Here is a 116,746-nt window from a genome sequence, read left to right as displayed (position 1 = left end):
GCCACACAACACTGCAGAGAGATGCCTCTGGTGGCTCTGGTTTCTCTCCTTGCCTGCAACACCCATGCCCGTTTTCAGTGCTGGGTGGTCTGTTTGGTGAGCACATCTGCACATGAAGGTTCAAGTCTTCTTGATTTCTACTGCACGGATGCACTGCATGGGGATTTGGGAGTGGAAGGAGCTCCCCTCTGCACCTTCACCAGTTACAGCTCAACTGAAGGTTGTTGCTGAGACTGAGGGACACATGCTTGACAGCTCTGATTTAAGGAGATGGTCAGATCTGCCTGATGTTTAGTTATGGAATAAGTGTCTGATCTTTATTTAGGGAATAGAACCAAGGCAGTTTTCCAGACCCTGTCTTGGTTCACCAAATTCTGAAGCGCACAAGAAAAGTCTTTAAAGGCAAGACCCCCCCCCAGCAGAGCTGATTGTTTCTCAGCTTCTATTAAAAAAGAAAGAGTAATAACAAATAGTTACCTTTGTGCAGGAACAGTCTGCTTTGACATGTTTTTAAGCACCTATATCAATAGCTGAAAGCAGCACTCCATTTGAGATGGTCTGTGGGCAAGAAAATACAAAGTGGACAGATGAATCCTCTCCCTGTACTGGTAACAGCTACATACTCACAGGCTGCTCACACTGCCTGATGATACAGGCTTAAGAAAATGTAAATTAATACTGGATTAATATATCCAAAGTGGAAGAGCTTCAACAGAAGAGAGTGCTATTTCAGAAGGAGCAAAGCCTGGATGTATGAACTCTCTAAATAAGTAAAGGACCAATATAGAAAATAAAGCACCACATAAAGAAACTTGTGGGCTGGCTGACAAGAAGCATGTCCAAGTTCTTTGAAATAGCTTCCACTCAGAGGCTGGTTCAAGCCCCCCGGGCAGAGCAACCTTCTCAAGGTGACTGATGAAGTGTGAGGTGAGTAAAGCTGCAGTGATTATTTATACACCCACAGGGTGCTGTAATTAAAGGTGAGAGAATATAAATCCTTAAAAGACTCTGGGAGAAGGGGAATTTAATAAGCTGAAGAAAATAAACTGAAAAGTCCTGGCAGGATCCAATGTGCAACTTGTTGTTGTTCAGCTTGTCCCTGACAAGGAGATGACTCTTGTATTACAAACAAGTGCCAGCAGGAAGGGCCCTGTGCCTGGCTGGCACATCGTCTGAAGCAGGACTGGTGGTGCCTCAACACAAGGGTAGCAGACAGAAGCTCTGTGAGGGAAAGGGGGCCTCTTGCTCTTGATGAGGGTCTCCTACTGTGGTTTTGGCAAGAAAGCTCTCACAGATGCCACGGAGCTTGGAGGGGCACAGGTTTCACAGGGACATTCTGCTGCACACACAGATGTGTCCTGCTGCAGGGCAAAGCGTCTTGTTCTGTTGGTTTGGGGAGAGCTGGTTGCTGCTCTGTGCATGGGACGTGGAGCCTTGGGCTCAGCGAATGTTGAATGCCTGAGATCACAGTTCAAATGTCACGCTAGGGAGAAAGCGGGGCAAGCAACAGGCAACACAGCGGAGGCTGTGCGGCACATGTCTTCCTCTCACTTGCAGGAAGGAGGTTGGGTACCAGCTGCTATGCAAGAAAGCAAGTGGAAAACTATGACCTATAGGAAACTATGTGAGGCTCGTCTGGTTGCTGAAGGCTACAGATGGGCTGACAATACCAACACTGGAAACAGATGCTAGATTGATTGAAAATTAGTTTGGTGGAAAGCCATAGCTGGAGCAGGAGCACTGGTAGGAAGACAAATTGATGTAAAATGCATTCTGAAGCCTCAAATCTGTTCGATTTTGAGAAAAGTGTGACCTGCTCTCTCTTCAGCATTGCTGCTGGACTTTGCACAGGCCACACACCACTGCATCTTGCTGAAAGCAGCAAGGTACACACTTAGAAAGCAGCCAAATGCTGCTGGTTGGCACCAGGATCCATTAGGGATCCTGACAGAGAAGCAATATCTCAGTGACTCCTTGATTGACAGCTCTGGGAGGACACAAGTATCGCTAATTTCAGGTGCCCCTGCTCCAGGTGAAACTGCTGCACTCAGGGTGATGTCAGTGGGTAAACAGCAAAAGATCCTGGAAAAATTTTACTGGACCTTGCAAGTCAAAACACCAGGTCAGGGGAATGCAAGAACACAGTGAAACTTGGAAAAGCTTTTTTCCCCCATCCCCAAAGTCAACCTTGAGCCTGTGCTGCTGTCACTGCAGCTCCTCTGGGAACCATCTTCCAGAGGGTTGGGAAGGGAAGCTGGAAGCTTTCTAAGGCTGATGCATTTTTTTACTGATGATAAGCAAGAAACAAATCTAAAACCTGTGTTAGACACAAAAGGAGAAAAAGGAGAGGAATAAATATCTGTTAATAAATATATTTGGATCAGTATATTGAAATATTAGGAAAAAATACATAGCAACATCTTGGATGAAATATTCCAGATAGACAGACGCTTAGCTTCATTGCACCCACGTCTGGAAATGCCCAGCATCCTGCAGCATCTCCTGCACTTTATTTTCTCCATCCTAGTACTGTGCTTGATACTTACTCTCACACTGCCAGGCTGGCTTTTTGTTACTACAGCCTTCAGGTATTTACCCTGGCCAAGAACCCACAACCATACGCCAGAAACAGCTTTTATTCTCATAATCTAAACAGGCTCCATGTTTGTTAACATTCTTCATACAAAGATACATACAGGTAGTTTCTGTGAACCAGAAACATACTGGTTTCGACTGTTCACACAGTACTTAGAACAGATGCAGTCCTGAAGAGCACTTTAGGCCCCCTAATGCAATAAAAGAAACAAAATCCATGCAAGGAGAAAGCAAGATTTTAAAACATGCTTATTTAAAATAAGTTTATTATAATGAAATAATATAAAAGTCTGAAAAGGTCTTAACAATGTTCCAGAAGAAGAGACAGATGCTGTATGATTTGAGAGATGATGCAGACTGGAAACTCCAAAGTATCTTGGACATAACAGCTTATGAAAGCACAACTTGTGAAAAGCTTACACTGGAACATGTGATTTTGGGGACATGAACAAGCCCTTAGAATTAGGTAAATTTAAAGTGTGAGGCAATATACCTTCTCTTCATCTTTAAATGTATTTCAGTATGTATGTAATGTATTTTAGTATGTATAAGTAAGGCTTGCCATAAGGTCAGCTGTACATTGATAAAATGTATGCCCAAAATTGGCTTGAAAAAAGAAAATAGAAAAGGAAAACACAAAAGCAAGCTGCTTTGGTTTTCAGTTTAGTCACCATATTCTGGAATGCAATTTATTTGTCAGGTTTCAAGTAGACATAAACCTCAGACTTTCAAGATGGCTTTAAATAAAGTAAGTTTTGGACCCCTTGAATGCTGCAATGAAAAAGAAAAATAACAAACACTGTTAAGCAGAAATTAGGATATGAAAACAAGGAAGTGTCATATATATATGTATATGACACTATATATATACACACATGTATATATATGTGTGTATATATATATACACACACGTATAAAATCCACCTCCATCACATCTGGAGTATGTGGGGGGAGAAATCCTATGCCAAGAAAAGGGTGTTAAAAATGACAGTCAAAGATCACATTTTGAAGAACTGCATGCCAGTGGGAGGGTGCATGAGTGTTTAAGTGATGCATATGCCTATGTTCTAATTAATCAAAGTAAATGCTTAAATCTGTGCATGAACCATGAGCAGGATCAGCAACTGCCTGGGCTTGCTCAGAGCCAGTAAGTGTGCTATGATACCCTTTCTGCACAAGGGTGATTTTATATCACTTAGAGCACGCAGTATTTTGCAGGGTTTGTTCACAAAGAGGCTACAGAAGGTAGCAGCATAGCATGAATTCAGTTATTCCCAGCCCCCTTCTCTTTTTGTTTTATCTGTACTATGCAGGCAAGAGAAGAGAAGTCAATTAAAACCAAAAATAATCCCTGTGCTTTCACTCATAAAGAGGTAGAGCTGCCAAGTCTAAAGTGTCCTGATTTAAATTTCAGCAGAGAAATTAAACATTCCAAGTGGTGTAGTTTTCCTAGGAAAATATATCAAACCAGGGAGAAACTTCAAACAAAAGCAACACATTCTCCATCTGACTGTATGTTTGGTTGCCTGCCAAAGAATTCAGGTCCTATTTTCCAAGTTTATGTTTGTACCACTTAAAATTTCCTGCTTTGTGTTCTTATGGAGAGATGCTTCAATGTGACAGCAACAATGGGAGACCTGACAGATGATAGTAAAGGAAGGGATGGGGACCAGGTGGGGTAAGAGGGAAATACAGACAGGGAGGAACATGCTAACAAACTTTTCTGGGGTCTGAAATGCACTTTAAGGTTCCCTAACGTTTTTCACAACAGCTGAAGTGATAACGAAAAGCAATAATGAAAAGAAAGGGTTAGGTCCAGCACATGAACATGAGTAACACTGTTTTCTACAATGGTCCACACCCCTTGGCCAAAAGCACCCTGTGAACAACTGGAGCAATTTTGGGCATACTTTTTACACATCCAGTCAACTAAGTGACGCTTTTCATACTATGGAACATTTTTAAACCAAACAGCTGTAACCTAAATCCTCTTAACAAAGAGCTTGTAAGTGAAGGTATATGGCCCTTAAAAGTTAAGTGCATCTGTTAAAGGGAGACCCATATTACAACAGTGTCAAGATGGGATGTTTCAAAGATTCCTGAAGTTTACACTAAAGCATTTGAGTATCCAGTTCATATTATACAATTGTAAAGTCACAGTACATCAATATGCAACCAAGTATGGGGTCTTAAAATAGCAGAGGGGGCCGCAGAACATAGCTGGAAAAAAAAAAAACCCACCCAAACAACCAAAAACCCAAAACCCTCAACAATAAAATAAATAAAATAAATAACAGCCTCCCATTGCTAAGCAGAACTCAACTGAAATTATTTGAGAGCCCTGCTCTAATGCCAACGGCATTATATTACAAAGATGCTTGTATGATCTCTATTCAAATATGCTGACTGCCATTATTCAGTACTAGATAGCACTTCTATCAGATTGCTTTGGGATTTACCATGTCTCAGCAAGGATGCGCACTTGATAGACACTGCCAGTATCATATGCTGTATCAGAGCTCTATGCTCAGCTATACTAATTCCACAAAAAGCAGCCTTATTCCACTAGGGTAAGGCTGTGATTACTCTTATTTTGCCATGGCTAAGTAAAATCCCTGAGAATATGCAACTGTTTGACATTGCAGGAAACAGCCGAAAGCATTTCTAAGGAAAGGGAAGCAAAACTTTAGACTAGTGCAGTATAAGAAACTAAAGCTGTTCATGTGAAGTATACAGAGCAAGGGTGCTGTTATCCAGGGATCATGTGGACTTTTATCAATGTGCAGATTAGCTGTTTGTAAATGTCAGCCATTAAAAAAAACCCAGAACAACCCTAACAAAACAACAAACCAAACAAATCAAACAGAAAACAGCAGCCTTCTTTCCATTTATAAACCTGAAGTCCAGAAGTCAATTGCTTGTTCTCTATGATTATTAAAATCAAAAGCAATCCCGTTTGCCAAACTGGCATCACAGTAAAAGAATTGTGTAGCAGTGTATATGCTTCCTCTTGGTCATCTGTCTACTGCACCCTTAGCGGTATAACCTGGGGTTCAGCTCTACAACATTGTGCATGGGTTTCTTTCTCAGTGGTGATCTGACTGGAAAGATAGCATTTTTAAGTTTTAGAAGTGCTCAACACCCTGCAAGAGAAGTGCATGGTAAAGTACAAGTTTTGAAGGCAAGGAGACTTTGCTCAATTCCTTCTCTACAAGAGAAGGCCCCCATTAACAACAAACACACAGGAGCCTCCTGAAGCCACGGTCTCCTAAAAACATTCTCAAGCACCAATTCCAGAGTTCAGAAAGACCAACTTTACATAGAAGGAAGCCTGCTCTGAGGCAGGGTGCCATGCTGATCAGAGGATATGCAGTGTGGACCACTCTATTTGTTAGAAGAAGAACAGCAGGAGTTAGTAATTGCTGAAGCTAATGAACCAATAAAGCTGTAAAGTTCTCTGTCTATGAAATAAAGCCTCCTGACTCTTTGCATCAAATACTGGGTATAACGCACTACTAACAAACCAGTGGTTGTCCTGCTAGTTACAAAAAAACCCAAACCAAACCAAACAAAAACCAAACCAAAACCAACCAATCAAAAACAGAAAACCCAAACATACCTCTAAGACTTTAAGTGCTAAATACACTTCCCTGCTACTGGAAAAGCTTAGAGCAAAAAGGGAACTCAATTTTTATCATGATCTGACAGTTAATTTCTAGGGAAGAGAGATCTCTTCCAGCCGATATTTTGTGGAATTCTGGTATCCATTACCTTTCCAAAGCATTCAGCTAAAAACTATGACAGCAAAGTTTTCCACATAACAGCTGAAAACCTTGAGGAAACCATGCTGGGTGGAGAGTTAGTTCTTCTACTCCAGGAGTAGTTTCTTTGCATTCATGCTTAGAAGCAGCAGGCAGCTGAACTTCTACTTCATTTTTAGCACTGCAAGAAGTGAAATAATTGAATGGAGCTTTGGTCAATTTAACTTTTTACTCATACATAAATATATACTACTTAAATTAAGAAAATCCAAAAGACTAAAAACTCCACAGCCTTCTGATTCCTCTTGGAGTACGTAGGAACTACAGATAGGCACAACTCAGAGAAGATGACAGGAACAAGGAAATTGCACTGTTCAAATGCCTAATTAAAGCCCTGGTATCTTGCTTTATACAGCAAGTGTGAGGTCTTTTCTTCAAGCATCATATGCTTTCCTTAAAGCTCACAATGCTAGGCTCTTTAAAAAAGGATCAAGTATTCGATATGCAGAGAGGCTCCCATCACAAAGCAATGCAGGGCAGCAGGTCTGCAGTACATTCATTTTACTGACAACATGGTTTTTAGCCTAGAAAAGCCAGTACTTCTCCTGTATGGCAACACTGACTTCTGTATTTATGAAGATTTACTAATTATAAGTACCTTATTAGCCTTCTCTCCTGCATATGAGTTAAACTCAACTGTTTACACAAAGCCATGTGAAGCCCTAGGTCACCACTGAAAGACCTGCTTAAGCTTTGAATGGCCAGTCAGCAATTCACAGGCAACCTTCTAGTTATCAACACTACAAGGAATTTTGTCCATTCCATATCACTAGGTAAAGAACTCCCTTGTTGTTTTTAATAGCAGCAGTGCTAAGGAGCACATTTTTATCTGCATCAGCAAAATGGGAAAAAGGGCAAACCTTACCTTCTTAATTTCCAGTCACTTGCATGTCATTTTGGATTTTTAGGTTTGTAATTGGCTCAATAACAGTGTAACAGCTCCATGACAAATTCTAGCTTCCCCTACGCTTTACCCATTTCATATCCATTTTCATGAAGTCACTGCTCATAACTGCAGTTTAGGAAGGATTTTAATGAAATCTGCCTCTTAAACTACCAGCTGTGTTAAATTTAAAAGCAAATCCTTTGCTTTTGTGTGAATTTAAGAAAACATTAAACCCAAAATAGAAAAACCCACCGAAACTTTAATAAACCAGAATGATGGACATGATCTTCAATTGCTTGTGTGAAGCACTATTGAAATTAGCTGGGCTTTGCCAGTCTGTGCCTGCAAATTTCCTGTGGACCACTGGCAAGAGCTGACAGGGGGATCATAACACATACTGTGAGCTGGTCAGGGAACATGACACCCAGTTTCAAAGGCTGGCTCCTGGGGAAGCTCAGACCACCAGCCACATACACCTGTGATGAAGATCTCTCTAATAATGAGGAGGTGCTGCATTAAAAAGCTGCAACCCAAATTAAGGGACAAACTCACCACAAACCTTATAGGCTGACATTTAGGTGCCTTTCTACTACCATGCTAACTATAACTCTCTACCTCTGTCTTACACAGTCACAGGGAGTGGGCACAGAGCATGGGAAAGCCAGAGCCAGCAGTGCCTGCCTGGGCACCCGTGTTGACATCCCAATGCTCCACTGCACACGCAGCTCTCTTCTAAGGAAGCAAAGGCCAAATTCTGCTCTGTTAATCTGATGAGGTGAAGAGAAAAGGAAGCACACAGGCAGGAGAGAAACAATCAAAAACATTCATCATGAACGTAGTTATGGTCCAAAGAGAAACAGTACCTCTGCATTTAAACACAATCCAAGTGTAACAAAAAAGTAAAAATCACACATACCCTTCCCCCAAAACACTCACAACACCCTTCCCATGTGAAAAGATACAATGAACAAAAATGATGTCCAAAAATAAATCAAATGAAAGAAATTTTTGTTAACAGACACAGTCCCTGAAGTTTTAAGATGTGGTCTTGCTGTAGTCATACCACCTCATCTGACTCCAAACCATGTACTTCATAGAGAGTGTCCAAGATATTTAGCTGCTTTTCCATGGCTGGTAAGTAAATGTTGAGGTCCCTCTGCATTCCTTTGTAAAATGTTTCTTCCTGAGGATCACAATCCTCTACAGACAGAGCTGCCACAAAGTCTTCGTAAGTTGGAGCTGCCCTTAAAGCTAACTGGGAGAGGAAACAAAGCTATCAGATTTGCAAAACAGGACAGGAAAAGAAACCTAACTAAAGCCAAGAAAAACTTCCAAGACATCCCTCATTGCACTTAGATTGCATAGCTTTAATGTATTTATGTGTACGTGCATGTGAAGGATTTTTACTGGGGAGGAAGGCTAACATCTTTTTATTTTACTGTTTTTATTATCCCTGCATAGATCCCCAGTCCAAGTCATCTGCAGGGAGGTCTGATTTTTAGGGAGCGTCTGTATATCATATTTTGTGTTGATAAATAACATACATTAAATACAAACCCCAAATAAAGTACAGTTTGTTTGGAGAACTCCCAAACCAGTGTCACACACTACTGCACTAAAGTCCCATTCTCAAAATGCTCTTCAGAAAGCTCTCCCCAACATTTCTGTTTCTCTCAGTTGAACTCTCTTTTATGATTGCCTGGATGAAACTTTCCTTTCTCCTTCGCAGTTTCAGTGATAATTTCCAGTGATAAACACAAGGGGGAGCTGGCAGACTGGACAAAAAATAAACCATTTCCTCTAGCCGATATATTCTACTACAACTCCTGACACATTCTGCACTAAACCTTCTTGAATGATAACATTCAAAGACTGATCAATCCTCAAAAAAAAAGCAACCTCAAACTCTAATTTCTTAATTTAATAGCCCTTCAAGACTGTGCTGAAAAACACATAATGAACAAAGTGTATGTGCAGGCCTGATCCAGTTTGGCACCAGAAAGCAGTTTCCACCCTGAAATCCCAATACACTAAACATAATGATAACCATAATCCTCACCATGAGAATTAGGTCAGACAAAGGCATCTATTAATTGTAATGCTTAGAACTTTAACATAGGTTATTAATTACATACAACATAAGATCACACGACCAAGACCCCCACCTTTATCAGCAAGCAAGATACTTACTGCAAAGACCCCGCGGACAACCCAGCCATGGTGCTGCCGTAATGTCTTTCCGTAAGCATTGTCTTAAAGGAAAAGTAAATAAGAAATAAATAAATCAAGAGACAGATGTATGGCAGTTTTAAGTTTGCATCACAAAGAGAACTTAGAGCTTAGAAATTACTATTATATGATATATTCTTGTCACTGGATGCAAATAATGGCTGTTTCTGAGCACCACAGTTATAACTGAACCTTGATGACAGATATAGGATTTTTGCACTGGGGTCTTAGCTCTGCTGTCAAATCTCCTTCAACACATCCTCAGGAAGTAAGTGTTCTAACAGACAGGAAGGCAAATGTAATTTTTATTTGACTACCTGTGCTTCATAATTGACACCTCTTCTACTGTCTAGAACTCAGTTCAGTACAAATCTGAGAACATATTATATGGGGTTAAACAATCCTGCAAGCTGATGGTTAGCCAGCCTCAAACAAGGTGGTTAGCTCAGGCGTTAACCAAGAACTCCATCTTCACATCTGAAGGTCCAGTTTTGAGGATCACTAGAAAAGAAAGCACCAGACCTTTACTAAAATAACCCTCAGGATCTCTCTTGTGAATGCTCAGAGTGTAGCCTTTGATGAAGACCCTTGTTATGTTCCTAGGCACCTCCACTTTCATATACAAACTTCCTATATGCAAAGCCAAACATCTCTGAGCCATATTTTCCCAGTCTTAGTTTGATACTGTTGTAATTTCATATTCTTGTGCTTCAGTTGAATTTTTAAGTATCTGACACTGTATCACACTTTCCCTGAGCTGTTCACCTTGAAGAAACACCTCTGCATTTTTCTGCTTACTCAGGGATAACAACATCAAGTCTAAGGCAGGTTTGTATTTTGTTTTATACTTGCTGTGGGCACTAGCCTAATTCAGTAAGTGTCAGAAACTGTGTACTTGGAAAAAATTCCTTCACTTCTGTTACAAGTTCCATTCTAATTGATACAGGCAGTTCACAACCATGCTGGCAAAGAAGTGATTTCAAAGAGTGATGGCCAATCTCACAAGGAACTAAAAACATAACACAACAGCAGCTATAAATTCCAGAGTACTCCTGCTGCAAACTCATGGAGAAAACAGAATGAATACTTTTTTCCCTTGTCAAAAGTATGCCAGTTAAGGAAATCTTTATCTGCTATTAACTCAACATTGACCAGCCATCTAATAATCTGCTTGAAGGTGGCCATTTTCAAAACTGTGGTTTTCAAAAAAAGTTATGTCTTGGAGATTACTTGCATCATTAGTCACTGCAGGAAAGAAAACAGGTTCTAAATGAGTAGGAAAACAGCCAAATATGTACATTCAAAAGCACACAAAGAACAAAGCAACTGGCACTTACTCAGAGCTGTTTGGATATTCTTTTCCCCATTCTTCACTTCTGTCAAAAACCCTTTCAAGAACTTTAAGCCTCTGTCAGGATGAACCCATGAAATAGAAAGAAACCATGTTTATAACAAAGTAACTCAAAGTATAACAAAGCCCCTAAAGTTGCAATACAACTCAGAAGTGCAATAAAACTCAGAATTAAGGTGTTATTTTCAATCTGGATTAAAAAAAATGCAGCCACACCCTCCAGCTTCTCTCCTTGCCCAAGGGAAAACACTTTGCTAAAACATTTCTGCCACAGCCTGAAATCACCTGCTTGATCTTCTGTCCCAGAAAGATCAGTCACTCACTATAACTTTTATGGGAAAAACAGTTGCCTGCCATCGCTTTTGCAGGCCTTTCGGCAAAACTGCAGCAATACAACCACAGATGACATATTAATCTTGAAACTAGCCAATTTGGATTAATGAAGTCTGTGGAAAGTAACTGATTTGCTCCACATACATAAGCCTGCACTGGTGAAAGGACCCTCATTGCACCTCAGCAGTTCATAGGGTGAGTAGGTATGAGGCTGTTACCTTTTCAGCCACAGGAGAGCCTCCGTAGCAGAGTTTCTAACTTGTGCTACACCTGCATTCACTTCATGCAGCACTATCTTCTGAAGAGTATCAAATTCTTCTTTGTTGGTTATAAATTTCTGGTTTATTTTCTGGTGAAAACAAAAAACACAACAAACCAAGAGCCAAAGCTTTAAGGTTTTAAGACAAAAGAGTGGCCTGCCCTATAAATACCACCTATTTACCAGAACTCTTCCCTTCAAAAGCATATCACAGATACCCAACCATGTCACACACTCCCCATAGCAGGACTGCTCTGCCATGCTGGACATGCCTTCCCAGAGCACCACCCCAGACACACCTGGCTAGCCATCTGGGTAGCGCCACCAAAAACACCCATCTCAGTCAAAGATTTACATGGAACCTGTGTGACAAAATGCTTTGGATTCACATGACATTCCCCACACTGGTGGATAGGAGTTAACTCAACCTGCTCTCCAAGTGAAGTCCTATTTGTCCTCTGCTTCAACTATAAGCAAGACTACCTTCTGACAACTGCTAAGCTGCAAATTCTTGATTACACTTAGCAGTCATTGGCATGCTTAAGCTTTTTTAATTTATTCCCAAGTTTGTTATACACAACTCCTCACAAAAACAACAGAGAAAATACATAAGGTGCAGATAAACAGATTCTTCTTCTACATTAAAGGAGTAGCTGCCTATCACTTGACAATAAATATTCAAGGTTTTAGGTTTTTAAATAGCATTCTTCTCTCTTGCTATTTTCTGTCTTTCAGTGATATAAGCAAATACGTACCTTTGAACCAAACAAACCTGAATGTATGTGATGCTCCTCATCATCTACTCAGAAGATATGTTTTGCCTTTCTTTTTCCCCTTTAAAGAAAAGCTATGAAGTCTTGCTATGAATACATCTTCTCTCAAAAGCAGCACTTCAAACCTTTTCAGACTTGGAGCTAGAAGAACTTCCATAACAAGAACTGAGGCTCCTGAGGAGCTGCTTCTTAATGCACTAACTTCCTCCTCTTCGGCTGATGAAAGGGTTCCACCCCGCCCCTGCCCATTTGTTTTAGAGTCTAAAGTCAATATTGCTACCACCTCATCATGACTTACAACCTATCGAGCTAAGAATCAAAGTCATATTCCTTAGGTGTAACAGAATTTTTATATGGCAGTCAATCAAGTGTTTTATAAGCTTACGTACAACAACTGGATTTATCAAAGACCACATATACTGTGAGAACAGAATTAGGGGCATTTCAGCATTCTGATCTGACAGATGGTAGCATTATCAAATATTAAACAGCCTTCCAGTATTGACTCCTACAATAAAGATTCTTGAGCTGTAGTCCCTAAAAAAGATACTTTGTTAATTAAAAAAAAAAAAAAACACCAACAAAAAAAAGCAATGCTACAAATAAGCTTTTACCTTGATGTTACCTACAAAATCCATTTTAACAGGAGCAAAAACAGTTGGCCCCAACTTGTCTAGAAAAGAAAAAAAGTCCATATTTTAAAATTGTGCCTTTTTCCAGTCCTCAAGTCTTCATGTCTTAGTAACAATTAATTTCATTTACTGTCTTAATCCTTCTAAATGGCAAGAGAATATCAATAATATCGATAAATGAACAATCAAAGTTTTTTCTTTGGTGTAGAACCAATGTTGGTACAAGTGTTAAATACACCAACCTACACTTTGGAAGCCTTCAAAAGCATGCATGCTTACAGGACCTCACATCCACTGTTAGATGCAAGGACCAAGCAGGTAGGGGGCTACATTAGCTGGAGATGGAAGTCTTTCAAGAAATCATATAGCTAGTTCAGCTGATGGTGTGCTGTCAGCTGTACTGGATGTGTAAGGCATCCACACTGCTCTTGAGGGGAAGAAATCTATCTATTCCAGATAGATCTACATATTTCCAGACAGCCCTATACATGGGTTTGTACTAAATGAGAGTGGATCCTGTATAAAGGGAAGGAGTAAGAAACATCTTCAGCTATCAGTCAAATTGATTCTGCTGATAGGAACTGTTTCTACTGTATCACTTTGGCAGAGAAATTAATTCTTCAAACCAACTGCTCCACCTTTTCTTGCAGCTGGCAGCAGTCAAAAGTAGTCAGGAGAAAAGGAGTTGCTTACCAAGAACAGGCACAATTGCATAACATGACTCCAGAAACTCTTCTGTTGGAATGCCCTCCTCCTCCCGAAGTTCAATATCACTGAACCTGGTGTCCAGGGCAAGCAGAAAAGACTGTTACCTTAACTCACTTTGTGCAGCTTCTAAAGGCAGAATTACATTTCATGCCCACTTCATTTTCATAGAGGTAAAATTTATAGATATATGCAAAACCAAATAAAACCTAGTGAAACAAAACCAGCATGACTTTTGTTTCACGGTTAAAGAAAATAACTGCAGAAAATACACATTCAGTGGTGTGCAAGCAAGGCCTGTAATTACAAACAAGGAAAAAACCTCCCACTCTACTCTGCACAGCTAATTCTACAAAGGATATCTTCTTCACTTACTGTGCTGTATGCAGTCTTGTTAAATAATCTCAGCAAATACAGCTTTACAGACAGAAGAGTCTTAGAAATGAGTCCATTAAAGGCTTAACAAAGTTTCAATAATCTTTTAAACTGAAATCTGTACTACCTATTGCTCATGACACTGAAGAAGGTAGGAGAATCATTATCATTTCTGTCTTCCTCACACAGAGTCAATCCACTTAAAGAATTCTTTTCCAACTGCAGCAACTTGTGGGCACCAGAGCTTTCTACAGCTTGCAGCTTGCTCTCTCCATCTTCTTTAATGCCTTACATTTATAGGAAACAGAAGAAAAAACATAGAAAGAGAAAACAGCTATCTTCCCATATTGTTATTCCTATTCATCGAGATGCTTTCTATTTGATGGAAGGCACTTGGATATCTGGATCATGCAAGTTTAAAAGCTTAAGCTTTCTCTGCCAGCACTATGACTCTCACCATAGGTCCATTGGGTCCTCAGACCACATTTCAATCAGTCCCCTCCCCATTTCTTTTAATGAAATGGGCCAGACACCAGGCTCCAATGAGGTGAGCCCACACACCTTCAAGCAAGGACAGCTTTATGAGAGAAGAGGATTGAAGAAGTGATTGGGTGCAGCAGGGAGCAGACCCATCTCCTCGAAAGAAAGATTACTTCTCACATGGTTCTAAAGTGCTGATAAAGTGGCACAGTGCATTTTCAAAAGCAAAAGAATAACAGTGACTTGTTTGCTCCTTCTGACAACTAAGAAAACTTGCTGCTCAGATGGATACTGCTATGATATCAAAGACTGCTATGTCCTCTCCGATTTGTGTGAGTATGTTTAAAGTTTCTCAGAAAAAGACCCAAGTGCCCTTTCCACACTGTGGTCTATTTTATCTCTTCTTTGGGGTCAAGCACATCCATTTCAAAGGAACAGAATACTGCACAAGCATCTACAAAGGAAGACAAAGTCTTATATATCCTTTGCATTTCTGACCTCATGAAGAACTACACAGAACAAGTCAAGAAGCAAAAATGATATACTCACAGCATCTGCAGCACACAAGCCATGGCTATAGCACATCTTGCTGCCAGACTGTCAAACTAGCATGCAAGATTTCTCAGGGAACCTGTCTCTCCAGCAAAGGAAGACTTTTAAGTGTCACTGAAGATTATATACCACCAACCTGACTTGAATTAGTTTGATCTCCTTACTTTAGCACTGTATTCTTGAGGTGTTACGCTAAATGGTGACACATGCATATTACTCTGCAGGGACTTACTACACTACATCAGCCACAGAAATGGAGGGGGGGGGGGAAAAAAAATCAAGAGAAAACCCATTTAAGAGCAAGATCACCATGTTCATTAACTCAGGCTTGGGCTTAAAGACTTCAGCTGATTCACTGACTTGCACACATATGTTTTGGAATAACAGCCAGGCAGAGAAAGCTACTGTTCACAAGTGATATAGTCCATTCAACAGGATTAGCAGAAATAATGTGTTACTTATATAGGCTTACCAAAATGAAGTTCAGCAGCCCCTAACAATATAGCTACTTCAGGTGGAATTTTATACTCAGGCAGTTCACAGCCTTTTACTGAAGTCACGCACAAATCTAAGTTTCATGCTGTTGCTAAGGTAATGGAAGAAATAAGGTCCTTTCTAGTAAACTCTTAGTTGCAAAAAAAGGGTTAATTTTCTGTAAAGATTCGTTATAGCAATCAACAGCTACTACAAGGTCAACCCCTCACAGACAGGCATACAAAGTTTAATGTCCCCCTTTTGACACTGTAGCTCTATGTACTAGCAGAAGTGCCAGCATTCCTAGTGGAGGGCCTCTGGGAATAATGTGCCTGTCTACAGTGCAAGAAGAACCCAAGCTCTGCCAGACTGTATTGTTACACATGTCAATCAGCATCTACAGGAGCCTCCACTTGTCAAAAAAAGACCTTTTGGTTTCCTCCCCCATTCAGTTCCACGTTAGCTATGAACAAGGGCTTCAGCTTTGTGGTTATGAGAAGACTTGCAAAGGTCAGATATCAGACTAAAGCACACTGACATTCCCCTCCTGGGAAGCAAGGTATCAGCACACTCTGAAGCAGCCTACACCTCCCTCCATTTACATTTAAAAAAGTAACAATCTCAGATAAACGCTGATGCATGTATTTACCTGCCAAATCCTCTGCTATGTGATTGTCAGTAGAAACATTCCTACTTCCTTCATTTGTTTCCAGGTTTAAACATTCCAGACTTCTAATAAGGGTTTGCTCTTGATGGTTAATTTCTACTTTTACAGAGCCATTTTCACATGGGTTCAATTCCATCTGCCTGAAGAAAGGGAAAGAATAATGGTTAGTATATAAAACATTGCTTGGTAAGCTTCTTCCTGTGAAAACACACAAACAACAGTAAGAGAAAAATAGCAGACAAATTATAGGCTGTCACAGGCTGCTCTGAGCAAAAGAACTTGTCTAAAATAATAAAAGGAACCAGGTAGCTCTTTGCAGCAAGTAGGATTAATGATTCAACCTTAGTTCGCAGAGTTTGAATATATTTCCAGTGAACTTTATTGAAAAGAAACATAATAAAAAACCCCACAATTGATTACAAAAAAGAAAATCACAGGCAGGTGTTGTAACTAAAATAATATCCCCTGATTGGTACTTTAAAATATATACCCTTGCCATCTATTCCAGAAATCACAGCCTGCTCTCTATCAATGATTTTATGAGGTTATGGAGCAGAACCTGAGATGCAGGACAGAGTACTGAAGTGGGAGAAAGCTGGCTGATGACTAACCAGTAAGTCACCAAGTAGACGGCTGAGAAAAATAAAGGGGAAAGGGCCGCTACAGGAGAGACATGGTGAATCGGCTCCCTTTTGTTGTGTCAGCTTTCAAGTACACAGCTCAGAGCTATACAATTCTGCCTGCATCCAATACTAGAATAAAAATATGGAAGTAACAGATACTAACAAAAACAGATTAGAGAAAGATTGAAAGTAAAGAATGTTGTTATACCTTTCCATTGGGGTGTGACCAGACAAAACAGAGTGCTTTATCTGTAAGATAAGTGGAGAGGGAGAATATTCTTTAAAGCGAGACAACTGTATCATGCTTCTCAAACTTCATGTTTTATTAAACACAAATTGGAGTCAGTAAAAAAGCTGAAAAACTAAGCATATGCTCCCCAATTCTCTGACCAGGAGGCAGTATACAGACAAACACAAACGAGGTGCTACATTATTACAGCATTAGAATATTTCCCAGATGCAGTGACACATCTACCTTCCTACATAAACATTAATCTACTGTTTGCCAGAGATGATCCAGTTTTGCCTATGTAAGTTGTGGATCCAGGATTCAAGAAAGTGCCCTTGTCTTAAAAGATAAGCTCATCAGCTTCTATTGGCGTATTACCACAGATCCAGTGTTGCAGTAGCTTAGGAGAGTAATAACTGCGGTAAGCTCCTTCAGTGGACCAACTTGCCATACAGCCAAGGTATTTCGAAACACCACTGTCTGCAGCTGGAGCAGGCCTAGAAAGTTAATGCTTAATAACTTCCCCCTATCATTAAAAGTTAAAAGATTGGTCACTATTTATTAAGAAATGGCCCTACGTCACTTGCAAACCACAAGAAATAGCTGAGTACGTCCAGTGGAGGATTACTAGCTCTAATGCAGTTAAAACCACATTCCCTACTTCTGCAAATGCTACTTTATGAAACGGAGCTTAGCATCCCTCCCAAGGCTGAGAGAAGATGATACTGTCCATTACCTTGTTCGTTCTGAGAACTGCTAAATGTGGGGATCCTGGTGGGGTCTGATGCAGTAACTCAGAAGTGAAGGCAGTATTTGCAATCTGCATACATTCTTCAAGAGTCTTCAGGAAGGTGTCACAGGTTGATTTTAACAGAGCTCCCATATCAATCTCACTCTGTGGGAAGAAACCACTTGGAATAAATAGACTCACCACAGAAGATAGATTTGGAGCAACTAACATCTACAAAGCCCACAGTTGCTACAGTCATGATTTCTGTTTAACATGAATTAAAATGCAATGTGTCAACTTCTCAGAGAACTGGCATCATGGGGGCTATACCCCCCCCAGCATTACCAATCTTGTCAGTCTCTGACCACAACAAGCTCAGTATGCTTGCATTTCAAAAGCGATGCCTGTTGGTTACTTATCTCTGGTGTTAAAAGTGTATTAAATACTAAGACTTGATGTATTCAACAATGACATTCCAGAGGACACCACTGACACGAGAAATGAAAAGTAAACAAATTAAATAGATACAGAATGTTCTGCAGACAATAATTTCAAAAATCTCATGAACAAAAAAATTACTGCAATTGAAAACCAGGCAGAATGAAGCATCACATTGCCACAATACTCTTCATCACTGCAAACCGCAGTTACTGATGCTGAAATGCTTTTAGCAATAAATCTTTCCAGATAAATACCAGCAAGATCAGGGAAAGTGAGTTTTCCCCCAGAAGCATGAACTATGAGCTGGATAAATACCACATTACTTGTTCATTGTCAAACACCTGTGAGCTGCAAGTTCTAACAATGACTTTTAGTCACTTACTACACCATGCTTCTGCACTGGCTGTTAATTCACCATAAACAGTTTATCAGATATCTTTACAGAGACAGTTTGTACACACAAATGATTAACCTTCAGATGTTTTGCCTGCCTGTCCTGCATCTGAGGACGCATCTCTCCAGGGGGAGGCATCCTGGAACTTCACACCAGCTTTTCTAGCAAGTGATGCGAATTCTCCTTCACATCTTTCTCAAAGCAAGGGGTAGATGACTGTCAATAGGAGACTCCACTTAAATGAGGCTGCTTTGGTCAGGAGATTTGCAAAGTTTGAAACTTTAACATAAACAAGGCTAATCAGGCAGGGTGCGATATTAAGAGGGTGCAATATTAAGTAACTGTGAGTAAATATTACATTGGCTAACCAGAAGAGTTGACAGTGCTCACGAGTTTACAGATGTGATCTACACCAAACTAGAGCTGTACCTCTGGTTCTGATATGCCAGAAATGCTAGCTTCCTTTGTTTTATGCACCTGCTGAACAAGGAGGTTACAGTACAGTCTGAGTTCAGACATTTTGGTCTTCAAGGCTTCTGTGTTTTCAGTGAACTCTAAAAAGTGAAACAAAAGAAGAATTAAATTTATTGCATTCATCCTGCAGTTATGATTTTGGAAAGCTGCTGAAATAGTATTATCCAATCTAATTCAGTCAGTGCTTCCTTACTTCAAAACATTTTCTATCAACTCAAAAAGGTGAGCTGAATTTGTCATAAATTATGTTCCTGACAGATAAAATACTGTTTTATTAGTTACCATCACGGATAAGAACAGTGAATAGGATATGCTCCTAGACTTAGGACATAGAAAAAGCAAGTACACAACACTTGACCTTAACAGGCCTTTTAAGTAATGAAAACGAAAAATAGGATACGTAGGGATTTCATCCTGAGTAGTTTAAGGGGCAAACAATTACACTGTGAATTAAAAGATCAGGGTTCTCAGAGAAAACACTGGAGGAAAAATACACATCCAGTCCAACATAAAGGGATTAATTTAATATATATACTTGAATCTTGAAATAGCTGAGGTTGGAAGGGATCTCTGGAGACCAGATAGTCCTACTCCCCTGGTCAGAGCAGGGGCAGCCACAGCACATTGCTCAGGGCCATGGCTAGCCAGGTTTTGAACACTGCCAAGGATGGAGACTCTGCAACCTCTCTGTTCAACCCATTTCAGTGCTCTCTCATCCTCACAATATAAACATTTTTGCTTATGTCTCAGTGGAGTTGTTTGTGTTTCAATTTATTCCCATTTCCCCTCATCCATTCACTAAGAGTCTGGCACCATTTTTTATATGCTCTTCCAGCAGATATTTCCACTAATCATCTTAGTGGCCCTTTCCTGGATTCACTCCAGTATGTTCATATGTTTCTTGTACTGGAGAGTGCAGAACTGAGCAGATTAATTCAGATATGACTAACAGTCAATCTGAAATTTTTCAGAAGTATTTTTTTACATTGGAGTCCCAGAATTACAAAATAAATTTGTCTGTTAACAATACTAACATGATTTAGTTCTGCAAATACACCAGTACCTTTTCACCCATGCTACTGCAGGTCAGTTATACCTATAAACTTTGCCCTGCTTCTAAGCACTGCACATCAGATCTCCACTTTGTGCAGGACCCTACAAGAAGCATCTTCTGCTCAGTTCAGACTCAGTTTGAACTGGTAGATGCAAAGTCTGGTGAAGATGCACATAAGGCCAAGAGGTGAAGTGATTTCTCACCTCAGGTAAAGGAAGAATCTGCTGCCCTTGCACTTGCTCACGATCACCGGTATATTAATAATTCAATGTTTTCCCATCTTCTACATAGTCACTGTGCTGAGGTTACACAAGGTTAAGCCAAGAGGTCTCACAATGACTTATGAATAACACCATACTTGTAAGCAAGAGGGTTTTTCACTGGGGTGAAAGTGAGATTGTTGATGAAAGTAAAGAGGTAAGTGAATTAATCTTCACAGCCTAACCATGATGGCATTTCAGTTTCCAAATACTAGTATGCATATTTAAAATCAATCACAAAGGGTATCCTTGCCTTTTTCCTTCTGTGTCCTGCTGTCAGTCAGACAAGCTTTGGCAGTTCCTAGTGCAACCAACCACTTTTGCCTTTCAACTGCATTTCTTGCCTTCAGATAGAAGTATTGCTCCCCTGGGATGATCAGGTCCATTCGTGTGTTATCTGCAGGATGAACTGGAAGCAACACAGACTTCAGACCAGTCCGTCACCCCTTCCCAGCCCAACTGAGTATCTTAACAGACATGTTAAGTGGCAGGTCAAGCAGTAATGAAAGAGAGGCAACATACAGCCCAAAACTTCCCGTTTCAATTTCATGATTTCACTTCTGGGTTGGGGAATAGACAGGACACACACAGGTACAGCTGTGGGATAAAAGGCTATGAAAGGCAGTTTTGTACAGTACAGTAAAATCTGGGAGCCTTTATGGAAAGGGAATCCCCTCTGGCAACCCTCTCTTTGAGGCTTCCAGCCCATAACTGTACTTCAAACATGTGGCAAACATGCTCTGAGCAAGCAGACCTAGTACTTGTTTATTATTCATATTTCTAGCTTCAGCTTTGTTTTTATGAAGAGTCATTCAAAACTGTATGATGTTCCACCATGACTCATGAAACACAGTGACCCACATGTAGAATACCCCGGTACATAGATTAATATGTATACCAATACAAATACATACCAAGAAATCAAGCTACCAAATAGCTCTTGGGACCTGAAATCTCATCTTGAGTGCAACATTACTAGAAAAACTTCTTGCAGCTGAGTGTTACTGTATCTTAGTTACCTTGGATTTCACACACGGCCATTTGGATGCTTCCCTTACAACCCTTCCAGGCATCTTCCTGAGAGTCATAATAGGACAGGATGCCACCACAGAGAAGAAACCATCTAGGCTGCCAGCCTGAAAAACAAAACTGCATTTCTCAGTTACTCCTCTTCCTGCAGTTCCACCACCTCTCTCATTTGGGATTCACTGCAAGTAAGGCCCCAAAGGTTCTCAGATCCCCTCAGAAAATGAAATCCTCTGAAGTAGTAAAGATCTATTGACAGGCCTGGATGCTGTACACCACAACCCCTGCTTGCTGGCAGCTACATGTCCTTTCTGCAGGCAGCTGGACTACAGCAGTATGCTCCTGAGATGCCATATGTCATTTTCAGTAGTTTTGCTAACATTTGTGTCACTGACATATTCTCTTCCAAACCCACCTTTTCAGTTCACCACCCCTCAATTCCTTCCATCACTTCTCAACCCACCTCTTCCATCCTACCAAAAGCTATCCCCGCTGTCTTGCCTTACATATCTTCCTTCATTGTTAGAAGGGCTAGCCACATTGCCTTGAAAAACAATGAGCAATAAACTCCTAAAAATCAAGGGAAAGAGAGGACAGAGGTGGATGAATTGATTTCTGAAAACCACCTTTCAGTTAAACAGTTCACAACAGCTCTTGAAACTCCCATGCTGCCCACACAAAGAGTCTTGGATTAATGACGTGCTCTTCTGGATACCTCCCCAGAGAATAACCAAAACGCCAGACTAGACCAAAATCAATAGTTCTGGTACACTTTTGCCCACCCTGCTGCCTGACTTCAGAACTAAATCACCCCTTTTGTTTTCTTCTTTTGGAAGTACTACAGCATCATGAAAAGATAAAACCAAACAAGGCACAATTAAATGTCTAATTAAAAACTACAAGCTAATCAACTTAAGAAGAAATGAGACAGCAACATCACTGGAGGAAAGTAGCTGTCATTACGGAGCTACAAGTTTCCCTGGCCAGGATTAATGGAGTGAGATGCTGAAGTTCCCACTCCACACTGGAGGAATGACTGCGCCTTACCACCCAGGGACTGATCCCTTAGGCTACTGCTGAAGCCAAGCCCAACTCAGTTTCAGGTCTGAAAGCCCTAAAGCCACAGGCTAATAGTAGGAGTATGGTTTGGGGTTTTTGTTTGGTTATTTTTTTAAACAAGCAATACCACTGTAGCTGGGCCAACCTGGTCTGTGGACTGCTGAACCTTAGGGGAGGCTGGAAAACAAATTCAACAAATCCTCTTCCACACCCTTCCAGAGCTTTTCCATATTTCATAGAAGAATGTAAAAACATTATAAATCCTAAAGTATTCTCTACTTCTTTATTTTATATGTAGAGGAAAACAATCATAAGAATGAGAATTAAAAAAAAATAAAACAAGACTGATTTTCATTTGTCTTGCCACCAAAATAAAGAAATTATCCTAAAAGTCACTATTGATATAGAGGAACTCACAAAAAAAGGAGGTGATTGTTCAGCACAGAGAAGCAGTTAATTGCTTCAGACACTCAATGGCACAGAACCAATCCTTTAACTAATGCACAGCACCACAGTCAATACAAGCCTCTAATTCAGTCTGGAGATCCTGCTGCTACACATGAACCATTTCAGCCACGGCCATACAGCTTACAATTGCAGCTGATGCTAAACCAAACTGCATCCCATCAATCAAAGGCTGTGCAATCAATTAGCCAACATACAAGGCACATCTGCCTCCATCACTTTGGAGGCTGGTTAAAAATACGCTATGAGTCAATAAATTTTGTTGAGGTTTTTGTTTGGTTAGGTTTTTTGCAGTGGTTTTTGGGTTTGTTTTTTTTTTGTTTTGTTTTGAGGAGGAAGCAGCAATTACTTGTCATCCTTCGCAGAACATAGCTCTTCTTTATTAAGATATGCATTCAAAAGTCTATGGTAGGCAATTGTTAACTAGGACAGCATTTTCAGAACAGAACTGTTCTGATAAATGCAATAAAAACATATTTTTGTAAAAGAAAACCAATTTAAAAAAATTAAGAAGATCCCAGCAAGGTTCTTTCTGTCAGAAGATGCAGTAACCACCTGGTACTCACTGACACTGAGTCAGCAGCCATGGGAAGGTTATCCTAAACAACCAGCTAAAAATAGCGTGTGGCTGACAAATCATAGGCAGTGCAACAGGGATACAACCTTCAATTACAGGAGCTTCACACTGACAAGCACAGAGAAAAGGGAAAGAAGAAAAAAACCCCCAAACAACAAAAATCAAAGCAGCAAAAAGACACTTGGACGCTTCCATGGACACAAGTGTTGGGTTTATTCATTTTTATTCTCTCCCCATAAACTGTCCTGAGAATACTGCAACTTTTGGAACTGAGCACTCAGACCTCACCCGATACAGAAAATTAAAGCTGATCCTTCCAAGGTCTTATTGGTACTAGGCACTGATACAACTTTGGAGAAGAATTTACCAAGCCCATTTATAGTGGTGGTGCACAAACAGGACAAAATATAGCTCATACTTCCACAGCTCATTTTGGAGGCCCAGAGCCATTAATAGTAAAAATTGACCTTGCTGGAGAAAAACAGGTATGAAAAAAAAACCCCAAAGAATAAAACGCAAAGCACAATAAAAGCTAGCAGTAGCTTAAGGTATCAGCCATAGAAGAAAATTAAGAGATTCCAGACAACTTCACAGATACAGGTTAAGGTCCTAATACATACTGCACTCCTGTGTGAAATTTATAGTGCCTACAGTACCTGGAAGATTTGATATTGCCCACTACAGAAACAGATATTTAAGCAATCTGTGCCTGCTAAGGATTCAGTATTTCTGCTGAAATTTCAACGCCTGAAAGCCCTGCCTACTTCCACCATTACACTTCAGAAAGTCTGGATGCAGCTATCACTGAGCAAACTTGACATTTCTCGATAACACAGTTGAATTTTGGACATAATTCAAACCTAAATGTTACACAACTCAGGCTCCAGACAGCATTCATTCAAAAGTGCCAAGCCTGAAGACAGAAAAAAACATTTGAAGACATGCAGATCATGTTAGACATCCACAAAGCCAAACCATCTGGGAGAACTGCATACTTCACAAGTCAAACTGATGACCTGGAAAACAAGCTGCAATTGAGAGATGCCAATTCCAGTTGCATTTCTAAAAGGCACAAAGAGCAGACACCCAGGATTTTATTATTGCTTACTTTCCACTAGAATTATGTAATACTTTATGCTTATTAATTTCTTGAGCTTCAACATAAGTCTATATAAAAAAACTCAGGCAACAGATAGTCCTTGGACTTCTTTGACCTTAATTCAGATTTTAAGTGTGGATAAGACATAATTCTGAGATTTCCATGTTATGGCAACATCTGCTCGATGGGAAGGAGAAATTAACGCCTTCATCACATCCATATTCCTAATATTATGGGCAAGACCAAAGACTTAGCTGCAGGTGGCAGAGCAGGGGCAGATCCCTGCTTTTCTGTGCAGGATCACAAGAAAGTCCCAGGGGGGCTGCTCTGACAGTCAGAGACATCTCACAGCAAGAATAAGCAACATCCATTTTTTCATCCCACCCTGGGCAAAGTAAGCTGTGCTGTGTGTTCATACCATCACCTACCGCTTTATCTCCCAGCATCCAAAGGTGGAAGAACCACTGGCTATGCTCACTGCTGCATCAACAACTGATAGCTAGACAAGAGCTGCTGAAACCTCAGCTCAAATGGGACCAAGAGAGTGCAGGTGTCTTGAAAAAAGCAAGAGCAAACCCAATATATGTCCTTCCCCAGTTGTCAGCACTGATGGAAGTCTATGAATGCTGCCAGGTTCGCACCTTTGCTAAAACCCAGCCTGCTCCTGGTTGTCTGCATAGCAGCTGTTTGCCAGCAGATAGCACCTTCTCCTCAAGCAACTGTGACCACAAAACACCTGCATTCCAGTTACGAGGAAAGCAATATTTTCCAGTTGCAGGATGCATCTAACAGCCAAAACACTGGATCACGTCAATATATCTTATTTCCAGTTTAGAAAGAAGACTACTGAGCTGCTAATGGACTGTGCTGAAAAAGCCCTGGCTTGTGCACTGAGCTCCTCAGCTATACAACACAAACGTTTCATACTGGCCCAGATGCTGGCCTTAATGCACCAAGGTCCGACACATAAGGATTTCCCTTGGGAATTAAGGCTATGGAAATCTCCATGACACAAATTGAGGAAATGCTCATTTTCAAGATCCCAGAGCACCAACTATTGGGCACCTACGCTAAATCTTACAATCCAGTTCTTAACAACTGACTGCATGATTAAGTTCCATGCACACGGCCATGTGTTTCACGCTGTCAGTCACCACCAGGTTTCTAGTAGGGAAAAGCATTCATCCAAAGAGTTATCTCACGCAGACCAAGCTTGAAAACTTTCCCTCTTTCTTCTCATACAATGAACAGAAGTAAAACAGTTAAAGGGTTATCTTGACATTAGCAATCTGTACCCAAAAATGCTGCCTGCTTTCTCCATACAGCCTCATAAGGCTAGCCAGTATTTTGGGAAGGGCAATCCCAGGTAGTAGAAAACATTTTGCAGCCTTAATTCTCTAGCAAAACAACTTGTCAGGATGAAAATCCAGTCTATATCCATGAGGCGCAACAGAAAGCCAGTCAAGAGTGTGTGACAATTCATGTCTCTCCTCTGAGCTATTATCTCTCACCAAGAGATCAGCTTCTAAAAATGCCCGTACTGCAATTTAACGCTGATTATGTGCATATTAACAGCAGGAATCAGTACCAAAAGGCCCTTATGGTAATGAATTTAACAGATGTAGCACTTAAGTGTACTATTTTTTAAAGCACTTTTTTGAGGTACATGAGCAACAGCTGGAACTGGCTTTAACATAGTGATCCTCTCCCCAAATGATTTTTCTTGCAGGGATCCCATAAAATCCACCCTCATTTCAATCACAACTGTTAGGGCAGTGCTAGCAGCAGTGGAAAAGCATCCTGCTGTCTGAGGGATTTGCTTGTAAACGATTTTATGCCAGTGACCAGCCAAGGCATGGAGAGCACAACGGATCAGCAGTCAGGCATTTCTGAAGGGGCACAGCGAATGGATGAAGGGCAGAGACAGGATCGTGATGAGCGATGGAGGCAAAAATTCAATAATCCAGGCCATTGCTCAGACACGTTCATTCAAGTCATTCATTGCTCCTGGGAGTTTCCATCCTCTGTTTACACTTCCCAGCCCCAGCAAACTAGCTGCTCCTCTCTCTGACCCCTGGGGTGATTATCAGGCCAGACTCAGTCAACCAATGAATTTATGTAAACACAGACACCACATTGTGGTATCTCTTCATGATCATTCTGCCACACCTTTCACTTCTGTCCTACTCAGTCATTCCCTGTGAGCACTTACTTCAGTGAAGAAGGACTGAATGCGGAGGCACTGATACTGCAGCATACCTGGGAGGGAACACTGCACCACGTAGGCTCTGCAGCATTGCTCAAACATCAAAGAGAGGAGAGAGGGGACACTGATTTCCATTCCTGCAGCCCCACCAAACTTTTCTGCTGCAAGCACATTATTCAATTCCAAAAAGGTATGACAAAAGCAAGATTGCTTAATGAGGAAGATCAGGGGGAAGGGAAGACAGACAAGAGAAAGAAGGTCAAACCACACAAACATAATTATGCAAAATCTGAAGAGAATGAACCAACCAGTGCCTAAAGCATCTGGGGTGAAAAGTGTAGCCAGAACTGGATAAGACTTGGTCATTCATCTAAACCAGCGGGTCTCTGAAAGCAGTGACAGTCAACAATACTGGGCAGACCATTGCTCTGAAAGCAACAGAAACCTCTTTAGGTCCACCTCCACAAAAGCCAGACTTCTAATTTTATACCACCAGAACTTAGACTATACCCAGAGACTAAAAAGAAGGAAAATCATTATAAACAAAAGCTTTTTAGAACCAGATGTTTATCTAAGTGTGAAGTTTTCAATTACTTCCTTCATCTCTGAGAACACAGGACCTTATTTTCAGAGCTTGGTATCAACTGAAAGTTTACATGTTTCCCATCCTAAAAGGTCAGATTTCTTAAGCTGAACTCGCAAAAGCAGTATCATGTACATCTGATTCAAGCTATAAAACCTAATGTTTTTTCACATTTTTCTTGAGCTGTACCCCCAAGTTTGTTAAGGAATTCCAGATCATTAGAAACAAGAGTAATGTAAAGTTTTACGTAAATGCTGAAATTTACTGCTTGGTGCTGGCTCTGGGCATCTTCAAATAAACTGAAAAGAATTCAGACCGCAACAAACGAGTGGATGATCACATACAAGAAGATGGGGAGAGCTAACTATGGTATGTGGTGCTATGCAGTGTCACTAGTGATTGCATGAACAGAAATGTGTCATACCTTGAGGAAGATGAGATAGTGTTACTCAGCACAATTAAGGAAGCAAATGTTTAAATATGAAGAAAATCTTAGCTTTGTGAAGAAAAATGATTAAAGCTATTTCATAGAGCACATAATGAATACCAGGCAAGTCAGTGGAGGAAGTCAGCATTTTTCTTTCTAATGACAAAGCTGCCTTTGATCCCCAAGCCAAGGGCTGATACATACAACCTCTTCCAGAGTTAGTGGCAACCCTGCCTGTGGCAAGTGATCCCACGTGAGGCGTGCCTAAGCTGAATATCCGAACTGAACTGAATTTCAGCAGGGTGTGTGGGAGGAATTAACTTGAAAGCGCCAAGCTCTCACACACACCACTGAAAAAAGGTATTCCCCAACTCCATGCTCTGTTTCCCTGAGGGTAAGCAATAGCTTACTCATCCTATAAACCTGGTGAGAAATAAAAATTGCAGATGATTTTTACAAGGCAGTCTCCAATGAGTAGACAAATTTGTTTTATTAATCAGAAGGTATGCTCAACAAAGAATGTGAATTGGAGCTTGAGTTCAGTCGGAGTGCTGTGGGAAACAGCTTCCAAACAGCAGAGAGCAGCCTTCACCTGCAGTTCACCTCCACTCTCTCCTTTCTTTGTTCTGCCAGCAGCATCCCCTAGGTTGAGATCAGTCCTGCTACAACACTGCAGCCAGGATCTGGCTTTGCTGCTGTCCACACCGGAATGCTTTATGTTCAGTCAGGACCACAGCCAGTGGCAGCACAACAGACTGAGGAGCTACAGGGAAGGTATGGGGCAGTACTTTTATCACCCCAACTGCTTACTACAACAAAAAACTGAAATAAGTGTTATACTCCCTTTATCCATGCGATAAGCCCATTCCTAGCCTCCACAACATTTGCTGTGCAATGGTAACGTTAGATAAAGAGTTTTGGCAAAGGGTGAAGTCTTGGAATTTTTGAGATCAAGTTGCATGCTTTGACTGCAGGCTCCGCTGAGGCCAACAAGGCCTGCAGGATGTAAGTCACCCAGCTCTGGGGATATTTAGGATTTATAATTTGATGTTTGCAGAGGCATCATATACTTGCCCAAGTGAAAAAGTGCTATCACACTTTCTACATCAATGGTAACTATGCTTGCAAAGCTCCTTCCTCCCTTAAGGTTTTAACTGTGTTGGGGGGGCAGCACAGATGAGAGCAATCTCCAGACACACTTATTACAAACACAAGATCCGAAGTGGATTTTTATAGGCTAGACCTCTATGCATGCATATCTGATCCAAAGTTGGCGCACTTCACTTAAAAAGATAGCATTGAGAAATCACTATCTGGTGGCCACTGCATTAGTGGGGAGAAAAATTCTAAAATCTCAGTTCTCTGAACTCAAGAGATTTCAGAAGCAGCACTGGAACCCCTGCATATAGAAACCACAACATGAGCTCAGGATCAACACCAGAGGAAAAACCCTAATTCAATTAACCCTAATCTATATAAAGCAAACAACTGCATTTGTTATAAACAAGATAACTTGTTTGAGCAGTAAGACAAGCTAATCTATCTTTCAGTTGTTGGCAATCATGCTATGCTTTCTTTGCCCACAGAAAGCCAAACTTGTTTCCTACTTCTGAAATGCTCTTGCTGTCAATAACTATGTAATTTACAACACAGATCTAGCTCCCTGCCCAAGAGCCAGGGAGAAATAGGTTAATGTAGACTTGACCTCTCATGATGGTGATGTTATAAAATCAAAAGACTCTATCACCAACAAACTCATATCAGTTCCTCTTTCACAGCAAGAAGGGAAAGCAGTTCTCATTTTCTACAGTCAGAAGCTTGATCTTCGATGAACGTCTTATCTCCTCTCTGTGTGAAACAAAGGTGTGTTCTTTGTTATGAAGAGGAAAGTGCGTAAGACACCTGCTGTGTATGTTTGTATGAGCTCTGTGTTACTAGCACAGGCACACACCAACATATGGAGATGATATGCATTTTCCCTGCCCTTTGCATACATCCTTTACACTATGCAGCACCAGATTAATTAACCTTGATCAAGAGAAAAGGCATACTGGGGGCAGAATACTGGCAGAAATGCTGTTCCGGATGACCTGTTGAACCTTCTTAGTTCCCTTAATCCCTGAAAGGAGGCTTTCCTGTCTCTCAATCCCCAGCTCTCTGCTACTGCTATGATAAATGCCACATTCCAGCATGTGGGTTTTTTTTTTTTCCATCATTGCATAAATTTATAACTTAATGGCTTCAGGGCAGGAATTCTTCATTTCATGCCAAATGAAAGCACATGTAAGCATAGTTAGCTTGCAGAGCAACAAATTTCTTGTTCTCAAACACCTGACATCTTCTACAACCTAAAAGGCACGTAGTGACCTTGACCACCGCACTTACTATGAGAGTCAAGTTTCAGCAAAGCAATCAGAAAGATGCATCAATCCTCCACCACAGACTTTCTCTCTGTTGAGAACAAAACCTCATTTAGTTTTTAGCAGATGCAAGTCTCATATATCCGAAGAAAAGATATTCCTTCAGTCTGCATTCAGTTAGAGGGAGGTTTGCAAAGCATCATCCTTCTTCATGAAGGGTCATTTGGTTGAAAATGCGTTATCAGAGTGGCTAGCAAAAGAAAAAATATTAACATCGATGGAACAGGTATATTTCTGGTTCTTAGGCTTCATCTTATCATCAGAAGACAAGTCCAGCTGATTGTACCACACACTTACTTAGGCACAAATACTACAATGCCAAATGCCTGTCAGTCATCTACACACGCACTGGTTCCCACAGCAAACATTCCCCAGGTCTCATGGCACAAAAGCAAGTGCAAGGGTTCCAAATACATACCAGCATTTAAGCAATGCAAAGAAAAACACACAGAACTGCAGATACATGTAACCATAGATGTTTTTATATGGGGAAAGAACTAATCATAGAACAGTAAGTGTTGGAAAGGCCCTTAAGATCATCTAGTTCCAGCCTGCCTAACATAGCCTGAGTTCTGCAAACCGAATGGAAAAGCCAAGCCACATGCTCCATCACTCAAAAGCAGAAAAAAAAATAGATAAATAAAAAATCCGTGTCTTTTCACTGAGACCTGACAAACTTTGATTCCCCCCTCAGAACACCTGTTGCCTAGAGGGGAAAAGCTGCAGCAATCTTCCAGCACACCAGTAAATCCAGCTTCACGCACCATTCTCCCCATCCCCCTGCCACATGAATTTACCACTTGCTTGTGCTTCAGCTTTTTCTTTGTTTAATCCCGATTTCCTGCACTTTCGCAACGAACCGGAGAGGTGCAGCTGTTCCAGCCTCTCTAAGAAGAAACTCCAGCAAGAAGGCAGCCCTCATACACACACTACCGCGCAGAACTTGCACATCTCAACGTCAAGGTGGTCGTGGTTATTTTTCTGTGACAATCCAAACTGCTTCAACAATCCACAGAGAGGTTTTACAAGCCTAAATTACAGCCCCTCCGACTCCAGCGCATCCAGCGGTGGACATCCCACAGGAATACAGGTGGCACCGATCCTCCCTGCCTCTACAACATTTCTAACCCCACCACCTCCGCTGAACAAACCCTGTCCATGTACGGCTGTTTCCAGTCTGCCAACAAAGTCAAACCTCCCATGGCACGGGGACACCCCAAAAATGGCAATCTGGGCCTAACGCCAGCAGGACAGTTCCTGTTCTTTCTTTCTTATTTTCAATGCATTTTCACCCAAATCGCCCAAGTGTGATTTAATGCCGACACCTTTTCCTCCCAGCTCTCGGATTCTCCCAACTCCTCACAGCGCCTCCATAAGAGCAATCAAAGTTTCACAGGGGAAGTTCACTGGCGAGTATGACCCAGCGCACCCAGAACAACCCCGAACCCCAACCCACCACCCTAGAGACCCCCCACAAGCGGGTCCAACGCCTCCTCCAGTGCTGGGCGGTGACAAGGTGGCAGCACAGCTGGGTGAGCCGGGACTGGTCCCCAGCACAGCGGGGTCAGCGTTGATCCAGACTCAGCCAATACACATACAAAGCAGAGGAGGGTACCGTGCCGCTGGGGAAGCCCGCCCCGCGCGGAGGCTGAGGATTGGCAGCAACTCACCACTCAGGTAGTTGGTCCACTTGTACAGCACCCCCTCCATGGCGGCCAGCTCCCGCCCCCATGCAGCGCGGCCGCCCCCCGGCGGAGTCACGCCGCCCGCCGCCGTCTGCGCCCCACCGCGCCGCCGGCACACAGGACCATAGCGGGGAGCCGCCCGCCTGCAAGAGCCGGCCTGGCCCCTACCGCCGAGCCGGCCCACCGCCGCCACGCTTCTAGCGCAGCCGCACACACACAAAACGACCTCGCAGAGCTACGCAAACGCAAGCAGTTCCAGGAATCGCAACCCATGTGACCGAGAGGGGAAAGGAGGGGAGCAGGAGCAGACCGCCCAAAGCAGGTGGCCTTCCGCAGCCAATCAAAACTCGTCGTCGGTGAGAGCACCGCCCAATCGGCGCCCGGCAGGAGCCGGCTCTTTTATGTGAGCGGTCCGCCGGGCTCCCCCGCTCTCTAACGTTCGTTTCCTGGAGCCCCGAGGCCAGCACACTCCCACGGAGCGCTGCCGCTGATTGGACAAGCTGAGGGACGAACAGGGGTGTGCCCCAATGGTCGACTGTTTCTGCTGGGCTCTCTCTGAGGCGAGCCAATCAGAGGGCTCCCCCCGGGTTCTGGGCCGTCGGAAGCAGGGGGCTGCTCCTTGCGGCGGCCGCTGCCACGTCTGCGGGGCGGGCGAGCGGGGTTGTGCATCGGCCGTGGCCGCTGCCTCTCAGGCGAGGGGTGCGGGATGGCGGCCCCGCGGCTCTGAGGTGGGCCCTGGCTGCGTAGCGGCGATGGCGGTGCTGCTGCGGGCCGTCCTGCTGGGAGCGGTGCTGGGCTGCGCGGCCGCGGCGCTGATCCCCGCGGCTGACGTGAAGGTGGAGGTGCTGCAGAAGCCGTTCATCTGCCACAGGAGGACGAAGTGGGGGGACATGATGCTGGTTCACTACGAGGGCTACTTGGAGAGGGATGGCTCCATGTTTCACTCCACGTAAGTAGCTCTCCCCGGCGGCCCGCCTTAGTGGGCTGGTGGGTGAGCTTCAGCGGGGAAACACCGCTATAGCTCTCGATACATATCTTTATTTTCATGTAGGTGATCTCTTCTGGCAGCCTGGATCCGCACCCCTCACAGCAGTCCATCCCTCATAGCTCTGTAAGGAGTGTTTTGTTGAGGATGGGTGGATTTTTATTTATACAGTTACATCTTCCTCCCCAAATTTGCGTTTACCTGTGTGCAAGAAAGCAAAAGCAGTGAATGTGTGCTCATGGCATGCCCTGGAGTTTATTTGCTGTTGAATTAAAATAGCTTAAATAACGCTGCACAAACTTGTCACCTTTGCCACCACGACCTGTTCTCAGAAAGTTTGGTTTACGTTTATGCTTTGGCAGTTTAGGAATCACTGGCTCGCAATGCTGTTTAAGATGAACACCAATAGTAAAAGTTATCTCCTTCCCCTTTGCCAGACCGAGGCTATAAAAGAAACCTTGTTTAGCTTTTGTTTTTTGGTTAATCTGTAGAAAGCAGAGCCATGAGGCATTTGTTAAAAGGGGGAGATGTTAAGCATTCTCTGCTGGAACTTAGACACAGGATTCGGTATATGATATCGGTAGTTTAATAAGTCTTCTTCCGTGCACGAATTTCTGTCTAGTTCCTAAAGCAAACTTCTAGGGGAGAAGTGTGCTTCTAATTTAAAAAACCCAAACAAGTATATATATATATGTCCACTACTGGCAGCACAATAACAGCTTTTCATTACTGAAACGGCGGATTCTTCACCGCCCCCGACCAGACAAATCAACATAGCGGAGCCACAGTAATGCAAGTAGGAGGAAAAACGAGAAAGTCGAGTGCTAAGCGCCTGCAACTGCTTGCTAATGGCGCTTTTCCTGTAAAACATCAACGAAGTGTTAATAGCGGGAGACAGCAAAATGCTCAAGTGTCTGTAGGCCATGTCTGAAATCTACTTGTATGGAACGTATTAAAAAAGACAGTGTTTTTGCATGTTTAGGCTCTTGCAGGTCATTAAACTAAAATCTCACTAATTTTCTCTTGTAGTTAACCTGCCTCTCTGAAAGGAGCTATAGTGTCACTCTTAAGTTTTTTGCTGCTGACTAACTTCTGTAAGTGCTGTGTTCTTGTTAAGCACCTTTCCAGCATAACTAGTAAATCGAGCTTTTAAAACTGTGTCGGTAGAGTGAAAGTAGTCCTGGTGTACCGTCTGGTTAAACTGGGAAAGGGCTTTGTCTTGTCTTTTTTAAACTTGAAAGTTTTGCATGCATTTGTTTCTGTTTTTCTAGATATTCTGTCGTGTAGTTGTTTTTTATTTCCTAGTGGCTTTTTTGGAAGAGATGTGGCCAATTCTCCCAATCATGTTATAAGGTATATTGCAATCATGACCAAACTGGGTTTTGATCTGCAATTTACCAAAGAATATGCATGGCCTTGAATGTAGATTTTGAAGTAGAAATGCCTTTCTAATCTGATCAGTTTCGAAGTGGAAATAGGTGATCAGGGAAGTGAAGATGGGGATTCAGGTTGCTTAGTGTTGTCATAAAAATACCATGTAGATATTGTTTTATTTCTTCCTACTTCTTAAGGAGCCTTGTCACCCAAGGTGTAGGTTTAAATACTTTAAAAGTCTGTATTTTTCATTTAAGAAATGCTAAGGTGCCAAATAGTGATGTGTTTTTAATTATGTATCAATGCTCTGAGCATATTCCATGTGCTCCACATACCTTTTATGGAACTTACTGTCTAAAGAGTGTTTTATTTTGTTCTTTTCCAGTCACAAGCATAACAATGGTCAACCTATGTGGTTTACACTTGGCATAAGGGAAGCTATCAAAGGCTGGGACAAAGGTTTGAAGGACATGTGTGTGGGAGAGAAGCGGAAGCTAACTATTCCACCAGCTCTTGCTTATGGGAAAGAAGGGAAAGGTAAAACACCTGAAGTCCTTCCCTTAATTGTTTTTAATCTCTGTGTTTTACTGTTATTCTTGGCCTAAGAGGTTAGCAAGCTTTCCAGGTGATTCCATTAAATAAGAATTGATGGAGTCAGTTGCTCTTTCTCACTGATTTATTTTCTGCAAAAGCAACTCTTAAGTGGTTACATGATGAATGCAGGAAAAAACCCAGGAATTGATGGTAGCTGCTGTGCAGTATGTTCTGAGTGCCTTCTCTGTTAGTGCTGTGCTCAACAGTGCCCTCCTTTTTTATTTTACTTTGCTTTATTTTTTTCCCCTTTTTACAGTCAAGCTGGAAGTGGTTGCTTAGGTAATGGTTGGCTTTTTGGCTGTTGCATCTCTGTTTGTGGTATGACTTCATGAATGGGAATGTACAACCCTCGTTCTTGCTCACAGGTGTCTTTTAGAACCATAAGAAACTCCCTGTGGTGCTGCTGTTCTTATCTGATACAGTGAAAAGTCACCACTTACTACTTCATACAGGGCCACTTAATTCTTTCCCTTTTTTAGCTATTTTCAGTTTGGACAGTAAGATAGGTAAGGCACATGGGTGGTCACGTTGGCATCTACTGGAAATGTATTGAATGCTGTACAAACAGATAAAAGCATTCTTTGTAGTGTTTTCTCAACCTAGCTACAACTGATGGGTTTGGGGTTTTCCTTTCAAACATTTCCAGATTCCTGTTCAAGAGGAGGGCCAAATCTGGAATTCTCAGTTAAATGAGTGACAGCTTGAACGATGGTTACTTTTTCTGCTTTACGGGGTTTGTTTTAGTTAATTTTTCTTGGAGCAGTTATTAACTGACAACAGTTATCACAATGACCTAAGGTAATAAAAGGTTCCAAAGCAGAAAGGATAAATGTCTTGGAACATACAATCCTTTCTGCTGCTGTTCTCTCCCATTAATCTGAGACTGTTTTAGAAATGAGGAGTGTTTACATGTCTGGATCTTCAGGCAACTAGGCTGAACATAGGCTAAGTAATAGTCCATATTACTTCATGCTACATATTGCTCCATATGTGCAGTATACTCCATACCTCCCTTTCTTGAAAGTATCCTTTTAAAACATATTTTTTTTCTAGAAGCCTTCGTTTCAAGAGATAGTATTGGAAATAATCATGTTTCTAGTAGAGAACACAAAATTTGTGGTCATCAGCTGGTTGTATGCAGGGCACAACTGTAGCTTTCCACAAAGAGGTACTAAATGCTGCAGTATTCACAGTCATCACAGGCTAATTGCCTTGATTAATATGTAAAGCACTACAGTTCTTCAGAGACTTGCAAGCCTCACCTCTGTGCTAGTGAAAGAAGGTTGAACAAGTAAACACTGCTACTGCTGTGAGAAATTACTTGCTTTGGGAACACTTTGAAGTATTTGAAAATAATTATGTTGCTATATTCAAGTTACGCCCCTGAAGACCAAATTACTCCATTTTCTTCATGCTTTCCCGTGAATGCACATAATTTCACTAGCCTCCCACCTTACTTGCTGTCTGACTTGAATGATGAGTCAGATGCCTTTTTCTGTAGCACTCAAAAAATTACCTGTGTTCTAAACTTTAAGCAGGCCACTGTGCCCTGTATTTCCAGAAGTTTCTGCACATTTATTCATCCTAGAAATTTATTCAATCCCAGAAAACAAACAAGCCTGTTTACTGCTGCAGTTAAGGGTGTATTTAACACTATAGCTCCAAAATATAAGAAGTGGATTATTTTTTCCCCCTGTCTTCTGAAGGCACAGGAATATTTTTTGAGGATGCTGCTGGCCAATATAGAAATACATTTGGTCCTATTCAACCTTTCTCTATATAAGGAGCAAAGTGGTGTGCAGAAAGGTCTTTGACAGTAGCTTCAGCCATTGGCATGAAGGTGTATCACATCACTGTAAAAGCCAATGCCTGATAAACTGGAATCCTTGAGGGGTGGTGACATGGGGGGGGGCTGGTCCTTGGTGCTGTTAGGAAGTGACCAGTCTGTTCAGCTGCATCAGAAAGGGCATGATGCCAACACATGTCTTTGGGCAGATTTACATACTTAGTTTTTGCTGTGTGTTTGGAAATAGCTCAGTGCCCTGTGCAGCAGTCCAGACAGCTATGGAATACTGACAGCTGGCTTCCTGGCTTTCTCTGCAAGAAGAGTTTTTCCAGTGCCAGACTAGTGGGTACAAGGTGTAAGTTGGCAGTGGAGAAGAATTTGGACACTGGTGGGTTTATGGTGTGTCAGGAGGACTGGACTCTCCCTTCTTGCTACCCTGTCCATCAGTGTTGGCTGTAAGTTGCAGTTGTGGCCAGCTGGCTGGCTGTACAGTCTCCTTCACTGTTTTCCACGTTATGGGCGCTTGCTGTGAAAAAATATTCAAGAATGTTGGTCTGATAAACCCATGATGATGATTGTTGAATATGAGCTCACATCAACATGTACTCGTCTCCAACAAACTTAGTTGCATCTCAAGTTGTATGTGTGCTGTAAGGGCTGCCCAGGGTCCAGGCTATGGTCTGAAATAGTTATCACTGTTACTTATCCTCTTCAGTTCCAATTGAAGGATGCTTTTAAAGTAGTAGGATTACTGGAATATTTATCTGAGGCATATGGCTTTTTGTATGGCACTGAATATGTAATTGTTCTTAACTTTTCTTCATGTTTACCATTTTGGGCAGGAAAAATTCCTCCTGAGAGTACACTGATTTTCAACATTGACCTTTTAGAAATTAGGAATGGACCACGATCTCATGAGTCATTCCAAGAGATGGATCTTAATGATGACTGGAAACTGTCCAAGCAAGAGGTGAGTGGGTTACCCTTCTGTGAGCAAAACTAACAGGATGGGATAATGGAAATGGAAAGCTTAACTTGAGGGAGGCATCTAAAGGTAAGTTAGATCTTTAGCTACTGCTGTGCACAGAGCAACTCTGCAAGCAGAATACACGATATTTAAGAATGCTTAAGGCAGTTATTTATTGAGTGATGCACAATATGGGTAACTATTTGTTATCATAACTACTGAACTGATACCACAAATGGTAAGACACCCAAAAAGTCATTGCTGGCCAGGTGATCATTGGTCATGTGAGGAAGGGTGGGTCTTTGTTCTTCCTTGAAGATAACTTTTTCTGTGTTGCTGCTTTCCAGTTCTCTGCTTTTTTTGACTTTGTTTTATGCCTTTTTGTGTTGGTATCTCTCCTGCTGAATGCTCTTGAACTCCTGGCTCAACAAATGAGCTCCTGTCTGTGCTTTGCCTTTCTTGCATGGCTTCAGCTCGCATGTTTTCTTGCAACTTACCAATAGATTTCTTTATTTTTCAGTATCGGCTCACCTTTAGTAACTAGCTTAGTGTAAATAACTGTTCCACTAGTCTGTTTAAAAGCTACCTCAAATCTTTGTCCTTCAAAATTGAGATGTCTAGAAATAAATCCTTATTAATGTAGTTCCCATGACAGCAGCAAACACTGAGACTGTGGACAGATTTCTGTATATATTTGGGATGGCTGTTTACATCTACTGGTTTGTTAAAGTGCTAGGATGTGAAAAAGCTCTTTGGGGGCCTGATCAAATTGGTAGCTGAGAACTTCTGCCTAGCTATTTATACTTTAATATATAGACACCAGATGACAGGTTTTCCTGGCTCATATTTCAGTCAGATACCATAAAGGTATGGCAACTGATTTCCTAGTTTTACCGTCAGTTATATTACTGGAGTCTTCCATCACTGATCAGGGCTGCAGAACCAGTCAGACAAGTATTACTCTAGCAATGGCATAGGAAGGAAGGTATCTATTGTCTAATGGTACAATCCTGGACATACTGGCCCTCCTTTACACTGTAATAATCAACTCTTTCATAAGCCTAAAAACATTATCTCTCACCTTTTGTCTAATAGGTGAAAATTTACTTGAAGAAAGAATTTGAAAGGCATGGAGCAGTGGTCAATGACACCCAGCATGATGCTTTGGTTGAAGACATATTTGATAAAGAAGATGAAGACAGTGATGGGTTTATATCTGCAAGGGAATTCACATACAAGCATGATGAGCTGTAGAAAAGGGTGGCATAATTTTTTTGACACAAATGGCAGTGACTTAGACTGTCTGGTTCTCTTGTCGACTTAATTCTGTGTTTTGGAGTTGACAGCTGCTGTTGGCAAAGAAACACTCTTTGTTTATATAAAAGAATTTCTGTTCATTATGTACAAATGTTTTAAACTATTTTAAAGTATGGAAATGTACCTCCTTTTGTGCAGAAAAGACTTGCACATCAGTGTTTTTTAAATTTTGTATTAACTTATTTTTCAGAAATGAAACAAACTTTCCTATTATCAAACATTGTGAAAATCAAAATCCAGTTCAGTGCCTTTCTGTGATTTGTTTGTGTGTTTAAGATCACTTTCAGCGACTCCTTTATGTATGACTTCTACTCTGTGGCTAAATTACTTGCCCTTCCTTCTTGAGTGTCACTGGTTAAAAAGCAGTGTGCTGACCTTGCTTTTTTTCCTGCAGATTTTAAAAAGATGCACTAGAAAGGCATCAGCATCTCTTTGTACAGCTGAGAAACTGATACAAAGCTGAATGAGATGAATGACTACCCTGTCCTGATTTTGCTCTTGAAAGTCTCTAAAGGTAAAGTATTAGCAACCAATAATTGTCTGCATTTTTCTTTAAATTACAGGAACAAAATAGGAGTTAAATGTCAGACTTTACTTCTAATGTCAGCAAGATTCCAGGAAATTTCTGTAATTAAGAAAATAGCAATTTATGCTGCAGTGCAGAGGTGATATCCTTTACATTTGTTTCGAAACTCAGAGCTTGCATTCATGAAGAAAGGTCATACCAGTCCCTTTCAAGTTTTGAGGGAGATCTTGAGCGCAGCGTTACAAGTCTGAAGTTTTTTCTCACATCCAGAAAGGGAAGAGCATACTGACAGGAGGATCAGTATGGCCTGAAGAACAGTCCGCATTGGCTTGCCTGCTTTGTGACTGCCTGAGTTGCAGAACTTGTTTCGTCATTGCCCTTTGCAGTATTTGCACAAGTAGCACACAAATGATGTGAATTTTAAATAATAAAGTGACTTTTTTAGAAAAATAGAGGCATGAGGTAAATGTTAGTGCTTGTGTTTTCATGAAGGAGGAGACCATGAGGATTTCAGCTCCAATTTGCATGTGTTTAACCTGTTTCTGGAGAGGAAGAATCATTTTTAATTTCCTATGGTCTCTTAAATGAGAGGGCGGGGTATCTCAGGGAAGGAATTGGCCTTTATTCTGGCACCAGTAACACATGGGTCTGTGAACACCTTCCACTAAACCAGGTTGCTCAAAGTCCCATCCAGCCTGGCCTTGAACACTTCCAGGGATGGGGCAGCCACAGCTTCTCTGGGCAACCTATGCCAGTGTCTCACCACCCTCACAGTAAAGAATTGCCAAGTGAGATTCTACATTCAAATGCTATAGATGAGTTAGGTATTTTCCCTGCCACCTAGTGTTGCAGGCAAGTATTAGAAGACTACCTTATTAAACAGTTCGACTGCGTATGGATCTTACAGGTTATTGTCTGTTTTGGCAGAAAAAAACATGTCAAGTGAAGGCATGCAATAGTTTGGAATTTTGTTTCGTGGGGTTTTTTTTTTCCCTTCTGGTACTCTGTGGCTTATGGCCTACTTGGAATTGTGGCTACCTATTTTGTTTTCAATAATCTTTAGATCTTTCCTCAGTGCTATCTAGTTTTCTTGAATGTTCCATGGCAGTGATTTTCACAGTAGAATAGTGTTGGAAAATACTTCCCTTTGTTTTTTAGGCTTGTTGCCAATCCTGATTTTTGTATTGTGAGGGAATAATGAATAATTTAGCTCTTTGTGCCAGTAGTGATTTTGCACCTTGATATTTTTTTTCTCCTTGTTAAGCTTGCCTGATTTCAGCTTTCCCAAGGTTGCTTGCATGTTCTGTGCTGGGTAGGTTGGTTTACGCTATGGTCACCAGAGCACTTGGTATCTGGGGGCAACATGTCACACATATATTGTTCATGTTGTATTGGGACAGAAGCATTACCAAATAGTTTGACTCTATTGACTACATGAGGAGCCTACGCAGTTAGCGTAGCCTAAAGCAAGGAGGGCTGGTAGTATATGAAGTTTACCCTTTAGGCAGCCTTGTCTAGGATGTGGGAACTGGCAGGTACCCAACCAAAGGGGAAATACTGTGTGTGCACTACTGAGAAAAGCGGAACTGAGACTTGCATTGGGTTTTTGAGGGTTTCAGGTGACTGTAGTGTTTAGCATGTTTTCTGAACATCTGGCTGGGGAATAAAAGCATAAAATTAAACTTAGGCCAGATGACTGACTCAATATATAAAAAGCTAAGCTTAAAATGGGGTGCCAGTATGTGCCTTCAGTAAAGGGCAACTGTTGTTTCCTTTGTTAAGTAGGAGTTCGGAGCTGGTAAATGCTGTGAAATGCACATGTGCGTTATCTGCTGCTTAGATTTTTAAAGCATTTCATAAAAATAACTTTCAGTGAACATGCAGGTAAGTTGTTAATGCCAGCAGGCATTAAAGCTGCAGGTCCAAGATGTTTTATTTGGTGTTGTGTGTAGGTTTATGCTGGATGAGTGGATGGGGTTTGGTTTTAGTGCTCTTCTTGGTAGCTGTGTTATTCTGAAATTGAACTGAAAAACGATTTCAAAAGCGCAGGATCAACAGCAGATTTGGGAAGCCATTTCAACATTTTTACTGTTTGCTATTGTTACAGTCCTTCTGTGAAGATGAAGGGATTTTTTAGGTAGAAATAGCACTGCTTGTCTTAACCTCAGTTGCATCTGTTTGTGAATCTACAGGCATTGTGCTGCAGTGCCAGCAGGAGCCAGCTAGCTACTTCCAGGAGTGCAGGAAAAGGCAGCTGCCTGTCCCCTGAGGGGATGAGGAGTATTGGAACTTTGGTGGCACCCAGCAGCATTTTGGCTGGCTTGTGTGTGTGAAGTGCAAGGTGTACTGAGGAAGAAACAAACCCTCATTGTGTGTCAGTAAAATGCAGCATTTGAAAAAGTGAAGAGGGTTCCATACAGTGCACTTTCCCCCTGTTCTTAGAGCATTCTTTATACATTTCTTGTTGTTTTGTGGTTATATAGGAAAATATGTACTGAAGGCTTTTAGAACTGCAGCCTGTCATTCACAGCCACAACCTAACAATTAACAGTGGGAGCTGCTGCCTTCTGTAGGTACAGAAGCAGCCTTCAGAGCTCTTTTTATTTGAAAATTCTTGATACGCAATGCAATGACACAAGAAAGCTTTTGGCAAAGTATCAGGAATGGTGCTTATAGTCTGAAGTGTTTTTTAAAGCTTTCTTCTTCAAGATCAACTGACAAGGCAAACGGTGTTGAAAATGAAGGAATCACTTTATCAGGTCTTAAGTCTTTACTTTTCAGTACCTTGTGTCCTTGTGCTGCCAATAACATTCCCAGTGTGGAGTTGTTTTGGTGAGTGCTTTATGTGACAGTCATAAAATTGCAGTGTTAAGTACATATCAGACTGCTACCATAGTTTCTTCTTCATGACATTTAGAACAAAAATGATCCATAGCGTATTTCCTGAGTACTTCAGTGTAAAAATAGGTGGTACAGGTCAGTCTTTAAATTACAATTGTCTTTGTCATACATGCTCCCCCCATCCCCCATTGTTTCTGCTGTTAGATACAAGGTGGTTTACCCCCTGATACAGACATCCATCCCAGAGTGCAGGTGAGTATCAGCAGGATGGGGAGAGCTCATTGCTTTAGGGCATTCCAGGAAAAGGAGAAAAAATCGAGGAAAAGGAGCAAAATTAGTGGTGTGTGAGAGAGTTTTTGTATTTCTTACAGAGCAATGTGAGAAATACAAAAGATTTTGCTTCTTAGTTTCTCTGGCATCTGCTTACTTGGAAGAAAGAACACTGGCAGCCACCGATACAGGTACTGTAAATAATGAGTCTAGTTCCTGATCTGACTTTGATTAGAAATCACTGTTTCAGCTAGATCCTATATGGATTTTTACTCTTAGGACGAAGCTTAAATTCATACTTCCAAGATCCATTAGAGAATATTCAGGATAGGTATGTTGAGTGTGCTTCTTAAAAATACATTGGCCTCATCATAGAGCTTTTTGCAAAAAAAAAAAAAAAAAAAAAAGGCCAAAAAAAGCCAAAACCCAGTACCCCAAACCCCTTTGTTTGTCTTTAACACTGAATTGTTTTTAGTACCAGGAAAATAAAACCAACAAACCAACACCAAAACAAACAAAACCTGCATATGTTTGTGTAATCCTGGATAATTTTAGCCTCTCCTGAAAGTTAATCATAGTAGTGCTTACATTCTGTGCCCTAGTTTTGTTCTGGTACATAGGAAAAACAATTCTTTGACGAAAGGGTATTTCTTCAGCTATCCTGCTGTTTTTATGCTTGTGCTTGATTGTGTCAACAGTTTCACACAAGAAATGTTAATTGAAAAGCTCAGTAGGAAACTTACCTATTTGTATGTACAGAGACAAGACCTTCATTACTAGCCCTTCCAGCCTGGAGGGGATTCAGATGGAACTACCCCCTATATCACACTTCTTCATTTCAGGAGGTTCTGTTCCAGGCTGGTTTAGCTAGGGGTTGCACCCACTTAGGAGCAGTGTGGTAATGCTATCCTTTTCCATGATGTAAAAAAAGTAGGAGATGGGTTTCGCTGAGAAATTTGCCATGAACATAAGGGATAGTTTGGAACTTGTCAGGTAAGTAATGTGTAAAGTTTCTGAAGGCAACATTCCTGATGGATGGTTGGAAGTTGTTCACAGGGATAGTATTTTTCTTTTCCATTCTTTTCTACCTTTCCCTCTCTCCTGTTTTTTCCTTCTCCCCCTTTCCCTATTTTCCCCTTTTCCTTTTTCATTCTGTATCTCCATTAGGTAAACAATGAACAAATCCACTTTTACAATCTGAAGAGCTGATTGTGGAAAGCTAGTGTAGCCAGCTCTTCAGAGCTTCCCAGTTCCCAGTTATGTTTCCCTCTAAAAAATCAGACTGATGCTAACTACCATTGAGAACTGCTCTTCATATTAGACACAATGCTTCTAATTTCTATTTTGTGTCATGCCCTGCTTAAGGAGATTAAATGATGCAGGATAATTGATTCTCATCTGGGAGTCAGACTGAAAGCATTAAATCAGTCCTGTTCTCTTACATGTTACTGCCATTGAGATTTCTTTAGAGCAACTGATATTTCCTCTTACGCCTTTTTCCCTGAATAGTGAACTAGGTAAAACCTATGTCTTTTGCGTGCTTGCCCTGCTTTCTCTCTGGGAGTAAATAGCACAGCTTGGCTCTGGTCTCTCTAATCTGCTGGGATATGCTTTAGAGAACAGGTTTTCATTCCATAAATACAATGCAGAATGTTTTTGGTTAATGTTTTGGTACCCTTTGTCCACCTCTGGGTACAGAATCTACAGGGCTATAGCTAACGGACTAATCCGAGCTTAAAGAAAATTACTACCTGCTGGGTTTTACTGTCAGCACTGCTGACCACTAAGGTAAGACTGGTGATGTTCCTTCCTTTTAACAGGAGGTAAGAATTTAGATTTGCATACAGTATTGTGGCCCTTATGTGCCATCATGTCCTCATTGTTAATGTCACTATTATTAGTTAGGTTAAAAGCTGGGCTTAACGTAGTCACATGGGCATCGTGATGTAGGCTTGCACTCTGTGCTCTGCCTTTGCAGAACTCAGTGTGAAGCAAGGCTCCCAGACACATGGTGCTCATCTTGCAGCTGATAAATGAGCACAAACTGCAGTGGGAGCATGTATGGACCAGAAACAGTTGATGCTCCTATTCATTTGGTACCACATCCTGTTATTGCTAATCTGAGCCATAGCACCCTTTGGAAACAGCCACAACCAACCCTCCATCCAGTGGTGGAGCTGCATGAAGGTGGGCTGGTGAGGTGGGCTCTGGAGCACCAGTTAATATGCTCTGCCAGACATCTGGTGGCTTTGAGCTTTCACACCTTGCTTTTTGAGCAGGCAGCTGCGGGAGGGCAGCACAGGGATGTGTCAGTGCCAGGTTGGCGTTGTCACACCACTGCCTGAGGGTAAAGCCAAGAGCAGGCTTGGAGCTCCTGCGCTGGGAGGAAATCACAGATGAAATAGGCAGGGGAATAGCTCTCTCTGCTATCCAGTTTTTCTTGTCTGGCATCCACATCTAATATAAGGAAGCTTAAAAACTCCTGGGTAATTTATTAGACCTCTCTTTATTAAAATACGTACATAAGGAATAACATGCAAACAGCATGAAATGTACAATACAGTTTGAGCTTTGTTATTTTCCCCATCTATGACCTACTGTTTTCCAGTTGTATGTTGTGGACAAGGACATTTACGTAAATGTGAGATCTTTTATGACTGAGATACTCAGTTGTAGACATTTTAAAAAATATATATATTTTCCTGTCCTTTGGAAGTGCAAGAGTGAAAAGGACTTCTTTGTTTTGAAAGTTTGAAGTATGTTATCAGATGTCCCTTCCCACCTGCAGATATCTACCACTTCCATGAATAAGGAAAACTATTTAATCATTGAGGCGAGCTCCTTAAAGCGTGCCACTGCTCACAGCCCCCAGTGGACTGTGTATGGGAGGGGAAAAAAGGTTGCTGATGCTGACACATGCATAACTTTTTACATGTACTCAGCAGACCTGTTGCTGTGGTAACTAATCAGAAGATTCTAACCTCCCCTGATTGAGTGCTTTTTGAACTGCACCAGATGGCTGATAAATCACGTAGTGGAATTTTCTGTCCCTTGAATTACTGTCTGATCTTTTCCCTAAGTGCTGTGGTTTAATTTACAGCATTTTACACATAGATTATTCAGACCTGACAAACTAATGCAAAATGCAAAGCTGCTTCAGGTATGTAGTCACTTTAGTGAACTCCTGTATCACCTATCTCCTACATCTATAACACTAGAACTGTTTTTTGTCTTATGTATTGATGTTCAAGCTGTTGCAATTTTATGAATAATGCTAAGCTGAGAAACACTATGCTTGAATTTTAATATAATTTTAATAAAGGATAACTATATAGCACATAGTTACTACAGCACATTTCTTGCAGAAGGAAGTGAGACACCTTTTCCAGTTCATCAGTCTGCTACAGCATTTCTGTACAGGCAGCATTGTAACAATGGAAGCATACATGAAGATTAAACAGGGTCACTGCATAAGAAAGCAATGCTGTTGTCTCTATTTTTTGCTTCTTTGTTGTCACTGCTGGCTTATCTTCTCAGGATGACAGGTTTCCTTTTCCACCCACCTAGGCTGTTTATGAGTCTTAAGCTATTGTCAAGTGGTTTAGCCTCACTGTTACAGGTTCTGTTCTAACACACTAAAAAAAAGCTCCAGGCCCACAGATTTTAAAAGCCAATACTAAAAAATGTGCCTTGTGATACCTTTTAGAGTTATGAAAATAAGTATGTTGTCACTGGTTACTGTAAATTAAAACAAGGAAAAATACAAAAATTATGAAAACAAATCAGGGAACTGATACTTTTTTGGTAAATCATTACTCCAGAAGGCAGCAACCTTTTTGAATGGGCAATGGAGCAGCTTAGTTGTGTGGTGCAGTGCTGTTCCTAATAACATTTCTAGACTCTAGAGTCCTTGCAGCACTCCCATCTTCTGTCCCTGTGACACAGAGTAGTTGTGTTCTGTCATGTTACTCGTGCAGTGAAGAAACTAGTCACCTTCTGTGGCTCATGAATAAGAGCTTGACACCTCAGCTTGCCATTGTGCCTACAATGACATCTTATGTACAGCTGCAGCCGTTTCAATAGATTAATCTTCAGTGGTGTAATTGGATAAAGGGACTGCAGCCATGATTTCTCTTGGTTTCCATTTTGAACATTCACTGAGCCGAGTAGGTGACATCTTTACTTCACATCAGAATATTGCACCTGCCACTCTCTTTCTTTGTTACAGCTGAAGCCACCTTCAGCATGGGAAAAGTACTATAAAGTTTCTGCTCCAGACTGGAGCATATGAATATGTCTTTAACATTATTTTATGACATCAGTTGAATTTACTAGTCTATGGTGAAACTATTATCTAGGGTCTTGCAGGGTTTTTCCATGTTGCTAACTCTACCTAAGACATAAAAAGTTATTTTATTCTTATCACTCACTGTGAGAGGAATCATTTAAATTTAGTGAGATGCCTTTATGGGTATAAGATTAGAATTCTGACTTAGCAGCAAGTAGGTTCACTTACTCTATACAACCCCTAAAAATCAGTTCATCTGATTTTTGGGTACTCCAAATCAGTGCTCCATTGGAGAGAACAAGACTAAGACAGTGGCTTGGAACAGCAAAAAGGAATATTGACATGAAGGCTTTCTTGGATACACTACCCTTTCACTAAAATCTATCACAGTAAATTTTTAAAATATAATATCAACTCTTAGATGGTCTTTTTCACCATCTTCATGAAGCCAACTTCTTTCATTGTAAACACTGCTGAGAAAACCAATTCCATCAGCAATATGCCTGTGTGGCTGCTGCCTTGAACTGGCAGAAGAAAATATTTCGGAAATGACAAATCAAAGATTAGTGCTGCAGTGTCTTGAGGATTTTTGGGTACTAGTTCTGCTGAATAGGCTTTGATCTCAAACTAAAGAAGTGTTTAAAAAAGAACAAAAATAAACTATAACTTAAGCTGTATGTTGCTGTATTTGCCTTCTGGTCTTTTCCTTTCACAGATAAAACATGGAATAAAGGTTCTTTGAAATTCTCTTTTCTAAAGATGTTCCTTCCTGCACTCCTTCTTTGATGTTTCATCCAATTGGAAACTTGTTTTTTATAGAAGAAATAAATCACTTTTTAATATCCATAAGTTCTGCTGCTATGTTATTAAAGACAAAGAGCAAATAATAAACAAACATTGCGGCTTTGTCCTAATTGTTATACTTTTGTATTTTCTGTTTACACAGCAATCTCCATTCAAAGATTTCATAGATACAGCTGTGAGTAAATGCTCTCCCCATTTCATGGATGAGGTAATTTAATTGCTATGAGGTTACAAGATTTATCCAAAGCCAAGCAGCAAGCTGATTTCAGAACGACACACCCCAGGCTCTCTTAATTCCCAGGACCATGTTCTAACCACTCATCCTTGCTGCTTTATGCAGTTCATGACAGCTTGCACAGAAAGGAAGCCTCAAAGATTTCTGTGTTGCCAGTATGTAATCATTCTGTAGACTGTCGAATAATTCTTAGGTAGATTATACTCAGACATAATCATCTCCAGTGTAATTAGAGAATAGACTTAGTCATCTAAGTGAGCATAATATGGGTAACGCAAGTGGTGCATTATAGGATATAATTTAAACCTCCTTTTAAATTGCACCTGCTCTTTTCATCGGCTATCTTTCTGATTCTAATAAGCAAGCTGCCTGTGACATAGTTAATCCTTAATGTAACTCCAGAGCAAAGAATTTGGGTTGTTATGTTCAACTGAAATTGTTATGATTAAATTGGTATAAACTCCTCAGCCTTTCAATGATTCAAATCACCTTTCAGTTAGGTATTGTAAGCAGGAGATATCCAGACTTTTTTCTATTGCAACACACACTGAACTGTAATTCTGGTGACAGCAAACTGACAGCAGAGGAAAACAAAGGTCTTGCTTAAAATAGATAACGGAAAATCTTAGAGTATGAAGGGCCCCATGTTGCTGATGATCAGCCTGGCATTTAAAAATGAAAAGCATCGGTCTTAAGTAATAACTTATAAATTAGTCCCTATTCAGGTTACTGATATACCCCCAAAAGGTGCAGATGCTACAATGTTTCACATTCACTGAGATTTAGTCAAGGAACAGCAAATGATTTTCTCTTTTGGTTATATAATGAGGTTACAACTTCTGGTCTGTGATTAAGTTTGACAGCAACTGTCCAAAGCTTGTCCATAGTTTCTGAACACGTGCAGACCCCTGGATCCTTCTGCTCCTTGTGGTGTTGAGAGGAAAGTCTTTTTGCTGCATATGATTCCAGGATTTTTCCTTCTAAATTTCCTTTTCATGTAGGATCCCATGCGCAGATCCTGCCTGGCATTTTGGTTTTCTTTTGCCAGATTACTAAACAAGGTCTATTGATCTAATAAGCAGTTTGATATTTAACTGTCTTGATTCCTACTTTGCAGGAGTGCATCACATGTAGTACTAACTGAAATTTGGACTGACTCTCAGTCCTGTGCTTTTTGTGGCAGCTGCTTCTGCAGACATGTTAGTCTGCCTTGGTCCATGTTAATGAGTTAGGCTCCTGAAGAGAAATAGGAAGAAAAGCAAATATCCTGAGGAACCCAATTCTGACCACCCAGCCCAGTTGTGCAGCACTATGGAGGACATGCTGACAGGGTTCTTCCAGGTAGTTAGTTCTGCTGGCAAAAAGCATTAAAACCTGTGAAATGAGGCAATAGCTGAGTGTAAAACCTCTTGGACTTAGGTGCAATGCTCTTTTATAGATTTCTGTATTTTCTGTGCCTTCCCCAAGTTCCACATTGCTGCACCAACCTAACACACTTGCTCCCTCCTGCTCTGGCACTGAAATGCTCTAGCTTTTAAAGCTGTTTGTGCTGTCTACTGTCATCCATACCACTTTGCCTTTCTGACCTTGTCACCAGCTTCCTTTTAACCCTCCCATCTTCCCATCAAACATATCTGTCAGTCTCCTCCACACTAAGTGTGTCTGAGGCAGGCATTGGTGCAGCGTGCAGCAAGGTTCCTTGAAGACAGAGATAGAAACACAAAGGTGATGCCTCACACCAGTGAAACGTTTGTTTTCCTAAACCAGAGCAGTTTAACTGAGTAGCTGGGGACATGCATGGTTAAACCTAGCAGTGAAGCTACTCTCACCTCTCTATGGAGGCACAGGTTGAGTGCTGAAGAGAACGGACAGCTCCATTTGGCAAATGGTGGTCACCCACTCCATGCACAACAGCGGAGGGATGCTGTGCTCTGTGCGATGCCTCACAGGGATGGTCAGTGCCGCCTTGCTCCGGGCCTGGCAGTGCTGGTGCTGCTGCACCCCAAGAGCTGAGAGGTCCCCAGGGGTTCAGCTGCTGGAGGAGCAGGACCCCACTGTGATGCTTCTCAGGTGGCCAGCAGAAATGCCCCCGGCCATGAGGTCATCCTCATAGCTTTGCCAGGTTTGGTGGACTCCTTCTCTAGGGGTTTGCCTGGTTAATGAGGTAACAGCCACATTTTAAATTCCCTGCTTTACTTACTCCCTGCACTTACCCTGTGTGTGAGGCAGAGGGACACAAGTTACCTACCCAATTATATGACGAAAACTAAATAAACGAGCTTCCACTCTTCCAACACCTAACGTGAAAGGAACAATTGTGCCCCCCTTGGTCCCTGAGGGGCTGAAGGACGACGTACGCACCATTCCCCACGCATGCATGCATGCGGGCCACGGATGCCTCTTCCGGCGCTTTAGCGGACTTTCCTTTGGCGCAGTGCCTGAGGGTACATCACCCACCTGGCGGGGCACCTCTTGCCCTGAGGGCAGCAGGCGCCCGCCAGGAGCCAGGACCGGCGCTGGCTTTCAAAGGAGGGGACCTGGGGAAGACCCGGCCAAGGCAGGAACGTTCCCCGCGGTGCACCCCTGCCCGTGGCCGCGCTGTGCCGCCCGGCCGGCGCTGATCCACACGCGGTTAATCGCTGCACCGCCTCCCCCTCCGCCACTACCCGGCGCCGCGGCACCGGCCGGGACTCGCCGCGCGGAGCGGTTCGGTGGCGGCTGCGCGCGCAGAGAGGGGAGGGTGCCGCGCGCCGCGCCTGCTTCTACCGGTAGGGGCCGCCGCCAGGCTGAGGGGAGCGGAGCGTGAGGCGCGCTGAGGTACGGTATCCGTGCGGTAACGCTGCGGGGCAGGGCGGCATTAACCCGACTCCTTCCTCCTCTGAACGGCGGGGCCGGTGCCTTACTGAGCGGCCAGGGGCATTCGGGGTCTGCGGGCAGCGGCGTGCCTGCGGGGCTCGCCCCGTTTGCGCCGGGCAGCGGCAGGCAGGCGAGGGAGGGAGGGAGAGAGAGAGAGGATGGATGCCGCCGGGGATGGCGGGGAGGGATGGCGCAGAGCCAGTTTACCGGTGTCGGTGCTGGCGCCGTTCCTCGGCAGCGATGTCCTTCGGCGCACCTGCTCCCGCGACGGCGGCGGGAGGCACCGCACCACTCTGGGTGGGGGCTGCCGGCACTGTGTAGCATGGCCGCCCCGCGGGGGCTGGGCCCCGGGGCTGCGGGTGGCGGTCCGGGTTCGGGGAAGGGGTTGGTGTTGGGGCTGGCACTGGCAAGCGACGTGCCCCGCTGTCCCCTGCCTCCCAGTTTGGAGCCGGGCTCTCCGGTTTCCGTTTTCCCTGGCTGCCCTCTCTACTAGCTGCTGCTTTCCCTTCTGCTCTTTAAAGACCCGTCGTGGCCTGTGTCCCCTCTTCTTTATTTTGAAGGTGCCTTTTCATATAGTCTCCTTGAAATCTAGATGCCTTCATGTGCTTTTCCAAGCATACTGTTACACTTAGGTAGGTATGTGATAGTTACATGCTGCTGATGAGCAGACATACCTTCCTGCAAGAGTCTACAAAACTAAGATCTCTATTCGTGCTACTATAATAATAGTAGAGGCTATGATTAATCTGCCTTAAAATACAAAAATTGTCTCCAGTAATGATAATTAGAGGGGGAAAAAATCGTATTAAGCTGGTATCTCAGCCAGAAGACAGCTTTGTTAGGGCCTGATTCTACAAGTGCACATATGTATAAATCTATCCCTATGAAAAATGTCTTTAAAACAGCGTAGAGCCATCCATACCCTTAATATGTGAAACTTTAATTATCCCAGAGAAGTGGTTGTGCTGCAATGCACCTTTTAAATTCTGTGATGCAAATTACATGTGTATGTTAAATTTGCTCAGTAGTGGAGAATGTAATAAATACATGAACTTGTGAGAAGTGGAGTATCCGACTCATTTGGCTATGGATTATTACTATTTCAACTATTGGTCTAAAAGCTGCTTAGAATTAGAATTAGGGATTTGAAGCACCTCTAAGCACGTTGGTTTGTTTGTAACATGCTCCCCAAACTTTCCAGCCAAACAAAGAAATCTGGAATCCTGAATCCTAAATATTTAGGAAATTGACCTCTGTGGACACAGCATTTTCACTGGTTTGAGATGAATCAGGACTGAAATTGACTTAAGCCATTCATAGTGCTGTAACCTTTCCCAAGTACTTTAGAACCCAGAGCTTACAGTCTAGACAGTCTATAGACCCACAGGTGTTATACTGAGGTGTTAAATGTGATGGATGGATATCCTTTTTTGATGTATGTAGGCTTGGGCCTCTCCAGAAGAGTGTTTTTGATACTTAGAGGTTGAGTTTTTTGTGGTAACTTCGGGTTTTTTTGAGGAAATTTGCAACTTTTTTTCCTCATAAAGTTGGGCATGGCTTAAGCTCCATTTATTTACTCTTGCTGACTTTGGTGTTTTTGGTAAAGGATACTGAATTCGGCTCTCCATCTTCTCCTTCAAAACTCATCAACCATGGATGCTTTATGCAGCTTGCATGTGGGAAAGTGTGCTAGAAGATTCCAGTAAGAATTTCTGTGCTTATTAGGGGCTTAAGGAGTTGTGAAGCTAGATGTTGTCTCTGTGGTATGTTGGCCTTGTCTTTGTGTAAGTTCAGCAGATTGGGAAATTGCACAGAATTGCTGTCTATACTGCCTCTCTGTAAGGTACCTAAATGGCTGATTTCTGCCAGTGTGTTTCATTACATCCTAACATTTGCAAACTCTGTTGCTAGTATTGCAACACTCGCCATTGTTTTAGGTTAGCTTTTAAACTAAACTGAGACTTCCACCAAGGTACTTTGCTTCTTATTTTACCCTTTGTTAGCATAACGATGTTGCTAATTTGAAATGACTACCAGTCAGTGTGCATTAGCCAGCTGTGCGTGGAGGTGGACAGTCTCTTATGTGCAGTGATGAAGGCCTAGCTAAAGCACAAAATTGGGTTATGCTGGCTCTTTACAAAGAGGAAAGCTACGTGGCTAAGTGTTATGCAGCACTTAGCAACTTCTCATTATGAAGTTGTGTGTTGTACAAAGATGCTTTAGATGCCAGGAGCTCCTAACAAAGGTCTCTGCACCAGTGGCAGAAGCAGGAAAACAGGTGCTTCTCTGTGAAATGGAGAGTTTTACAGATATGACCTTAGGCTGTAGGCTGGAATAGCAGCTACAAAAAGAACGGAGTTCTGTGGCTGCTTGGAGACTTAATTAAGTGCACTGACATCCACTCAGTAAAAAGTCTGTATAAATAATGAATTTTGCCTGTATGTGCAGCCTGTGATGGAAATGAGACTTAAATCTGTTGTCTTCTGGGTGACTGACCCTGATTTGTTTTTAAATAGAACTGTTTTCATTAACATAATTCAGATTCCTTGAGGCAAAAAATAAGCTATCTTTTTTTGAAACCTGCCTACTTTGAAAGGTTGGGTAAGGGTGTATTAAAATAGAACTGGTTGGTCAAGGGACTGTAAACTTTTATAACAGCTGAAATCTTACCATTTTTTAGGACTTTAAATGCTGAAGAGTTTTAGCATGCTCATTTGATAGCTGGTATCTAATTTGTTAGATGGTCTTAAGAAATCTGGCAGCCGTTGCCAGGAATATTACAAATTTTCCCACATGCAGCAAGAGAAATACTTTCAGTTTGTTACAGGCCTATTATGCAGTTGCTCAGTTAAATCACTAAAGTTGCTCAGTTAAATCACTAAAGGGGGTGTACTGCTTAGGGAAGCTTTGAAGCGCAACTTGATTTTATGCTGGTGTAGGGAATTGCTATGTCTTGTAATTCAAAAATTAACGTAAACTTAGTGGGGAAAAGGGCCATTTCAAATCTCTGAGTAGAAGTTTGAGATGTTACTGATTTTGAGCAAATTCTTCAGAAATTTTCAGCAGTTAATTGGGGCGAGAGGGAGGAATGGACAGAGAAATGTTAAGCATGCTATGTTTCAGCTGCTGGTAACTCCTCTCAGGTATCTTCTCAGACACAGTTTAGAGAGACAGACACTGTCAAAGTTGAGAGTGGCACCTTCAAGTTGTACATCGGTGTTGTCTGTTGGTGGTAAGGAAAGAGTCAAGCAGTTTGACTAAGGTCTAATAATGAAATGTCCAGACCGTAGGGACATGGAGATCTGGCATGGTTTTGTGCTTTATATTCAGGAACAGTCTCTGCTTTCTAGTTTCTTGATAAATGCAACCTTCCTCTGTCCTGATAAGTCGTGCATTAAAGCTGTCCAAATTGTCAATTAAAAAAATAACCTTTCAATGTTTCCTGAGATGGAAACAATATTATTATTGTGCCTTTCAGTTTGCTGTCTTTGTTCTCTGCCTGCAGCTGAATGAATTTTGCTTTTCATTTCTGTTTTTGGAAACATTGCTTTTCTGCAGGATGCAGAGATCACATGTCTCTATGTGCATAAGACACTAGGCTTGGTTTGTAAATGGAAATATAAGCTGTCTCAGGCACAGCTTAATTTAAAAGCTAAAACGGGTTCAGAACAAAGAACTGAACCCTGAACAAAGTTTTCACAGTTCTAAGTGACCTTTTTTCTGCCAGCCTGTTAAAAATATGGAAGAATTAAGAATAAATAATGTGTGGCCTATTTGATATATTCTTCCCCTCCTAATGTCTTGATCCAAATCTGAGGACCCTTGTTCAGATGCTGCCTTTCAGTTTTTCATTGTACATGTTTCTTGCAGGTTATGTCACTTTAACTTTTTGGTAGCAATGAAAACAGGTCTTTAAACACTACTGAAATAATTCAGAAGCATTAGCACAGCTGGGTTTCTGTTTTATAAAAGCCCAAAATATAGTGAAGTCATTCTTTAATACACAGAATGTCTTTGTAAAAGGTTTAATGTGCTTCTGGACTTCTAAAGAAGCTCAAATCTTTTATGCAATATAAATGTTAAAGAAAATGCTGTCAATCACCAAAATTGTGCTCAGAACTTACCAGCAAGTTTGGCGCCGTGTGTATTTCTGGTACATAAAACACCTGCTCCAGACCTGCTTTAATTTAAAGAAGCTGTAGGAGACAGAGTGGAAAAAATAGGCTATATGATCAGACCAAACTGCTATGGACGTCTAAGATGAAACCCCAGCATTAACCCTTCCACCCTTGTTTTTCTAGTCTCTTAAAGACCTGCACTGTCTTGAAAACATGATGTTGATTATTGCCAGCATTGGCAATAACTACTTTGGTTATGTCTGTGCTTCAGAAAGCTCAACAGTTATGCCAAAAACTCTTGAAGACAAACTTTGAAAATGTTTAGAAGATGAGTTTTTTGTGATATATCTGTGCAGGTACCTCACTAAGCTAAATGAAAGCAAGGTGTAGTGTTCCTGGTTCCATCCATGCTGGAAAACTTGCTAGCATAGCTATGCTGAGTAATGAATGCAGCAGTTGTGCTCCTAGGTGAAGGTTTGGCTTGACCAAGCTGAAGTTCTGCCAGTTTCTGAATCAAATCATATCAACACAAGACAGATTTTACAGTTAAATTCTATGCATAGTAACATGAGGTGAATGCTTTTCTGTTGTCAGTGCTGACTGCTTGGGCTTACTAAATTTTTCTTCCTTGATATCTGCTTGAGCATTGTTTTGGTTTCTTGTGAGGACAAGCTGTAATGGTGGTAGCTGACTTCTCATGTAGTATCTTTTACTGATCTGGTATTACTCTGTGTGATGGTGACTGGGTAATATTAAATTATTAGGCAAGAGACAAGATATTGGTGTAGAAAAAGAAATTCTGCATGGTGTATTAAGGGCAGAACTGTTTGTACTTGTGCATCACTTAACATGTCGTAAATGGTGCCTTGTTAGGAAAGCAGTAGCTCTACACGTAGGAATAGCTACTTCAGAAATTTTTATTTGTTGTAAATCTTAATTAACATTAACAGTAAAAATTAGCATTTCAGAAGCCCTAGCTAACCTTACTTGTATTAAAACCGAAGGGGTTTTTTATATGATGTTAGGGGCATCTTTAGCTTTTCCTTAGATGAAGTCGTGGCACATTAAGTTAAAAGCAGTTAAAAAAGTGTGCAGAGTAAATACTGGTTCAGCTCATTAAGCATGAATAAGATTTCAAGACACCTTTTTTTTGACCCTGTTTTCTCACACTAATCCTTTCTATTGTCCACTGCTTCCTAGTGAGTGCTCCATTTTCATTATAAGCATATTGTTTTCTTTTCCAATTGAAAGAAAAGACAGAGAAAATAACCTGCTGTTGGCAAAACCAGTTTTACTGGTTTAGAAATAAGCTTTGGAATTGCTCGAACAGTAAGTTATTAGAAAAGCTTCAAAACCTAATATTTAAAAAAAAAAAATCAACACTATAAGTAAGACACAGCAACTACGAAAACTACTGTGGCAAGCCAGTTTGCACATAATTTGTAACTTCATAATACTAATATCTACTTCGTGCTTAACGTCTTCGGGGTGTTTTGGCAAACAAGGAAAATTAGTTGGATTGAAAAGAGGACATCTCTTTGATATGGGAGGATGAAGTTACTTTTCTGAGAAGTTATTTTATTATAGCAGTCAAATTCTTGAACTTTATAGAAGATCATTGCAGTACCAAATTGCAGCTTTGGGAGAAGCAGTACATAATGCTATTCTGAGAAAAAACCCACCCAGAAAAACAAACAAAAAAGTCTTGAGCAAGTTAGTATGAAAATCTTCCTGTCTTCAGTCTGGTCTCTGCCTTTCTAAACTCAGAGTGCTTTGCTGTGGATACACAGCTATTTAAGTTTTCCGGGGTTGGGCTAGTGGAGGGAAGATTCCAAAACACACTGAATAATTTATGCCCGTCCATATTCTCCTAAGAGTGTGGCTTCCGTCTCTTGACAGCTGTGTTCATCAGGGAAGGATGGGATACTGCAATTTTCCTCCATGTCTGTTTCTATAACAGAACTATGTGTCTATTCCTTTTTTTATAACTGAAAAATGACATCTAAATGAAGCTTTAATTAGATTATGTCACAACCTGTATGTACAGACTTAAAGAATAACAATTTTTTTCCTTGTTAACCACTCTAGAAGTCTGGTTGAAGACAAATTTTGACACTAATAGTGCAAGTTGTTCTAATTAGATTTTGTGACCTGTCTTAATACACGTTGGCATTTGTAAGATCCTCATATTGTGGAATTGAAAATACTCTAAAATGAAACGTTCTGGATCATGGTATTTTCAAATGGAAGATTAGTTTTTTGTGTCTATCAAAATCTGTGGGTTAGTTTTCTTGAGGTGGTGCTAGGCAATAGCACTTCCATGTTCACCCTATTTCAGGAGTATGGTCATGTTCACACACGTTTATAAAGGCCTCATAATTGTCATACCTGTTGTTTCAGATGGTGATGTTTGTAGCCAGATGTTGCCCAGTGCTTGTGTTTTACCGCTGACAGTAATGATTATTTGGTCATAGATTAATTTGGCTTGGCAGCCTCTAAATGAGATTTATGAGAGACGATCTTAATCAAGGAACTTGTTAAACAAAGCTTCATAGTGTCAGAGCACAAACTAAGTGCCGTAGTGACCAGAAGACTGAAAAAAATATGGCCACGTGTAATATTGCATCCCTGCTGCAGTACGTTTTTGTCAAGTAAAAAGATAGAAACTGGAGTGTATTACCTTGTGGCTGTTGCTCAGAGCTGGTTTTGCAACCTGCGTGGAAAGTGATTCTGGGTCAGCCAAGTGTGGTGCCTGTTAAATATGTGAAACTGCAGCAGCATTACATTGTGGCATAGCATAACATACAGCTCTCTGTCTATTTCTACTGCTTTCATATGTAGAATGTATGTAGGTTTTGTATATAGACTGTATGAGCCCTGTTACTCTTAAATTGCAGTGGTCCATCCATGGTGGTCTGCAAATATAGGGTCTGTTGACATACAGTGTAGATTTACCTTTGTCTGCACCAACATGAGGCCTGAGAAAATCAGGCCTGTATGCTAACATGCACTTTGGTAATGAACTGTGTGAGTGGGTGTTTTTTGAGATCTATTTGCAGTTATTCCCAGTGTTTTCTAAGTTTTCAGAGTTGCCTTTCATTGGAGGAGCAAATAATCTGTGAAGAAAGAGTAGGGATTAACAGTAGGTGGTTTTGTAAATTAGCCTGATTTATCAGAAGTACTGTGGAGGAGGAGTATTCTGTTCCTCTTGTAGATGAAAAATGCTTGTTCAGTATTGAGTCAAGATGGTACCTTGTGAGAGGGCAAAGAGGTGGCAAATGTGTGAAACTGAGAACGAAGGCAACTTGAAGTTGAACTAGGGAAAAAAGAAAGTTAAGTAGGCAAGTAGAAATGTCCTGCTTAGATAGGTGGCTACTAACAGACTGCTTTAGTTACGTGATGGAAGATGAAGTTCAGTAGTTCTGTGAACAAACAAGCTGCGGGTGTATCTGAGAAACTGCCATCCTTACCATATTGAAAATGAACCAAATGAGGTTCTAGGAAAAACTGCTACCTAGCAAACTGAGTAGAGTTAAACTGTAGTAGACGGCTAGCTAGCTAGCTTCCTTCTCTAGAAATGTGATTTAAGGTCTCAGCGCTAACTCTTACAACAGTCATGTTTTTAATATAAAGTTGTAACATTTGGCTTGCAGTGTTTAACTGTTATATATAACCCACCCCCCCCCCCCAAATATGCTGAAGTGAACTCTAGTTACAGTATAGCTTACTCATACTTTCGTACTTTCAAAATGTTACCAAAATGGCAGTTTGGTTTTTTGTTTAGTAACTGTTGATATATTTAAGGACAAAAATAAAACAAATCCTCACAAGTACGATTGAGGCTGCTTTATTCCAAGGAGGGCTTCAGGAGTCTGTAGAACATTAGATACAAATTTTTAATTCTTTTCCCTGCCTACTTTAGTCTGTAGGTATGTGAAGGTCTGCCTTGCACACCTTCCAATTTGTTCAGTAATACAGTGCTGAAGTCTTCCCTCCCATCTTTTTAAGCCTACTTACAACTTCATGTAATAAAAATTAGTATTAATACTCTAAACTTTCTCTCCAGGCTGTTGGGTGTCTAATGTCTTTTCAGCTGCTGTATGTATTTCAAATAAATCCACTTAGTTTGTGTTTAGAATAAAGAAAATATTTCTTTCAAGTACTGAGATCTACAGCAAGCCTGCAAGTTATTCGGTATTTTGGCTGGTCTGGCAAGGCATCACAAGACAAATTTGGAGCACTAAATGATGACTTACCTGAAGGTAGATGTGACTTCTTAGGGTGCTGGAAAGCAGTTATGTTGACGTCGCCAACACAGCAAAATAAATGTACATACTCTGTCCATACATAACAAAACACTACGTGATTTCATTAGTATTGAAGCTTGGGCAACACTCCACATGTTGCATTTCAGTTTAATCACAAATGCTTTGATGACTTAGGAGTGGTAAGAGTGGTAATTGAAGTGGGACTTTGTCTTCATGTCTGTTTGTAAGACACTTACCTAAAACAAGTGTACTGACAATGGTACAATACGCAAGTCTGCAGGTACGTGTCCTCTGCTGGATGTATTCTATCAGCTGAAGCCATTCCAGTTCATAGTAGCTTGTCCTTTCGCACTGGTCAAAACTCTGCTTATAAGAAGGGGTTGGTTTGTTTCCTAATGCAGTTCCAGCTCAAATGGCAACTTTTATATAATCTTACCTAAATTAAAAGGTTATGTCAGTTCTCTAGACAAGTCATCACACCACATTGTGTTGGTAGAGGACACCTGTAACACTCATCTTCTCTTGAAGTTGTTTTTTGTAAGGTAGAGCATCTGTGTGATCTGTTCATAATCTATAAGCAAACCTTTAAGTATGTTCTTCACAAACAATTACCACTTTATGGGTTATCACCTTAATCCAAAAGGTATTCTTTCTTTGGGTTAATACTGGAGGCCTGCTGTCCTGTGAGAAGTGTGTGCTGAAATAGTAGTGCTTAAAAAAACAAATAAAAGGTCACATTTGAATGGTTTGAAAGATGTGAAAGTTAATTATCAAAACAGCTTTCCACACCCTCCCCCCCATCTTTGTCTTCCAAATAAATTAGCAGCTTTTGGGGGGGAAATCTTAATTGTATCGGGTTTCTTTTAAATGTGTCAGAAGTTTTCCTGAATGGTGGAAAAAATAGCAGATATGGCAATACACACAAGACTTCCTACAATAGTGTTGTAGTCCTGAAACAGTTTAAATTTTTTATTTATATGTTGTCATTGGAAAAACTTAAAATCTAAAAGTATTTGTGCTACTGTGTAAGCACGTTAAAGAATATTCACATTAGCCTGCATAAACCAAATAAATGGCTATCAATTAACTTTAGGTAAGGGCAGCAAGGCAGGCAAACCACAGAGAAAATAAAGTGCAGTTAGTGCTTCAGGCTCTCTCTGACCTGAGTAGATAAATTGACAGTTCTTGATATCACAGTATCACACAGTATCACAGTATGTTAGAGATTGGAAGGGACCTCAAAAGATCATCTAGTCCAATCCCCCTGTCAGAGCAGGAACACCTAGATAAGGTCGCACAGGAATGTGTCCTGGCGGGTTTTGAATGTCTCCAGAGAAGGAGACTCCACAACCTCCCTGGGCAGCCTGTTCCAGTGTTCTGTCACCCTCACTGAGAAGAAGTTTCTTCTCAAGTTTAAGTGGAACCTCTTGTGTTCCAGTTTATACCCATTACCCCTTGTCTTATCATTGTTAGCCATTGAGAAGAGCCTGGCTCCATCCTCATGACACTCCCCCTTTATATATTTATATACACTAATAAGGTCCCCCCGCAGTCTCCTCTTCTCCAAACTATAGAGACCCAGCTCCCTCAGCCTTTCCTCATAAGGGAGATGCTCCACTCCCTTAATCATCTTTGTCGCCCTGCGCTGGACTCTCTCCAGCAGGTCCCTGTCCTTCTTGAACTGATATAATATAATTGTTTTATTTCTTTGTTCAGTTTCCAGTTACACCATTGTCCTCCTTCAGGAATCCCTCAAACATGTTTTCTCTTTCCTTTTTTGAAATACCAAACTGCATGGGAGCAGAGAGTAAATTATTTAAAGTTATTCTGTGTCTCTGCACTTGTCTGAGTCAGCAGAATACATCTAGGTCATGTGTTCCTGAACAGCTCCGGTGCTGAATATCTTTTTTTCTGTGGGGGCTGAGTAGGCTCATTAAGGTACAGTTATCTTTTTTCCTCTTTGTTATTCCTTCACAAGCCTTGGCTGAAAAATGTCTGAAAATTAATATAATTTTTTATTTTATTAAATCCAGATAAGCCTTCTGTGAGCTGATCTTCCATTATCATTGGACAACCAAGTGACAGAGGGGAATGTATCATCTCTTAGCTACAATAAGTAGCGGTAGACTGAGTGATTCTCTAATGCATGCAGTTATGAATTCAGCAAACACTAGTTTTGTTTGTTTACTCTTCCTTTCCTTTCCAGGATGGCTGCAGCTCCCCCAAGTTACTGTTTTGTAGCCTTTCCCCCATGTTCTAAAGATGGGCTGGTGGTGTTCGGAAAGAACTCTGCAAGGCCAAGGGATGAAGTACAGGAGGTGGTCTACTTTGCTGCTGCAGATCATGATCCAGGAAGCAAAGTTGAGGTAAGGGTGAACTGTTACATTCAAACTGTGAGAAATTATTAGCATTGGAAGAAATGAATGCTGTCTTATTTTCCAGTCAGATTGTGGAGTCTTTGTTCCCTTCACTCAAACCTCTCTTGAGTAGAGAAGAGACAAGATTTTTGGAAGTCCTGAAAGTGAAACTCAGAATGTAACTTTTTCATTTATTTGAGGAAAAAGCCACAATCCAGAGACAGGCTGGACTTTTTTTTTAAGGGAAAAATGTTCTGGCTAACTGTAAGTTAAAGCAAATTTTCAAAGTTTAGCACTTGCCATATGACTTGTTCTTCTTCATGGTAGTTGTTTTAGAGTTATAATGGAGCCTAACTATGCTATGCATGTTGCAAAACAGGCAGCCAGAAATCACTGCCTCAAAAGAACTTGTGCTCTAATAAGGCAAAGTGAGGAGGAAAGCAAGAGTGTAAACTTTGTAAGCCTGACATAACTCTTGTACATACAGTTGGCTTTGACATGTTCTGCAGCTGAGGCACCTGCATCATGGGCAATTTTCAGTACTGTGGTGTCTGTCTGAATCCAGGCTGGATGTGGAGTCCTGTAGCTGAATGTTGATGCCATGGATGAAGGTTGAATGAGACCCTGCTGGAAGTAATTTTAGTTATAGTTTTTTACTGTAGCCTCATTTCAATGACGGAAGAAATGAAAGGATAAGCAGATGTGGAAGTGTGAAACAAGGGGACAAGTGAAACAAGAAGACAGGAAGAGGGGAAAGTGTGGTGAAGAAGGAATGAAGAGACAGAAGGGAAGATGAAGATTGGTGCAGGTAGTTAAAAAGCAGAGGATGCAGAACCTGATCTGCACTGTCAGGAGCTCTTAGAGTTCACAGGTTCATGCTCTGGCTGGCAGATGGGAAAGCAGGAGCTGGGAGGTTCCCTGCATTCAACTTCCTTCTGTCTCTGTGCAGAAGGCTGAGAATACTAGGTGTTCTGCACCAGTTAGTGACTGTCATCCCCACAGGTTCCTTATGGATAGAATTGTCACTTCCCCAGAGGGGATTCTAAGGCCAGTGCCAGTTTTAATTCTATATTTCAAGGGGGACAACTTCCAAATGTCAGAGGACTTGTTTGTTCTAACAGTTAACGTTCTCTTGAGTATTGTTTCTACCAACATCTGGTACAACTCGTGCATTATTAAATGGTTTAATCTTGGATAGGAAGAAATCCCCCCCCCCCCCCCATCCAAAAACACTACTTGGACAGTACAAGAAACTTGCTGTTACTTGTAGTGCTGTATTGGTAGCACCTTGTAGACCTGTGCTAGTACACAGAACACAAATGTGACAGTAAGACAAGAAGAAAACTTCAGAGTAGTTTTTTTTTTTTGGTTGGTTGTTTTTTGTTTTTTGTTTTTGTTTTTTTAAGGTTCTCTTCATTGAACTGGAAATGGAGAGAACAAAAAATAAATCCGTTATTATAGAAACATAGAATGGTTTGTGTTGGAAGGGACCTTAGAGATCATTTTGTTCTAACCCCCTGCCATGGGCAGGGACACCTTCCACTAGACCAGATTGCCCAAACCCCCATCTAACCTGGCCTTGAACACTGCCAGGCATGGGGCAGCCTCAGCTTCTCTGAGCAACAGGTTCACTTCAGCAACAAGTTTCTCACGACCCTCTTAGTAAAGAATTCTTACTGTGGAAGATGAACTTCCAGAAGCTCCTCTCGAGTGTTTTTATCCTTCGGATAAAAAAGGATACGTTGTGGGAAATTAATGTTAGAGTACTTGATTCTTTTGGTCTTTTTGCCCCATATTTTATTTGTTGATAAGACTGTCATGATTTGATGAAGGGTTTAATTAAGGCATATATAATCTTATTATGATCCCTCTCCAACCCCATGATTCACCCATTTAATGCCTTTTATAGCAATCAGTCATAAACTGGACTCTCTTGCCAGTCTTTCGGAAGCAGTCCTTTTGCCTAGCACATTGCCATTTGTAGATCTGTTCTGCTAAGCAGTACCTTCAAGCCTCCCCCTTAAATGTTCACTTGGTTCTTTATTAATGAAGGTGAGGTTTGTTGCAATGTGGTGAAGGTACACTTTTAGAAAAGGGACAGGAATGGACTGATACTTTATTCTTTAAGTAGGAGCTTAAGCTCTAATTAGCTGGATCGTTTGGCTTCTGCCAGTCTGTGCTACTGCATAATTTTTCATTAGCTAGCCTGAGGTTTTCCAAGGATAATGGTATGCAGAAACATACAGGCTCCAGATGTTTATTGAAATTCTTCCTGTTTCCTTTAACTGCTCTCCTTTGGACAGGCCTAAGCATAGATTTATTTGTTATTTCTTCTTTAAAGTTCAAGATTTTTTTCCCCACCTGCAGAGAGTGAGTGTTCAGTCAAACAAGTCTAGAAAATGCCAGTGCTGTGGAGTTAATTGTCTTTAGAAATAACTTATTTTATTTTATTTTAAATTTATTTTCTTTAAAAACTGGCCACTTGAAAGGTCTTTAGAAAAATATTATAATAATCCACTTTGTAGGAGTTATGAAAGATTGGCTGATCAGTAAGAGCTCTACAATCCAAGTTTTAGGCTGCTAGGTTTGCTTCTAGATTTTGCTGTTTTACAAAATAAGGACACTAGTGAATAAGAGGATTGATGTTTCAAACATGCTTTGTAATAGCATAATAGAAGTAAGGTCTTCAGTTTTGCTAATTAGCTGAAATGTATATATTTCTCCTGTTGTAGGGTTGTGTCTAAGACTACTCTTGTTTTACAGCAAATTCATGTATACCTATAGGCAGAGCTTGTGCAAAGTCTGTTAATTCCATGTGTGCAGTTAATAGTACCTCTGAAAGTTACGGAAAGCTTTAAGGAAGGTCTTGAATTCAGCTGCTTCATGTTTTTTAAGTATAAGGCATGCAACACTATATCCATTTTATAAGCAAACTTACTGTCAGAGGTAATTAGCTAATAGAGTGAAGAGGAATGTCAAAGTTTCTAGATGCAGCCTTTTGACATATTCAGAATTATTACTTTGTTCTTTAAAACCTGTGAAAACTGCAAACACTTCAGTTATCATTGGGTGGGGGTATTTTTGCTACAGTTTTCCTTCCCTTGTGTTTTATAAAACTAGCTAAGCAGGCCTGCTACAAAGGAATCTGGCAGACAGTGCTATATAGCTATCAGCTAGTTTGTGGCAGAGCCTTAAACACAGGAATTCAGTCAATACTGCAAGTCATTTTAAGCTTGATCTTTTTGGCTCAGCCTACCAGACAAGTAACCCTGCAGCTAACTCATCAACATAATTCCTTCCCTTCATGTCAGCAGATTCCCAAGACCCTGAACAATGGGGCTTTTCATTGAAGTCTGTTCTCTGTGTGACAACTTTCCAACTTTCTCAAAAGTTTGTTCTTGTCTTGCATTGTAATTTTGCAGTTTCAGATGCTGATCAGCACTTTTCCTCCTTTTAGTGATCAGTCTAGTAAGCTTGTTTGTGCAGGTGAAATACTGCTCCCTTAACCATAAATAGGGGCCTTTTTTTGATTTTTCTATTAAAAGTGTATTCTTTTTTTCCCCAGTTGTGGATTTTAAGAGTTTTTCACGTGTTTGTGAGGATTCAGGTTGTATTCATGTGTAGTAAGACAGGTCACAAAATCTAATCGGAACAACTTGCACTGTTTTAAGAAGTGAAGCCCTCTATCTTGTTTTTAAGGTAGACTTTACTGACTAGATTTCTCTTGTTCTCTGGTAACCTGCTTGCTGTGGTTTTCTTTCTTCTTCGGAATTCCTGAGTGGGTGACTTTTTGTTAGCTCAATTTTCCAGGTCTTTTTTTTTTTTTTCTTTTTTCTTTTAGATCAACCTCACTTTCTTCTAATTTGACCTTTTATCCATGATTTGAAAATAGTCATGGTTGCTTGTTTCAGTGTAGAGCTGTAAAAGCTTTTCTAACTTAGTAACATGCAATTTATGGAGGAGTGGAAGTGGGAAAATAGAAAGGATGGTCTACAACAAAGTCTATCAAATTGTGGAATATGGGAAATTTTTCTAATATGTTGGTATCCAACACTCTTCTGGGCTTAAAGTGAGCCCTCTGTGGGGCAAGAGGAATTCTGTGTTCTCTAAAACTTCATGGTACAGTTATACCTGAGTGATTTTGGTTATTTGGCTGTTACTTTATTTTTTTTAAGGATACCCTACCATCTGTTGCTGAGTTTTTTCAGAAGAACAGGAAGATTTTTTGCTGTGTGTTGGTGTGAGCACTGGTACAGAACTTGAAGCTAACTGAGGGGTCTCTATCTGATGTTGCAAGATAGATATAAAGCTTGGAAAGCAGACTTTGAGTGTTTTAAAGCTGGCTTTGTATTACCTGGAGGTATCTTAATTCTGGTATTTGTAACTAAATCACCAGGCATCATGCTAGTGCCACAGTTTAATTCTGGTATACTTTGATTCCTTGTTATGCCAGCTGTTAGGGTTGTTTGCATTAAATCTGGGGGTGAGATGTTCAGAACCTGATAACAGAAGCCAAGCAGCAGCCTAATCTATTGAGAATTTGCTCCTTGGGGAGCCTACAGATTAGATTGGCAGTGCCAGTCTTACAGTCAAGTTACTGCAGCTGCGAATTTGAACGGGGCACCCCTGCTATGACACCTCGATGGGTAAGTGCTGCTTGGCAGGAAATGTTGATGAAAGACAGCAGTGTTTGTGCCCATGATGAAAATTTTCATTTACTCTGCATAGATAAAAAAGGTTGTAGTCTAAAGAGTGACAGTGCTGAGAGAGTTTAGGAACCTGCTTTGTCTTGCCACTCAGTTGGGACCCCTTAACTGGCTGTGTAAGCAGCCTATCTCATGACCCAGGCAGATGTCTTGCATAAAGCCACCTTGTTTGAACTAACCCTTAGACTTCGCAGAGATAGAAAAGAGGCACTATACAGGCAGACAGCAACTAATAAAAGTGGTTTCTGCCTTCAACAGAGTATGTTGCTTGGCTAATGGGGGCTTTTTCTCTGTTTTGCTCCACTGCAAGCAGCTGGCCTTTAAACTAATGTGTTTGACTTTGCTTTGTAACACAGTGCATGAGTCAGCAGCAGTTTAGAGGTAGAAGCCATAATCTCTTGGATGTTTCTGCCCTCCCAAAGCCTCTGTTTTTTTACTGCAGGAGTGCTGCTGCTTTGCTCCTTTGTGCTACCAAAGCAAAACTGGTTAATTTGAACTATTTTTTTTTTCTTGCTCTTTATTTTTTAAATTGGAACAAAGAGGAAGAGGAGGAAGAGTGCTGGAATTGTCTGGGGCAAAAAAATTGCTGTCTTGACCCAAACTGTTCACTTACGGCAAAATAGATGTGTGAGCAGGCATTGCAAAGTACCCAAGCAAAGAAATCAGTCCTAGGATACCTGAAAGTTCCAGGGATATCTCTGTGATGGCCTTTTTGTAGCTTCTTTGACATGTGTTTCTTAATGTTTTAAAACATTTAATTGATAAGCTTCATCCCTATTTCAGTTTTACTTTTGCTCATCACCCAGATTTGTAACATAAAGAACAAGAAGTGAATTGACTGCTAGATCAACTCTGTCTTCAGTGAGTATTCTCAACCTTGGGTGCCTTGCTGCACTTTGTGGTATTTTATTTCTTTAAAGATTTTCGTATTTAATTTTGCTGTGCATATTTGTATACTATGGCTCCCCTGCCTGATACTCCTTGGTGGCTTGATAGAGTAGGTTAGAGTAGGTCAGAGTAGTTCTGCTTTTGGACAGGAGAACTGTTCGGCTTTTTCTAGCTTCTCCAATTCTTTTCTAGAATAAAATCTATCATCCTTAGTCTTCAGGATAAATAACACTGCTAGAGATCAGAGGCATACAGATTCAGATTTTGTAGCTATCAATGAACAGAAACAGCAAGAAACAATATGCAAATACAAAAGTTCACATAAAGTGTGCTAGATTCTTCATAAAAAAAGGAAAAACTTTTTAATTCAAAGAATGGGTTTTGTTCTGTATTTCTATACCTAATAAACGCTGCTGCTGTTTATATCTGGCTCACAACATGAAGATGCAAGTACTAGCATAGTATGTGTTTTTGAAAGCTAGCTACCTGAGGATTCATCCTGCCACTGAGAGACTTCTGCTCACCATTCTGGTTTGACTGCGTGACCTCTAGAACTAGGGCTGACTACTTGAAATGTACTCAGGCTAGATGTACCCTCATGTATGGGTGTTCCCTCCACTGCAGCACAGCAGTTTTGCTGCTAGTTTTATGATACCATGGCCGTGCTTAATGGGTGTTGTAAAGTCATCCAGGTGTCTTCTACTGTGTACTTGGTGCTGGTTAAGTGCATAAGCAAGCAGTGCTAAGAGCATCGACTAGCCACTAGCATTGCTTGTTACTGCTTGCATATTTTTCTTTTTAGAGAATGGTCATTCCCTGGCCTTTTAGCTGTATTGCATTTTTTTCCTGTAAATAAGCAGCAACAGAATTGTCTGTAAAACTCATTCTGTCAGGCACATCCACAGGGATGTGGGGCCTTATTGAACAACCATGTTCTATCTTTCCAGTTCCTTATTTCACTATGGTGGGAGGGCCCATGTAGCCCATGTCACCTCTGGAGTTGCCTCTATAGACAGATTCCACCAGGCTGTCAGGCTTGATTGCAATGCAGGCAGCAGGCTGACAGGCTGCCTTGTCACATTTTTGCCATGTTAAAACCAGCCACAGTGCAACTTCTTGAGTTACTGCAATAGTACAGATATTTTTGCTGTTTTCTAATATGTGCTGTGGTACAGCAGTGCTTGAAGCGGCTAAGCAAAGAGTTAATGCCAAGTTAAAGTCTGGGTCTGATGAGAGCGGTGTGGAGGAATCTCCTCTGGAATCTGGAATTTTATGGCCCTTCTTCAAAGACTATTTCTAAAGCATTCCCTGACTGTTGCCTTTGTTATCCAGGGCTGAAGCCTGTGTGATTTCACTGATATTTCATAATGACTTGACTGACAGTGCTAGGAATTGGGCTTCTGCAGCTTGGGTACAGTAGAAGCTGCACAATAGTTTCTTTTCATTAATGAAAGAAGAAATCTCTTGTACTTACAACTGTTGTGTCTGGTTTTGGAATACCTCCAGCATATCTGTATGCCTTAGCTAGGGTGGGAGATCATTGATGCCTTGTACTATACTTAGAACTGCCTTCATAAGATTCTTCTCTTGATATACTGTAAGTGAAATAAAAAGAAAAGTTTTCAGCCTGATCAGTTCTCTTTAAAGTCATTGGCTTGTTCTCTTGTATGTGAAGTCTCTGTTTGTTGCTTTGAAATTTCCTGATGGGAACTTATTGTCACAGGGCATCATGCCAGTTATGGTGCTTTCAGGGCTGGGGTTCTAGCAAATGAATGGAGCCTGATACCACTCACTTGCAGCTGTTAACCGCCAAATGTATCAGTATTCTTCTGGTTTAGCATTCATAGTCAAAGAAAAATGTTAGTGTTAGGACATGCTGAGGCTGGATGCTTCAAGAATTTTAAAGACAGGGTTGGTAGCAAGCAGAATCACAGCAGTACCTTATGTCCATTTTATTTGTCATTGCCTAGTTTGACACCGCTCTCAGCAGAACCGGATGCTATGCTATTGTGCTGGAGGGATTTGCCAGGTTGGTGGCGTGCAGGAGAGAGGACAGGGAGGTTGTCCTTTGTGCTTGCTTCTGAAATCTTGTCATCATCTGGGCTCTAAGGATCTAGTGGCCAGGGAGGTCTTTTGGTGGATAGTGCTGTCTTTCCCCACTATTTCCTTCCATGTTTGCTTCCGTGTATGCTGTTGTAAGCATACGTTCTGATTTCTGTGGAATAGGCAGCAATGGTTTGTTGTGCTGCAAATGCAGCGACTGGCTTTGATTGAGCTACCTTTGCAATTGATTTGGCTTGGCTACAGGTGGATAGTTCAGTTCCTCTGTTTCCTACATGAAGATATTCTTTTATCTGGAAGTTTATAATGTTTTTTTAAGGGGGGGAAAGGGGGTGGAGTTGCAGAGTGAGAGGTTTGTTTAAAATGAATAATCTATTGTCACATCTGGACCCTAATTTTATGATAAGCTCATACTTATTGTTTGCAAATATGAACCAAATGCCTGCCTTAATACATCAGTCCTATTGACTGCCTACTTTTCTGCTTACTGGATTAATTAGTTCTAATGGGAAGGTAGAAATCTTACCAAGTTTTTTTTCAGCAATAACCATGGCAAAGGATTGATGAACAAGAATCAAAACAGTGGTAGTTCCACAAAGCCTGTCAGCTGCTATCAGACTGGAATGTTTTTCTGTTATTTAGGTCTTCTAAGGCAGTTTACATAAGTGAGGCTTGAACATTGTGTACATAAGCTAATGTATGGAAGCTGAAAATAATATGAAGATATGGTCCATGTTAGCTTATCGCTGAACTGGGGAATATAAAGAAGCAGTTTAGAAGGTGACAGCTCTATTCTGAGGTAGAGGTCTCTGAATGGTTTCTGGCATATGATTATGTAGTTACAAAGCAAAAGCACTTTTTCCCCAGAATGCTCTGGATCCTTCAAGCAGGAGCAAACAATTTCCTCTTTCCCCTTTCTTGACTGCTACCATTGACAATAAAATCTCTTACCATGAATAGCAGCTTTGGAAATGTTTGGCTTTGGAATGAGGCCCCAAGTAATCAGCAGTTGGTAGCAAGGATCGCCAGAATGTTTTGTAGAGAAAAGGCATTCAGCATTTTTTTAGCCTAACTATCACTTTTTCTGTGTGTTTTCATAATTTTTTTTTTTTTTTTTTTCTTCTGGAAAATCAAAACATCAGCGTAAGCAAGCTTGTATAATAGGGCTATTCAGCTAGAGAATGCTATGCAAGTGGGGGTTTATGGAGTACTAACATCTCTTCCTTACTGTGCCTTGGTTTTTGCTTTCTGCTGCAGTGTGGGGAAGATTCATGTCCTGAATGGCTCTGCAGGATGGCTCCAGCTAGCTGGCCACCTGTGATGAGATGTAGGGAGTCTAGTGCTGTGCACGGACTGGTGTCTGCCTGACTGCAGCCCTGCCTCCTGATAGCTGCTCTGGTCATGTCTTTACGTGTAATGTGGGAAGGTGCTTAACCCAGCCCTTTTTCTTGCTGCTGCAGCTCCAATTTTGCATGTCCAGGAAATACAGTTATTCTCTCTTCAGTCCCACACGTGCTTGTCCAAACAGCTCTGACCTAAAGGTCTGAAAAAACTCTCAGTATGTCAAAAAATGTGATTTGCTTGCTGTCAGCTCAGATGAAGGGGGAGTCCTGATAAGAAATGTCTGCTCTAGTGTGCCTGGGTTAGCAAATGAAGCAGAGGGTGAACTGCGTAGTGTTTTTTATTAGTCAGTTCGTAGCTCCTGGCCAGTGCCAGATGTTGTTGCACCTCAATAGATGAAGAATCTGCCTGTACGCAATCATAGTGTATTACTGTATAAGCGATTTGGTCAAACAGCTTGGTCAAATATTAGGGATTTTCTCCAGCAAATACGGCAGGTATTTATATAAGTCCCTGCTGGGGTCTTACTGCCTAAGCCAAAATCAAATTCAAGCACACAGCAGAAAGAAAAAGGGAAGCATGTCCCTACTCTGTTTTTAATGCCTTGAAATGAAAGAATTCCCCACCTTTCTTTTTTTTAATCATGTGTCCGCTGTGAAAAATCATCCTCTTGTTTCACCTGTAATTTGCTTTATAAAAAGGTGACAATTTGACCTGGTGGCACACAATTACTTATGAAGGTGGCAAGCTCATTTCTAGTGTCCTTCTTGCATGGCTAGAGTGAAGGACTCTACAGATGCCATTTCTGATCAAAGGTGATCTGTTACACATTTTAATTGTATGCTAGCCTAACTGTTACTGTTAAAATCATTGCCAAAGATTAGAGGCTGAAGGTGATCATGCTGTGTAATCCCCAGAGAGGGAAAGACAGGTTAGGGAAAAAAAATAGCTTCTCATTGCTAATAATCTTGGACTGATTCCTTTGGCTTTACTTTCCAATGTATTCACAGTATGTGTTTTCATGGCAAACAACCTTTAGTCCACTAGTCCAGTCTACTCATCCTGCTTCCTTTGATACCTCTGACCAAATATTCCTCCAGAAAAATGTTGCAGATTACTTCCTGCAAGGAAGATGCTACAACAGGAATGCTGGCCACTAAGAGTGTCTCATAAATAACACAGACAGCTTCAGCTTCCTCAAAAGAAAATTTTGTGGGGTTTGGTCCTTGAAGAACACAATGTGACCTCAGTAATAAAATGTAAAACCCTTTTTTTTGGCTTGTACAAGGCAATGATCTAATGATGGCTCAAGCTCTCTTACATGCTGTCTGGGAAAACAGTGCTTGTTTTTAAGTCCAAGAGCAAGGGAAAGGTAAATATATTTGAAGGATAACATAATTTCTTTCTTCCTTGCAGTTTCAATGACTTTAGCCTTCCTTTGTATTTTTAACATAGAATACATTCACAGAACTCTGATCACATTTAAACTAGCAGAAACATCAGCTTTAAGCAAAAACAATGCCTGTGTTTTATTTCCTCTGACTGCTTATCAAAGCATTCCACTGAGTTTTTTCAAGTCTTGATTTCCACCCCCACCCGATTTTCTACTGGCAGTCTGAGGCAGCAAGGAAGAGAGGGAAGCCTTCTGATGTACTTTATCCAGTTACCATTGTTATACTGTATACTTAATAACATACTAGAGATTGTGCTTAGGTGAGATGGTATAATGGTTTGATGTTGCTATGTACAAACGTCATCTGTGCTTTACCGTAACAGTACAGTCTACCTCTGCTTTCCACTGATTCTAGCATTTGTGTTCTGCTTGACTCTTTGAAGCCTGCAATTACAAGAGAGATGTATTTTTCCAGACTTCCGCAATATAAGGCTGTAAAGGTACAAATATGACAGTTAAATGTTGTTTAAAAAATTCCCTGCTCGTACATAAGACATGGACTTTTTAAAAACAATGTGCCCTGTCTGTACACAGAAGTTTTGCGTTACTTCAGTCACAGCATTAGATAGAGTGCTTCCAACTGGTTTGCTTTTTCTCTTCCTGCTCTCTCTGCAGTGCACATATATTGAGATTGAGCAGGTGCCGAAGACTCACGCTGTTGTGCTGAGCAGGCCCTCCTGGCTCTGGGGGGCAGAGATGGGAGCGAACGAGCACGGAGTCTGTGTAGCTAATGAAGCCGTCGTAACCAGAGAACCAGCTTCTGAATCTGAAGCCTTGCTTGGAATGGATCTTGTCAGGTGGGTGGCTTACCAAGCTGTGACCAGCCTTTCAAACACCAAGGATTAGATGGTAATGATACTGGATAACAGCTTTGTGGCAATGATACAGGAGATTTTAAAATGGTATAGCAGACCTGTCTAGGCAGAGCTTCAGACACAGCTGAGTTAACATTTAAAACACTTGGAATCTGAATTTGACTCCCAAATATGTACTAGTCTAATGGAGGTTCACTAAACCTGCCTTGTCTATGTACCTTATAGTCTAGAAGTGGCTGTTCTGACAGGATAGGAGATACGATTCCATTGTTAGTAAAGAACTGCTAACTGATTTGTGAAATCAGATTGCTGGTGTGCCCTTCATTCTCCCCTCATGTTACAACAGCCTACTCTGACCTAAAAAGCTTATCCTGGGCTTATAGCCAACTGTAGGCATAAACAGGCGACTGTGTCTCACTTCAGCCCATGCATTCCAATGTAAACCATTGCCCTTTTTTAAATGCTGGCAAACTCCTGTAAGTCTCTTCATTGAAGGCTGGGTGCCTGAAAGGCTTGTGCTGCACTGTAAGCTTCAACCTGCATGCTGATCTTGTAGTGAGAGAATTTCTTGTAGGAGAGTTGGGTGAGAGAAGAAAGCTAAAAATGAAAGAACAAGAGAAAATGGGGCAGACAATACAAAGAGAAAGGGAGCAAACAGACTCAGTTAAAGATAGGACAGGACAACTGCTTGCTTAAGCAAATCAGTGTTAGACCCAGTGGTCCTGCTGGCATTTGCGTTAGCATATTTAATGAGTGGGCTGAACCAATTTTAGGTGAATGCACATTTTTCTTGGAACTAGTGAAAGATGAAAGAGGCTCTGGATGACTGGAAAAGGTTAAATGTTGTGGATATGCTTAATAGTGTTAAAAAGAGTTGTGGTTATAGACAGGTTATAGACCAGTGGTTATTAACCACTGTTCCTGAAGGGGAGAAAATCCACTTAAATATCAATGAGTTGATAAATATGCTATAATAATTGTTAGTCAAGAAAAATCCTGTTGGACCATTCTTCTTTATTCCTCCTATAGGTTAATAAATTTTATGAGTAGAGGGTAGGAAATAGATACCTTGACTTTTAAGAGGGTATTAAAACCTTAGAAGGTATTCTCATAAGCAGGCTGGGATGCATGAGTTACAAGGAATTGTCATTAGGTATACAGCTGCCTGAAACTGTAATTGTAGATGTTCTCTAATGGTGTCTCTGCAGAAATACAGTAGCTGGTTCCAGCTACCATTAGCCGAGAAGACTATGAGCCAGTTCGAGAGAATGCAGTGGAAATGGGAAATATGATCTAAGATCTGTAGGATCTGGCCAGTGTGAAAGTCATGAGGAAATTTGGGTTATGCTTCCCTTTGGTGTTTTCTCTAAACTCTGTATTATTGAAGGAATCTGTGGAGAAGCTGAACCTCAGAGGACTGATTGCAGTGATGAGTTTAATTTCATGAAGGGAGACTCAGGGTCTCTTAAGAAAATATAGGACAAGCTTTTGTCAAGAAGAAGATACGTTAGGTGACTTTCCAAGCTCCACCTTTATTTTTCCCCTCCTACTACCATTCTTTTGAAACTTTAACAAAGCATTGCTTTAGATGCAGAGTTCTGCTTATTTTTGTCATAGTTATTGCAGTTTCAAAATACTTTTTAACATTCAAATGTATAGGTTGTCCAGCATCTCTAGGTTTACCCACCTAGCAAATGAGGAGATCTCAAAATAAGGAGAAACTGGTAATAAACTATGAGTGAACATCATGTGTCGATATTACATTCCCTCTATTCCTTTTTGTCTGCATATGAAATGGTCTGTAGCTCGAATGCAGGGTGTGCTTCAGGCAAGGAGAACTAGAGATATGTTGCAGACTACCATCTGCTTCTTGTTCCAGCCAAAATGATTCTTTTTCTTACTGTGAAGACTTGGCCAGTTGCATTAAGCTTATCTGTTTTGGATAATCTCATAGAATAGAGAGCCATCGAGTACAAAATCAGTCATATCGCCTGCAGTGAAGCAGTGGGCACCAGATCTGCCTCTTTTTACCTATCTGAGAACAGGCTAATTCTGTCACTCAGGTCTTACTGGAATAAAAATAAAGCCTAACTAAGAAATGTGCATCTCTGCTGGCCAAATTTTTCTCATATCTATGTATGCGTTCGACTTCTGTATCTGTGTCAGACCTTAGCGAAGGATGAAGATTGATGTTCTGTGTTTGCATGTATGACTAGCTGTTTGCTAAAGAAACTTAAAGATTTATACTTTGAAACATGTTCTTCAGAGTTATCAACCCAGGAATGTCATCCAGGTAATAGAATGGAATTTTGCTTGACTGCTCAGGCTCCCCTAAGAGTTTGTTTCTGCGTTCTCTTAACATGATTGTTCTTTTTTTCTAGGGGAGTCTTCCTCTCTCTTGAACTGATCTGGGATTGTCACTTTTCAGTTAGGATTTAAAATCCAGCCAATATGGGCAAAGGCTGTAGGTGGGTGTTGGGAGAGCACATGGCATTGAAAGATGCCTCTGATCTGTTCAGCAGGGTAGTATAGTTCTGAAGTCAGCTTATGTTGTTGTTGAAATAGGAAATAGAAAATTCATCTTGCAAGTTCATAGGCAAAGGATTTTTTTCGGTAAAGGAGACGATGCACATCAGTAAAGATGTATTTCACAAAGTTTTTAGCTTGTTTAGCAACTGAACTCCTGGCTTAATAACTGGAAAGTGTGTTACCCAGAACACTGGGTATCTGAGGATTAAGACCCATTGGTGTACAGTTTTGCTTATGCCAGTACAGTTAGAACAGGACAACATTATCGTACAAAAAGTATATATGAAGAAACCTGTAAAATACACCCTTATTTTTGTATTGTTGACTTAATACAAACAGGGATTAAAAATTATTCCTTAGTTCTTCTCATTGCTGATGCAGCCACTTTTTCAGAGCCGCAGAGAGACTCTCTTGGCAAGGAGTCAAGAATGCTCTTTAAAATTGTATTAATTTGTTTACCGATTTCTTTCCTTAGAGACATCAGAACTGAATAAAGTAGAATGTCGTCATCATGTATGTTACTGCATTGGGAAAGTTGGTATCTCTAACTGATAAATTAAAAAGCTTAAGATAATGTTTTCACAGTGTGATAGCATATTGGAGGTACTGAGGCAATGGATTGCACAAAGTCACTGAAATTTTCTTAATAAATAATTCAAGCTCTCATCTGGGGGTAAAATTACTTAAAATTTTCTTCCAGCTCACCTTGAAGGGTACTCTGAAATGTGGTAGTGGGAGGGCTATGCTGCAGTTACCCAGGACACTGATGCAGAGAGAAGTGGAAAGACCTACGTTTTTGTGGAGATGAGCTGTGTGGTCGTTGTGTAGGATGGGTTTTTTTGCTGTCCTTTGTGACTAACAGGTAGGAGCACCCAAACAAAAGCAGAGTCTAGGCCTTTGTTAAATGGAAGTAAATATAACATTGGAGCCATTTGCAAAAAAAAAAAAAAAAATACCTGAAAGATTTCTTCAGCCTGAATATCTGCTGTAGTTTTGACAGAGAAAGGTAGACCATAGCCGTCTCAGAGGGATAACGTCAGGGAGACATTATTAAAAGTTATGATGTTATGCCTCCTGGGAGGTTTGGATCTAATTATAACCTGATGCTTTTGGTCATAAACTGGGGAGAAGGGAGCAGATTATCAATGAACCTAGTGACTATATGGTCGCTAAGGTAGTTGTCAGCCCATTTGTTTACCTGTGGCAGTGACAGCTGTTTGAATTGTTCTTGGGGAATAAATCAGACATGCTTTTGGACTAGCTTTTAAATGATTTCTGTGTTACATGCCAGCACTGGCAACCTTGTATTGCTCTGAAAAAGTGATTGCATCAGTGATGGAAAGAATGGAGGAATAGCATGAATGTATAGGAACTAAAAATGGAGACAATACAGAACAAGTTTCAGCTAATATAAAAAATAAGACAAGAGGGAACAACTATAAACGCAAAGTAAGATGATGATGGGGGAGAAACTGTCACTGTAAGTTAGGACCTAAAATTCTAGTTGGCTCTCCTTTGTCATGAAGTGATTAATAGATGCTGCTGAGAGAGATGAAAACACTGCTTTCAATAATTTAACCTAAACGAAAGTTAATAGTGGCCAGTTATTTAACAAAGCAGGCCCAGTGCAGAGATCAGAGAGAAAAGTATTTAGATCATCAAATTTTACCCACGTTATCAGGAGCTGATTTGTGTACTATAGTTTTTAGAAAAGAAACAGTAGTGTCTTCTTGTCATGTGATTTCCAGAGAAATCATAGAATGGTTTGGGTTGGAAGGGACCTTAAAGGGCAAGCATAGCACTTACGTTTAAAAAGGTGAATTTCTTGGAGCTATCCATCAGTCAAAATTACTTTGTCCATAGAGCTATTAAATAAACAAAGCAGAAAATATTAAGGTGACATAACCAATAGGGAGAAATGGTGCACTGATCCAGGTAATTGTCCTAAAGGATGGAGGCATAGATATTCTGTTGCTTGAAATAGTGCATTTCCTCGTTAACAATAATTACATTTTGGAATGGAATTGTTTGCAGGTCTGATTTAGACTTTTCTAGTTACTGCTTTCATTGATTGACTTGGTTAGGGCTGTAAATTATATCTAGAGATTATTTCATCCAATTTGTTAAAGTCAGGATACAGTAATTCCCTATAGCTTTGTAGAGCCTGTTCTTGTTCTTCAGCTTTCTTTTCCCTCAAATACCCTTGATTTGCTCAAACTTCCTTTTAAAATTTTGTTCTTTTAGACATATGGTTAATTTTAGTTCAGATGAAAGCCGTATCTGGTGTTAAATGTTTTTTTTTTTTGGAAAGCCTTTGCAGGAACTCTGAAGCATGACTGTGCAAAAATGCTTCTGTCTACAGTGTGCAATATGCATCCAAGGATAACATACATCTAGCTTTGATGGCCAAATGAATATTGGAGCATTGGGAAAGAGAAGTTGTACAGAGATTGTAATACTGAATACCTCTTCCATTTTTTGATCTCTGGTAATATCAATTTGCAGTTCCCCACTCTCTGTACAGCTAAGTAAGCTTGCATACAGCTGTTACTTTAAAAAGACCTTTGCAAATTATCCTTCAAATTTATTCTGCCTGGGGCAGGGATAAATAGAGCATTGCATGTTTTCAGCATGGTTGAGGTCATTGGTTGGTAGTTGGACTCTTTAAAAACTAAATAGCAGCTACGGCAGGTGTCAGAATGAAGAAGCAGTGTAGAAAATAAAGGCTTGAAACAAATTATATTATCTAATATGTCATCCTGTAATTCCAGTAACTCATTAAAGCAGGATTATTATACTAGGCTGACACTTCAACATTTTTAAACCAGATCAGTGCTGATGTTTAAAATCAATAACTTATGGAGACCTCACTGCTATATGTCTGTCTGAATTTCAGTTTTTCCCTTTTCTTACAGACTTGGCCTAGAAAGAGGAGCAACAGCTAAAGAAGCATTGGATGTAATAGTTGCTCTGTTGGAAGAACATGGACAAGGTGGAAATTATTATGAAGATGGGAGCTCATGTCATACTTTCCAAAGTGCATTTTTGATTGTGGACAGAAATGAAGCCTGGATACTGGAGACTTCTGGAAAGTACTGGGCAGCGGAAAAAATCACAGGTCAGTATCATTCACAGCAAACCTTCCTTATTATAAATAGCTGTGAGAATTGTTTTGGAAGAATTGGTCTTAAAGTCAAGAGTTTAAGTGACCAGTTTATGCAAGTGCTTGATTAAATAATTGATTTAATTGACTTGCCACATTTATGCAAGTGTTTGATTAAATAATTGATTTAATTGACTTGCCACAGTTTAAGATGAAGCACTAATGTCCCTCTCAAGTTTAATGCTTTAAATACCTCCTGTATTTGTACTATTCTTTTTTTTCCTTTTTTTTTTTTAATGTTGATTTGCATTGGCTGATGTAACTTAGCATTTTCTGTGAAGCTGGAGATTGTTACCTGTATACTCAGCTATGTAATAATCGTGCTTAGATTTTGGCCTTTGGTAAGTGTTGTATTTTTCTAGATTTATTTACTGTTTGGAATGTGTTAAGTGTCTTTCTGATGCAGTTAATGCCCAAATTGGTACTTATAAGTCAAAAATATTAAGAAGGAAGGATAAGCATTGATAGCTTTGAGAAAAAGGCTTGTGTTGGGTGGTACATGGAACTGGCTGCTGCTGGTTGATTTAATGCAATAGAGTCCCCTTATATCACCATTTCTTCTTTGATACTGCTGAACAATACTTTTCTGCTCTTTAAGCTTGTAGGTGGTTTCTTTTTCTGTAGGTGTGAAGCCAAAGCTGCCAAACTGTCTTCTAGATTTCACTGGCTTGGTGGATGAACTTAATTAAAACTTAGCTGGCAAATATTTGCTGTCTAATATAAACAAGTGTCTCAGGTTTTATATTTAATTTATTATCAGTTGTTGGTTTTGGTTTTGAAGGGATTCTTATTTTCATAAGAGTAGAGCTTTTTAAAATTTACCTGAATTTTTAGTTCATTCAAACATGAGTAACTTGGAAGGCTTTTTATCATCCATGCTTTGAGCTGTGGCAGATATATTGAATTCGGTTTTCATTTCCCCTTCAATGAAAAGTAGGAGATAGCAGATATGGGGAGCTGGGAGGTTTAACTTTGGAAATCCCAAAGCAAAGAAATAGCACCAGGCTGTGTAAAGTTGTGTGATGGCCTATTGTCAGTTCATGCCATCAAATATGAATCAGCTTACCTTAGTGGGGATGGTGTTTTCCGAAGCAAAGCTTGCCTTTTAAGGAAACCTACAGGACAGAAGTCCTCTAGCACAAACAGATACCAGACATAGGGCAGGGAAGAATGATAATGCTGTCCTCAAAGTCCAAATTCTGCAAAGCAGTTGGCTCCTGAAGTTCCTGGGGTCATGCAGTGACATCCTGCCACCTCCTGTTGACATACCTGGCTGATACTTGAAGAATAGTGGTTTTTACTAGCCTTTTTAGCTGCATCCAGCAATACATAACCTTCACATCCTTTTTCCCAGCAAATATACTGCTGCCTTCACCTGCTGCTTGCAGCTTTTTGAAATGACACTGCAGTTCTGTTCTGATTTTACCAGCGCATTTCTCTTCAGTAGGTCCCTTTAAGCTGCAGATAAGTAGTTTCCATCTCCTGCAGTCTGCTGAGGCTGCCAGGGTGCTGGCTATGCAAGAACTCTGTATTTCATAGTTTGTTCAGGGGGTTCTTCTTTGCAACCGTAAGTGTGCCTCTTAGGCTTTCAGATGACTGCACAAATGCTGCTAAAACAAGGAAAATGTGTCATTCCCCAGTGTGGAGGCGTTTGTGGTTTTTTTTTCCTGATTCTGTCATCATTGCTGCAATTCTGTAAAGCTTATAGTGAATATTTATCAAGCAACTCTCTTACAGTAATTTAAGGATAAACACTTTTACAATCATTCCTATTACTGCTCTTCAGTCAGAGTGGAAATATTTGTTTGCTTGATAAATTTTCATTTCTTGAAGGTAATAAAACCCATGAAATATTATTTTACAGAAGCTACTAAATGTAATATTTAAAGAGCTCTTAAGGAGTGGCTCGCCTAGCTTGATACGAACACAAATATTCCTATCACTCAAGAAATTCAAGAAAGAAAGGTTTCCTGTTTGGGAGTGTAAATCAGAACAAGCTGTCAGTGACCCTGGTAAAAGCTGGAACTGAATGACAGTGACTTTTTTTGCAGGCTGATGCAGAAAACTTCCTACTCAAAATTGTTAGTCATTATTTAAATCGCATGCACAAGGCATTACAAAAGCAAGCTTGCTTTTGTGGAAGGCAGTGTAATAGCTTTCACAAATACTGCTTTGGTTTCTGTTTAAGAAAAAGTTTGTGCTAAATTCCAGAATCTGGTTTTGTTTTAGTTTAGAGATTTACTTTATCAGCTCTTTCTCTGGCTTCCAGTGCATTTGCTTTATGCTCTCTGAGGAATATCTGCAGCAGCCACCGTTAGTCATGCTGTAGATATATGGATATAAGCACTGCAGTGTTTTTGAGAAAAGCAAATTAAAACACTCTTTAATATTCTTTGAAGGCTACTTACAGTTTCTTTTTAATTCATGCCATTTTAAAATTTAAGATTTAAAATTAAGTTCAATTTAATCTTGTCCTGCAACTAAGAGTAAAATTGTTTTTAAACTGGGAAGCTTAAAGCAATTGGTAAGCTTTTAAAACCATCTTCCAAATCAAATTTTCAGTTTAGGAGGGCAAGGAATGTTCGTGAAACTAAATGCAGTCAGACCCCGAGCCTTGTTGTGGCAGTGGAATACACCATTGGAGACAAGAGTAGGTACATTTGGAGACCACTGTAATTTCGTGGTTAGAATGTGAGAGGTCCAGATTGCAAAACTGGTATTCTGACTAAATACCACTATTAATCACAAGGCAGTGTAAATATCTAAGTAGGGCACAGAGAATTGAGCTCTGCAACCTGCAGTGATTGGTAATTCTGTGTGTGTGTAGCTGTGTAGTTATGCAGTCATGCCAATGTACATCCTAACCAATGGTTTAATTTGTTTCCTAATTGAAATTAAATTATCCTTCCAGCTTCTACCAGAAAAACTGTATTAATGCTCTCTTTTAATACGTGGCTCTTTCTACAGAGGGGGTAAAATGCATTTGCAATCAGCTTTCATTAACTACAAAAATTGATGCTGAGCATCCTGAACTAAGGGATTACGTGAGAAATCAAGGCTGGTGGAATGGAGACTCTGACTTCAATTTTTCTGAAGTGTTCTCTCTCACTGATGACCATTTAGCCTGCTCTTCTGGCAGGGAGAGCCTAGAAAAGCAAGGTGGTAAGTGCTGAACCATTCTCCTGTGTGTGCAGCAGGACTTTTAGTCACTACTGTCTCTTTTCAGGCATTCTGTCCAGAACATGTAACTAGGAGTGCCTCTACATGTGAACAATGTGGAGAGAAAGACCAGAGCTGAAGACTGTCCCTAAACTTGCCACAGTTTAGGATGAAGCACTAATGTCCCCCTCAAGTTTAATGCTTTAACCCAGGATTGAAATTATAAAATAAGTTTCTTCACTGTTGTTCTGATGTGCATGATGTGCCACTGCATTTGTGCTTTGGTGTAATTATAAGTGACCCTACCTGTTGTAACACCCTGTGAATATATTCAGGCTAAAATCGTTATCTGGAGTCCAAGCCATTGAACACTCAGGAATTTTTCTCCCCCTCCATATAGGTGACGTTTCTGCACAAGCCATGATTGATGTCCTGCGTGACAAGGACAGCGGTGTCTGTGTGGACTCTGAATCTTTCCTTACTACAGCCAGCATAGTGTCTGTTCTGCCTCAGGACCCTAGTTTTCCCTGTATTCACTACTTCACTGGCACGCCAGACCCTTCAAGGTAAGCCACAATTAGGGGGTTCCTTCAGGGCCGAGCAGGTAATGGGTTGAAAGATATTAAACCCTGCTACCCAAATTGGAACATGTTTCGAGGGCATATTCTAACCAGAAATGCAATCAGTAGTTGGTGGTGTGTAATCTGACAGTCCTGTGTTACTGAACTGCATCTTGCTGCAGTTCTAAATGAGCACCACTGGGCTGAAAGGCCATAGCTGGAGCTTTCCCTTAATTCAGAGCTTCTAGAGTAAATATAGCTCAGAGAGGTCCCAGGAACCACTACTCCAGCCTAGTTGCTTTCCAGTGGGTTCTTGTTGAGATGATGAGGTTGTAGACGATTTTAGTCACCTCTCTTGAAGAAGTGGGTGCAAAACTGAAACGAAGTGTCTAACTAGCAAAGAGGGGATGTGTACTCTAGGTAGCCTTGCATGACATCTAAACGTTACCCGGGGCTTCCAGATGTTTCTCTGTTATCCCAATTATGTTTTTTATTGGAGGGACAATTTCCAGTTGGTTTAAATAATGTTATTCAGGAGATGTGCCACTTGCATTGAGTTAAAGAGGTTATGGAGAGAAGAAAATGGCACCCTTGAACAGCTGACAGTCATTCCTATAAGAAGAGTGGTAGTAAGCACTAGGTTCTATTGAGGGCTACAGAAGTCATCCATGCCAAAGGGACTTTTCACCCACTTTGCATTATGCAACTCAGACTTTCAGGGTTAATTATGAAGTTTAAGCTTGCTTACCAAAGCTTTGACTTGGTGCAAATCCTTTGAGATAAAAAGGAGCAAAGCTTCGAATTGTTTTGGTGGGATTTCTGTCCTTTTAAAAGGTGGAGAACCTAGCTGTAAAAAACCCCTGTTGTTCAGAGGCCCTTCTTGCTTTATCTTATACTCTAATGCAGTAAAAACCACATTATTTTAAGTGTGCAGCTAATGAGTCACATAAACTCTTAGTCAGCAAGGCTTCTTGACAGTGATGGAAAGGGTAGCAGCAATGAACCTGCTGACTCTGTGAAGTCAATGGGTATTAATCATGTTTTGCAGAAGTCTTGCATTTCTGGCAGCTTCTTTACTGCAGAATGCAGGGTGCAGTTTCTCCATGCACTTGCCAATACCTACTCTCAGATTCTGTCAGTGGTTTTGATTTTAGTGACAGCTAAATCTGGGAGGAGAAGGAGAGATGGCTGTATGAACAGAGGAGAAAAAGTGGTGCAAGGCTGAATGCTGAGATTTCTGTAAAACAAACTTGGAGAGGAAGTAAGAGTCCTACTTTTCTAAAGAACTGACAGAGCTGGCATGAAAGAGACCAAACATGATTATAGGTAAAAGTCTAATAACGTTTTACTGTTACTTTAAAGGACATAAATTCATTTTGCTTGTGACCAGTACCAACTCTCTAGCCTAGCCCATGCCTAGTGCAGATGAATTACCTTTGCTGTTCTGTATCTGTTGTATTATTATAGCCTGGTGAATATGTCAGTTACATATAAAATCTGTCTTACTACTGCAAGCAGTAATTCTCATTTATTTCAGGTCCATATTTAAACCCTTTATTTTTGTTGATGATGTAAAATTAGTACCAAAGGTACAGTCGCCTTCTTTTGGCAATGATGATCCTGCTAAAAAGATACCTCGATTCCAAGAGAAACCTGATCGCAGGCATGAATTGTACAAGGCACATGAATGGGCCCGATCTCTCCTTGAGAATGATCAGGTAAGAACTGTGGGACCTGGAATTAAAGTAAATGTACATTTTTAACTCTATAATTTACTTCAGAATCATTCACTGAAACACGTTCTCAGAATCCTTGCATGTTTAGCTTGAATAATGATGCCCTCTGAAGGACAAACTATTTTGCGTGGTGGGTTTTCTGGTTATCCAGAAAGTGTTGCTCTGCTCCATTACTTTTACAAAGTGAAAAGTCAAACTGAGAAGCTGATGAGCTTGTTCAGCCTCCACTGTGTTTATAGTCCTTTTTAAGTGATTATTGAACACTGGATGCTAGTGCAACTTGATGGCAGCATTACATACTAGGATGATGGCAGGAATGTTATAATTTAAATTATATGGTGGATTAAGAACTACATAGTTGGAGGTTTTGGGGTTTTTTTAAGAATAATTTTCATATGACAGTTTTGCAAGTCTTGATTTAATGCATTTCTGTTAATTTGTAAGAACTAATTGAAAATGCTATGCAAGAAAAAAGGATGCTTTCTAGTGCCATTCAACAGGTACCTAAGCACTGAAAACTTCTCAGTGTAGAAATCTGAAGTGTTAAAAATCTCTTACGGGAATAAATAAAGGCAGGAAGGGAATTACTCTGTACAGCTTTTCCAGCTGATTGAGATACAGGTTTTGCTGTCATGGTGCAAGTAGTTCAATAACTGTTCTTTGACATTTGTATTTACAGCTACAGCAGTAAACTGGGTAACTGGCTATAAAGAAGTAAATCAGAGGGACAGATCACCAGGGCATGCCAGTCACACTTATATTGGTGTTTTGGGCAATTTCTGGCAGACCCATATAGTCATGTTGGATTTGATTTTCTGAAGTTTTCGTCTGTGTTTGTTTGCGTAGGTCAGAGTCTTGCTAAGATCATAACAGCATTCAAGAGTTGCTCATTAGTGATTAAGGAAACCATGACAACCTTTGCTAGTACAAACTTTATTTAAATGCAGTTTTGGCTAGATGTGTTTTTTTCATCCCTTAGAATGGTTTATTTTAAAGCCTCTGGTCTCTGGTAATGTCAACTCAATATGCTGGATAAAACAAAATGACTCTTTAGGAGAGAACTTCCTGCCTAGAAACATGAAGAGCTGTATGTCAGAATGGCACACAAAGCCTTTCCTGGGACCTGGAGTCTTAATGTTGCTACATTACACGTAATTTCAGATTTAATCATCACCTTGCAGGCGATGATCTGAGGAATACACATATACATACTATGATCTGTACAATCATACCTCTACTCTTCTGACATAGTTCTGTTTGCAGGTTTACAGGCTTAATAAGTTGCTTTACTTCTTATGTGTACAAGTGTTACAGCATTTTCCTCTGTCCATCTCTCATTCCATCTGCCTTCTCTGCTTTAAACTCAGCAACTCCTTTTTGGTTATTTTTCTTAATGCGTAAGGTGTCCAGCACTGTTCCTTTTAACCTTTGACCATCCAGAAAAACCTGTTCACTGAAATAGTTTGTACTTAAAAAGGCTTTCTCATTTTTAAAAATACTTGAAAAGATCTCCATAATAGAATAGTAAAATGCTTTAATGAGTCTGTTTCCTGGTTAATTAAGTTTGGTTGTTTCATGCCTGTAGGATAAAGGCCAGAAACTGATGAGGATTATGTTAGACCTTGAAAGACAAGGCTTAGAAGCAATGGAAGATATCCTCACCCGTGCAGAGGTTCTGGATCCTGCTGAAGTAGTGGATCTTTTCTATGACTGTGTTGACACAGAACTAAAGTTCTTCAAGTAAAGTAAGCAAACACTTCCAATTCTTTAGATACTGAGTTTCTGCTACCAGGTACCAGTGAATGTGAAATGTTGGATCTGATTCCGATCCTCCTCCTTCTCTTTAGCACTAAGCTAAGAGTGTTCATAATCAGGTCCAAAGCCACCTTTCTACCTCAATGCATCTGCCCACATTGTCTCTGAAGTTCCTTTTCCCTGTATTGCATTGCAGGCAGTTTTTATTTTTCTCAATTTCACTCTTGCTTGGAATGGATTTTAAATGAATTTTATCTCATTTCAGCTACCTTGGCTATTGCTAGCCTTTTCACTGGAAGACTGCAAAGTTCTTCAGGCCTTGAAAGAAAGTCTTTACACCTGTGAATTTGCAGGAAAAACATTTCTAGAGGAAAAAAAATGTTACTTGCTATCTGTATCCGGTTAACAAATTGCTTTTCTTTGTCCAATCTTGTGGTGTTCCTGTTTGTGTATGTATATAGTGAAAGGAGAAAGTCACTGACTGGTCCAATTACTGTGTGCATGCTGGCTAATTTAGTACAGAATGTTTAAATATGTATGTTGGGCAACCAATTAAAGCAGAGATTAACTTCATCAGGCTAACTGCCATATCGTCATTGAAAGCAATCTGGTTTGCCTCTGTTGCTCAGGACTAGGCTTGCAGCAAAGCTGACTCGCATTTTCCTCTTCTTGCTAATTCATACAAAGAATGGTAGAGTTGAAATCCAAGTTTTGTCGGGGCAGGAAGGTAAGACCTGGTTCTTGAGCTTCCTGTACTCGCCTCAGATGGGTATATCTGGTTACAGTAGCTCTGCTTCTGACACCATGCCTGTACGTATGGGCAGAATTAGGTCCCCTAGGTTAAGTTTTGCCTTCACCTGCACCCAGCTTAAGGAAGCTTGTGTTTGTAATGCACCTGGCTGCTGCTCTATAGTGCTGAACACTGAAATGCAGAGCCAGCCTGGATGCTTAAGACATCTGTATATAACCTATTGGCTCTTAAGGTGCAATTAATAAGATGTCATATTTATATACAAGCTACAAATGGGGATTTTTTTTTAGGGAATAGATGCTGGACAGGGATGCTGGAGAGGGACTATTCCTTTGGGACTGTAGTGACAGAACAAGGGGAAACGGGTTCAAACTTAAACAGGGGAAGTTTAGATTGGATATAAGGAAGAAATTCTTTACTGTAAGGGTGGTGAGGCACTGGAGTGGGTTGCCCAGGGAGGTTGTGAATGCTCCATCCCTGGCGGTGTTTAAGGCCAGGTTGGATGAGGCCTTGAGTGGCATGGTTTAGTGTGGGGTGTCCCTGCCCATGGCAGGGGGGTTGGAACTGGATGATCTTAAGGTCCTTTCCAACCCTAACTATTCTATGATTCTATGACATTGATCAGTAATACTTGACTATTGTCCATCTTTCTGCTTTTATACAGTTCTTCATAATCTCTGTGGTGCGTATACATGGCTGGTGAATCCAGTAAGTACCAGTGAGTTACTGGTGGTTGTGGCAGTCCAGCTGGTTAGGCTTAGAAATGGCTGTCTTACGCTTCCTTATGATAAGCGTGGTTCTGCAGCATGCTTCCCTTCCTTGACAGTCCTGCAGACAGAACTGCTTTTCATGTGTTTCCCTCTTGTAGAAATGAGATAGAGCAAACAGTTTTAAGAATTAAACCAGTGAACACTGTTTCCTGTCATGTGAAGATGGATGGGTTTTTTTAACAGGAGGTTCAGGCAAGAATTCCACATCTTTGATAAGTGGAAGTTAGCTTATGGCATTAAAGTCCTTCACTGTTCAGAGAAGGGGATTGTGAAGAACCATGGATTTCTCTACTGAGGAAATAAAAGCTCCTTAGAAGGCAGCACCACCTGAACTTGATACTGTTGAGAGTCATGTGTTCGGGAAACAGTCATTGCCATATTGGCACATTCAGTTCTCAGAAGTTTTTGGAATGAAATTGTTCCATTCAGACTCATTGCTTTGGTGCTGCCTTATCTGACAACTGGCAATCGGACAAGAAAACATGGAGCCTTCTCACTTAGGAAAAATAAGCATGAAGATACTTTCTCTTATGGCTTGCCTAACAATCTTCCCACTCACAATTCACTCTTCCCACACTCTCTATTGCAGGAGCAACTCCTGTGCCTCAGTATTATGAAAATGAAGACAAGGGAAGGAGAAAATAGGCAAGGTAACCCTAAAATTAAGCTTTTATCTGCTTAGCCAGAATAGGGTCTGCAAGGGCCATGCTTCATTTCTGAATGTGTTGTGCTATATGCACACTGCCCACTGACGTAAATGGATTTCTGATGAAATCCACGTTTGGAATGAAAGGCTGCTTCAAATGAAAATACTCCTAGTCAGAGTACATCTAACACATACCATATTGAACTTAAAAGCTGCTTCTTTAAACTGTTGCTTGCTGCGCACTTTGCATCCTGATAGGAGTTGCTAGATGTTTGTGAAAAAGGGGAGAACAGGGATAAAATAACTGACCCATCCAGAGGGCTCAAATCAGGATATACCACTTCACACAGCTCTTTTGCACAACTTGGGTCTGCAGCCTTTGGCAGGTAGGAAGGAGGCAAGATGAAAGAACGTGTTCCTGCTAAAACCATAATATACCTTATTTGCTTGTTTCTTAAGAAAGAAGAAACCAATGTTTGCAATTATCTTGTGGGAATTTATGTCCTTGTTTGGAACTGCTTATGCCAGAACTAATAAATCGTTTTGAGCACAGTGATTCAGGTACTAATTTTCTAGTAATATGTTGCTTTTGCTTCAGCCACCACTAGTTCTACAGGTTTGTGAAACCAGAACACTTCCATAGCCTTAAAACTGCCAGTGGTCTTGAGTGCAGCAGTGGCTTAGTGGAAGGACAGAGTGGGAGTGACGGCTGCTATGATTTCTCTGTATCTCCAGGTTATAGCAACTTAGAAGCTTCAGTGGATCTTGAACAACAATCTAGTATATAAGGGAATAACATTTCACCAATGCTTCCAAATATGCACAGGCTTTCTGATTTAATCCCTGAAAGATGATGTTTGCATCCAATCATAATAAAAAAACGGGAGTAAATTTTTTTCTTCTTTAGTTATCCCCTGGCAGGTCATCTAGCATTAAGGAGTTGTAAAATCCTCATGATGGTACTTATTACAGAGCAGTACACAAGTTCCAGAACAAATGAGAACCAACAATAAGTCACCTTTAATAGTACTATAACAAAATATTCATCAAAGCAGTAATAAATGGTTCTGGCTGTTTGAGCAGCAGTGTATGTGCTGGCCCCCTGCTTATCACTATATTCATGCATATTTATCAAGTAACTATAATAATAACAGTGACAATAAGTATTGGTCAAAGCATCACTGATTATTTTTTTCTTTTCACATGATGTACAGCAGGGTATCATAATAGGCTAGGAAAAGACTAATGATGCTTTCTTAGAGGCCTGCAGGTGAAGAGCTGCTTACCCTTACACTATCTCCACACTATGAGCATGCACATGTATGGCAGTAAGAGATGGAGCACAACTGAGCTGCTGCAAGAGCTAAGAGAAAAATAGAGATGTGAAGACACAGTTACCTGTCTTTTCCCAATAGTTTTGTTCAAAGGCATGGCCATGGGGAAATATCTTTACCTATGATCTATAATGTTATTACAGTTGTATCTGAGGGGAATTAATAGCAATTATATAAATTAATGCCATATCTGTAAATAGCCTGGCTGTTAGCACCAGGCTCACCCTGGAACAGCAGTGCACTTTTAAGGCTGGTGAATCATAATTGTTTAGATAGAAAAAGACCTTTAAGATCATCAAGTCTGTTAACCAGCACTGCCAGGTCCCACACTAAACCATGTCTGTAAGTCCCACATCTACACCTCTTCTGAATACAGTCACTTCCCTGGGGAGCCTGTTACAATGTTTGACCACCCTTTCAGTGAAGAAATTTTTCCTAATATCCAGTTTAAACCTCCCCTGGTGCAGCTTGAGGCTATTTCCTCTTGTCCTATTGCTTGTTATTTGGGAGAAGAGACTGACCACCACCTCACTACAACCTCCTTTCAGGTAGTTGTAGAGAGTGATAAGGTCCCCTTCCCCCTGCCCCTGACTAAACAACCCCAGTTCCCTCAGCTGTTCCTCATCAGACTTGTGCTCCAGACCCTTCATCAGCTTCATTGCCCTTCTTTGGACCCAATCCAGTACTTCAGTGTCTTTCTTGTAGTGAGGGGCCCAAACCCAAACATGTTATTCAGGGTGCAGCCTTACCAGGATCAGGTAAACTTCCAGCCACAGCCACTCTTCCCCAAGCCTGCATGGAGTTGTTGTAACCCAGGTGCAGCAACTTCTGTAAGAAGGGGCAGCAAAGAATGGTTGAGGATGGAAGGAATGGCTGGAGGTCATCTGATCCAACCCTCCTGCTCAAGCAGGGTCACCTAGAGCAGGCAGCCCATGACTGTGTCCAAATGGCTTTTGAGTATTTCCAAGGATGAAGACTCCAGAGCCTCCCAGGGCAACCTGTGCCAGTGCTCAGTCACCCTCATAATCACAAAGTATTTCCCGATGTTCAGGCAGAGCCTCCTGTGTTTCAATTTTGTGCCCATTGCCTCTGGTCCTGCCACTTGGCACCACTGAACAGAGCCTGGATCCACCTTTATACTTTCCCTTCAGGTATTTATGCACTTTGATGAGATGCTCCTGAGCCTTCTCTTCTCCAGGTTAAACAGTACGAGCTCTCTCAGCCTTTCCTCATAGGAGAGATGCGCCAATCCCTGCATCACCTTAGTGCCCTTTGTAGGACTCTCTCCAGCATATCCATATCTCTTGTACTGAGGAGCCCAGAACTGGACACAGAAATCCATGTGTGGTCTCACCAGTGCTGAGTGAAGGGTAAGGATCACTACCCCTTAAGCTGCTGGCAGCACTCCTTCTGAGGCAGTGAAATGCACAAGAGTAATTCGTGCTGGGAATAGATTTCTTTTGACCAGACCTGAACATCTACAATCCAAAGACCTTACCCCAGACTGCATATGAAAAGCACAAGCTCATGTCTTTGCTCTAGGTTGTTAACTTTTTTCAGCCAACTCTGTCCTTGGGGACTGCTTGCTCCACGTGGTATATTTTGGACGATGAATCCTCACTGCCTTGTGTGAACAATAGTAGCTCTAGTTGCCTGTTTAAAATGTAGGCTTTGGACCACTCATCCAAAGGCCTCCTAATTGCTGGGTAAAGACAATCTGTCACACAAAATGGTAAATAACCACTTGGCTAGCAGGAAAATACAGGACACTTGCCCTTGCATACATACTTCATGGCATGTGTATTCACACACACCATTGGGGTTGTTTTTTGTTTTTTTTTTTTTGCTTAGAGTAGAACAACTTCTCTTTTCTTCCAGTTTGGAAAAGTTCCATCTTCCTTCTCAAGTCAAGTCCATGACCACCCTACCCAGCTGGGCTTCTTCAGACACTATCCTATAAGGATCTGTACTCAATAGGAGGTAGGCTAAACAGCAGCCACAGCTCCTGGTCATCTCTGTCCTCTTCATGCTTGATGAGAAGAGGATTGTGGGTCCATCTGTTCATGAAAGTGACATTCTGCTGCAATCTGAGGATAGGCAGAATAGAAGAAGTAAAGGACCATACAAAGAGACTAAAGGGAGCATGTTAGTTTTTGGCAGTTCATTGAAAAATGGCTGAATAATAACTGGAGAATTTCTAAGATACTTTAAAATTATGATGGAAGGGGAAAAATTAACTCCAGGCATGTAATGCAAAAAAGTGTCCTGAGGTAATGTGTCAGCATGATTGATAATTGTTTCAACACTACAAAGAATTTCAATTTTATGCTGCTTTGCTTATAAAATATCCACCTATATACAGTAATTTAAAAGCCTGTACTAACACTCCTGTAGTATGTAGTCCAGTTCAAAAAGCATCATGTACATTGCTGTTCCAGTCTATAGAATGTTAACAGTGCAGCACTTGCAATTCAAATACAATCTCTATCACTTGTAATGGGAACCCCTCTGTTTCAGATATTATCTTGATGTTGTTCTTTTTTGAATACTAATCCAGAGAGCATCAGAAGACTCTTCTCATCTAATGTGTGTTCTTAATGGAGGATTTTTGGAGGGATCTGTAAATAGATAGGAGAGGTTTAATCAGAGGAGATAAATATGTTTTTGGGGTATGTATTTTGGACACAGTTCTACAGCAGGGATGCTGCATTTATGTCTAACCCTTGAACTGATACATATCTATATATATACAGACATATATTGCTTATGCTGTGTAAGCCCTTCAGTGAAAAGTCTCTGATCAGATCATACAGCAGACAGTTAAGACTGACAGAGGCTGCCATGAAAAGTCATGCAAAGTACCTTGACATGGAAAGAGAGAAATCCCCTTCAACTTTAAAGTTGAAGATAGTTGGAGCTAACAATATGGAAAAGGCATGGGTTTATAAAAAGCAGAATACAGGCATGAGATCTTTCAGCACCTTCAACTACCAGTTTTCAAAGCTGGATAGGTGAACTTTTGCTCTTACCACAGTGACCTGATACCCAGTTTTTAAGTTAAAGGAGAAGCAAGGTTCAGTCGTTTGTTACTTTCCCGACAAGGCTCAGGTACTAACTCCCTTTGTTACTCAGGTATGTAAAACGCCATGTGCAGGATTTAACTCAAAACATGATGGAAGACACTGATCAAGTCACCTTTCTTTTGTGATTTTACAAGTTCATGAACAAAAAAACCCAACTCAGTATCTGCCTAAGTCTGCTTATGTGACACCACTGTTCTTAACATTAAGGGCTCTGCAAATTCAGCACTCCACAGAACACAGCCTGCATGCCAAGCTACATAATTTTATTTTTAGCTCCTAAGACTTTAATTAATTAAGAGCTTTTCATTATACCTTTGGTCCCTGTTACCACTGTAACAAATCCCATTACTCTCTGTGCCTATGCCGGCAGCCCAGTTCTTCAAGTTAATGCTGCTTTCTGTTCTTTATTTTCACTCACTACTTCTAGTCCTATTGGATAATTATCAGATCTTCTTATGTTTACACACTTACCTCTAGCTATCTTGCTGGGATAGATTTTCTGAAATGGCTTGAATTCGTCAGGTGGGGGGAAATCTTCCACAGAATGGAAAGTAAATTTAGATTCAAAGTCGTCTGGGAAGTTTCAGAGAAATAAACATCAGTCACTGTTAGAGACAGACTTAAAAATAATAATAAAAAATGCCACAAGTCATTTCAATTTAAAATGCTGACTCGTTTTCCCCTGGAATTGATAGTGGCTCATTCTGTATAACCAATCGTGGTGAGTACTTCTGTGAGCCATCCAAGTTTTCTGGCTTAGTTGCAAACACTACCTGCTACTAACTGAAGTTAAGCTCCTGGCTGCAGTTCCAGTTTCCTGCATTGATGATATTGCGGTACAGAGGTAATTCCTAGGTGGTTTTCAGGCCATTTAGCTGTGAATGAATGCCCAGTTCATCAGACCACAAAAATAATTCTTAGCAGTCTGTGCTCTATAGTATTGAAGCTACTAAATATCCACAAACTGGTTTTAAGAACAGTAATATAAGGACATTATGGCAACTTTTCACAATCTTAAAGAATTCTAGCTCAAGCTTTTCTTGTCTACTGCATGATTCAAAGCCTCCATGAAAAGCCTTAATTTTCTCTCATTATGTAAGGTTGTACAAAAATATTTCTAATGGCTCTGGTTATACTACCTTGTTAGTGCTGTGAGAAAGTCTTGACTGACTTTTTGAGGTCTTAGACACACAGGCTTTTATACTGAAATTGTTAACTAAGGCTAAGAGATCTGATTTAGAGATATTACCGATGATGTGCATGTTTCCATTTTTAAGTGGTGGGTACGGGTCATGAACTGCAGCCCAGGCTGAGACTCCAGACTTGCTGGTAAGCTCAGTTGTAGGTGATCTTGCTGGTGGCTGTGGAGGTGTGACTAGCTTCCCAGCACCAGTTCCTGAAAAAGCAGTAGCAGACCAGCACATAAACATCATCGTGATTTAACAAACCGAGCATAAGCTTTGCAGAAGAGGAGGGGAAGTGTAGAAGGAATGCAGTACTGGGGGCAAACATACCCAGCTTCATAGCTGTTGTTTGTCAAGCCTGACCATGGATTTAGAGCATTAAGCATTAAAAGTCACTATGCTAGTTCTAAGGAAAGTCCAGCATTCTGCAGTATGGTTTAGTCCCGTTTGGAGGGGAAGACTATCATTCCACTTTCACAAGAGCAAGCAGTTTCTTCAATGAAAAAAACCCCAACCCAATCCAACCATGCGGAATGGTATTTCTAAAAGAAAACAATTTCCTGACACCCTGGCAGCCATGCAGTGATATTACCATTGTTCTTGTGGATTTCACTGAGGAGTTGGCAAGAGCCATCAAAGTTTGTATTTTCTGGGCACACCTACCACAGGCACTGTGTAAGGGGGAAGGAGCCCAAGGCCTCTCCAACCTGCTGCTCTCCCTGGGCAGCCAGGAGACAGGCAGGCTAATTTGACAGAAACCTTGAGAGTTGAGCCACCATGTGGTATAGATAGCTCAATAAAATAATGGCTCATCAGACAGTTCCTGAGCAGCATTAATCCCCATCAGAAAGCCTGACCTGCAGACAGCCTTTCCCATGGTTGTCAAAGGGAACCAGTAATCTTTCCCTCAACATGTGGCTGCTGAAGCACAAGGGTACAGAACATTCTGCTCAGATGTGCCTTATTAAGTCGCTGTCTCCTTTTCTCAAACCCTCATCTAGATCTAGCCTCATTTTTTTTTAATTATCTTCATTATATCAGAGAAGTCTGATAAATGCCCTCCATCTGCTCAAGGGCACACTATAGCTCATATCCCTGCTCCCCAAGTAGTCAGAGAAGCCTTTGGCCCCATTGCCTTCATCACAGGAGGCACTGAAAAGCAGAGGACTGCACCCGTGTTGCCCTTGCTCATCTATGGCTAGAGCTGCCCCATCTTTGTTTTATTCTCTACTGTGACGTATCTCAGCCATTGCTAATATTGCTCCAGACTGCAGGGGTACATGACATGATGGGTGTCATGGCTGGGCTGGTGCTTGAGCAGCCACAGATGGGGCAGACACGGTGGTGTGCACTCCGCTGCCCTACCTGTTAGGAGACTGTTAGGAGACTGCTGGAGATGCAGCAATGCCAACACAAAGGCAAGAAGCGGCCCAGCGGTGCTAAGGACGTTGCTTTCGCTGATCAGCATGTTACTTCCAAGAATCACAGTTAAACTATATGGGACATGTGCCCAGGGCTAAGAAGAACCTGACGTCTTGCATGCACGCCATGCAACCTACGGATGTTCCTCCCATGCCATGGACCTCATCCTTCAGCTGTCCCTGCACCTCATTCTCACCCCTCCAGGCTGTCCAGCCACCAGTGCAATTCCATGCCTGGCCAAAGGGAAGGAAACCCCCCCCATCTTCCAACATGCCTCTCTCACCTGCACCTCGGCCAGGCCTCTTCTTCCTGGTCTCCGGTGCCACCGCTGCTGCGGGCTGCGGGAGGCCGGGGGTGGGGGGGAGCGGCAAGGACTGGATGCTGCTTGGCTTGTGGAACTGGGACAGCAGGTTGGGAGACTTGGGGGGCAGCGGCGGGGGCACGTCAGCGCTGCCGGGAGCGCTGTTACAGGCTGGGGAGGGCAGGAGGGAGAGCCTGTTGGAGGTCAGGGGGTGTGCGTGGGGCGGAGGGGGGGGCGGGGTGGGAGGCAGGCAATCCCTGCCTTCAGCTGGGGTGGGAGCAGCAGCCGGGAAATCGGTTGTCCTGCTTGGAAACCCGCAGGGGGGCACAAAGGGCAGGGGAGGAGGAGGAGGAGGAGGTGGAGGGGGTGCATGTGGAGCACCTGCCTGAAGCTGAGGGAGTTTGTCAGGCTGAGGAGGGACCGCGCTGGGGGACACCCCTTTGGGAGGGCGCTCTGCTGGGGGGGGCACAGCGGGAGGAGGGGGGAAGGTGAGGGAAGGTTTGCTGGAAGCAGGAGGCGGTGGAGGGGGGGCCGGCAGGCTGGGCCGCCCGGGGCCCGCCCCGGCTCCTCGGGGGGCGCTGGGGGGATCTGGTGGGGCAGCTGCCCTGGGACCTTCGGTGGGATGCGAGGGGACGATGCTCGCGTTGGCAGCGCTGCTGCTCGGTGGGGCAGCGGGCTTGGGAACCCCGGGACGGATCCCAGGGAGCTGCCCGGGCTTCCCAGCTGGAAAACAGGTAACACGTTATACGTTGGCTTTTTGTTCCCGCTCCTCAGGCAACACGCTGCAAAGGGCAGGCTCTTCATCTTTCCCTCCCCAGTGGTGACCCCGAGTGTCTAATTCTCCCAAAACACCTCATAATCCAACATGTTGCCCCTGGTGTAACGGGGTTTAGGAGATGGTGGCTTCCAGTGAGCACCAGGGACTCTGCTCTCCTCCTGCTCGTCAGTTTCTGCAAAATGGAATAATTTAAGGAGAAGCAGCTTTTCTGCAGAGCCCTGGATCTTCATACCAGCCCCATGTGCCTGGCACAGCCTACTGAACATCGATGAGCCGTCTGCTTGAAGGAATTGAGGGTCCTAGCGAAGAGGCCTCAAAGAGCACAAGTAGACTGACATGCGGCAACTTGCACCCTTGAAGTGCTCACTTAAGATTAAAAACTTCACACCAACTTTACATGAATCTCAATCCTACCGATAAAAGCCAAGGTCTTAAAACCAAGGCCCAAAGCCTTCCCATAATGCACAGGTTCAGATGTTTCTTTTTCAACAGCAAATGCCCAGACACTTGACCTTACAAAATGTATTTTGCTGATGGAATGTCAAGGACTTTCCACAAAGCAAGATGTCACAAAAGGCATCAATTCTGTATTCAGATAGTCTGATAGGCATGGCCATTGAAACTATTCAACAACTCACAGCAGCTACTGCAGCTGATGCTGTATGAGGAAGCCCTAGCACAAGCAGTGCTGTGCATCGTGGGTTTGCCTTCCAGGAAGAAACAAACAACTCTGGATGTAGAGCCAAGATCTGTCTTTCCCTGAGCAGGCACCAGCTGCCCAGCAGTGCTAGAGGCCATTATCTGCTACTCTACAAGTCACCCCTCACTGATGCTGCACTTCTTGAGGTGAAAGCAACAGTAGGGCTCCCACAACATGCCTGCCTTCTGCCTTTGTGAAGCAACAAGAACCTTCTTTGTCAGGTCAGTAAGCTACCTTTCTGGCTCAAAGCTGTGCTTTAGAAAAGCCAGAGGGCAAAAATCTTAAATACAGATCTTTAAAGTAACACACAAGCCTGTAATAACATAGAAATACACACTAATGGAGGGAGGGAGATAGGACTGCTTCACCATTTGTGCTGAAGTTGATAAGCTCAGATTTCAATACTCTATTCAAGGCACAGTTAGAAGTTTTCATTAAAAAGTCTCAAAACTCTGTACAATCTATTCAATGTCTTTCCTAGCCCATGTAGAGCCAGCTCATTATTTGCATTTTAAGGAATAAGGCAACTGAGATCTAGAAAGATGATTTTAAGCACATTATTAATTGAGCCTGCCACGGGTACATGATGAAATAAGGGTTCAGAAAAAGCCCCAATAGAAATCAATCAATAAAGCTCACGCCGAAGTACTTATACCCCAAATCACCCTTCTCCCAGCTATTCTTTGACACAAATGAAGCCCTTACCTGACACGTCCCTCTGGCCTGCTGGTCTGAGGACAGGAAAGCCCCCTGCAAATAAGCCTCCCAGGGGCTGCTGAGGGCCACTTTTGTTAACAGCTGAGTTAACTCCATCTCTGTTAGTTCCTTTGGGTTCTGTTAAAAAAGAACAAAAAACCCAGGGTATATCAGAAAGTCACTTCATCCTCACACTGCTAAACTCGGCACCAAACACAGCCAAGACCACACTTTTCCCTCTTTAAGTAGGCTTAGCAAGGAAAGTTACTGGTAATACAGTAAACTGTCATTAATTACTCTCTGACCTGTATCTTGGAGCAAAGTACTCTTTGGTGCTTTTTAATCTCACATCAGTAATGACACCAGAAAAGTTGTGTTTAGCCAACATTACATTTATGCTTCCAGATTTCTTTGGTATTTTTTGTTCTTATTAGTAAAGAACAACTTTTTTGCTAAAGCCAACAATTCCCACTTAAACATTTTATTGAGAAACTCTCAAAGATTTCATCATTTGTGATTTTTTGGGATGAGGAATCCCTGTTAAGGGGATCAGTTACAGAGCTATTATGAAGTGTTTATAGTTACTGATCTTAGAGCAGGATGCAAGTTTAAAAAGTGTCCCCTCTCCGCACCCTAAAGCCCTGTGAAGATGCAGCCCTTTGCTGAACTTCAAACCTGCCCTTCAGTTTGAACCTCATCCAAAAGACCTCCATGACTGAGTGCAGTTCACCCAGGACCTTGCTCAGGAGCACACACTTACTCTCAATCTGTGGTGCGCTGCGGTCATTGATTTGAGTCACTTTTCTTAAGCGAGTTCCCTGCTGGATATCAGCCAAGAGTGCATTCCGTGCCTTTTGGTCTTCCTTTCGCAGCTTTGGTACCTCTGAGCTTGCCTGTGGGCAATAAGAGCATTAGATGGGAGGTACACACAGAAATGGATGCTTCGAAAGGACACATAAGCAGACGCAGGGTAGAATATTAGAAATTAACCATCCTTAGCAGCCATTTCAAGGCCTTTGCGTTGAATCAACAAGAACAGGATCCATTTGTACAGGAGGCAGGAAAGCTGAAAGTTTAACACAGAAACTTAAACAGGGGAAGTTTAGATTGGATATAAGAAAGAAATTCTTTACTGTAAGGGTGGTGAGGCACTGGAATGGGTTGCCCAGGGAAGTTGTGAATGCTCCATCCCTGGCGGTGTTCAAGGCCAGGTTGGACGAAGCCTTGGGTGGCATGGTTTAGTGTGGGGTGTCCCTGCCCATGGCAGGGGGGTTGGAACTTGATGATCTTAAGGTCCTTTCCAACCCTAACTATTCTATGATTCTATGATTCCTTGAAAACAGAAAAAAAAACAACTTGATGATAGCATTCTGAAAGCAAAACCAAAATCGAAAATACTTGCCCAGCTGCTGAATTAATAAAATGTCAGATTTCCTCATCTTAAACGAAGAATTATGCTAATGAAACTTCACTTGTGGTTATTTTTGTACCTAACAAAACCAAACCAAAACCAAGCTAGCTCCTCAGAGCCCCACTAGATGGCACTCCAGGCCGCTGCTAATGCCCGCAGCATTCCTGACACCTGATGTAAAACTCAGAATTAAAACCTGACCGAGGCTGTAACCTATATTATTTTAAAATATTAGAACCTTCCCCCCCCCACTATCACACGGTTTCCTAATCTGAAGCAGCGCTACCTGCCCTTGTGCTCACGGGACAGCCTGTCCCGCTGCCCATTAAGGCAGCCCAGAAAAGCTGCCAGTGTAAGCAGTGTTAGACCAGCCAGGAACTCTTTCCACTCACATTTTCTGTAAGCTGATAATACTCACTGTGAGAAATGGAAATACCATAACTGCAAGAGGACGATTCCCCTTCTCACAAAAGCTTTCTACCCGTATCTTCAACTTCACACCTCTCTGCTCCCGCTAGTGACTTTGCAGTATCAGGACAACTGGGATCTAGATGGATCTGATCAAGACTTGTTTAAAATTAGATCCAGCAGCTGTCTTTTTGCTTCCGGGTTCAAGTGTCCATATATTATGCCAGCTGTCCACTTCATCTCCCTGATCCTGTTCTCTGAGCAGATAGGCTACTGAAACATGAGGTCTTCATATGCCAATAGCTATTAAAATACCCCACATGTGACAGGTTGTATTCATGACTGACCCATGACTTGATATCACTGTAACATGGTTAAGAGATTAATTTGTTCACAATCTGTAGCATATAAAAGCAGCAGCACTATTCCGCAGGCCCATAGTGCAGCAAACAAGATGCCTTTCTCTTTCGATAGATCCCCTTACTTCAAGCACAACTCCATCCCATGCCCCAGCTGCTTCTTCTTCCTCCTTGTGTATGTGAGAGATACAATCTTCCCTGCCCAGCCTGGTGGACTCGGGTGATTGATTAGCTGCTGAGTAGCTTGATATGGATTCTCTTTTTCCATTACGAAGTCAGGATGCTCCGGGGTGTAGTGTTGCCTGGTTGCACAGCAGTCAGAGTTCCTTTGGGTTTGTTGTTTGCTGCCTGCACTCCCAAGGCCAGTGACAGTCCCTGTCAATAACCATTTCCCCAGGTAAGTCTCTCACCCATTCACCTACTGGTGTCCAGTGTTTGCAAACGCATGTTTTCACCGTATTGCTTTGTGATACACAATCAGAAAGGAACCTTCCTCCTGTTGATTAAAAAATTAATCTGGGATGCACACTCATGCTATGCCTGCAATCCATAGCACAAGAACAGATACCAAACATGTAAGTCGTGTATCAAGAGAAAAAGAGGAATTCTATGGGTGCCAAATCCTCAATCCTAATCACATGCAATAGAAGCGTTTCAGCATGAAGAAAAATATATTTTGAGTCACTGAGGACAGCCAGCTGCAAGACAAAAGATGTAATCTTGAGGCTGCTTTCTACCCTGCCATCTGCAGGGCAGCCACATTTATTTACACAAAGAGAAACATCTCAATCTTTCAGTGAAAATCAGAAGGGAAGAGGAGAAGAATGTGAAGATCAGTTGTTTTATCAGATGCCAGAGCTGCCTCAGGTAACACAGGGTGAAATTAAATTCCATACTTTATTTACATGAATTGGTTAGAGAACGGTGGGTTCTCATTACCTTAGTAACCACTAGGTTATTCTGCTACTATTTCAGACACAAAGAATGGCACATTCAATACATTCTTGGAAATAGAACAGATCAAACCACACATGTAAATAGCCTAGATGTAAGTGAACTCCTCCCTTTTCATCTCACCAGACTCCACTAGTTCTGTCTTCAGTGTCCAAAATTACATGCTCAGCTTTGCCCTTGAGTAATGTATAGGGTCAATGCTTGAGCATTGTACCTGTAAACAGGAAAATACCATCAAATCACAATATCTAGAGTGACATTCCAGAGTGTAAATCACCAGTGATGGAAATAAGCATTTCAAAATTTGCAGCTGATAACTGAGATTGGCAGGGAAATGGATGAGGACAGCACGGTTATACAGAGATCCAAACCACTGCAGCTTGAGGAGCTGAGAAAAAGGACAACAAATCAAAACATGCTCCCCCACCACTGGGGGAGAAACTAATGAAGGGAAAATGATAAGAAAAACCCAGAAGATTCATAATATATAAATTTAAAGCTGACAACGACAGGATGAAAAGTTCTGGCCATACCTCTGAAAGGAAAGCCTGCGTCCAGAGTGCCACAAGCCTGAATCTGGCAATGGGCTCCAGCAGTGTGCCTGACCTCCTAGCACAGTGCTGTGGCAAGGAGGGATAGCATACTCCTCTGAGATATTTTACCCTTTCAGAAAAGATCATGTGAGCAAAAATGAAATTACAGGTTCAGTTCTGGTCTGCAGATCTGTAAAATAACGCTGTAAACCTGGAGCTGCACAGGAAACAGCCAAAGCGGCATTCAAATAGGATGGAGGAAACAGTTCAGGTTTTAGCAGCTCAGTGTGGTCTGCCAGCCTCGAAATCTACCTGAGGGTGGTCTGCCTGCACAACACACTGACCTTCACAGGGAAATGCTGATGAGGACTCAGCAGAGACAGGGATTTGGTGAATTAACGGAAGACACAGCCGGGGAAGCTCTGATTAGAAAGCAGCAAGTATGGGAGCAGCAAGACTGACAGTTCCCTGCAGCAAAGGGCTGCGGGTGGCAGCAGGCTACCAGTTTCTTGGGCTTCAGATCAAGGCTGGATCCTCTCTGGCAGAAGTGGGTTTTGTGAAGCACAAGTCATCATGCCCCATGCAGAGCTACTTGTTGACATGCAGTACCTTGCAGTGGGCAGGAAGCCCATGGTTCGTAACAGTTTCTTCCATTTACGAATTCTGTGAAAGTGAATCATTTTGTTTAGGAGAACAGCTCTGTTTATATTGTATATACGGACCACACAAGGTCTGGCTCTGATTAATCACAATCTTAACACCCCAAATTGGATTGTGTCAGGCAAATTACTTGCTGAGAGACTTTTGGTTTTAAGGAAAATGGACTGAAATCCATGGCAATGAGCTCCATTTCTGGGAGTATGACTGCTGAGGTACTTGCATCTCATTGGGAAAGTCACCTTACATCTTGCAAGACAGATGGGAGCATTGACCTACCCTCTGGGCTCCTATGATACTTTAAATATTTAAGAGGTATACGTGTTCAGATACTAAACTGATGTAAATGCAGAAGGCACCAGGCATTTGAAGAAGTTTATAGTAGTGCTAACTGTTGTCTTTCAGATTTTTAAGAGCATCCCTGCACACAGAAAAGGGGAAATCCTCTGGACTCCAGGCAGGTACTGCAGGTCACAGATGCTGGCACAAGGCATAAGCAGCACGTATTTTCGTAAAAGAAGAGTTTGAGGACACCCCTTAACAAACCCTTGCCTTTGTATTATTTTTTTCTCTGCCGTGCTCGGCCAAACCTGCACAGACGGGCTGAGACAAGGCATCTTCACCAGTGCAGTGTGCAACACCCCAGGTTTGGCTTTTGAAGAAGGGAAAGACGTTGCAGCAAGATAAAGGTTGGAATTGGAACCAGATGAGGGGATTGGAACGAAATGATCTTGAAGTCCTTTCCAACCCTAACCATTCTATGATTCTATGAAAGAAGAATGAACAGAAAGCTCTAGGGTGAGGGATACTGGATCACAGACACACACACATTCATGGAAACAAGAGTTCCCGGGCCAGTGCTGGCCCTCTCTGGCATCCAATCCAACATGATTCAGATGCCAAACTTACATTAAGAAATGCAAAAGAAAAAGTGTACAAACATGGCAATGGACAATTAAAATCATCATGTAGAACAGCAGACAGGGCAGAAGCAGCAATAGTTGCATAGACAATACGGTCAGTAATGTGACAGTGCCAGGTCTGGCCAAAGAAATCATCCACCAACTGAAACACCTAAACCTTAATTCAAGGACCTGCAAAGCATCAAGGAAGAGCCTGAACAACTGGAAATATAACAAAAGTCCCTGTCCAAATATTACTCCTATATTAACAATAAGTAGAATTCTGGTGAAGACATATATAGATTGATCAGGAAAGAAGGTGAAGGTAGCTGTGTGACACTGTACGTGAGTCATGTCAGAAGGAATATTGAGAGGAAAACACAGCTTGTTGGGGGTTGGTAAATCATCTGAGGAAGGATGATGGGTGTTCTCAGCACCCATATGGCACAGCAAGGCTCTCCAAGTAGGAGAGAACAGAGGGAGAGAGGATGACTGTGTCCCCATCCAGCCATAAGGCTCCAGCTCCTTTGAAGGAAAGCCAGGCACAGGGCTGGTGCTCACAACAGTCTTGGAGGGCACAGACACACAGTGAGAGTCCTTAGGGGGCAACGTCCAGCTAAAATACCCTTCTAGGAACACTGTGATGAAAATGAATGGACTAAGAACAGGGGAGACCTGCTTGCAAGCAACTTACTCTATAACTTCCTTCCACTTAACCACAAGATCCTGACCACAAATGCTCCATAAGGAGATCTCTGTAACCATCAGGACTAATGTATTTACATAAATTAAACTCTTTTAAGTTTTTAAAAGACTGCACCCTTTTCCAAACAAGAACTAACAGCAAAAGAATACATTGACAGTAAGATGCCAGGACATTCTAACAAGCTACAATGTCATAATCTTTCAATATAAGAATGAGGTTGTTTGGGAACAAAGAAGAATATGTAAGATGACCAGGAATCTCAGTGCTAGCTACCTAGGATATCTTCCTTGACATAGCATAGGATTATCGAAGTCATCTATGCTTTTGTGGCCCAACATGAAATCTGAAACACCAGAGGAACTTGTTTTCCCAAGGTGAAATTAATAGATTAGAATTATGCCAAGAATTCATGATTCTGTATTTGCAGCAGCAGCAGTTTGCCCAGCAGGCAGGAGCATTGCTTTTACAATGAATTCTCAGAGCAGCAGCTAAAGCCTCCCCTGAGAATGTGCCGAGAAACACAACTGCAACAGAAAGCTGATTAAAATAACAAAATAAACCCAGTTTCCAGGAAGTCACAAACGGAAGTACAATAGAGAAGAGTATTGTCATCCTTCTTAAAGTTACTTTAAATATGCATCAGGTGTGGTTTCACGCATGTACCGTCAAATGCAAAGTAAAAAAATCAAAACAATCTCCCCGTCCAGCTTAAGGAAAAACCCAACAAGTCTCAACAATAAAGCATGTGGCTGCTTTCATTTTAAGTATTTTAACCTGTTTGCTTATAAAGAAGCTTGTGAGATCTGGTATGTGCAAGTTTGGGTTCATCTATTCACAATAGAACCCTGACCTCTCATTTAAAGCATTTTAATGATGGGAAACCTCGCCACAGCACAAGACTCCACCTGCACAGTCAATCGCGACATCAGAGCTGCTTCTTGTGTTTCTGCTGTGTAGCATAGGATGAAATAATTAATACTTGGCACTTCGTCTACATGGCTAAACACAGCAGTCTCTCAGCCTTTGAGCAAGCTCAGCTTCAGACGCTTCCCATGTGAGCGGTCACTCTCCAGCCAACTTTTCTGAGGTAAACCATGCAAGGGGACCCGCCAAATAGCTTCTTGGCGGCCAATAAAGGCATTGTTTCCAGAGAATGACAGGACCAGCATTTCACGATCCCATCTACACCCAGCTCAACAACGATTAACCGTGATCTCAGCCTCCATTGCACAAAGTTCTGCAATCTGAACCTGCCAGGTTGAAAAGGTCATCGAGCAATGTGTGTACTTAGATAGGCTGTGCCTACACTAGCCTTGTTCCTCAACTTCTAGCAAGGGAAGTACTGTGCAGAAAGTTGTTACAGACCTCTTCCCGGGGTTTTAGCCGCCGCCTAGTCCTGGCATTAGTCCCGGATACTGAGGCATTTCAGTGTGAGCAGAGCCCAGTGTGAGCAGAGCCCAGTGCCTGCTCTGCTCTAACATCGACCTGCTCGAAGTGTACCAGCAGAAACAGTGGCAGGAACAGAAGACGAAAGAATAGCATAGCAGGAGTTTCTCTCCTCTACACCTGCATTCCAGTGCTCATTTCAAACACCACTGCGCCCAATAAAGCCCTCTTCATTTTATGTTAGCATCACTCCATCAGACAATGTAAAATCTTGTCTACTCAAAGGTTCAACTGGTCCTGTTAGTAATGGAGCAGCGGGCTTATTAACAAGGGTGTACTTCAAGTTTTCCAGTGTGGGTTGCAAAATTTCTGTGCCTGAATGCAAAAGCACAACAGAATCAATATGATGGTTTATACCTGCTGAGCCATTTAGCTTTTCTGTGGGTATTTAACCTTCTGACACACACATTTTAAATACAAATTCTGGCTGTTCTTTCACTAAAAGAAAGTATGCAGTAACAGAAGCCACGAAAATGGGGGCAGTATGAAATAAAAACTACTCTAGATGTGTTTCCCAGCAGTTCAGAAAGATCCTAAGTCAGATACCAAAAATACCTTGAGACTGGCTTCTAAAATAAATCTGAATTTCACCTTTTGATTTCTAATTCCTTTTTTATTCAAATTCCCAAGATTTCCTCTGCATCGCTGACAACAGAAGTAAAAATTCTCCTATAAACAGGGAAACTGAGACCCTGGCATTGCAATGGAAACATCAAGCAGCATGAGGCTGAATATACTGTTGGTAGAGCTGGTGATGCTACCGCTGTTTGTTCTCTCTGTCTACCATAGCTGGGTCCCCACAATAACTACTTTGAGTATTGATAACAAAATATTCAACATGTCACAACCTACATGTATCACAAATTGTATCACATTCTAAGAACAGGAGGGCATTTTCCCCACCCAGTTACCTGTGTAGAAGCTACTCATCTTTCTGAAATGCCTTTCAGCATCCATGCAAAATTATGGTCAGCCCACGATAGGAGAAGAGTGAGAAATAACATTTCTTGCAATGTCACCTTCCAGCCATGCAAGGAAGTCCAACTCAAGTACCACTATAATTCTGGGTTCTCTTTTCATTAAAAGGCTACAAGTGTAGCATTAATTGACAGATGGAATTTAATATGTAGCCACTGCGTATTGCTTTCAAGGGCAATATTACCTTATGGTTAGAATGGTAAATTAACTCTCTGCAGCTAGGCTGCTTCTACTGCATGGGTTTGATCAGTTACACTGGTACCTCTAGGACATGCTGCAATTTCTATACTTTCATATGAAAATCATCCACGTGAAAGAGAGCAAAAATAAGAAAAATGTATTTAAATGCTTTCCATTCCATGCAGACATGAACAACACACAACATTATGAAGAAACCTGCAAAACAGAAATCGCCACCTAAATACATTAAATGTGCTCACCTAAGAGATCTCAAGTAAAGCATTCAAGATTAGCACATATGAACACACATGCTCTTGTATCTGTCAACATGAAACACACAGAGCAATATTAGTATTCAGGTTTCCTTTACACCTTCCAAACCTTTCTTATCTCTCACTTACCCCTCCTGCATTTGTTGACTACAAGAATAGAAGGCTAAAGCAGCAACACTTCAAGATGCCATAGTTAAGCAATCCCACGCTTTCCACTACGTGAAAATTAAGTGACATACACCACACAAAGGCACACCATTTTTTTCTATATAATTGCCTCTCACTTCGTTATGACAGCAGACTGGTATGAGATGTGATACATTATTAAAACACTATAAACCAGTTTCCTTTATTTTGGCTGGAACAAAGCATTCTCAAAGATTTCAGCTGCACTTAGCCCAGCCCTTAGCACAGTCTGCACAATGGCCAGTCATCAGCAAGATGCACTCAATCTGCAATAAATATGATCTAGTATCTCCTGACTTAGGGAATTCATAACAAAGTACTAAATGTCATCTTACTCACAGCTCACATTAAATTTTAATAAACATATTCCTTCATCTTTTGTAGTTGGCACTATGCATGATTCTGTTCTTCCAGTGTTAGACTTGCACATCTAAGAGTCTGAATGAAAACTGAAGAATTACCTTAATTTTTACAATAAATGACTGGCAAGCATGCACACACATTATGCATACACACTTAGAAGCACACATTCTCTTATATTAAGTAAGACCAAATCAAAACACCATAAATCATCATTACTTTCAGCGAAGCTGTTTTGCATATATTGTATTTTCTCCTTCCAAAGAACAGTAGTGCTAAATGTCATAGGAACAAGCCCAGCTCCCACAAACTTCAGGTAAGTACTGCAGCTCTGAATTTGTTTGGAAGGGTGAAGGAAACAGCTCAACAAGGTTTACACTCCAACAACTGTGTGGAGGAGGAGGAAAGAGCATTCCCCCAAGGAAAACTACCAGTTGATGTTTTTCTTAACCTTGGAAATCCACCTCTGTAAATTGTGCATTTATCATAGTGTTATACCATGAGGAATTGCTTTTCTGAGTTTTTTACTACGGGGTAGAAAATACGGTCAGAATAACGTGGTAAACCCTGACATATGTTTATCTACATATGTTTATCTTATTTCTTTTATTTTTTTCTAGAGTACATAAGAGTGATGTAATCATAAGATTAATGCACGTGCTATCCAGCATTCAGTATTATTTCAAGTGTCACACTCCTTTCACTAAAGTATCCATATTCCCTTCTTCTTCTGCTCTCCTAGTTTTCAGTATGCCAATAAGGCAAATAAAATCCTGGTGCTACTTTACTGGCTTTAATCATCCAATCCTTACAACTTTTTGGGGTTAATTTCTATGCTAAGACTTTAATAATAACAATTCTAAAGAGAGCAGAAGTATTTTCTTAAACTCCACAAAACATATGAATCATTAAACAAACTTCTTCTCTGAATAAGGCATTACCCAGCAGGGCTGCTACACATCCACACTTCCTTCAATATTAACATTTTAATAGGTGATGAGTGATTGTAACACGAAGAATTCGAAAGTACAAAGGCTGTACAGCAGTGAGCAAGCCACCACTGCATGTAGAAAGTGAATGTGGTTTATCAAAGCAAAATTCTCTCTCAATCCTCTCTTGGGAGATTAGGTAAAGAAGACTTTTAGTCAGTCTCAGTGGTGGTATCTACTCCAGGAAACATAACAAACCAAAGTTAACCAGGATGCCTCCCAGCAGTTTAGCTGAGAAGGATCTGGGAATACTGGTGGATAAATTGGCTACAGCAGTGTGCCCTTGTGGCCAGAAGGGACAATAGAGATTTGGGGTGCATCAGGAGAAATGTGGCAGCAGATTGAGGGAGGTGATCCTCCCCCTCCACTTGATCCTGGTGAGGCCACATCTGGAGTACTATGACCAGCTCTAGGCTCCTCAGCACAAGGAAGACAAGCAGCTTCTGGAGAAGGTCTAGCAGAGGCCAGAAGGATGACCAGGGGTCTGGAGCATCTCTCTTACGAGGAGAGATTGCACGAGCTGGTCCCATTTAGTTGAGAGGAGGAGACTGACAGAGGATCTTATTAATGCATATAAATATCTCAAAGGTGGGTGCCAGGAGGATGGTGCCAGATTCTGTGATGCCCAGTGGAAGGACAAGGAACAATGGCCATAAACTAAAACACAGGAAGTTTCACCTCAACATGAGGGAGAACTTATTTATGTAGAGGGTGGCAGAGCACTGGAACAGGCTGCCCAGAGGGGTTGTGGAGTCTCCCTCTCTGGAGATATTCAAAACCCACCTGGACACATTCCTGTGGAACCTGCTTTAGGTGGCCTTGGCAGGGGGTTGGACTGGGTGATCTCCAGAGGTCCCTTCCAACCATAATGATTCTATGATATGCCAAACTAAAAGGCAAAAGGGGTAAAAGAAATAAAAGGAGAATAAAAAAAAAAACTTTTCAGGAGCAGAAAGCTTTTTTTAAAAAAAACCAAACCATAAAAACATAATGTTTCAAAAAAAAAAAACAACAACTAAAACCTGTTTAAAAAACCCTTCCTTATGTGATGTACTTATGCCTATAAAATTGGAAGAGGTTTAGAGCAAACATCCTAATGCCTCCTTTCTAAGATCTCTTTATTGGGGTGGAGGGAGAAAGAGAGAAAATCTGAATTCTATAAGTCAGTGCTAGAAAATATACTGGGGTACAGTTTTATTCTGCTTACTTATCCCTTTCATCTTTATCTATGACCCCCAGAAGGCAGGCATTTGAAGACATGCTCAATTAATCCAATCAGCTATATTTACGTTTGACTCAGCCACCTACATCTGCTACAGCTGATACCCTACCATTCCCTCCTGAAAAATCCATTTTGTTTCCTTTTAAGTACACTCTAACAGCCAGTAGCTTTTCAGCTGCTTGGCACAGGTGGCTCCTAGCATGTCTTAAATACCATATCCAAATCACTTTAGTATTGCCTTGCAACAACTTTTGTGACCAGAATTCAGTACAAGTACTTACACAATATCTGAATATCCAAGATCTTTGAAAACAGTAGGGAAGAATCTAACTTTCTTCTGCCGTAAGAGGGAGTTAACAGTACAAAAAAGTCAAGTGCCAACAGTGCTTAGTATTTGAATGAAGTAAGGACTGCAGTATCCTTGGGGACCATGACTCACGACATTCACTAAAAAAATACTTAGAAAAAGAGATAATGTAGTGACTGCTGCTGCTAAAAATCTCGTAATAATGAAATTGAGAGGAAAATATCAAGGCCAGGTTGGATGGGGCTTTGAGCAACCTGATCTAGTGGAAGGTGTCCCTGTCCGTGGCAGAGGGGTTGGAATCAGACGGTCTTTAATGTCCCTTCCAACCCAAACCATTCTATGATTCTATTATCCATATAATTAGAAAAGCAAGACAAGTCTATGGTACCCATGGAATGGCATCAGTCAAAATGACAGGATTCTAAAACCTCAGCCTACTCACAGATGTTTTTCTCTTTAACATAAATGAAGTAAGTTAAACTAGTGGCTTGTCCGCATATCAACAGCGAAATTAAAACCTAACTTTTAATTGCTAATATGTAAACAGTGCTCTGATTTAATCACAGTGCTGTTTACTTTGGAACATTTCCAGGTGTTGACCAAATAAAACTTATTTGTTTTGCAGGTGTTCCTTAAAGCTACATGCCTGTTAGAATTTTTTTCTTCTTCCGTCCTCCAACTGTAGATGCAGGAAGTGTAACAACAGGTGGGCAGTTTAGCAGCTGTAAAAGACAGATGCCAACACCTAGGAAACAGTTTCTTAGTAAAAGAAAATAGGGTCTGGAGCAATTTTTCATTATTTCCTCAATTACAAGATTTTACTCTGCAACTTGGCACCAGCTGGAGAGCTGACTTACACTGTGCTTCTGCTGAACACACCAAACAGACTACAGATCCTATCAGTCAGTCCTCTCTCATTCAGTTTTGACAGGGAAAAGGCCTTACGCTATTGCAGAAAAAACAACGTTCTGTCGTTATTTTACTAATCCTTTATTATTAGTTCATTTGCTCTTTTTGGTGTCAACACTCACCAAGAGGAAGGCTTAAATAGAGACATTAGAAATATGTCTAGTTTGCATCATATCACCAAGATAAAGCTTCCTAAATTCTGCATGTCTTATGCATAGAAGATCACATCTGAAATAGACTGATCTAACTAAACCACAGAAATACAGTATAAGCCTTCTTGTATCAAAACCTTATCACAGTATTGGTTTTAGTCATTAGAAAAGAAGGGAAAACAAAAATTCCCAAACTTGGTCATACTGGTCCCCAGGCATCCTCTTAACTTTCCCAAGTCATTTACAACTACCATATGTTAGAGGAGTCTAAAAATGTTTCTAGATACTTTACTGAGCTAAATTTATTAGGATAAGAACACTTGCAGCTTCTGTTGACGTTAATTGCTGGGCATTAAGTTGCTCACAAAATTCAGCCCACATATTTCAGTATCTAACTATAGGTTGTGTACCAACCCAGAAGAGCTGCTATCTCTGCTCATGGTGCCCAAAGTCAAACCAGAATGGTAAAAGGAGTCAAACACTGCTTATTTCATGTGTTTTCTTTATCTTCCTCCTCTTCATCTCCACAATTCATAGAGAGTTTTACAAAATGGTTCTGCCACCAAGCAGCAGAGAGGAACATGCAAGGAAACCTCCTTCGGGAAGAAGATAACATAAGAACAGTATCAAACAAAATCAACAGACCTTCATGGGAACAGAACAGGCAAAAATGCCAGAGAATGGAAGGGAAAAATAAGGTTCTTTAAAAATACCCCAAAACTGAAGTACATTTGAAGTACCACATACTTTGCTACAGGGACTAACATTTACCACAAGTACAGCAGTGACAGAAAAATGTATGAAAAAAAAAAAAAGCCAGGAGAGATTTGATATCTTAAACACAGCCATGCCAGGCTTCACTATTTCAAAAATGTTCTAAGAATTTCAATGCAGAAATAGGCTACGAACAAATCAGAGCAAAATACAAAGAATTACTTAAGCATGTTTTACCATAGGTACAATAGTTGTGATTGTAGGAAAATGTAATACCCTGAAACTCCACTCAGAGCATCCTCCACTTACAGCAAACATGTTGGCAGGGCACATGTTCTACTTCATAACACAACAAAGTAATGATCTGTTACAAGCAGTAATTGTTCCCGCACATGTATAAAAGCATATTGTGCTGTATCCCTGGGAAGACAGCATGTGCTAGAAAAAGCAACACCTACAGCTGAACACTGTGAGTCTTAATAGAAGCTTAAGAAAGAGGATGAAGAAATTAACATTTACCACCTGCATGTTACCAATACATAAATGAGTTCCCTGCGGCTGGAGAAGTGTTCACAAATGCTAAGGTCTCACCATATGCATCCTAATGCAATCACCTCTGAACTTTTTGATCCTGCACCCCTAGCAGCAGAAATATTTTAAGCATGCATCCCAATATATACTCAGTCATAAATGAACTGAACGGGCTCCTACAGCTAAGCTTTTTCTAGTAGAGATGAAAAGTCAATCTTACCAAAGGCGGTGGTGGAGGGGGCCCTCCAGAAGGAGGTGGAGGTGGTGGAGGAGGTGGTGGTGGTGGTGGCGGCGGCACAGGCATCCGTTCAGACTTCTAGCTTCAAGCAGTTATGAAAAATACAGCCAAAGTCTATGTCCTTGAGGGGAAGGAAGGGAGGAGAAAGAGAAATAGGAAAAATGGGAGGGAAAAAAAAAAGAATGTGTTTATACCCTGTAAGCTGAAGATCAGCCAAATTTCTAGCTCTCGGCAGACTGAAGAATTGTCCCTTCCAATCTCTAGCATACTGTGATACAACATTCATCTAAAAAGCAAGCTCACAGATCTGGACAAGTGCCACGAATACCAAACGCATAGATGCCAGCCTGTTCAGATTTAACTGTTGCACCTTGCCTTAATCTACCTCATAGCCCTGAAATGCAAGTCAATGGAGAACAAATCACATGTAGACATTTCTGCTGGAACAAAAACTCTGTTGACTTTAAGCCAGAAGTTTGCTGTTCTAAGGGCAGAGTAAGGAACTTCGTAAGGTACACTGGACTTCCTCTAATGTTAAAAAGAAAGAAAAGAGAATAATAACTACAAATTGAAGCTTCTATTACCAAATGACAACATATAAGTACCAGACTTTTCAAGAATTCAAGGCACATGAGTCTTTCCTGCCATTTTAAATGTTAACTGTTCACAATTCTTCTGTAATACACTGATGAAAAAGATACAGATCTTCCAACAAAAGCCATATCCTTTTTTTTCCCCTAAAATGTCTCCTGCAGAATAACAGTGCATCACTTACTGATTTTCATCTCTAAACCAGCCCCCAGGGTGACTGCATACCCTCTCAATCTGAGGTCATCTGTGAAGTTAATATGCAACTGCTGTATTTCATCAGTAAAACTGCAAATGAAAAGTACTAGGCAGTGCCAAAGGGAGCCTTCTGCAAGCCACACTTCATAACTTCTTTTATTTTGATAGCGATTCTTGGATAAATGCTCCAAACACGATTTTACATTTAATTTTATGTCTACCATGTCATGACTGTCTTCTGAGATTCTCCATAATGTCACGTGGAACAGTGTCAAAATCCTACAATGAAGAAAAATATGACATCCACTATTTCTTTCCTTTCTGTAAGGCCTTACCTTAGCCGGAAATTACATTGATTTGACACATTTGCTCTTTATACACCTCTTTAGATGATAATTTCTTTTCTTGTCTCCTCCAAGCATTTAGAAACATGTTACGCATTTTGATGTTTTCTTAGAAATTGTTGTTAAGTTGAATGGACCACAATTCCCAGGCCCTATTTCCCTCATCCCTCGTTTTTTAAAAGCAGGCACTCTATGCTTTTCCAGCTGTCTGAAACCTTTTGGTCAAGAAATTCAAGAATCACCTGTGTAAGCAGGAGTCATGAGACAGTTAAATCTGGAGAATTTCAGGAAAGAAGACAAGACAGAAACGAGGCAAGTTACAATCTTTAGGGGAATACTTGGCTGTTTTGCTAGGGATAGATTAGAAGAGGCAATGAAGTTAAAACATATATGCAGCCTTGTCCATTTCCTACCTAGTGTACATGAACAACATCTAGGTAATACCTGAGTATTTTCCACTCTGCTGTATTTTGTAAAATTCTATGGAAGATCAAGCAAAAATTAAATATGCAAAGCCTCTGCAATACTTGCTTTCTTCCTTGAGAGATTGCTATGCGAAGGACTAGCATATCAAAGCACTCTGGATCCGTAACAGAATTGGTTACAGTCACTTTAATAATGGCTTAATGAAGCTTTCCAAGAAAGCAGGCATCACAGCATCTCCACCATTCCACCCTCATTGTCACCCTATGCAAAAAGCTATTATCAGAAGAGAGCTCTTCTCCTCAATTAAGTCATTCAAAAACATGGACATAAGGAGACTGACTCTTCCCTGCTAATAACATGTTTCGGGTTAGTATCTTCCTACCCTGCAATACAGACCTTTTGTCTTCATTAAGGGTTTAGATTAGGAAATATGCTCTTAGTCAAATTGAAAAAAAATACAACCCACACTTCTGTGGCAGACCACATGCGTGGCAGCAGGAGGTAAAGCACATTGGAGGCGAGCAGCAGTGGGAGAAAGGAAATGGGAATCGGCTCTTGGTATTTAGAAGTCACAGTCTGAAACACAACCAAATGACTTCTCTAGCTGCCTCTTTTACCAGCCCCTGCCCCAGTGCCCATTCCTCCAGTGTAAGTTCCAGAACAGAAACTGTGTGATCTGCAACCCAAAATTCAGTGCAGAGGTAGTGTTCACTTTACCATGTATTCCACTCCCCTATCCTGAATCCCCCTGAATCTCCTCCAGAAGAGAAGAATGCATTTTGGAGGGCTATAGTACACAGCACTTGAATGAAATACTGGAGACACACTATAGCTTTCCTCCTATGCTGTTTCAAATCCTCTACAAATGAATTAGCTTTCAGAAAACTCTGTATATGTGTCTTTCTTTCTCTTATCACAAACTCAGAGGCTTGATGTCCTGTGCACACATATTGATAAGTCTTTTATAGAATTACTGTTACAGTGTGAAGGTGATCACATCTCATGCCTACACAATGAAAAGCCGTTTTCCACAGAAAGGTTCTATTTGTTCAAGCTTTGGAAGGAGGAGTGCTGTCATTCACAAAAGTAGACAATGACAGCAAAGAAAGACTGTATGTAGATAAAGGTTCTATGATTCTATGATCTTCAATCTAACTTACAATAATAAAAAGGGTATTAAAATTTAGTCATAACTGCACAATCTACACACTGGAATATGTAGGACTAGCTTTGAGAACCTCTTTTGTATTACTGCACCTATCTTATATGGTATTTAAAGAAAATTATGGATGTCTGCAACATTTTCAATATATCAACATATGTTACTTGAAGGCCTCTATTCCTTGGTTAAAGGCTGTATTTCACTTTCTTCTTCTTTCTCTCCACACTCAGCTCCTCACCCATGAAGCTGCTAGTTATAATATGGCTAGCAGTTTCAGACAATAGTTTCAGAACATGGTGCCTACAAGGATGCTGGAGAAGGACTCTTCATCAGGGACTGTAACGATAGGACAATGGGTAATGGGTTCACAGTATCACAGTATCACAGTATGTTAGAGATTGGAAGGGACCTCAAAAGATCATCTAGTCCAATCCCCCTGCCAGAGCAGGAACACCTAGATAAGGTTACACAGGAATGTGTCCAGGCGGGTTTTGAATGTCTCCAGAGAAGGAGACTCCACAACCTCCCTGGGCAGCCTGTTCCAACTTAAACAGGGAAAGTTTGGGTTAGACATAAGGAAGAAATTGTTTACTGTGAGGGTGGTGAGGCACTGGAATGGGTTGCCCAGGGAGGTTGTGAATGCTCCATCCCTGGTGCTGCTCAAGACCAGGTTGGACAGAGACTTGGGTGGCATGGTTTAGTGTGAGGTGTTCCTGCCCATGGCAGGGGGGTTGGAACTTGATGATCTTAAGGTGCTTTCCAACCCTAACTATTCTATGATTCTATGATATGATTCTATGAATTAAAACCAAAATAGGAGTATCCTGTTGATCAGTTCTAGTGTCTGTTACGAGCTAGAAAAGAGGGAAATGCCATGAAGGGTCCTTAAGGCACACATGTCCTTTCTCCTCTCCTCTAAATATACATATTTGTAACTGGAAGAGAGGGGTCTGAACTACCCCTGAAGGACAGAAACAAAAAGATACAGTTTAAAAAGTTGGCATAGGTGGAGGAGAGAAGCCTGCATTTTTAGCCTCAGTTTTCTCAGGCCAAAGGTAATCAAATCCCTTGATTTCCATATCATGGAACAGAATCAGGCCCAACAATTGCAGAATTTATTGCAAAAAAAACCCAGGAAAATCCCAAACCCTGCCTTTTCTAGTCCACCTGCCTTCCAAAGCAAGGTTGTACATTATTTTTAGTGCTTTCTGAAGTCTAATTTTAGGTGTCCCAAATAATGTGGCTTGTATTATTTCCTTTGGGAAGCTCTTTCACAGTCAAATAACTCTCATAGTTCAGTTTTCGTGACACTCAGCCTAATTTCTCCTTTTCTTAGTTTAATCCCATTTGCACTCCACTGCAGATGACTCTACCTTATATCAAGCAAAAGTTTCTCCTACCTCTCAGCATCAGCTTTGTGAAATTGAAGAATTATAATTCAGAAGTACATTTACAAGGACTAGTTATACTTTTTGAGCTGTTCTACTTCTCACGAGTCATTCCATCAGTCAGTGAACTGATCTCAAAACAATCAGCCTCTTTGTACTCTTGGTAAGGGTAATTCTAAAACTGGTAATTTAGGTGTCACAGATTGTTCCTTGCTTCTTCTCATAGTGCCTGCCTGAATAGCAGATGGGTTTAAGCACCACAGTGCAGTCCTGGATGTAGAACTCTAGTTCCAAATTTCTGAAAGCTTAAATAAAGTCTTCACCCAGACTCTGATTCTGAGCACAGACAAGCAGAATAGGTGAAGAACTTTCTTCTTCATGCTCTGGTCTCTCAGTCCTGTGCTGAATTCACCTGTGGAAAACCCAATACCTTTGCCTAGGCTTTTATGCAGATTTGGTCTTACCTTGCCCAGCCACCAGACGTACACGAGCTCTGATCCAAGCAGTCCCTAAAGGTTACTTCCTCAAGTGTCACTGCCACAGTGCTGGGCTTACAACTAAGCCAAAGTCCTGCTGGCAGCACAGGGCCACACTAAGAAGTAATGCAGGTGTTGGACAGCAGCTGACACATCTCCACACTGACGCTCAGCAGGACAAGCACAGGTCTATCTGCAAAGGCTATGCTGAAATACCTTCACCCATCATGGAAAGAGAAGGCATGAAACTTTTAATGTCTAGAAGGGAAAAAGACAAGAGAGAGAGAAAAAAATCACAATTATTTAAGTGCACATAATATGCATTTATACACAAAAACATTTCTTAACTAGTAGCATATTTGTTTAAATGGCTACAGTCCTTAGGTCTTTAAGTGGTATAGCCATTAATACGAAGTGACATGGCTGGAACTGAAAATGCAACCCTTTTA

At 41.3% G+C, this 116,746-nt stretch overlaps 4 protein-coding genes across 16 annotated transcripts; 2 read left to right on the top strand and 2 right to left on the bottom strand.

Moving 5' to 3' along the window:
- Positions 1-2,622: 2,622 nt before the first annotated feature.
- On the bottom strand, positions 2,623-32,122 carry PLEKHA8 (pleckstrin homology domain containing A8). Of its 7 annotated transcripts, none has more exons than XM_080610441.1 (14): positions 31,870-32,068; positions 21,357-21,473; positions 20,591-20,746; positions 19,027-19,103; positions 17,721-17,879; positions 16,964-17,004; positions 16,115-16,272; positions 14,087-14,246; positions 13,573-13,658; positions 12,862-12,920; positions 11,434-11,564; positions 10,869-10,939; positions 9,493-9,554; positions 2,623-8,557 (listed from the first exon to the last, which is right to left on the bottom strand). In XM_080610441.1, the coding sequence occupies exons 1-14, from the start codon at positions 31,907-31,909 to the stop codon at positions 8,360-8,362; spliced, it is 1,515 nt and encodes a 504-aa protein (XP_080466567.1). In that variant the 5' UTR covers positions 31,910-32,068; the 3' UTR covers positions 2,623-8,359. The 7 variants fall into 7 exon arrangements, with proteins under 7 accessions (XP_080466567.1, XP_080466566.1, XP_080466565.1 ...); XM_080610440.1 differs by having other exon boundaries at positions 14,087-14,237; positions 18,979-19,103; positions 31,870-32,066; XM_080610439.1 differs by having other exon boundaries at positions 18,979-19,103; positions 31,870-32,064.
- A 155-nt stretch (positions 32,123-32,277) lies between these two features.
- Positions 32,278-47,678, top strand: FKBP14 (FKBP prolyl isomerase 14). Of its 7 annotated transcripts, none has more exons than XR_013956228.1 (5): positions 32,278-32,833; positions 34,629-34,780; positions 37,466-37,593; positions 38,686-39,421; positions 47,548-47,678. XR_013956228.1 is itself a non-coding variant. In XM_080610448.1 (4 exons), the coding sequence occupies exons 1-4, from the start codon at positions 32,412-32,414 to the stop codon at positions 38,842-38,844; spliced, it is 813 nt and encodes a 270-aa protein (XP_080466574.1). In that variant the 5' UTR covers positions 32,278-32,411; the 3' UTR covers positions 38,845-47,672. The 7 variants fall into 7 exon arrangements, 2 of the variants coding, with proteins under 2 accessions (XP_080466574.1, XP_080466573.1); XR_013956229.1 differs by having other exon boundaries at positions 38,686-39,206; positions 39,302-47,672; XR_013956230.1 differs by having other exon boundaries at positions 42,646-47,672.
- A 13,642-nt stretch (positions 47,679-61,320) lies between these two features.
- SCRN1 (secernin 1) lies at positions 61,321-85,625 on the top strand (the record flags this gene model as incomplete). Its single annotated transcript, XM_080610916.1, has 7 exons — positions 61,321-61,479; positions 72,535-72,716; positions 78,179-78,381; positions 81,394-81,588; positions 81,986-82,151; positions 83,683-83,863; positions 85,467-85,625. 7 exons carry the CDS (start codon positions 61,321-61,323, stop codon positions 85,623-85,625), a joined length of 1,245 nt encoding a protein of 414 aa, XP_080467042.1.
- A 6,089-nt stretch (positions 85,626-91,714) lies between these two features.
- Positions 91,715-111,781, bottom strand: WIPF3 (WAS/WASL interacting protein family member 3; the record flags this gene model as incomplete). Its single annotated transcript, XM_080611529.1, has 7 exons — positions 91,715-91,755; positions 92,692-92,793; positions 93,470-93,616; positions 95,110-95,850; positions 97,311-97,439; positions 98,062-98,194; positions 111,698-111,781. 7 exons carry the CDS (start codon positions 111,779-111,781, stop codon positions 91,715-91,717), a joined length of 1,377 nt encoding a protein of 458 aa, XP_080467655.1.
- Between the last annotated feature and the right edge of the window lie 4,965 nt (positions 111,782-116,746).

Source organism: Psittacula echo (genome assembly GCF_963264785.1).
Source record: "Psittacula echo genome assembly, chromosome: 2".
NCBI classification, from domain to species: Eukaryota; Metazoa; Chordata; class Aves; order Psittaciformes; family Psittacidae; genus Psittacula; species Psittacula echo.
This window is presented reverse-complemented; position numbering and strand designations above follow the sequence as displayed.

Excerpts from the sequence above, each read along its gene's own strand:
- PLEKHA8 (XM_080610439.1), bottom strand. The coding sequence starts at position 31,909 with ATGGAGGGGGTGCTGTACAAGTGGACCAACTACCTGAGTG. Across the intron at positions 21,474-31,869 it reads GTGGACCAACTACCTGAGTG|GCTGGCAGCCTAGATGGTTT; the intron begins GTGAGTTGCTGC and ends TTTGTTTTTCAG. Across the intron at positions 19,104-20,590 it reads CAGGACACAGAAGGAAAAAG|AGTTCACTGAAAACACAGAA; the intron begins GCAAGGATACCC and ends TTCACTTTTTAG.
- FKBP14 (XM_080610447.1), top strand. The coding sequence starts at position 32,412 with ATGGTCGACTGTTTCTGCTGGGCTCTCTCTGAGGCGAGCCAATCAGAG. Across the intron at positions 32,834-34,628 it reads GGCTCCATGTTTCACTCCAC|TCACAAGCATAACAATGGTC; the intron begins GTAAGTAGCTCT and ends GTTCTTTTCCAG. Across the intron at positions 34,781-37,465 it reads TTATGGGAAAGAAGGGAAAG|GAAAAATTCCTCCTGAGAGT; the intron begins GTAAAACACCTG and ends CATTTTGGGCAG.